General features: G+C 34.0%; 12 protein-coding genes and 1 pseudogene across 22 annotated transcripts in view; 3 read left to right on the top strand and 10 right to left on the bottom strand.

Moving 5' to 3' along the window:
* Positions 1–13,051: 13,051 nt before the first annotated feature.
* Positions 13,052–31,059, top strand: LOC145593676 (E3 ubiquitin-protein ligase KEG-like). The gene is made up of 16 exons (XM_081649983.1): positions 13,052–14,105; positions 18,398–18,760; positions 18,883–19,113; positions 19,323–19,445; positions 19,522–19,858; positions 19,998–20,155; positions 22,503–22,660; positions 25,333–25,451; positions 25,870–26,004; positions 26,427–26,551; positions 26,790–26,894; positions 26,984–27,217; positions 27,362–27,695; positions 27,786–27,974; positions 28,053–28,358; positions 29,390–31,059. The coding sequence occupies exons 1-16, from the start codon at positions 13,384–13,386 to the stop codon at positions 30,602–30,604; spliced, it is 4,854 nt and encodes a 1,617-aa protein (XP_081506109.1). The 5' UTR covers positions 13,052–13,383; the 3' UTR covers positions 30,605–31,059.
* A 767-nt stretch (positions 31,060–31,826) lies between these two features.
* LOC145595563 (nudix hydrolase 16, mitochondrial-like) lies at positions 31,827–41,397 on the bottom strand. Its single transcript, XM_081651976.1, has 4 exons — positions 41,132–41,397; positions 38,091–38,205; positions 34,442–34,525; positions 31,827–32,325 (listed from the first exon to the last, which is right to left on the bottom strand). Exons 1-4 carry the CDS (start codon positions 41,200–41,202, stop codon positions 32,047–32,049), a joined length of 549 nt encoding a protein of 182 aa, XP_081508102.1. The 5' UTR covers positions 41,203–41,397; the 3' UTR covers positions 31,827–32,046.
* A 13,885-nt stretch (positions 41,398–55,282) lies between these two features.
* Positions 55,283–63,363, bottom strand: LOC145595562 (thioredoxin-like protein CITRX, chloroplastic). The gene is made up of 4 exons (XM_081651975.1): positions 63,015–63,363; positions 62,640–62,762; positions 57,830–57,910; positions 55,283–55,639 (listed from the first exon to the last, which is right to left on the bottom strand). Exons 1-4 carry the CDS (start codon positions 63,240–63,242, stop codon positions 55,523–55,525), a joined length of 549 nt encoding a protein of 182 aa, XP_081508101.1. The 5' UTR covers positions 63,243–63,363; the 3' UTR covers positions 55,283–55,522.
* Positions 63,364–64,496: 1,133 nt separating this feature from the next.
* LOC145595561 (uncharacterized) lies at positions 64,497–67,481 on the bottom strand. The gene is made up of 2 exons (XM_081651974.1): positions 66,231–67,481; positions 64,497–65,206 (listed from the first exon to the last, which is right to left on the bottom strand). Exons 1-2 carry the CDS (start codon positions 66,834–66,836, stop codon positions 64,784–64,786), a joined length of 1,029 nt encoding a protein of 342 aa, XP_081508100.1. The 5' UTR covers positions 66,837–67,481; the 3' UTR covers positions 64,497–64,783.
* Positions 67,482–75,335: 7,854 nt separating this feature from the next.
* On the bottom strand, positions 75,336–83,264 carry LOC145593674 (putative disease resistance RPP13-like protein 1). 3 transcript variants are annotated; one of them, XR_014102792.1, is made up of 5 exons: positions 82,657–83,264; positions 77,614–81,847; positions 76,948–77,047; positions 76,599–76,648; positions 75,336–75,766 (listed from the first exon to the last, which is right to left on the bottom strand). XR_014102792.1 is itself a non-coding variant. In XM_081649981.1 (3 exons), the coding sequence occupies exons 1-3, from the start codon at positions 83,014–83,016 to the stop codon at positions 77,040–77,042; spliced, it is 4,602 nt and encodes a 1,533-aa protein (XP_081506107.1). In that variant the 5' UTR covers positions 83,017–83,264; the 3' UTR covers positions 76,947–77,039. The 3 variants fall into 3 exon arrangements, 1 of the variants encoding a protein (XP_081506107.1); XR_014102793.1 differs by lacking the exon at positions 76,599–76,648; XM_081649981.1 differs by lacking the exons at positions 75,336–75,766; positions 76,599–76,648 and having other exon boundaries at positions 76,947–77,047.
* A 5,131-nt stretch (positions 83,265–88,395) lies between these two features.
* Positions 88,396–96,915, bottom strand: LOC145593671 (putative disease resistance RPP13-like protein 1). 8 transcript variants are annotated; one of them, XM_081649973.1, is made up of 8 exons: positions 93,069–96,915; positions 92,925–92,986; positions 91,958–92,160; positions 90,847–90,951; positions 90,467–90,575; positions 89,742–89,942; positions 89,063–89,162; positions 88,396–88,854 (listed from the first exon to the last, which is right to left on the bottom strand). In XM_081649973.1, exons 1-2 carry the CDS (start codon positions 96,814–96,816, stop codon positions 92,979–92,981), a joined length of 3,756 nt encoding a protein of 1,251 aa, XP_081506099.1. In that variant the 5' UTR covers positions 96,817–96,915; the 3' UTR covers positions 88,396–88,854; positions 89,063–89,162; positions 89,742–89,942; positions 90,467–90,575; positions 90,847–90,951; positions 91,958–92,160; positions 92,925–92,978. The 8 variants fall into 8 exon arrangements, with proteins under 8 accessions (XP_081506099.1, XP_081506102.1, XP_081506097.1 ...); XM_081649976.1 differs by having other exon boundaries at positions 90,847–90,941; XM_081649971.1 differs by having other exon boundaries at positions 90,847–90,938.
* A 38-nt stretch (positions 96,916–96,953) lies between these two features.
* LOC145593673 (putative disease resistance RPP13-like protein 1) lies at positions 96,954–97,648 on the bottom strand. Its single transcript, XM_081649980.1, has one exon. The coding sequence runs from the start codon at positions 97,534–97,536 to the stop codon at positions 97,117–97,119; it is 420 nt and encodes a 139-aa protein (XP_081506106.1). The 5' UTR covers positions 97,537–97,648; the 3' UTR covers positions 96,954–97,116.
* Positions 97,649–103,326: 5,678 nt separating this feature from the next.
* LOC145593670 (putative disease resistance RPP13-like protein 1) lies at positions 103,327–108,999 on the top strand (annotated as a pseudogene).
* Positions 109,000–111,820: 2,821 nt separating this feature from the next.
* Positions 111,821–114,844, top strand: LOC145593668 (uncharacterized). 2 transcript variants are annotated; one of them, XM_081649969.1, is made up of 3 exons: positions 111,821–113,555; positions 113,838–113,958; positions 114,719–114,844. In XM_081649969.1, exon 1 carries the CDS (start codon positions 111,896–111,898, stop codon positions 113,483–113,485), a length of 1,590 nt encoding a protein of 529 aa, XP_081506095.1. In that variant the 5' UTR covers positions 111,821–111,895; the 3' UTR covers positions 113,486–113,555; positions 113,838–113,958; positions 114,719–114,844. The 2 variants fall into 2 exon arrangements, with proteins under 2 accessions (XP_081506095.1, XP_081506094.1); XM_081649968.1 differs by lacking the exon at positions 114,719–114,844 and having other exon boundaries at positions 113,838–114,083.
* Positions 114,522–118,972, bottom strand: LOC145593669 (aspartyl protease AED3-like). Its single transcript, XM_081649970.1, has 3 exons — positions 118,373–118,972; positions 116,485–116,959; positions 114,522–115,127 (listed from the first exon to the last, which is right to left on the bottom strand). The coding sequence occupies exons 1-3, from the start codon at positions 118,853–118,855 to the stop codon at positions 114,772–114,774; spliced, it is 1,314 nt and encodes a 437-aa protein (XP_081506096.1). The 5' UTR covers positions 118,856–118,972; the 3' UTR covers positions 114,522–114,771.
* Positions 118,973–130,251: 11,279 nt separating this feature from the next.
* LOC145595559 (hydroxyproline O-arabinosyltransferase RDN2-like) lies at positions 130,252–136,124 on the bottom strand. Its single transcript, XM_081651972.1, has 9 exons — positions 135,912–136,124; positions 134,851–135,514; positions 133,162–133,229; positions 132,881–133,082; positions 132,590–132,687; positions 132,427–132,496; positions 132,213–132,284; positions 131,842–131,955; positions 130,252–130,868 (listed from the first exon to the last, which is right to left on the bottom strand). The coding sequence occupies exons 2-9, from the start codon at positions 135,268–135,270 to the stop codon at positions 130,806–130,808; spliced, it is 1,107 nt and encodes a 368-aa protein (XP_081508098.1). The 5' UTR covers positions 135,271–135,514; positions 135,912–136,124; the 3' UTR covers positions 130,252–130,805.
* A 1,787-nt stretch (positions 136,125–137,911) lies between these two features.
* Positions 137,912–141,577, bottom strand: LOC145595558 (NADPH:quinone oxidoreductase-like). The gene is made up of 3 exons (XM_081651970.1): positions 141,419–141,577; positions 141,138–141,329; positions 137,912–138,355 (listed from the first exon to the last, which is right to left on the bottom strand). Exons 1-3 carry the CDS (start codon positions 141,516–141,518, stop codon positions 138,051–138,053), a joined length of 597 nt encoding a protein of 198 aa, XP_081508096.1. The 5' UTR covers positions 141,519–141,577; the 3' UTR covers positions 137,912–138,050.
* An 813-nt stretch (positions 141,578–142,390) lies between these two features.
* LOC145595556 (NAD(P)H:quinone oxidoreductase-like) overlaps positions 142,391–144,179 on the bottom strand; it is a 1,924-nt gene continuing 135 nt past the window's right edge. The window contains exons 1-3 of the mRNA XM_081651968.1: positions 144,135–144,179; positions 143,809–144,003; positions 142,391–142,904 (exon numbers count right to left, since the gene is read on the bottom strand). The exon at positions 144,135–144,179 is cut by the window's right edge and continues 135 nt beyond it. Of these exons, the coding sequence (XP_081508094.1) occupies positions 142,600–142,904; positions 143,809–144,003; positions 144,135–144,179 (545 nt within the window). The 3' untranslated portion in view covers positions 142,391–142,599. The remainder of the gene's footprint in view (positions 142,905–143,808; positions 144,004–144,134) is intronic.

Genomic DNA, 144,179 nt, shown 5'->3' with positions numbered 1-144,179 from the left:
TCCTTTAAAATAAACGTATTTATAAATTTAATAACATAAGTGTTATTTTTCCTTTAAAATAAACGTATTTATAAAACCCTTTGAAACAAATCGAAAAGGAGTAAGGATATTATATCGTTTGAAAATGACATGTTACTATGTTAATTTATACAAAGTTATAACCAAAATATTAATTACTAGGTGAATCACCACAAATGACGTGACATTGCTTAAATCATAATATTTGTCTATGACTCATATCATATTTATTGTATCAAAAAGCCAAAAAATATCACAAGCTAACAAATAAAAAAAACAGGACCATATTTTATCATATTGTCAAATCAAAGAACACATGCATTGACTAAAAACTTGTAACTCTTTATAGCCTACACACATATTTTCAACCAAAAAAACAAACTTTAATTATTTTTTTTATTTTTATTTTATTAAATTTAAGATTAGGCAGCCACCATGCAACATTCCACAGTTGTTTAATTTGTAATCATGCTAATTATATCTCAAGAGAAAATTTGACACTTGCCTCTTTTGATATCTCTATTAGAACCACAACACACACCTTCCAATTCTAAATCAAACTAATTTCCACATTCCACAAAGTATATCCCTTCTTCCTTTCAACTTCCTTATTAACTTTACATAATTTTAAATCTTCCCACGTGGTTAAATTATCACCCTTTCATTTACACTAGGTTATTACCCAATATTATTGACTGTCAAATTTTTAAAAAATAAAGAAAATGTCACTTAAATCTTAATGTAGGACTTTAATTCCCCGTTTCAGAATAAATGACATGATACGTTAGATACATAAAATGATGGATAGAGATTATAATTAAGATGAGTGGATTGATATAATGTTAGTGAATTCTTGAAATTTGACTAACTTATGATAAATTTTTATAACTGAGAAGGTTGGTAAACAGCGAATGAGTATAAAAAAAATATGAATAAAGTAAGAGATATTGAGCTAAAGATGGGTGGGTGTATGAAAAAAAGGGTGGATAAAGTTAGAAAGAGTATGTGTGGAGCGGTGTAAATTAAATAGTGTGGCAATAAGGGACCTGCCAAAATTAAACTAAGATAAAAGCGAGTTAAATTCTTACGGAGTATGTAGTCCAAAATGGAAAGCAAGTCGAACATTTGTGATGAATATATGGATTGTTAGAAAAAAGGGCATGTATGTTAGAAAAAGATAAATATGTTTTATAATGATAGTGTTTTAACTATTCTGAAAAACGATTGATAAAGAAAAATGTGTCAATGTGTTTAGAATTGGTACAATACGTTTAATTTCATCTTATCAAATCAAAATAAAAGTCACTCTGAAACGACACATTTTGAGGTATATACAACTTAATAAAATTATAACCACGAAAACATGGGGCCCACTGATACATGACCCAATGAAGCATTTTTGTCATCCCATTACATATTCCCATGGCATTTTTCTACTCTTATCATGGCATGACTAGAATTTTTGTCATGATAGGGATTAGGGAGCCATGGTTTTTTACATCTACAAAATTAAAGCCACTTTTCATGACAATTTTTGTCATGGTTATGGTTGTTCTAAGGTGTAAATCAACGAACGAAGATACTATAGACTAAAAAAATTGAAAGCTCAAATCAAATTGATCGATTGTTACAAATTAAATGAGCAAATGCAAGAACCACTACTAGATATGAAGCAAACAATTGATAATCAACTGTACGATTGTTGATTTTTTTTTTTTTTTTTTTTTAAATATGATAGATGATAAAAACTTTTAAAGGTTAGGAGAGACGAATTATAAAAAAAGATTTGAAGCTTTTGATATTTATATAAAACAAAATTACATTAGTTACCTACCCATTTCTAGAATTGGTTTTATTCAGTAACTAGTTAATGCCCGAGCCATGTTCGGATTTTTCATTTGATATATGGCTGAATTATCTTTATGCATAATATAGAAAATTAATTTTGTTTGATGATTTTTTTTTTCCAGATGTATGATGTATGATGCATCATTTAATAAGTATCAGAATTAACACACCTTTTTGTTTTTTATTCAGTCAAAAATTCAAAATTCAAAATTGAATATGGGATAAATAATGAGATAAGAATAAATTCAAGTTTTTTTTTATAAATAAAATAAAATTATCAAAAAAAAAAAAAAAAAAAATTCCTAAGTTTTTGGGCAGGAAAATATTTTATGAGAAGTTGACATGTGTAATCCTGGAATATTTTTGGTGACTATTTTAGTATATAGTATAGATAGATAGATTTTCTCTAAATTTAAGAAAACAAATCCACATTTGTTACTTTTAGGGAAGAAAATAGTTCAAGTAGGTTCAATTTTAAATTAATTAGCTCATATATGTACAAGTTCGTTCAAGAAACATAACGAATATATATTCAAGCTCTTGTAACAAATAAATAAAAATTCTACTCCGTAATAAATAATACTACATCCGTTAACTTTTATTTGCAACTTTGGGGTATTATTTGTGAGATATAAAATATTGCAAAGTTGCAAATAAAAGTTAACGGAGGTAGTAATAAGTTTAGATCAAGTATGGTTCAACAAACATAAATAAGGTATATATGTCAGGTAAAACTAGGTGATATTTTTGATTTGAAAGGTGTACGTGATTAAGGGTTTATTTTAATGCTTATCTATATACACAAAGTTTTTTTTCATCTCCAACATAATCTCGTCATTTATGGTCTCAATTAATATTAAGTCACTTGGATCACGAATTTAAGTTGTACGTATATTAGTAGTAAACCTCCCAAATGTGTAGTTAACCACAACCACCTCATCTATCCCTCATTTCACCTAAAAAGACATAAATTTCCCTAATTTGTGCATACAAATACAAAATCTACATAAAATTATTACAACCTTAATAAACTATAGATATTACTCCCTTCATGTCATATTATATGTCACTTTTGACCGAATATTATTATCAAACGGGACAAGTAAAATGATACGACCGGCTTAGTATATACTAAGTTTCCCAGTCATAGTAGTTAACTAATATGTCAACAGAATGTTCTGTTTTTCTTCCTTCAAACTTCGTTCCATAATAATTAACTAATCTTAAACCCATCGTATTCAATGATTTCAATCAATCCACACCAACAAATATAACCTCCCCTTTTTCTCCCACACACCCTTCCACGAAACAACCAATCTTCTAGTACTTCATCAAAATTTAACCTTCTTAAAAAAGACAAAAAAAAAGTTTAAGAAAAAAATCTCAAAGGCAAACCACTATATAAACCCTACATACCCTCTTCTGATAAATTGTTAATTCGTAAATAATTTTATTCCATATTTTTCAACATTAACTAACTAGTATTTTTTTTTAAAAAAAAATGGATATTCATCAAAGGCAGCAACAACTGCTAGTAAAGGGCAAAAGAAGCAAAAAATCATCAGAAAACACAGGGATGACCAAAAAGTCATTCAAAAAAGTCGAAGCGATGAAGGTTGTGTACATCTCGACCCCTATGAAGGTTACTACAAGCGCTTCTAAGTTTAGAGCGATTGTACAAGAGCTAACAGGGCGAGAATCAGATGTTGTTAACATCATGGAGACTAGTGGTGGAAATGATACTTGGATGGTTAATGAAGATCATATCATCAGTGGATGTAACACGGCCGAGGTAACGAAGATTAATTATGCTAATAATATTAATGAAAGATCATTAGTTCCGGTTGTAGTAGATAATACTAATGGATCATCCCCTTCTGTAAGTTCATCTGAGGAGTTTGATGGTGTTTTTGTTAAGGGGCAGGATAGTAATTTTGGTTTATTTGATCATAGTAGTTTTTTGTATGATCAGTTTTTTCATCAATTAGATGTACTTGGTAATTATTAATTAGTGAGTATAGTTTTAATTTGGTAATGCTACTAGTTAGTAGTATTTTTATTTCATCTGTTGCTTTGTTAATGTATGTATATTTGATGGTTTATTAATTTTTGACTCTTTTTACATATAATTAGTATACACGAAACACTTTTTTTGTTAATTAACTTTCGGTAATTAAGTTTAACATATTATTAAGTACTAGATATATATTGTTTATGTTCTGTTGTTTTCGATTAATTATATTAATCAGCTATGTATAATAATCGAGTTTGAAGGATTAATTATATATGGACCGCCTTAAAAAAAGATTTTATTGACAATTTAGTTTATTGACAATTTGACATGCTTTATTACTTAATTCTATATTCAAAATTATAAGAAGTGTTTTAAAATGTGTAAATAGCACTTGAATCTTATTCCTTCTTTAGGCATATATTATAAGTTAGGGTTTAAGGGCTTTAACTTATCATCTATTTGTGCTAATGCATTAAGAGTTCCTAATAATCCGAGGATGGTCTTCAAATTAAATGTTACACTTTTTTTTTCCCCGATCCTTATTCTTACCTTATGTAAAAATTAAAAATGTACGAAGTATATTATTTTTAGGTAATGCATACTCTTCAAATGAGATAAGGAAGTAGTTATTGATCTGATAGTGTATGTTTGGCCCAGCAGATGTTGAACCTTGCATTGATGATTTGATGCAGTTATGCAAATCAGCCAAAAAAAATAAATAAAAATGATACAGTTATGCATACACCTACAACATCAATCACAAGTAATTACAAGGTGATTACTTTTTGTTCGACTATCCTTATATTAAAGGAATTCAGCATGGACACACACACTAGTTAATAGTTATGGAGTATTTAAAAATCTGACATACTCCCTCGGTCTCTCCAAATCTCCGATCCTAAAAATTTCATTTTGATTGTGCATGTTTGTCGATATAATACTGTAAAGTTACATATGAAGTACATATTTGTCTAGCCTAGCATTATCAATAAGGTTGATTTCAGTTAATAATTGGACTATCGGATACTTTTCCTATCCATATGTAATAATCAACTCCAACTTCTCCAATCTATCATTCGTGTGCCTTTCTACTTTGTTTCTTATGAAAAAAAGTTAAAGTTACTTGAAACTTCACAAAACACATCTAATCCAACACATCACATGTCTAATATGTAATTCCTATAATAATTTCAATGTGGTGCATTTGTTGTGTGAAAAATCTTTCAAAAGAATATAAATCTAGAGAGAGCCATCGATAGTGAGAGTGTGTCATTGTACAAATTATAAGGGGAGAATATTTCTTACCTTTCTCTCATAAGTAGAGGCCTATTCTCTTCGACTTATTTTCAGTTCGTTCAGCTCTAATAAGTTCAGTTCACTTCAACTCAATTCAGTTCACTTCTTATCTTAATTTCCCTTTCTTGTAAAATATTCAATTGAGTTTAGTTCAGTTCAGTTCAGCTCAATTCAGTCAATCAGAACAGGTCCTTGGTCTTCATTCCAAATTAGTTTGAACGCTTTCATTCTATCCATTATATATTAATCTAAACACTTCCTATTAGGAAAAGACGCAATTATTGTTTCACAAATATCAGCGTTTTCTCTCTAATAAAATTGCACTCCACTAATTATCTCCTATCACATCCACATACGAGTAATAAATAATATGTCAATAACTTTTACATACTATGTAAATCTTTGTGCCCACATTAGAAGTGTTATGTAAATCTTTGTGCCCACATTAGAAGTGTTCGAGAGAGTGACGGATAGCTCAAGTGGTTAGAGCACCCTTCCGATTCCAAAAGATCTTGCGATTGATTCTCATCACCCAACCTTGTGGTTCTCTAAACACCAAAAAAATAAAACATTAGAAGTGTTCGAACTACAATTGGACGGGCTGACGGGGAGTGTAGTAATATTCCATTTGTAATCTGTAATCATTAATGACTTGTTCTACTAGATCAAGACTTTGGGGCCGTAGTCACAATTTCGTGTATGAGTTCATCTTATGCGACTTGGGCCCTTGACTTAGTTAGAGGTGGATAATTACCCATCCTTAATGGCCAACTAGCTCGCCCACTGGCCACTTTGAATTCACATTATCACTCCCTCTACAATTTTCAACCTAATAAAAGTGAACATGTTTCTTCTTAGAATTTAGGAGATACACAAATATTGTGTTCAAACTTCAAATTGCATTAATTAATTTATTAATGCCTTCACAAACCACAAAATTGTTATTCTCATTTCATGGTTTTTATCATTTGCATGGTTGCTCAAGAGTTTAGATGGATCATAAATTCATTTCAACTTTTGTTTGGAGATAGAATAATACAAAGAAACATTAAATATAGGTTGTTTAATTCATTATTAGTAATTTAGTCCATACAAATTCATTTCAACATTTGTTTGGAGGTCGAAAGAATACAACTACGTAGTTATACATAGACTTTTAATTTGATAGGTGGAAAATACATAGGTGTGAGTGTGTGACAAATTCAATCATTTCACAACAGTTATACGCATAAATCAGAATGACATTTAGAATTTAACTAGATGAAACCCGTGCAATGCACGGTTTGTTTAAATTATTTTTTAAAAATTTATGTGTTAAAATTAGTTATATATTTAGATAAAATTCCTAATATCTAAAGATAATAATTTAGATTTAATTAATTTAAATTTAAAAATCTCATTCGTTAATTTTGCTTACGTGGCAGTTGAATTATTTAATTATAAAAGTAAAAATCTCTTATTTAATTGGCTACTACTATGATTTATAATCCTACGTGGCGCACTAAGAAAATTAGATCCTACATGGCTCTCTAAAAACTCGGGAAAAAACTCCCCTTTATATATATAAATATTAGGGGCGTGTTTGGCGCTAGCTTTTGAGTAGCTTCTAGGTAGCTTTTAGTGGTTTGACCAAATGAAACCACTACTTAAGAAAAAATGTGAATGTTTGGAAAAGTAGTGGTTAAGGTAGCTTTTAGTGTTGGTGGTAGCTTTTATGAAAAGTTAGAAAAATTAGGCCTCAAGTTCCTCGGCTAGGCAACTACTAATCCTGCTTTTGAAATTAGAGGTAGCTTTTGAGGTAGCTGTTGAAAATTTAATCTATAGTTTTAAAAATAACATATTGATTTTTATAAGTAACAGCTAGTCAACCGCTACTTTACCGAACACTCATATATAAATTATTTATCTTCACTACTAACAGCTTGTTGACAGCTAACAGTTACCTACACAGCTAACAGCTGCCTCCATAGCTACAGCTACCTTCATAGCTACAGCTACCTTCACAACTATATTTTGTCGAACACGCCCTAGATTTGATAGGGGTAGCATTTTTTTGCTTTTTATGTATTTTCCATTCACTAGTAGCATATTTAAGACTTTAAACCTCTCTATGGATAACTTATAACCTTGGCCTATGCGCTACTACAATTATTTTATACTTCTTGTTAGGGTTTTAAGTGTATGGCAGAAGCAAAGATGTAGAGATTGATAAGTATTAATACGAAATAAATAGATTTAAGATGGTTAATAAAGATGTATCTTCGATCAATACTTCATTCTTAGAGATTCAATGTTCTAAAATGGAGCCAATAATAATCTGCAAAGTGGAGGCAAAATAACACTCTAAGACGAAATGTTATGGGTAGGGGCAAAGAACACTTAGTGAATGTGTAGGAGGACCATATTGATAATGTAGGTGGACCTTTTATGGATCACCTCCCAAATGATGCCCAACACCAATACAATAAAACTAGTGAAATATTCTACACAGTTGTGATGAAATTGATGGAATTTGGGTGTGTGATGCACAAAATAAAGATCCACCATGATCCACCTACATGATTGTGATGAAGCTGATGGAATTGTGTAGAATATTATATCACTAACATTATTTTTCCAAAAAGAGTCTTGTACCTTTCAATAAGTACTTGACGACCAACAATAATTTTCAAGAGAATGTCATGTGTTCGTAGATTAACATTTCCTTTTCCCCATCTTACATTCTACAAAACTAGCTTCTAAACACCCTATTTTCGCCCACAATGATCACTTAAGGTTACTACAATTCCCCGTCAAAAAAAGGTTACTACAATTCATTTTCATTTAAAATTTAATATGGCCAGATTATACAAGTGTTATACATAATTAATTCATTGTGAGTAAAAAGGAAAGAGTGCATACAATTGCCCCAATTAAATAAAGGTTATATATGCACTTAGTTCATGTTGAAGTTTGAATGTTTGATTTAACATATTCCATACTCCCTCTGCTCCAATATATCATCACACTTTTCTTTTACGCTCGTCCTACTTAAACGATCACATGTGTTTTTATGAGAGGAAATACTAGTGCATATATGTCTCTAGGGGTGAAAGTTCGGTATTCGGTTTGGATTACACCCCAAACCGAATCCAAACCGAATTATTTCGGTTTCGGATTTTTGAAACCGAATCCAAACCGAATTTGGATTCAATCCAATCCAATCCAAACCGAAATAATTCGGTTTTGAGAATTAAATCCAATCCAAACCGAATTTTTATGGGCTGTTGTATTGGGCCTTAAAATCTGGGCTTTTTATTGGGCATATAATTTTGGGCCTTTTGAAGGCCTAAATTTTGTACCTGTTCCTGAACAAAATTAAAGCATAAATGTTAACATACAACTTTCACAAGTCACAACCATATGCCATACTGCCATAGTAACTAAATAGTCCAGCCATACTGCCATAGTAATTAGATACACTTACACATTGTCCACATTGAGACATAAGAACTTAACAAGTCTTAAAACTAACAAAACAGTCCACATGATGAATTGATAATAAAACAGACAAACAGTCCACAAATGAACTAGTTCAACCAACAGGGCAGCTTCATTCTTAGGCTCTTGGCAGCAACTTCAAGTCTTCAATCAATAGGGCAGCTTCATTCTTGGCAGCTAACTCTCAATCAAGCTCAACCAAGTCCGGGTTTTGATCACCAATTGTCATATTCCTCAAGTCTAATAACATTAAAAAAAATAAACAAGTTACATAATATATATGAAATAATGAAAAAAATAGCATGATAATTGTTGTTTTATGTTACCTTCTTCAAGATCTTCAACTTCTTGTAAACACTCTTCTATATTAGGAAAGGGAGAAGAACGTAGCCAATTTTGAGCACAAACAAGTCCTTCAACGACCCTTGGAGTTAAGGAGCTCCTAAATGGGTCTAGAACCCTACCACCAGTGCTGAATGTACTCTCAGAGGCTACTGTTGAGATAGGGACAGCAAGTATATCACGGGCCATTCTTCCAATTGTTAGAAACCTAGCACTATTAAACTTCCACCACCCCAAAATATCAAAATTTTCACATTCCTCCTCCGTTTCCTCTTCTAAATATTTGTCTAACTCAATTTTTGCTTCTCCATCTTTCTCACACTTATGTTTCTTATACTTACTCTTCAATACCTCAAGCTTCTTTTGTTTGGGAGAAAATTGGGAATTGTCCATACTTGAGGACACTTCCTCCCTAATCACATCACCAGAAGAACCACGATACTCCTCATACAATGCATTCAAAGACTCTTTCAAATTATTCACCAAAACAAATGCATGCTTAGAATCATAAATTTCAGTTAACATCCACTCAACATAATCTAACTTATAACGAGGATCAAGCACAACAGCAATAAAAATCAGCATGTTCATTTTCTCCGGATCACCCCAATATTTGTCATATTTCTCCTTCATTTTAGTAGCCATAAGACACATCTCCACATCATCATTTGTCATCAAATCTTTCAAAAGGACAGCAACACTCACCAATTCATGGAAAAATAAATTGGAAGTCACATGCAAAGACCCAGAGACACGCAAAGTAAGATCATAAAAGACTTGTAAAAATTCAGAAAACCTTCTGACTGTTTCCCAATCCTCAGAAGTAGGGCAACCCTTCCCCTCCCTCTCATTTAACTCAATCACATAATGAGGGTCCTCCTCAGAGTACCTCTCAAAAGCATACTCAAACACCAAAGCAGCATCCAACATTAAAAAGGTGGAATTCCACCTAGTAGGCACATCAAAGCACAACAACTTTTTAGAGTTGATTTTTTCTTCCACAACACATTTTTTAAACCTTACCAACCTAGAAGGGGATTGTTTGATGAATCTTACAGCTTGTCTCACACGAGTAATAGACTCATTAACAATTTTCAAGCCATCAGACACAACCAAATTCACAATATGAGCAACACAACGCATATGAAGGAATCGGCCCTTAAGAACCCCAGCTTTCCAACCATTTATTTTCCTTCTCATATATCCTATTGCGGTATCATTTGAGCTAGCATTATCAACAGTTATGCAAAATACTTTCTCAAGTTCCCAATCAAGCAAACATTTCTCAATTTCTTTCCCAATTTCCTCCCCCTTATGACTTGATATAGGACAAAAATTCAGAATACGTTTTTGCAAATTCCAGTCATTATCAACAAAGTGAACAGTCAAGCACATGTAATTAATTTGCTGAATAGATGTCCATGTATCGGTTGTTAATGAAACCCTTGAGTTACACTTTTTTAATACCAATTTCAGCTTTCTTTTTTGAGTTAAAAAAGTTTCATAACAATCTTTAGCCACAGTAATTCTGGAAGGGACATGAAATCTAGGCTCCATTACATTACAAAATTGTTTAAAGCCTACTCCCTCAACAAACTTAAAAGGCAATTCATCAACTATAACCATCTCAGATAAAGCTTTTCTAATTACAGTTGGATCATATTTCACATAAGACAATCCACTAGTACAACCACTTTCAATTTTATTGCTTTTGAAAGACAACAAACTTTGTTTTGATTCTTTAGGAGTATTATAGGGGTACTTACGGCATCTATTTATATGAGCCCACAATGGACTAGTGCCATTTCTCTTTGTACCACACTTGTATCTCATACCACAGTACTTGCAACGTGCTTGCATTCCAGTGGGTGTTTCTTCCTTGATAAAGTGCTCCCAAACCTCGGAACGATCCTTCATTCTCTTCCTCTTGGGTTTGGATTTTTCATTGTCAGATTCATGTTCCTCAATATTATCCATATTTGTGGACATTCTGATAATCTGATTTAAAACAGAAAAAAGAACTCACTCAATAACCAACAATTTTTATGCAAATCTATGAAAAACAATCAATCTATCAAAAAGAAAACATGCAATTCGAGCATAATACTATAACAGAACAACATATATTCTGAACTCTATCAGAATATCAGCAATTCGAGCATAATACAATTCGAGCATAATAACTATTCAAAGAAAACAATTAAACAATCTATCACCAATTCGAAAATAACAAAGAAAACATGCAATTCGAGCGAAAACATGCAATTCGAGCAGGAAAAGAGAAGTGAAATATGAAATATTGAAATATTGAAATTAAAGCTTACCGGAACACTCCAACAGCCCAACAGGTGGTCAGCGGCGGCCGGCGTTGGAACACTCGAACGGAAAGCAGGAAAATCTAGGTGGTAAGTAGGAAAGAACGGAGTGAGGTGGACGAACGGAGTGAGGTGGACGAACGGAGTGAGGAAAATCAGGAAGTATTGAGGTGGTGGATTGGTGGTGGTGGACGAATGGAGTGAGGTGGTGAGAGGGAGAGATGAGGGAAAATCTAGGGTGAGGGAAAGAGAAACGGCTGTGAGCCTGTGACTGAAACGAACTCTTAGGGAAATTATTTAGGGTTTGGGTATATATATGTAGGAAAATGGGCTGAGATAATTGGGCTTATAAATTTCGGTTCGGTGTTCGGTTTTCGGTTTTTAAAATCCCAAAACCGAATCCAAACCGATATAATTCGGTTTTCATTTTCTCAAACCGATCCAAACCGAAAACCGAACAAAACCGAACCGAATTGCTTATTCGGTTCGGTTTGGTTCGGTTTTCGGTTTTTATCCAAATTACTTTCACCCCTATATGTCTCTCCATTATCAAAAGTTAGATTATCACATCCTCTGTCATAATCTATAAATTCCTCCACTGTTGCCTTTGCATATCACTTCACTTTTTTTTTATTTTTTTTTATTTTGACAAGCACATAACTTTTTTCATAAAAAGATAAATAGGAAAATTAACATTAAGGGCCTGTTCTCATTGACTGAACTCAGCTGAACTGAACTGAATTGAGCTAAGCTGAACTGAACTGAACTGAATTGAGCTAAGCTGAACTGAACTGAACTGAATTGAGCTAAGCTGAACTGAAATGAACTGAACTGAACTTAAATGAATATTTTATAAGAGAAGGAAATTAGGAGCTGAACTGAATTTCAACGTAAGAGAACAGGTCCTAACTTATTGCATAAATTTCTAAGCAAAGCCTATGTTATAATTAGATTAGGATAAAAAATGTACTACCTCCGTTTTCCTAATACTTACTCACTTTTCGTTTTCATCCATTTTTTTTTATATTTTACTCACTTTTACTTTATTCCTTATGTGACAACTTTTGATTCGTTTTTTATCATCCACAACCACACTTTGTGAGACCCAATTTTATTTAATATAATACAAGTAAATCTTTTACTCTTAATCTATCTCATCTTTAATACAAAAGTACTCACATGTATGGTCCCCATTTTTAATTTTTCTTGTTTTGCGTTAATACAGTAACTCAATCAGACTAAATGAACGGAGGTAGTACATAAGTACATTACATGAGTTTAAAATCTAATATGCATTTTGAATAAACCTATATACCCACTGTAAAACAACATGCTCAGGCCAATTCTATAGTAATTTGTTAAAACAATAATAACACAATCTTTGCCCCACATTAAGTTATCAAAACATACAAGTAAACATCATATAGTAAATACATTCCTACCTAATCTAAGAAGGTGAAGTAACCATAATTATAAACTATACTTTATCTTCCCCCATAATTTATAATCTCCACCAACCAAGATAATTACTCTCCCTTCAAACAAACCAAAAAACTATTTCTCCCCTAATCTAGTTTCCTTCATCACCAACCATCACGATAACAAAAATACTTGGTAGTGCATAATAAACAGTTAATTACATGAAAAATCATTTGGGCCGTAAGTAACGGCCCGTAATGACCAAAATAAAGAAAGGAATAAAAAAACACCCTCAAAAATCTCCTGTTCAATTTCTCACTCTTTCTTTCTGGATTGTTTGTTTGTTTGATTTTCTAAAGTTTGCAAAAAATTTTATAATTTTTCTCCACTACTTCTACTACCTGATCACACAACAACAACAACAAAGTATAGAGTATCACCAAATCCCTATTTTCTCTCTCCTAAACTTTTTTTTTCAGTTTTTATTATTTATCCTCCATTTTCTGCCATGGATCTACTCCTTCAAACCTCGATTTCCTGTTTCTAGATCTCCGATTTTCTGTGGCAATTTCAAATTCGAATTTGTTGGGTTTTTGATCTTGGAATTTGGGATTTATTCATTTTTTATTATTTTGTTGGTGTTGGTTGAGGATGAAGGTTCCGTGTTGTTCGGTGTGTCATACGAGGTACAACGACGAGGAACGAGCTCCATTGTTACTCCATTGCGGCCATGGATTCTGCAAAGAGTGTCTTTCTCGGATGTTCGCTTCTTCGCTCGACAACTCTCTGTCATGCCCTCGTTGTCGCCATGTAACCCTAGTTGGGAACTCGGTCTCGGCGTTGCGGAAGAATTTCGCCCTTCTTGCGGTCACTGCTTCCGGGAACTCGTCCTCGGATGATGACGTCAGCGATGGGGATGGTGACGTGGAGAATGATGAGTTTGAGGAGTACGAGGAGGATCGGAGGCGGAGCTCGAGCGCTTCGAGTTCGGGTGGGTGTTCGGTGGGCGGGGCGATTGAGCTGGCGAATCATGGGGAGTTGAAGTTTCTGCAGAGGATTGGGGAGGGGAAGAGGGCTGGGGTGGAAATGTGGACTGCTACGTTGGCGGGCGGGGTTCGGGCCAGGGGCCGGTGTCGGCATAAGGTTGCGGTTAGGAAGGTTTCGATTACGGAGGAGATGGATGTGATGTGGGTGCAGAGTCAGTTGGAGAGTTTGAGGCAGGCGGCGATTTGGTGTAGGAATGTTTGTACCTTTCATGGGGTTATTAGAGGGGTTGATAGTTGTCTTAGTCTTGTTATGGATAGGTGTTATGGTTCTCTTCAATCGGCTATGCAGCGAAATGAGGGGAGGTTGACACTCGAGCAAATTCTCAGGTTCGGGTTTTTACTCTTTTCGTCTTCTTTTTGATTTTGATTGGGTTAGAAATGTTGTAAACAGTTTCTGAATTTAGGTTGTTGATGATTTTAATGTAATTGGGTTGGTGATTTTTTTGTCAAAGATTATGATTTGCTTAATTTTCTGAATTTTATCTTAGTTGCCTAGAAATGAGGATCTTTACCTGTTTGAGATTTAGTCTTTTAAGCTCAGGTTGGGACTTTTGAGAACATTGTGAATGTGAAACTGGTGGTTGTTATAGGGGAAGAACTTGGTTATTAATGAGTGATGTTAGCCATGTTATCGATTCCTGTATCGTAAGCGTTTCTGAGTGTTGATATTCGTGGAGAATTTTTGATACTGCAATTAGCAGAAGCACTGAATGCAGCACAATGCAGTTCGTCTTTAATAAGAATGAAGCTGGCCTTTTTATAGGTTTCATGCAATCATGCTCCTCTTCTCATCTTCTGGCACTCTCTCACCACTATTGCTGCTTATAGCCAAAAACCTCTTCGTTTATATTCTGCCCCGATATAATTAATTAATTTCCCTTTAAAAAGTTGGTACAAATTGTGGGAAATGCACCTCCTCTCATCTTCTGGCACTCTATGCTTCTAGCCAAAACCCTCTTCGTTTATATTGTGCCACGACAACAATAATTTCCTTAACAAAACGTACAAGTTGTGGTAAACGTAATGAAAAGATATACTCCCTTTAGCCAGGTTATTTATGAACAGCGCAATCTAATGGGTGATGGGTTTGATTGCACCACATTCGGATCAATCGTCTAGACTAGTTTATTCTTTATTGTCAATTAAATCTCATTGGGATGGCTATGCAGAAGCACTTCAAAGTAAAAATGATGGAAGTCATTTAATGGTTGTTGTTTTTGGGTTTCCTTTTGGTAGTTTTTATTTTTTATTTTTTATTTTTTATTTTGGGGGGGTGGGCTTATAGGTGGGGAGTTGGGTTAGGATTTAGTGGCCATGGAGGGGGAGGAATGTAATAGACTAGGTTTTGGACTTAAAATTCAAAATTAGTGAGACATGTGAACAAAGATGAAAGCTTGAATCTTTGATTGAAATGGCAAAAGGGTTACAAAATGATGGGTTGATTGCTTTAGGCTATTACTCTCTTTGATATCTTTAGGTTATCACTCTCTTTGTAACTTTAGGTTGTCACTCTCGTAGTAACTTTAGGTTACTACTCTATAACATAGTTCCTCACAATTCACAAAAATCTACTGCCATGCTAAATGCTATCTATACTCAAGCTTACTACTAAGGTTATCCTAGCAATTAAAAAATAGTTTGTCTCTATTACAAGTTTACAACATCAGCCTATTTAATTCTTGTTGCTCTCCTCCTTAGTGGAACATAAATGAGTTTTGTCCATTAGTGCCTGGCTGTCATTTACTTCCCGTTACACTTAGGTAGCAACCCCATTGAGTCCATCACATGGAAGAGGAGAGGTAACCCTAATGGTTGATTATATTACATGGACATGGCTGAAACCTAGAAATACTTGTGTCATAACTGCATGAAACATTTTGGATTTGAAATCTGTTGGAAACCTTGTCTTGTGACTGGACATGGAAACCAATTCAAGAGCGCACATGGGGAAGTAAGAGGAAGAAGTAATATATACTCAGTGCTGCCTCAAGCGTCATCTCCAAGGCATCACCAGAACTATACTTTGCTCACTTTTTCTTAAGAAATCATTACTTATTCTTGCTAAAAAAGGTAAAACCACGTTAGAATATGTTTGGAAAGGTGTGCCTATGTAGTGGGCATTTGCTAGTCATTTTTGACAAGGCACAATGTTGCAACAATAAGTGGTGGTTTTGCATTAATTTAACCTTGAACATTGTTTTAATCTTGAAATTAAACCGTTCGTTGCTTCGGTTAAGCATGCTTGGTGCTCGTCAAACCTTGTCTTCAGGTCCCTATTGTCTTAGTGCACTTTGAGCTATTTCCTCTTTTTTAACGTCGTTAAGTTCTAGGTATGTTTATCGTTTTGTCTTCCTCTTTTCCATGTTAGATAGGATGCTTGTGTTAGATGTTAAATGATTTCGATTCTCACAATCCAATATGAAAACTACCTCTCAATTAATATTATGCTGTGTGTGTTTTGGGGGGGGGGGTGGGTTGGGAACAAATGGAAGTTTTTGGATATTTATTTCACATATGCCTTGTCGCTTTCGGACATTTATAATCTTGAACTTTGACAAGTTAGGCACTTGAAAATGTACCTAGTCAAGAACCAAGGTAACTAAAGCTATGGGATAGTGTGTTGGAGGGAGGAGGGGGGGTTGGATAGTCTCAAATGGCAAGTCTTGATCTTTGAATATGTTGAGTGTAGTAGATAATATTGAATTTAGTGCCCCTGAATCATTTGGAAATGAATTAAGGGGAAAGAATACAGATTTTCACTCTTGTTGGATAGAAATTAAAATAAGCATGGTCAATATTTTATTTTCTTATAATTGTAATTGCTTTGACCAAACATATAATTTATTTCCCTTTATAATTCAATTTTGTTCTCGGACTTTGTCATCTGTATTTTGTATCAATGCGAGGTTGTTTTTGGAACTTGCCCTCTTTAGATGAAATTTCATCATCTTTAGAGAGAGAGAGAACTTCTCCGAAGTTTCCTCTTTATTATTATACCAAGGGCTACATCTTGATATACATGAACTTACCAACAAAGATCGATTTTTGAAATTAGGTAAGTAGTTGTTGTTGGTGGTGGTGATGGTGGTGTGTGTTTATTTCTTTTTTTTAAAAAAATATACAAAGTATGTATTATGACTGTATTCAGTGTAAAGAGAAGACTGTCGAAATCTTTCTCTAATATATTTTGGTGCTTGATTTGCATTCTTTCTTTTAAGAATAATGAATTCACCCTTTGGATTTGATGTATTGATTGATGATTAAGATGCTATTTTTTTGGGTACAAGGCTTTTGATAAAGTTAACAGAAATATTCTTTTTGAAGGGCACCAACTGCAGTTCACTATGATGCGTGAAATCATTCTTTTCTATTGCATAGCTACTATGTTAGTTCACTTTGATGTGCTAAAACCCTTTTTTATTTTTGCCCTCGCAGCTTTAAGATAAACCATGCCTCTGTTTTGAAAAGTTTTCTGAAATACAGCATGCCTCTGTTTTGGGTGTACTTTAATTAGACTATAGTAGTTTTATTGATTAAAACTGATTTTACCCACTTTTATGAATTTGAACTATAATATTAATTTTACTGATTTTTTACTGTTGAACTAGTATTTTTTCTATTAAAGAGTTACTTTTTCCTTTACTATTAATTTGACTGTTGTAATTTTTATTAATTGATACAGTTTTTGTTGGAAGAGAACAAAGTCTTAAGAGTTAGTGGTGGACTTTATCTTGTAAATAAAATAACTTAGGAAACAAAGAGAAAGACAAATAGGTTGAGGATTATAGTCATTCTAACATTCTTTTTCTGCTGGATATTAATATATAATTCCTTCATTCTTTTTTAGTTGGCTTTATAATTATGACCTTATGATAAAACGTAGTCATGTTGGATTTTGTTAGAATCATCTTAATTTATATTTACATGATATCATCTTTTTAAAATATTACTTGTTAGTAATTAGAGATATCTATTGTTAACTTGTACGTTTGCAAACTCAATCAAAGCCTTAATTCCATAAGTGGGGTTGGCTACATGAACCAAATTTGATTATTTCGTGTAATCATCAACAAAGACCCGCCTTCTCCATCCCTTACGATCCAATGCCTCTTCCTCATGCAAATCCATAAGCTTCATATTTCTTCCTAACTCCTTGCAACCAAGTCATTTTCGGTCTCCCTCTCCCTCGTTTATAAAGTTGTCGAACTTGTGCGTTGGCAAACGTGATTAAAAAATATGTTATCAAAAAAATAACGGAGGAATTATAAAGTTGTACTCCTTTTTATCTTATGTTTTTTGTTTCATACACACACACACACACACACACATATATATTTATTTCTGTAAATATTTAATCACCCATTTGCCTTTCTCTCTTTCCACTATGTATTATGAAGTATATTTTTGGCTACATCCCTTTCACCATATATATCCTTTCCCTATGAACCAAGCACTACTTTTCATTTATTGTAGCTAGACGGGAGGTATGGCGTTATTAGCTATATATTGTATTCAGAAACTTATGGCTTGCACAGTTCAGTCCTTGTAGGCGTAGTCATGCCTCTGGTGTTGTTTGTTTGTGTGGACTTAGAGTTTAATTGTGTGTTTGAATATTTTAGGTATGGAGCAGATATTGCCCGAGGAGTTGCTGAACTTCATGCTGCTGGTGTTGTTTGTATGAATTTAAAACCATCTAATATTCTTTTGGACGTGACTGGTCATGCGGTGGTCTCTGATTATGGACTTCCAGCAATCCTGAAAAAGCCAATATGCAGAAAAGCTCGAGCTGAAGGGGATTCGTCAATAATTCATTCTTGCATGGATTGCACGATGCTTAGTCCACATTATACGGCACCAGAGGCATGGGAGCCGGTCAGGAAATCATTGAACTTGTTTTGGGAAGAAGCTATAGGGATATCTGCAGAGTCTGATGCATGGAGTTTTGGATGCACCTTGGTGGAAATGTGCACTGGGACTGTTCCGTATGTACCATGTATCCATTTTTGATTGACTTTATATTCATGGTTTATCTATTACCATGCTGGTCTTGTTTAGTTGAACACAGAATAACTTTTGTTGTGTATCGCCTATTATTGGCATCCAGTTGGGCAGGTCTGAGTGCTGAGGAAATTTATCGCACTGTTGTCAAGGCTCGAAGATTGCCTCCACAATATGCTAGTGTAGTTGGTGTCGGAATACCGAGGGAGCTGTGGAAGATGATTGGGGAATGCCTCCAGTTCAAACCATCTAAGCGCCCTACTTTCAGTGCAATGCTAGCCATATTTCTTCGTCATTTGCAGTCACTGCCTCGAAGCCCTCCTGCAAGTCCAGAAAAGTAAATATTTCTTATTTTTATTGTCTCATTCACCCCTCTTTTAAAAGTTTGTTAACCTTGTTTATCTCTTTCCCTCCTTTCATATGTGTGTGTACCTGCAACTGCATTGATCACTTCTGCTGTAAATTCTTCTTTTGGTGCTTTTCTTGTTTCTTCCTTAATTGGGTATATTATCTTGTTCATGTACTCTTGTAATGGCAAATTTCCAGCGATGTTGAAGCTTGTTCGACAAATTTAATTGAGCCGTCCCCAACATCTGTCTTGGAGGTGTACCCATATAACCCCAATCAACTGCATCAACTAGTTTCTGAGGGGGATTTGAATGGTGTAAGGTTGGTGCCCTGCTGATTATGAGGGCCAAATGGGCATTCTTGTCTATGTGTCTGATTTTTGTTGCTGCATTTGCAGAAATTTTCTTGCGAAGGCTGCATCTGGGGCAGGAAGCAGTGCAGTGTCTTCGTTACTAGAAGCACAAAATAATGATGGGCAGACTGCGCTCCACCTTGCCTGTAGAAGAGGGAGTTCTGAACTTGTTGAGGCTATTTTGGAGTACAAAGAGGCTGATGTAGATATTCTTGATAAAGATGGGGATCCTCCATTAGTCTTTGCTTTGGCAGCTGGATCTCCTGAGTGTGTTCATGCCCTTATTAAAAGAAATTCTAATGTGAGATCTAGGTTAAGGGAAGGTTTTGGGCCTTCTGTAGCTCATGTTTGTGCATACCATGGTCAACCTGATTGCATGCGTGTACGTCTTCTATGATCTCTGTGATATTTTGTGGTTATGCCTCTTTTAGTTACTTTTGTTTGTTCTTCCATTCCTATATATGGTTACTAACTTGATTGGGACTTCCTAATTCCTATATAATATTTGTTTACTATGGCAGGAATTATTATTAGCTGGGGCTGATCCTAATGCTGTCGATGATGAAGGTGAATCTGTGCTGCACAGAGCTGTTGCGAAGAAATACACAGACTGTGCTTTGATCCTATTGGAACATGGAGGCTCTAGATCAATGAGTGTTCCGAATTTAAAGGAGTTGACGTATGTATATCTCCACTGTGCTGCTCCAATTTTCATTCATGATTGTCTTTAGTTAAATTGAAGGTTTAACCCTAGCTAGCTTGGAAATGTACGTTGAATAGTGGTTGTTCGAAAATATAGGATAGGGATATACTTTATTGGCATAATATATATGTGAAATATATCAAGCACAGAAACATGCATTTGGGGGGGGGGGGGGGGGGGATGTTCTGGCCCTTCTGGATACAGGAAACTGGAGGAAGCGCAATCAAAACATTATGGTATGCATAAAATTGCATTTGTATTTGGTATAACATTTGCATGTTTTTGCTAAATACTCGAGATTCAAAATAGATCATGTGTTGTCTTGGGCCTTAGTTTAAAACTAGGGTTTGTAGCATTAAATTGTAATGTGCTATAATGACCCCGAGGAACCTGATATAGGTCTAGGCAGTTTGGTCAAGTTTGTGTGGTACGTCATCGTTAAGTAGAGCAAGCTTTTAGGATTTAAATATGTTCTTAGAAGGTATAGATTATTGTAGAATGTACCTGTAAATCTGTAATACTTAAGTCTTTGTACTTGTGTAATTTTTTTGATAGTGTGCTATGTGTCCATTTTGTACCCATATATCCCACTCACCCGCATATTGTGGAGGTTTGAAAACTCTAGCTTTAGGGAGCTCGTTTATTAAGTGATTGTAAAATAGAGACTTTCATTTGTAGTAAGCTCACACAAAGAAATCATTCTGAAGGCATTATAGCACTTGTTTACCTCCACTCTCAAGCTTTACTTGTTGCATTATCCTCCCAAATAGCAATGGCTATAACTTAATTTGTTTTCCAATTAGAATGTGAAATAAGTGGCCCATATGTGCGTCAAGTCTCTAAAGTGTTCAAACTTCAAAAATAGTCCTCGTTTGACTTGCAACTCTCTTGGTTATTGGGCATGGATGAAGTATAGGTTTTAATGTAAACTTTAATGGTCGCTAAAGGGCTCCAAAAGAATGTTGGGAGGTACTTAAAATGCAATGATAACCCCCCTTTTTATTTTTATATTTTAATTTTTTTTGGGGGGGTGATGTTGTATGAGATAGGAGCAGCATTCGGAAACTCCTATTCCTTTTGCAGGAAAATTTGGGCTAATAAATGAAGACAATGGCTTAGTACCATTTCGATGTTGCTTTTATATATTGTCACTGTCTGTATATCCAAGTAGCTTACTCATGGGTTATACTCAAGGGGGATTAGGTTGCACCATTTTTAAATAGTGACAACAAACTTACCCCTTTTAACTACAAAATCAAGAGTGTGAGGGATAGCTCAAGTGGTTAAAGCTTCCCTCCCGATTCTAGGTGATCATGGGATCAATTCTCATCACTCGCCCTTGTGCCTCTCTAAACACCCAAAAAAAAAAAAAAACTACAAAATCAAATATTTTCTCTCTCCAGCCCAAAAAAGTCTAGGTCTAAAAGTATGAACTTGATAAGACAGTAAACTATAGTTTCCGACTTATGATTCTTTAGCGGTAGTTTTTATATATACTCTATGATAGTTGCTTTTTATGAATTAGCTATTATAGTTTATAAAAGAATGATAAGTTTTTTCCTCAATTATTTTAAAGGTGATGTTGCTTCCATTTTTCTAGTTCATGAATTCGTTACTTTCCTTCTTTTATCCACAATTCTGTGAAGAACCTTTTCCCAACTTTATCTTACACAATGCCCACTTAAAAAACTCCATAATTTTTTACATAGACCTCATTTACTAGACTACCTCAAATACTTCTATTTTCACATGGCCTACTTGCATTGTCTTTCTCCCACCCACCTTTACCTTTGTGCAAATTGTAACTGAAACTAACTCAAAGAATCAAAGGTAATTAATTAGAGAGATCAGCCCCGGCAATATAAGTAGCATGACGTGGTGGTATTAATTATTATTCTTTCAGTTAATTAATTTGTAAAGGTTGCTTAAAACCATTGTTGTTGCAGCGAGTTGTGCCTTTCAATTTTGAAGATATTGTCAAATTAAATTGCATTAACTTGGTTAGATGAATTCTGATATATTTATTAAGTCATTTATGCTAATCTATAGAGAGGGGAAGTGGGACAAAGTTCTAAAGATAATTGCACTATTTGTTGATTCTGTAAGAAATATAAATTACAACAGTGGGATTAGAAACATGATACATAGATCACCCCCTTCTAATTGAATTACAATAGTGGGATTAGAAACATGATGCAGTATTTTTGCAGCATCATGTATGCATATGAATATGTGATAAAGACATTTTGCTCAATCCTGTGCTGTTATGATTTCATTCTTCCATAAGTATTGTTTCTCTGTAACTAACACAGTAATGTCACAGACCCTTGCACCTTTGTGTATCAACATGGAATGTAGCTGTTGTGAGAAGATGGATTGAAGTTGCTACTACCGAGGAGATAGCTGATGCAATCAATATACCAAGCTCATCGGGTACAGCCTTGTGTATGGCTTCAGCTGCTAAGAAATACCATGAAAAAGGTGCACTTAGAAAGAGTTTTTTTTTTTTTTTTAGGAAAATTTGTCATAAACAACCTTTTAAAGTGCCCACTTTACTTAAAACAACCTTTAATTTTTTTTTTTTTTGCAACTTCAGACCACATTATAAATTTTTTTTATCAAAGACAACCAAATGCTACTTTTCGGCGTTGACTCTATTTTTCCCGATGTTGACCACTAGTGTGCAACGCACATGACCTCGTATATTGCTTAAATACACCAATTTTACCTCCAATTCACTCGTACTTAAAGAGGGATGAAAGTGAAGCAGGGGTTTTAATAGGAGTTAATTGGAGGGAAAAGGGGTGTATTAAGCAAGATAGGAGGTCACGTGACTCGCACACTCGTGGTCAACATCGGGAAAAATAGAGTCAACACCGGAAAGTAACATTTGGTTGTCTTTGATAAAAATTTTTATAATGTGGTCTGAAATTGTAAAAAAAAATTTAAAAGGTTGTTTTTATAAAAGTGGACACTTTAAAAGGTTGTTTCCGACAAATTTTCCCTTTTTTTAATTACTATGGAGTGTTGGTCATTATTAAAAGGCAGCCATATATTTGAAAAGCTTTTTTTTGTTTTTTGTTTTTTTTTTTTTTTTTTTTTGGAGTACTCCCTCTGTTCCCAAAAGAAGGTTACATTTGGTGGTTTTACATTGTTACTTCCTCCGTTCCTAAAAGAGGGTTACAGTTGCCTATTTTGGCATTCCCCTTTGATGGTTACGTTTCATTTAGCCTTAAGTTAAGATAATTTTTTTTTTTTTTTTACACATTTTCCTAAAAAAAAAATCAAAATATGTATATATATATATATTCCATACAACTATTCCCATTTATCAAAATATTTACATATTTCCAATGCAACTATTCCTATTTACAAAAATATTTACCTACTCTCAATACAAATATTCCAATTTTCAAAGTTAATTTAGCTTTGAAAATAGAAAAATTTGCATTGAAATTAGGTAAATATTTTTGTATATAGGAGTAGTTGCATTGGGAGTATGTAAATATTTTGGTAAATGGGGATAGTTGCATGGATAATATTATAATATGTATGTATGTATGAGGAAAATATATAAAAAAATGATTATTATAATCTAGCAAATAATTGAAACGTAACTATTATGGAGGAACGCTTAAATGGCAAACGTAACGTCGTAACCCTCTCTCAAGAACAGAGGGAGTAGCGTTCTTTCCTGTTTCATAAAATATCCATTAATAAAGATATTCTTTGAAGAATTAACTAGCTTTATGCTGTTGTTGTGGAACAGTATACATAATGCAAATTTATAATTTTATTTCCCCTTGTGGAGCTTTTGTGAACAGTAAGCTTGATAAGACTTTAAAGGAATTCTGTGGCTCGTGGGTTGCTCCACTTTTCCTCTGTTCTATATATATGCAATGGACTTATGTAAGGAGGAGAGAATATTAGGCACTCTCCTTATTAGTTAGTTATGTGTAGCTTATTCGTTAGGGAGTTTGCCTAAAAAAGAATTTCTACTAATAGAGAAGATTAAGAGGAGAGGAGGGGGGGGGGGGTGATGAGGATTGAGGAAAGGTATTTTGAATTTTGTTGAATGTTCCGCTAGCATGTAGGTTGCTAATTGGGAGTAAACCAGGCCACTCAAAAGCTTGGTAACTATCCTTAATTATTTCTAGTAATTCTAGTTTATTAATCAATTAATATTTTCTGCACTAATTGCTTAGCTATGTTAAGTTGTAGCAAAAATATTTCACATTTACTTTTTAAGGAAGTTATCAAAAATATAACATCCTACCTCTTTTAGGAAATCCTATATCTCCTTAAACACTGAAAGTATCCAATATATTCATACGAACATTTTCTAACTTTCTGGGTTTTGTTGGTAATTCACATGGTTTTAGGGTCCCTTCTTAACCTTTTCCCACTTCCTTTGCCTCCCCCTATGGTGCATTCTAATAGAACATTGGAAAGAAATTATTTTTTTACCTGAGTTCTCCTGTCTGCTGTCTGTCTTCTTTTGCTGTTTTCATGTCTCTTGTTCACTTTTGGTATTCTGTGCCTGTAATTTATTTAGAAAATCCTTGTGTTTCTCTTACTTTAATTTTTAAAAAGGTTATGGTGGTGACCCCTTTTGAACCGAGTTGTTTCTGATCACAATGACATGCTTTTCTACATCAGTTATCTACATGATATTAGATTGTGCTGCATTCCAGCTTTTTTCTGTTTAATTAATTGTTGTTGCATGTTACTATCACCTACTACTGGTGTCCATATCACTACATGTCTGCCAACGTATGCACTTATCTTTCATCCTTTTCCCATTAGCTGCACATTGAAAATTTGGTTTCCTGGTGTTGCTCATCTATTAAATGAAATTGCACCAGGAATCCCAGCCTTAGTCTTTCCATTTCTTGCATTTGTTGGCATTGCCAGTTCAATCTATGTTTATAATATCTCCTTTCTTAGCTTAATTTGTGATTGCTTCAAAGCGAACATGGTTAGTCAGATTTCACTATTCTGTTATAAACCACCCCAGAGACCTCTTCCCCGTCCAAAAACAAAAAAGGCATAAAGTAGGGAAAAAATGTAACTCTGCTAATTTTTTGGAGGATCCTCTTAGGATTTTAAGGTGTTCAAACTTCTAACCTTGGTGAAAATTATTTGTTGTTTAGAGGGAAGAGAATTGGTGCGACTATTACTTGCTGCTGGAGCTGACCCAACTGCCCAAGATGATCAACAGAGAACTGCTTTGCATACAGCTGCTATGGCTAATGATGTGGAGATGGTGCAGGTGACAAGTTTAGTTTTTTATTTTTTTATTTATATTTATTTTTATTTTTTTAATGTGCTTCAAACTCAGGGAAAGGCATTAGTGTTTGTCAAAGTGGTACTAGACTTCTATTACTTGTTCACTGACTAGGCAACTGTTAATGAGAAATTGGAGTGGAAAACCATCACGATGAAAACAAATTTGGAGCCCTGTCAAACTCTGTACTGTGTCGATGTTGCTTGCTGGAAATGGTTGCGAAAATTACATTTATGCAGTTTTAGACAACTAAATATGCAAAATAATTGTATCAGAATTTAGCATGATCAACTATATATACCTTCAGTGCCTCGCATACTTTCACAATGGCAGGATATATCAAGAAGGTTTAGCATTCCTGAACTATATTGCTTGCTCATATATATTTTCAATCTTTTTGCAGATCATTCTGGATGCTGGAGTTGATGTCAACATCCGTAATGTGCACAACACAGTACCTCTTCATGTAGCTTTGGCTCGAGGTGCAAAATCTTGCATTGGGCTCCTGCTGTCGGCTGGAGCGGACTATAATTTCCAGGTTCTGCTCACGTCTTGCTACAGTATTAGTGGAAATAGTTAACTATGTGATTTTTCAATCTTCCTAAAGTGTAGCACATTGGCTGCACGCACGAAAAATATTTACTTATCCAGTTATCTTCTCTCATATCACCTTGCTCCCCTACCTCCCTGCGAAAATAATTTTTTGCTTGAGGTTTGACTTTTGGTCTTGTGGATGTCGCTTGACGAAAACATTATTTTTAATTTAGCATTAGGGTCGATCCTATCACCTGATCTTGAGAAACCTTTCTAAGATCTATTGTAGGAATCTGATCTCAGCAACCTCAATAATTTACCAAGGGATATATTTTAATCTCTGTTAGTCTATGACTTTTTTTTTTTTTCTCTTGTATCTTATGTCCGTTGGGATGCTTATCAGATTAGTATTTTCCTTATCTTCAGGATGATGAAGGTGATAATGCTTTCCACATAGCAGCTGATGCAGCTAAGATGATTCGTGAAAACCTCGAATGGATTATTCATATGCTAAAGTGTCCAGATGCTGCCGTTGATCTGAGGAACCACAGGCAAGTGTTAAATGCGTTGAATCTCATCACTATGATTTGCTCCCTTGCTATTTTATGTTTCTTTTCTTATCTAGTGCTGTATGATGCTTATTGCAATAGTAAATGATTGATTTAACCAGATGTTCTTTACCTTGTCAATTCATAGACTAGTATATAGTCTTGTTAAAGTTGAACTAGTCAAGAATATGTGTTACGAGTATTACTTATGCGGTATTGCATGTTTTGTGACGGATAACAGTGGTAAGACTTTAAAAGACTTTTTAGAGGCCCTTCCCCGAGAATGGATTTCTGAAGATCTGATGGAGGCACTTATGGATAAGGGGGTTCAACTGTCTCCTACAATGTAAGCGTTGTAAATTCCAAGAGCACAATTCTGACCATCTTTTTCTTTCCTTCTAATTGTTAAATCTATCTGTTAATTGTTGTATGTAGTTATTTAGCTGGTGATTGGGTGAAATTTAGAAGAAGTGTCACTGCTCCAAAGTATGGTTGGCAAGGTGCAACACAGATGAGCGTTGGTTTTGTACAGAGTATTCCTGACAAGGATCACTTGATAATATCATTTTGTACTGGAGAGGCTCGTGTTTTGGTGAATGAAGTTATAAAAGTAATTCCATTAGACAGGGGACAGCATGTGAAACTTAAACAAGATATCAAGGAACCAAGGTTAGTGATAGTGGTATTATTTATGTTAGAGTTTTCTTACATTATACATGGGTGCAAATATTTTCAAGGCTTTTGCTCATTGATTACCTTAAAATGCTCATTCTTTGACTGTAATCTTCAATACAAGTGTAATTTATGTTTTAGGTTTGGTTGGCGGGGCCACTCACGCGACAGCATAGGAACTGTACTTTGTGTCGATGATGATGGGATATTGCGGGTTGGATTTCCGGGGGCCTCCAGAGGATGGAAGGCTGATCCTGCTGAGATGGAAAGAGTAGAAGAATACAAGGTTGGGGACTGGGTTCGTATACGCCCATCTCTTACCACAGCCAAACATGGCTTGGGTGCTGTAACACCGGGCAGTATTGGTATTGTATATTGTATTAGACCTGATAGTAGTTTGTTGCTGGAAATAAGTTACCTTCCAAATCCGTGGCATTGTGAGCCAGAAGAGGTTGAGCATGTTGAACCTTTCAGGGTAAGTAGAATCTTTCTGAGCAATTGGTTTTTGTTATCTTTTGCCTATTCTTTTTTCAATTGTTAATCAATCTGTTTTGTATTTCCTTAGGTTGGTGACCGGATATGTGTAAAACGTTCAGTTGCCGAACCAAGATATGCTTGGGGGGGTGAAACACATCATAGTGTGGGAAGAATAAGTGAGATAGAGAGTGATGGCCTCATAATTATTGAAATTCCCAACCGGCCAATACCTTGGCAAGCTGATCCTGCTGACATGGAAAAAGTGGAGGATTATAAGGTAACTTCTTTTCAATTTGTGATGATATGTACTTGTCAGCTATCTACCAGTGTTTCAGTCCTTACTGCATAATTGCAGGTACGAGATTGGGTTAGAGTTAAAGCTTCAGTCTCATCTCCCAAATACGGATGGGAAGATGTCAACAGAAATAGCATTGGAGTTATCCATAGCCTAGAGGAAGATGGAGACATGGGTGTTGCCTTTTGCTTTAGAAGCAAGCTCTTTACTTGTTCTATGACCGATATGGAGAAGGTGGCTCCTTTTGAAGTTGGGCAAGAGATTCATGTGATGCAATCTATTTCTGTTCCTCGGCTTGGATGGTCTAATGAATCTCCAGCTACTGTTGGGAAAATTGTGCGAATTGACATGGATGGAACATTAAATGTAAGAATATTTCTCCATCCCTTTTAATTTATTTTTGTCGACTACAATAGTTTGTATATAAATTCGGAGATTTATACACCCTTGAAGTAAACAGATTTTCACATGGACTTGATTCTCTTTTATTTAAAATTTGTGATTTTTGGTGTTTAGCTTTTAGAGTAGACTATGATCTGAAAGCATGCATGCCCCACTCATATTAAAACGGATGGTGCTGTAGAGAATTGTACTTTCAGGATTTACTTGAATTGGATATATATCATTTTGTTGGCAGTGAGCCAATGGCAATACTTGCTGATGGTGAAGTAGCTCATTGAGCATTTAGAGTTTTGATCAGTAAAACAATTCATGCTCACTATCTTTTCGGTAAACAGAACAGGACCTATGCTGCTCCTTTCATTGGCCATTTGCCTTCAACCATTTTCCAGTTTCTTAGCCCTTCCACTGCCTTGCTTAATTATTTGATGACAAATCTTGCTGGCAATGTGTTGAATTGCAGCAATTAGCAAACAATCAAATAAAAGCTTTTGATATTGTTACTCAAGAAAATCCAATTACTTCACGAACTTGTAAAAATGAATTCCCCTTTGGCCTAAAAAAAGAAGAAAGAATATTAGAAGCTTTTATTGGAATTTGGCGGAATCTACAGCAATATGTCATTCAGCGCACCCAATACTGTTGTTGCTGTGATGCTACTCTCTGTACCAAAGCTATTGTTAATGTTATATAGGGCCAAAATTTCTAAATTTCTTCCTACTTGATAAACATTCAATTAAAAATTATATTAGTTAACGGAAAGATGCATTCTGTTTTACATAAAAGTATTTTTCAGTTTCTTTGACAGTTGTAATACGTTTTTCTTTTATGCTTCCTTAACATGTATGTATTCAGCATATTATTATTGAGTGAGCATGATACAGTGCTAATTGATTATTTATAAGTACGGTTCGGTTCAAATGGTTTACTGCCTGCATTTTTTCCTTGCCTGGTTAATCCTGTACATTGTAGGAGCTCAAGTATTTGTGTCAATGCAGGTGAAGGTAGCTGGCAGATCCAGCCTCTGGAGAGTTTCTCCTGGAGATGCTGCCTGTCTGTCAGGTTTTGAAGTCGGTGATTGGGTGAGATCAAAACCCATCTTGGGAGCTAGGCCAAGTTATGACTGGAGCAGTATAGGAAAGGAAGGTGTAGCAGTTGTTCATAGTGTACAAGATAATGGTTATTTAGAGCTGGCTTGTTGCTTCCGTAAAGGAAAGTGGCATGCTCATGACACGGACATGGAGAAGATCCCAAGTCTCAAGGTTGGGCAGTATGTAAAATTCCGTGCTGAACTAACAGAGCCAAGATGGGGCTGGAGAGGAGCCAATTCGAAATCTCGAGGTATTATTACCAGTGTTCATGCTGATGGAGAAGTAAGGGTAGCATTTTTTGGCTTGCCAGGGCTCTGGAGAGCAGATCCTGCTGACTTGGAGATTGAGGCAGTGTTTGATGTTGGTGAGTGGGTGAGATTGAAGGATGGTGCTGGAAATTGGAAATCTATTGGCCCGGGCAGTATAGGGGTTGTACAGGGACTAGGATATGAGGGTGATGAATGGGATGGAACTGTTTCTGTTGGTTTCTGTGGAGAGCAAGAAAATTGGGTGGGACTCATTTCTCATCTTGAGAAGGTTAATAAGCTAATGCTTGGACAAAAAGTACGAGTAAAATTCTCAATCAAGCAGCCAAGGTTTGGCTGGTCAGGTCACAGTCATGCTAGTGTCGGGACAATAACATCAATTGATGCAGACGGCAAGCTAAGAATTTATACACCTGCTGGTTCAAAGGCTTGGATGCTGGACCCATCTGAAGTTGAGGTGGTCGAGGAGGAGGAGATCCATATCGGAGACTGGGTTAAGGTTAAAGAATCGGTGATTAACCCAACACACCAATGGGGAGAGGTGACTCCTTCCAGCATTGGTGTCGTACACCGCATGGATGAAGGACAGCTTTGGGTTGCATTCTGCTTCTTGGAAAAGCTTTGGATTTGCAAGGCTTCAGAAATGGAAAAAATTAGGCAGTTCAGGGTTAGGGACAAAGTGAAGATTAGAGAAGGGCTGGTGGCCCCGCGCTGGGGATGGGGGATGGAAACTCATGCGAGCAAGGGAGAAGTTGTGGGGGTTGATGCTAATGGGAAGTTGAGGATAAAGTTTAGATGGAGAGAAGGAAAACCATGGGTTGGAGATCCTGCTGATATAGTTCTTGATGAAACCTAGAGAAGTGTGGAGAAGGTAGCAATAGAATTCAAGTCACTGGCAGCTAATGGGAAGTTTGGCCTCTCAATTTTTACGGAGAGGTTCAAATGCATCCTGCTATTGCCGTGCATCATCCAGTATATGCTCATTAGCATGTCATCTTTATATGGATGATGCATCATTGGCGGAAGTTATTGTTAAATAAAGAGGGAATGGTTGATGAGCAAGCAAAGGCATGGGCAGTTGGCTTATTTCACTGTTGTTTACTGGTAAATACACGAGGCAAAGGGAAGTAGCAGTATACCATTTGTATTGCATTATTTTATGTCAATAGTCCCTTTGAGCTTCAGGGTAAATATATATATAGAATTGGTACGGAAATTTTGTACAAATTAGTTGCCATGATCGAGTTATTGGCCTTCTCTTGTGTTGGTGTTTTATTTTGAAAGTTTTTATCATTTGTGGTTCTTGTACAACCCTGTATGTTGTCCAGCCTTAACAGATCGAGTTATCGGAAAGATAATGTGGGGATGACAGCAATAAGTTTATTTTACTTTTAATTCGAGAGGTAGGAGGCAATTGGGTGGATGGGATACCTGTATATGTATACCTAAATTCCTTAGAGCTAGGGTTTACAGTATCGGAAACTGTTGTGAATGAAATGGGATTTAAGGATTGGTAAAATATAAGATCAGGTAACATGGAAGAGAATCAGCAATTTAGCTTCTTAGAAGACTTGATTAATTAATATGAAGTGTAAGCCGAGGCAAATTAAACAAGTCAAGGAGGTGATTTGGTATTTTGGTAATTACTCAATACTACTTAGTTTGGTAATTTACAGACTTACTAGTTACTATTGATGTGAATGTTACTTCTTCAGTTTCATGATGTTAGTTTCATTTACGTATATTAATGCAAATTTTTATCACAAATATCTTATCTCACACTAACAAAAATTAGAAAAATTACATAGTAGTAATAAAATACTCATTGAGCTCCCTCAAAAAAAACACTCATTGAGACAAATAAAATTAGATCTTATGACTTATGTGACTGTTTGTTCATATACATAGCGAAATTTAAAAAATTTCCACATTATTTTAATAGCCAGAAGATTCAAAATGGAATTAACATTAAGAAACGGAAGAAGTATTATACTACGAAGTAGTTAAGTATGGTCAAATGTTATACGTAGTAATTCATTTTAACAACATTACATTGGCTTATCATATCTAAGCATAGATATTTAAACTTTCAAAGTGTTACTTCTAGCATTAATTCTGAAATATTGGTGATTCATGTATGTATATAATGAAAATGAGCTCAAACTACAATCCTTAATGTGCAAGATTCAGTATTGGTAATGGCCATCAAATTAACGGCGACAAATAACCAACAGTACTAAGCAAATATTGCCTTGGAATCATCCTCTACTATTATTTCCCACAATGTTTTTTGAAGCCTTATGAATCCGAGCCATCTCTTTCTCTATCTCTATCTGCAAACTTGTCCCCATGCCATTTGAGGAAGCCATCAACAAGAGCAACTCTCATCCATGCATGGCGGCAGCTCTGAGCTGCTTCAGGAACAGTAAGCCAGAATCTATTTCGCATGCTTTGCTCAGGCCACGATCCGAGTTCTTCCTTGACTAGCATAGCAAACATAGCTGCTTTACACAATCCTTCTGGGCAGAATTCATCTTGATGAGTTTTGCTTTTGAATTTGTAGTACCCAAGAAGATCCTGAAAAGAAGGAAATACAGCATAATTTAACTAAAGTTCCAACCAGTTGAAGATCCCAGGGGCTGGGGGTGGTCTTGGAAAAGAACCAGATATTATTAAAAAATTAACAATATCCCCATTAATGCGAAAATAAGAATGGTGTTCAATAACTTAAATCTCCATACAAAAAGATCCACCACATACATCAAAGATAGGTTTGTCAAGTTAGATATGCATGTGGGAATCTATAAGAAAGAATTATTAAGCAATTACTAATGAAATTAAAGCATACAAGAGGAAACAAAATGATGAGGAAAAGTTGGTTACAAAATATGACTTCAATCTGTGGATAAAGGCAGCCATGATTATTGATTAGCATCAAAGTCATTACATTTGTCACTTTCAAAGGCTCAAAGCCCTTCCCCAGCCCTATTAGTCTAATACACCAAGCATCATTCTACTTAAATGATAATAAATGAAAACTTGCTTTATACTAATGTTACATAAATTAAAATATAATTACTTATGCGAGATCGAGACCAAATAACTTTTCAATCCTAAAACGTCTCTCCTTTCCATGACACTCCTTCCCTAGCCCTTGAACCTTGGATATGTTAAGCAATGACGTCTATTCTAAAAAATAAGTACTAAATCCTGGATTAGCAAATCATTGGCATCCTTCTCTCTTACTACAGTCCAATATAGTGTCTTGATCTGAGCAACTTAAATAATCATCCTAACACTCATGTGCCTCTTTAATTCTTGCTCCTTCATACTAATTGGTGAATCATCAAAAGGCCGATATTATCCATCTCATACATGAAGGTGAGAAAGAGCGGTATCACATTAAAGACAAGATGACTGAGAAACAAGGTGAAAATAAAGGCATCAAATGTCATAATACTCATAATAGAACACACACTCCTGTCAGCAAGTTCATAAGTCACTTGGTGAAGGTCGGAAAAGAATAGAATGTCACTGGGGGCGCTTTTTTTATTTTATTTTTTTTTCTCCCCCCTAAACGGGGAGTAGCTTCATCCATTTAATATTTTTACTCATGTCAAGTCATGCAAGCTATCATAAGTAAATCATCTTGTTGAATAAATAGAAGGCACAACAAAACAAAATTCACGAAATTGAATTCACGCAATAATGCAATATCAGTAGATGTGTGAACAAAAGCTGTAAACAAACACAAAGAAGGTTTATATATGAGAAGAGAGACATTTTCTTATATATTGGGAATGAAATAGAAGATTTCCTCAAATTGAGAATAGTTGCAAATTTCCTGCCAAAAACATTTTATAAAAAAAAAAAAAAAAAAAAAAGAGAAACAGGAGTAAAAAAATTTCACTTAAAAGAGTAAAAAGATAGATGAAAGCCAGCAACAGCTTTTCATATTGGCGTAATAAACCCTCTCTTTAGTGTCTGGATGAAAGACAAGGGAAAAGAGAGTGTGTGAAGAGGTGAGGGAATGTGGAATGGGACAAGGGACTGAGGAGGGAATAGAAAAGATTTATTCTTATAAGGGAAAAAAAAATAAAATAATGCGATATTTGGTTATAACGTAGAATTAACAGTGTATGGAGATAGGTGTTGGTTGGTAAAGTAAACTGATGGCTGACAGCTTAAAAAATAAATAAACATTTGAAGAAAATCATTTGACTTTCCAAGCAACTTCAACTTTTTATCTTTCTACCTTTTCAATACAACTATCAATTTATCCTACACCCCCCCCTCCCCCCTCCCCCCTCTTTCGTTTAACTATACTTTGTAGAAAATTATACTTTATTATAAAGTACCGTAAAGTGGAATTAGGGAATTTTGACCATTATTGTTTGGACTCAAACATTAAATTCTGTAATATTTCATAAAAGCTACTTCAATTCTACCTCTAATCACTACTAATTCAATACCTTGCTACAACTCAAACATTTTCAATTAGCATTTTAACCTAAATAAAACTGTCACCTAAAAAACTAGTGCCATACATCATGACCTGTCCAGCGATTATGAACCAAATAAATTGCTAGCAGTTGGGGGAAAAAGATACCTCCAATTCAAGGTGCCCATTTCACTGAATTCTATAGAACATTAAGACATTTTAAAGCAAAATGTGAAAACAAAATGATCATACCATAAGATCTCCTTTTACTCCAGCTTCTTCAACTGCTTCTCTTGCAGCTGCCTCCTCAACAGTTTCATCATTTTCCCATCCCCCCTGTGAAAAAAGCAACAAAAGGTGAGGGAGAGTTTTAAAATAATGATAAAATATGTGATTCAAGGCATGACATGCACACATACGTACCCAAAATCTGCAAGCCAGACTTTAGAGCAGATGTAAGACAGGAAGCTGTAAAAGTAATTAAAACACCCCTAAAAGGGATTTTAAAAAATTGAGTGAGCAAAACACAGGTAAGTATCATTATTCTAGTTGTTTGTGTGATTCATGTCCTAGTAGGATTACAAAGATAGTTTAACATGATGAAATTAAAAGGGATTTCTTCTCTTACATGAATAAATGTGGAGAATCAACATGAGAGAATATAAATGAAACTAAAAGGGTTTTCCATCTCTTCCTTGAATAAAGTAGGGCTCACATGAAAAGTTTACACTGGATAATTTCACTGACGAAATAGCCTAGTGACATAAAAATTCCTTGTTGAGATGACCTGTGGAAAATGTAACCTTTTATCCAGGTCAAACATGTAATTTTGTGCTTCTACTACAGAATTCTATGATTTTTGTATAGTAGCTAAGAAAGTTCAATCAAAACTAGATCATCAATGCTCCATAATTAATATACAGCATGTCCAATGTAAAATTAAGTAGGTTTCTTAAAAAAAGTTCACTTAGATTTACAATAATCCAACAAACTGATTAAGGGTTTGTTCAGTTCACCTTATTTCACTTATTTCACTTATTTCAGGTGTAATTCAGATCAGATTTTATAAGTTCTGATAAGGGTTACCCAAGTACAAATTACAACTAAAATAAGTTTTAATAAGTTCAGGTAATAAGTTCACATAAGTTCAGATCAGTGAAAATCAGGTAACTGAACACACCCTAATTCCAGTCCTATCACCTTTCTAAAGCTCTACTTGATCTTGGAGGGAGGCCCACTAGAGCCAAGTGATAAAAAGCACATATGAGAAATCAAGGTGATCATCTATCATCACATCATGTGTCGGAATGAGGTAAATCAGTAGAGAAAGTTGGGAAGGTGAAGATTAACATGATTAGAGTAAATTGACAACAATACAATTGCCTAAGAAAAAGAGTGGTTTAAAAAGGTGTACAAGATGAATTATTTACAAGGGAGATAACAATGAAAGAACTGCGATTCACTACCAATGAAGTACTCAAGATTTAATCATATAATATGATAATAATAATTTAAAAAATAAAAAATAAAAAAAAAAAATAAAAAAAAACTCTCATAAGATAAATATGGTATGTAGATAAAAGTGCATATGAATAAAAAAAAAAAAAAAAAATGAAGTGCAATCTTTCAACATACTTTCAAAAGGACGAGATTATAAACTACTTCCTCCGTTCCCATTTGTTTTTAACGTTTCCATTTTAGGTGTTCCTATTTGTTCTTTACATTTAGGATTTTTCTATTTTAAGACATAAAATTTAGACAACTTTACCCTTGCTTTATTTTTTAATATCCCCATGTTGTCCTCAATTTTGCATGTGATAGTGTACTTTTTCCAATTTTATAGTGGATGAAGTACTAATTTCAATGTTCATTATTACTTTCTCTCTCATCTCTCCTCTTTAACCTTTTCTTTTTCATTATTTTTTGTTACTAATAGTCCGTTTAACCATCTCCCAATGAATTATGATGACAAAAATGATTGAATGTACTCACTTTATCAATTTTCCTAAATAACCGCACATAATTCTTAAACGTAAAGAACAAAAGGGAACGGAGGGAGTATTTTTTTTTTTTTAATCAAAACTATTCTGCATATAGTGAAGATTACTTGCTTGAGTTTCCACATTTCTCCCATGCAAAAAGAAAGTTCATGGTTCACTCAATTTCATGAACATAACATATTATAAACTCCTTGTAGAAACTAAAGTTCTCATTATCAAACACACATGAAGAGAAGATAATATTCCACCTTTATAGCCTTATTCTCTAAACTAATAATTGTTTTGGGACCAAAAGGGCAACTACATGTCTACACCAATAAACTTCTCGAGATGCCTAGATAATTTGCTCTCTTTCTCTTTACATGTCTACAAGTCTATATCTCTATTGATATTTCTTCTTTAAAGGACATAATCCTAAATAATTATATACTAATATTTCAAATATTATACTCCCTTTGTTATTAGCAGTTTATGTAGCTTGAAATTTGCGCTTCCCAACACAAAACTTTGACCATTAATAAATTTAATATTGCGTAATAATTGCTCCCTCCTCAAAAAAACTTGCCCAATTTTTATTTAGAAATGTCTCAGATTAGTCACTTTACCTCATTTAGGACAAAGTTTTCTCTACAATTTTTCTAATGTTGGTCTTACACTCATTTATTCAGTTTTCCTTACCGTATTTTTCACAATTCTTAACATTTATCCCATTCTATCATGTAGTAAATATATTGAAACATTAAGAGCATAAAAAGTTGATACTTCATACTCTTCTATTTGCAACTGATATAAAAGAAAGGACCCATAACCAAAAGCCAAATAAAGCAATGTTGTAGCAAGTATTATGCAATTTGCCAAAAAGAAATATGTGCAATTAAAAGAGAACAAAAGATGTACTTTGAAAGTACATAACAAGACAAATCTTATAAGCTCTTTTATGATTTTCTTTTCTTTTTGTTGTTGTTGTTGTTGTACAAGGTAATCAAAGGGGATTATGTAAATATTGACATCCTAGTCACCTTTAAAACCAATTAATTCTAACAAAAAAAAAAAAAAAAAAGAAATTTTGGTCAACCAAAAAAAATAGTAGTTTCATGTTAGTCTATGAAATAAGCATCCAACCCAATTGCTTCAAAATTTCCTCCAACTTGTGGTGTCCCTATCAAATCATAAACGAGATAAACATGTGTTCTCCCCTGCTTAAGAATGAATAGTGAATAACTTGGTTGTACATGGAATAAGTTATAAGACTTAAAAATTTTTTGGGGGGGGGGGGAGGAGGGGGGGAATTGTAATTACGTACAAATCATAAAACCAACACTAAATCTCAATAAAAGACCTTCAATGGAGAAGAGAATGGAAAGAAGGCAGATTGTTATTTCCAGCCTCACAAGGGACATCAAAAGGAGGCAATAATATCTCTAATTTAGATTTTTATTCAACACACCTAATTTGGATATTAAAAGTAAAATATGGCACCTATTAAAGGAATAAAATAGAAAGATAATAGCATTTTGATATCTAAATAGAATACCAATCAAATGAATATTTATTGTCTTTAACTGATTGATGCCTTTTCATCAATAATCATCGTAATATTCTCTTTAGTTTGAAGTTTCCAAAACAAGGTACCCAAACCAGAAACACAATCTTGGGCGAGAGCTTCATCAAAGATTACACAAAAAAGTTTAGTGGGTGGCATCAACAGTTGATGGTCAACATAGGGGCAGCTTTTATGAAAACATAAGAAGAAGATTCAATTTAATAGGATTATTTGCAGGTAAGTGACTACTGACCTCCCAAGCAAACTATATGGTCATGATTCATGGTTAAATATAAAATGCCAAGTGCCAGTGTATAAAAAATTATTTCATGAAGAATGTATAAAAAATTCTCCATACCTTAGGGAAGAGAAGACCTGGACCACTCTGCGAGTTGATCATAAGTACCTCAATATTGCTCTCTGAATCGTCATTACTATTGTCCTCGCCATTTCTATATCTGAATGGTATACACCTGCCATGAGATATTTAGCTAAATCAGATCCAATGGGCTAACAATACCTTTTTACTCCAATGAGACACCATTCACTAGTTTATCAAACATTCAAAAAATTTAGCTATCACAACTAGTTTATCAAACATTCACTAGGTTGCTCAGCACTTATCATAAATTAATAAACCCAATATTCAAAAAATAAATACCCTGAAACAATTGAATCTATATGTTAGACTAAATAGTCCTTGCCAAGAGTTTACAACCTTGTTGGGGCATAGTTAATGATTGCTTAGAAAGCTCAACCTGCTTCCTGCCAGCTAAACGTACTCTGACTTAAATTTAGGCAGCAGCATAATAAAGCAAACAAGTGATTTGTAAAATAGACACCTTAGGAATCTCATGATATTGCTTTCACTTGGGTCATAATAGCTTAAATAAATTAACCCTAGAGGACTTAGCAAGCATGTATGGCATTACTGGTTATAAAGGCACAATTTAGCTGAGGAAAGCTAAACGGACTAGAAGATAATGTACACTTATACATATTGTAGAATTTGTAGTATGACCAATAACAAATAGTGGCGTAACAATCGTGTTTAACTCTCCACTTTAGTCATTTAGTTTAACTGCGTGGTTCAAAAGGCAGTAATTAGCAGTTACCGGCTTACCACTCTAGAGCTAGATCACCAAAAGGGAAATTCTAAAAGACAAAGCACCCCCACATGTCGAGAACTTGTTATATTAAACACCTCAAAAGATCTTACAATGACATTTCTGTATCTGTTGGAGAAAAAAGCCCCATCTAAATGACCCCTCAGCATTACAATATAATACTCCATAAATGTTAGATGTGATCAACCTTTGGGAACCACTGGTGCTTCATCAAGAGTTCGCCAATACGAATTTAATTGCTCTCTTAAATAATAAGCTTATAAGAAAAGAGCTAAAACGATTCATAATTACCAACCCAAAGCTGGAATTTAATTAGATTCAGTTCCAGGATAAACATACATCAAATTATCAAAGTACTCATACATGAACTAAGTCTTAAACATCTATCACAGCGCTTACTATGTTCCACTTTAGTATATCCTAGGTGACTATTCAAGTTAGCTCATAATTGAATACTAGGCCAGTTATCCTGACAAGATTATGGATTCTTGATACATTCATTTTGGACCAATAAAATCCAATGTCTTTTAACACTGATATCAGAATCCAAATAGCATAGCAAAGACCTAAGCTTACTCTCACTAAACTTATAGCATAAGATTTGCCTATGCAAAATTTTATTGGACAAGAAAAATGTACTCTTATTGATTACACTCTCTATATAAAAAATAAAAATAAAAAACTAGAAGAATTGTAGACAGTAGGAATTAGTGCACTCTTCATTCTAAATTGCTAAAGATGGGGCTTGTAACAAAGTGAGTTTTCCTTCCGAATTCTTATGTGTGCATCCCATGTGTTGAGCAATATATCCACTCTCTTAACATGAGGAATGGCCCTCAAGTTCACATGATCAACAAATTAAAAAGCTCGTATAGACCGACCCAACCCCCCCCCCCCCCCCGGCGGGCACTTTGAGCAAAAGCATGCATGATATTTACTCATGGGTCCAACAATACAACAACCTCAAAAAGAAGATTTTACCCAACTATTACTGCTTTTATTAGCCTTTTGAAGAATGTTGATTGTCGAATGCCTATTTAATACTACGTAACTTCTATTCTTCAAGAACATTTTCTCTAATACTTTTCTTTTGCCAACATGTTCTCCATCAACCCTCATAAAAAGGCTCAAGGCGCACCAAGGCGTTTTGGAGTACCTTGCGCCTAAGGCGCGCCTCATTGAAGTGAGGCGCATATAATAAGAAACAAAAAAATCTGGAAAAAAACTCATTATGCGCCTCAGGCTGTGCCTTAAGCTGCGCCTTAGTGCGCCTAGGCGCGCCTCGGTGCGCCTTAGCTGCGCCTCATTGAAGTCGCCTCGCCTAGACCATAAAAAGCGCATGACCTCTAACGCCTTGCACCTCAGCGCGCTTTTTCAAACATTGCTCTCTACCATTGAACTTCAACTAATTAAGGACAAGTTTTATACCTCCAAACTACCATAAGTCTAATTGGACTTGTTTTAGTTGCAATCATAACAGCAACAATCTTTATCCAAAAGCATGTACCCAAACCTCTCAAATTCACAACCACACCTAATCCTTATCCTACAACCTAAAGTAACACCGACTGAATAGCTACATAAAGAAAAAGAACAACAGATTTCAAGTCAATTATGTTTTCTAAAACCAATTCCTTTCACCAATCACAATGTTGAACAAGAAAATAGAATACAGGCAGCCTAAACACAGAAACCAAAAGCATAACCCCAAATCACTTGTATGCTCAATTGTCAAACAAGACTAAGGTTTCTCAGCTAAGTAGCTAACCAATGAAATAACCAAGAATTGTCAAACAAATTATATTTTACAATAAAATAAAATTCAATATTCAAATAGACCTTTTCAATTGAGAATAAGGTTTCTCATTTGCTAATAAATTAAACAAGAAGGTGACAGCCAAAAATTAATAATTACAATGAAAATATCTCGGAAATCGATCAAACTGTTAAAGAACAAAGATATAAATACCCACATTGGCACAATTTTGACCAAAAATGTAACAATCAACACAAGGAACCCCAACAAAAGAAACTATCACTGCTCCATATTGACCTACAATTCAATGACAACAACATTCGGAAAACGACAATGGCAAAAACAAAATTTCATTAAATTTAATAAAAATAACCCAACACATCAAATCAACAAAAAAAACATACTTCATATCACAGGACAAAATATTCATTAAATCATATCATTAAACATAGAATATAGCAAATAAAACTTAATTAAAGTGTAAAGATGAAAAAAAAAAGGAAAGATAGAGAATACCCAGCAACAAGGCGACAGCCATCATTATATCTTTGTTGAAGACGACCGGTGCGGGCCACCAAATCAGACATGCTCAAAAAAAAAATTAAAACTTTGTATATAAAATCAAAATCCAAAGAATTGGGTTTTCTTATGCATTCAAAAGGGTACACCCAGAAATCAAAGAAACATAATAATATTCATTTGATTTGTTTCAGAACAAAAAATCTGCAGAATTTTCTTGGTTTTTTTGGTGGGTTTTGGGTAATTTGTGTAATCAGCAAACATTGGCTCAATTTTTAAGAGTGAGAATTGGAATTGATGTGGGTCAAAAGAAGTATGAGCAGAAAATAATTGACGAAAGAAAGAGAGGAGGAGGAGAAGAAGGCGGTGACAGCGGATCGGAGGGAAGAAACTGGGCGAAGACCGGTGGGTCAAACTCACGTGGGTTGGATCATAAAAATGGGTAATTGGGTCTATAAAGGTGGGCCATTCTTTGTTACTTTTATACCAATGAAAATGACTTTCTTCAATATGTGGGCCTCCAGTCTACCCTTAGTTTTGTTTAAATTAAAAAAATAAAAATAATAAAAAAAAAATAAAAAAAAAGTGGGTTTGAAATTTGGAAGATTTTGATTCTGCACACCCTTAATTGAATTTGGCACACCTCTATGTGGGAAGAGTATAAAATTGTGCTCTCACGTAGGGTAATTATATACTCCTAGACTCTAGTATAGCTATTTATCCCTACACCCCCACCCCTAAATAATGCATAAACAAACCCAACAACCCTTGTAATTGTGTAGTAACTGAATAGTAACCACACTTTTTACCCACCTATAGATAAAAATAAAAAAAAATAATTCAAATCATCATTTCATTTCATTTTCTCTCTCCTTACCCATTTTCTCTCTCTTCACCCAATTTCTCTCCCTAAACCCATTGATCTACTTTTTCAAACCCGAAATTTCTACGAATTTGAGACAAATTATCAATAAAAATTGTTCAATCACTACAAAATTCAACAAAACAAGATGAAATTCGAAAGAATAAGTGGTTTTGTTCATATTTGGTTCAAAAAAGAGTAAGAAACCTAGGTTTTACTAATTTTTTTTTTTTTTTTTTTGTTGTGATTGTATTTCAAAACAATTATTAAAACATCAACTGTGGAAAATCCATCATGTAAGCATTTACTATAGTTTTAGTAATTTTTGTTCAAAAACTAGTAAATCAAATCATTATATTCTTCTTTTTTTTTGTACAACGAAGAAAATAGTTCCAGAAAAGGAAAACAAAGATTCTGGAAAAATGTAAGTATTAATAAAATTAATTCGTAGTGAAATTTTTCTTTTGATGAATGTTCATTTCCATTTTGATAAATGCTCATTTATACATTAGTATACTATCATTCACATGTTTTTTTTTTTTTCCGAAAAAACTCTCATTTAATTAATACAAATGCTCATTCAATTCATATGTATTTAATAATTATAGTCATTCGTGTAACAATGATCATTTTTTCATAGTTTGAAGTGGAGAATTATTTTGATGAATGTTCGTTTTTATTTTGGTAAATGTTCAATCACATAATAATACATGGTCATTCACAATTTCACATATTAACATACGATTATTAGAACATCAAAGGTGTTTGATGAATGTTCATTTTTATTGCAGTACGAAGGAAATAGTTTTAGAAAAGAAAACAAAAAATCTGGAGAAAAGTAAGCATTAATTAAACTAGTTCGTAGTGGGTTTTTAATTTAATAAATGTTCTTTTCCATTTTGATAGATAATCATTTGTATATTAGTATACAATCATTCACTTGTTAATAGATGATTAATATATATATATATATATGTATAGTCATTGTATTAATGTTAATTCTTTTTCATAGTTTGGGGTAGAAAATTATTCTGATGAATTATTCTGATGAATGTTCATTTGTATTTCATGTTCATTGATTGATATCTTTCATAGGCATTTTTAAACTAATGCATGTTAATTTATATATTAATAGATGGTCATTTTAATATTCAATTATCTAATTATGTTCATTTATGTATTAAGAGTTGTTCATTTCCATATTAATGGATGATCATTTATATACTATTATATGTTCATTTATTTATTAATATATGTTCATTTCCATATATATATATCGATCATTTCAATTGTTCTACTATTCATATTCATATGAAAATCGGTTCATTTCAACACTTATTCTTGCTCAAATCTAACTAAAAATTCATTTGTTTTTGTCTATTAGTTAAACAAAGAATCATGGATATAGTACGTGAGTTAGTTACACCACATAATATCAAGGAGAAAAAAGAAGACGACAAAAATAAGGAAATTAATCAAGAAGACATGTATTTGTGCAACATGAACCAATAACACGAGCTTGTATCTTTCAATTTTGGATCGAGAATTCAGTATGTATAATAATATGTGTGGAATTGTGTTGTATATTTTAATATCCAATATTTCATTTTTTGGTGATATAAAATTTCTATTTGATTTTAACGTACAAGAAGGAAATAAACTTTTTTTTTCCCAAAGTATTATTACAAATCACATCCTTCAAAAGCAAACATTTAAAAGGAAATAAACTTTTTTTTTCCCAAAGTATATATAATGTTCATATTTTTTGACGACTTGTATAATGTTCATATTAGGAAAACAATATGTTCATAAACAAAAAACTAAATATTCATAACAAATATATATATAAATGAACATTAAAAGTCACATGTACAACTTATAATCTCATAAACACAAATATATATGAGCGTCTTTAAAAGAATTATTACAAATACACAAAATAACAAATTTTAAAATATGTTCACTAGTTAAAATATATATGAGCGCCTTTAAAAGAATAAAAATCATTGAAATTCACGTGTACAACATTTATATTCAAATACAACTACAATAATCCTATAGTTTACTACAGAAAACATACATTAGACATAAATGAACATTAGATGATGGAAATGTTCACTTTCGTGTTTATGAAACAATTACATGTAATATAGCTGTATAGAAATGCATTATTATTGTAATTAAATTGAATTTATTTTATATTGGAAATTATTTTAAACAACTCTTTATTTACATAAATACAATTCTAAGACGTATGTATTTGCATACATCTTCCTATAAAACTTACACATAGCTCTTAAATGAACATTTAATGATACAAAAATGAACATATGTTGAAACACGAATAAACAAAAATGTACATTGGATGATGCAATACTTCTAATAATAAAAATGATTTGAACGCAGCAATCCATATAAATAAATTTGCTCATTTTTATTGATAAAAAAATTCTTAAAATGCAATTCAAAATATACTAATTTGAACAAAAACTCCTTATTATAAAAATGAACATTTAATGATTTATAAATGAACATTTACCAATACATAAATGAACATCTTATAAAAAATTTACAGAAAATTCATAAATGAAAAGTTCCGGGGGTGGGGCACGCGCGGAGGGGGGGTGCAGGCAGTGTTCCCTGCCTTAGAGTTTAGGTAAAAATTTGTACACGTAGGGGTGTGCCAAAATCATTTTCCGAATTTAGATGGATTATTCTAAACTTTTAACTTCTCACAGAGTATTTATTTTTTAAATTAAGGGAATTTCATTGGTGAGTGCACTTACAATGGCTAGGGGTGAGCATAACAGGGTACCCTGTAAAAATTTCAGGAACCGGAACCGGAACCTGTTGCAACAGGTTCCTAGAAATTGGGAACCGGAACCGGAACCTACAGGTTCCGGTTCCGATTCAGGGTACCCTGTATTATAAGATACTCACTAACTTTTTGTAGATTTTTTAATAAAAAACCGGTTAGTCACTAATTTATAATGTTTACAGCTCGCAAATAAGACAAACTAATAGTAGTTATCTTACAAATTTAATATATATATTTTTATAATTTCAATTTTGATATATATTATTTAAAAATTGAGTACAAATTAGTGTATAATTAAAAATTAAGTGATATTTTTATCAGGTACAGGGTACCCTACAGGTTCCGGTTCCAAAAAATTGAGAACCTGATCCGGAACCTGTTACAACAGGTTCTCCAATTTGCTACCCGGAACCGGAACCTCTTGTACAGGTTCCGGTTCCGGAACCTGCGGTTCCTAACAGGTTCCGATTTCGATTCAGAGTATCCTGATTTTTTGCTCACCCAATGACAGTAATGGCACCATGCTGGTGGTAGAAACAAGGTAGAGGTGATTATGGGCGGGGCTTTGTTCAAAAATTTTGGCTTATTTTGGGTCAATCTTGTGGGTCGGGTTGAGTTGAAAAGCCGTACTAAATTTTGTATTTTGGGCCAAAATTAAGACAAGATTGCGTGGGGCCAAAATCTTAACTAAAATTTAGTTGTTTTGGGTTGCTCAAGCCCAGACATATTTTGGGCCGGATTTGATGTCTAGAATAAAAGTTGGTTGTATTCATTGAATTTCACTTATTTGAATTTGTAAGATTTTATAGGTAAAAGTGGTTGTTTGTTGTTACGAAAAAGAGAAAAATTTGGTCGACAAAAAGGCATGAAGAGGTTCCATAGTAAAATATATCTACCTTATTATAATGTGACATTATCTTTCCTCTTTCTCCAATATAGAATACTTTTTGAAAATAGTTTTATTTAAGAAAAAAGTAATAAATTATTAGGTTGTTATATTGATCCAAAGACTAGTGTCTCGTGTATATACCATCTACAAACTAAAACTTCAACCAAGTTGATCAATTACACTAACCTCAATATTATAACAACAAATGTCTAAATCTTATTCATGTGTTTACCTTAGACAACCACCATGGAACTTACATGATGAAAAACGGTGGCCTATATATCCCACAACCCAACAAGTAGAGCAACTAGTATCTTAATTATGTTCATATTGTATGCCTTGTGTTATGTATCTTTCACTATCATCATTACCTCAGTCAAGAAGCATCCACATATCCTATTCCGCAACTATTGAAAGCAAATTAAATGTGATTAGCCATAAAATATTAAAATTGAGTATGTTTTGAATTCAAGTTAAGAAATAATATATATGATGGAGTAGATATCTGCATGGGAAAGAAGAGTGTGAATAAATCATGGGATATTAAGAAAGTAATTAAACACATCAAAGGCAAAGAGACAAAAAAACTACTAGTATATGAAAAAAATGTATGAATATATTACACTTAAAGGCCAAATCCAATATTTTCCTCACATAAATCAAGCATTCAAAATTTCTAACTACCCCTAGGCCCTAGGTAGCTTAGTAATCAAATTATAACTTCACTCCTAACTTCACAAGTCCCACGCACCTCTACATAAAGATGAGGGAACCTTGAGAAATTTTTTAAAATGCAACCCACACTCATATGATTGGAGAGTCTTGGAGTCACGAATCATCAACTTGAAATGGAGGCTATATGGTATATGTTAGACGCATTCAAATTCCAAAAGACTATCCTAAAGTTGGGTTGGTTAGATATAGATTATAAACTTTGAACCAGCCAAATGTTAGGATGAGTTTCATATAATACGTACAATTGTACAAGGTGTGAGATCAACAGGTGGGCATAAGTTAAGTTGTGTCATGTCGAATTGTTGAGAAAATTCGTGTCAAACAAGACTAAGAGCTTGTTTGGTTCACCTTATTTTTGCTTATCTGATTGGTCTGATCTGGTCTGATTTGATCTAATCTGTTTGGATCTTCATTTGATCTGATTGTCCGATTAGACCAAACTTTGACCTTAAGTATACGATAATCAATAAGGAAAAAATATATCAAGTAGGGTCTTGTTAGAATCGTAATAATATGTATTTTATTTATATGTAACTTTCATAATTTTTTTTTCATTACGGAATTAAAGATATTTAGCAATACAAAACTGCACATAAAATGATGATCTGAACTTATTTTTTCTGATCTGATATGAACTTATTTTTTCTGAAATAAGTAAAAATGAGGTGAACTAAACAAGGCCTAAGAGAAAGATACTCATATATCACAACATGCAAATAAATTGTGTATGGGATAATAATGCATTACGTTACACCTTAATGAATATCACATACCCAGGCCATTTTAGCCTATTAAAAATTAATTGTTATCAACACGAGTATTAATTAAGAATTATGTGATTTTATATAGTTAGGGTCTGTTCACTTCAGCTTAATTTCAGTCTAGTTCAGTTCACTTGAGCTCCAAACAGTTTAGTTTAGTTCAGTTCAACTCCAATCGATCAGTTCAGTTCAGCTCCTAATTTCCTTCTCTCATAAAATATTCAGTTCAGCTCCAATCAGTTTAGTTCAGTTCAGTTTAATTCAGCTCCAATCAGTTCAGTTCAATTTAGTTCAACTCAATTCGGTAAATATGAACTTGAGCTGAACTGAACTGAACTGAACTGATTGGAGCTGAACTGAACTGATTGGAACTGAACTCAACTGAACTGAACTGAATTGAGCTGAAATGAATATTTTATGTGAGAGGGAAATTAAGAGTTGAACTGAACTGATTGGAACTGAACTGAACTGAACTGAACTGAAATTAAGTAAATGTGAACAGGCCCTAACTAGCTAGCTAGTAACTAACATTAGAAAAATTGGGGGAAAATATTCATACTTAGGACCAGTATTATATTAAATTTTATAATTATTTCAAATAAAATATCCCTTTTTTTTTTAAACCCAAAAAAAATTATTTTATTTGAAATATAAAATATCCTTAAATAAAAGAATTGTCAACTTTAGTGTGCCAAACCTTACCAAATATACATAGCCACATAGGTAGTCACAAAACCAGACAATATACATGAAGTTAGAAAATCAATATAGTTACCATAACATACCCTAAAGTCATAGGTAATGTTACGGAAACGAGGGTAATGAAACGGTAAATAAGGCGAATAAAGAGATAGAGAAGAATTCAAATACATTGCATGTAAACATTGAAAATCTCATGAGTCAAGTTGCAAAGTAACAGCACAAAGATACTGTCCACCCTATAACCACGAATACAAGATAAGAAGCATCCAAATTAAAAGACCATACCATACCATATCATCATTATATCATCGTAATCCTCCTTGGTTTTGCTTATTATTATCACTTTTTATTTTTGTATATCATATGATATTATATGATATGATCATATCATATAGTTCATTGTGATTTAATTTATATACTTTGAACCAAGTCATTTTTATTGTTTCTTTATTCGATCTCTTTTGTTCTTTATTCCCATTTTTTTGAGTTTGAGGCTTATATAGGTTCAATAAGTTAGGCATGCAATCCGTGGTTTCTGACCCCTTGATTTTCCAGCATTCTTGGTTTCATGATATCTTTTGGCTTATGGTCTCAAAAAATATCTCTCCCTCAATTACTAGCTAGTATGTTCATTATCGGGTCCCCTCGCTCATGTATGATGATACCAATCGACTATTAACAATGATTGAATACCAAGTGTTGGCCTATTGGTAACGAGAGAACTTTTCAATGTCAGTGTCGAGGATTTAGGGCATGTTCTCATTGACTGAACTCAGCTGAATTGAACTGAGCAGAACTGAAATAAATATTTTATAAGAGAAGGAAATTAGGAGCTGAACTGAACTGAACTAAACTGCACTGAACTGAACTAAATTTCAACGTATGAGAACATGCCCTTAATTATCTTCTGTAGGAGCACTTTCAGAATGCATGGAGATCTTATTATTATTTATTTTCCATACTCATAGTGACTAGTCTGCTAATGCAGACCGGATTGATTTGTCAAAAGGTTTAGACCAGTAGGGTTGTTCTTTTTACCCCTAAAAACAATGATTTGAATAAATGAATAATTATGCTTTATGAATAATGTACCAAATTCCTACTACACGTACATGTATTTGCTAACTGTATTTCCAGGTCTATGGATTATTAGATTTCTCAATAATGGTATAAAGTTGAGATTTTTATATTAAAAAAATAAAAGGAATTTGATATTGTTATTAAATGTTTAAATTAATACTACGTATAATATTGCTCCATATATCTAATCATAGCCTTTAGGGGTGACATTTAAATGTTATTGTTGTTTTCTCACCTTATATCACTTCTTTAGTAAAGTTAAGTTTAAGTTCCAGTCAAAAAAAAAAAAGTTTAAGTTTTAATTTTTGTTGAGGTGATTCTCATAGGTCACTTAAAAATCTTAAAAAGGATTAGCAAAATTATGGAAAAATATAATCATAATGGCTATCTTAATTCTATTCACAACCATGAAAAATCCTTATACATACTACCTTCGCTTCACATAATGTGTAATAATTGAATCTTTTATGTCTTACAAAATATACGTATGCAATTGTTGCACATAATATAAAACAGAGGTAATAACTAATAAGTTAGTGCATGAATAATAAGTTTAGATAATTTATTTAAATTAACTTGTACTTTTCATCAACCATTAACTAATGGGGTAACTTATTATCATTTTAAAATAACTTGAAGCCTAATATACAATATTTATTATACATCACCTGCCTATTAAGAGGATAATCCTCCATCATTTTACCAAATTCATAATACGCGAAAGTTTGCATGATGAGGTGTCAATTTCCATCAAATTAAAGTTATGTTACGTGGTACATGTTACGTCCTCTTAACTGAGTTTAGTCGACATTATTGCAAAACACAAGTATAAGAATGAACTCTATAATCTATTGTTTTTATACATTATTATAATAAGGGAAATAAAATAATAATGAAGTCCAAAGTATACTTGTATTATAATATAAGATGAAAAATGCCAGAACATAATATGGGTCCAAAAGGTGAATGTTTAGGGATTTGATTTCTATGATTCTGTCTGATTCGATACACCACACGAAGCCCAAACCCGATTCCCTTAAGTAGCAATTACGGTAATTAAACTAATATTTTGTTGTGATTACAAATTATTATGGCATCCTTTTTGAAACTAGCACAAATTTTTGATTTATTCGTTACTTATTTAAATATTATATCATGATTTTGCCACCTACTAGTCTACTACTCTACTCACACTTCTGTTTGACCTTTAAAGGTTTAATTTGAAATTACATTTACAACTTGTAATGTACATGTTACAACTGCTAAACAAAGATCTGTCATAATTGATCTGGTAGAATTCATTGCATTTATTTTCAGGGAAAGCTACCGAACACCCTAGAGATGTTGTAAGATAACTAAAGTATATACGTAGTATTAAATTGAAATAAATATAAATTACATCGATCGGAGTTTGATTTTGACTTATATTTTTAACTTAATTTCATTTTAAAAAATTACATTCTCTTATGTACTGTAGTTTAATTAAGGCTCGTGAAGCATCTGAAAGATTGTAATATCATACAAATACATTTTTATTAAAATTTTTATCTTTACAACTTATTTACTACTCCGTATTAGTCTGTTACTCTTTCACCTATGTGTAAGTAATTTGATTTGCTTTAAAAAGCGACGGTTGATTTGAGTATTTGTTCCAATCATATACGAAGTATGTTATTATGTTAACAATGACTAGATACTTAATATTGTTATCGAGTTTCAAACCATTGAGTTTAAAAAAGGGTGAAAAATTTTCTAAATCGTTTTCAAGCAAGTTTGTGACTGGTTTCCAACAAATATGACCGGATAACCGATCCTAGTCACCCTGTTCGACTCATCTCTCACTTTTTTTTTCCATGTGTAATTGTTTGTGCAATTGAAGCAAAATTGTGCATTATTAGAAAGTGACAAGAATTTTAAATATTGAAAAACATAATATAAAAATTTGGGACAGACAACTCACTTTCCAACCTTAAGCTTGTTGAGGCATACTACCCTATAAATAGAGAGAGTCCTCAAATCATTGGAGACTTTATTCACCCTTCTTTCCAAAATCCAAAAAATTAAAAACTTCCCAAAAAAAAAAACAACAATATTTTCTTTAAAACCAAAAAAACTCTATACTCCTCACTTGATCACTCTAGTTTAATCAAAACAATAACAAAATCATTCTCATTCTTAAATCCTCGGCCGCCACCGGTGATTGAAATGTTCATATCTCCGGTGAAGAAACACATTATACTACGCCGGAAAATGTCAACATTGTCGTCTTCACCTCCAAGTGTATTCAACGTCTCTACTTTTGGTTGGATAGTCATTTTGGTCATCTTAACGGCGTCATTATTAGGACTACCATTGATTCTGCCGCCACTACCACCACCGCCGCTAATCCTCCTCTTCTTTCCCGTCGGCATTATGGCTGCGCTCGTGTGGCTCGCTTTTTCTCCGTGCTCCGCTGCCGCCTATCGGAACGTCGCCGTTTATAGCTCCTCTGTTTAGTACGGTAGAGTTTAGTTTATTTTTGATTACTCTTTTATTTTCTTGATTAAGATTAGCTGTAACAATATTGATACAAGTAGTTATTTGTAACTGATTTTTAAATGGATTTAATGAGATTCCCGCGTCAACTTGCTACACAATTTTACTCCTTTTGTCAGTACCGAAGTTTATTAACGTAGTTTTGTTTCCATGTAATTTATAATAACGATGTAAACGAGAATTGATCAGATACAAGTCATACATATACAACTTTAGAACTTTAAGTAAAGGTATGTTCTGTTAAGATTATTTTCAGTTCACTTCAGTTCAGTTTAGTTTCAATAAGTTCAGTTCTTAACTTCCTTCTCTCATAAAATATTTAGTTTAGTTCACTTCAGCTTCAATAAGTTTAGTTCAGTTCAGTCAATCAGAATATGCCTTAAGACGAGTATATAATATGACACTAACAATATGCAATGCTAGTAGTTGATGAGTTGGGTAGATTTGGATGATTAATTACGAAAATAAAGAAATTATGAGTTGTCAATACAATAATGTAGAGGAATTATGTTAGTTGAACTTTGTGATCTGCAATATCTTTATTTGCAGAATTGCAGCACAGACGGATATGTTATGGATTTGGTAAAATCTAAAATGTTTATCTCAAATTTTATGTTATTATTATTATAATCAAGAATACCATGTCACCGTATCTTCGACATCTACCAATAATAATTCGGTGCTTTAACAGTATTTTGCTATTTTGCTATTTTAATATAATATAAGGCTGATTTTAATTAAATTAGGACTGGGAATAAAAAAACAAAGAAACTCTACTAGTGTATGATGAATTAAACAGTATTTTGCTATTTTGATGATTATATTGTACATATAATTTAATAAATTATATGAACAAAACTGCTTTTAGAGGTGCACCTTGTGACCCAGATGTATATAAACTAGTATAAGATTTTCGTAATCTGTGAGGTTTTTTTATGACCTCATTCATGTATACCACATTATAAACAAAAGAATTATATAAAAGTTGATTTAAAAAACAATTAAGCAAGTTAAAATGAATTGAATTGAATTTCAATTAGTAAAAGAAACGTCTATTATGATAATCCAATTGTACATCGTGATTAGTAATTTTATAAATCAAAATATACTAACCCTTCCTTATTAATTGATACTCTAACTTTGAAAGTTTATGTACATTTTAGCATGATGAAGATGAAAACTATTACTCTTTCAATTAATCTACACACACATCCACACACACAAAAAAAGGGAAATCATCCCAATGTGCTGTCTTTTGACTGTTTTCACGTCATTTTTTTTTAATCCCCACTCATTAGTAATTGCGGTTTGTTCTCCTCTTATTAATCTTCGATCACTTTGTTAATAATATACATTTAAGTTAGGATATTAGTAATGCTTCAATATAGCATTAAAATCGATCGGTGTAAATGTAAAACACAAATTCTGTTAGAATCAAGGGATACTAAAAATCGAGCTTACTAGTTAGTAGTTACTAACTAGTAAGCTCGATTTTAGTATCCCTTGATTCTAACAGAATTGTCTATGCACATTACTTGATACATTCTCTTGAAAAAAGTGAGCTATGCACATTGTATTAAGACACCACCAAGCAATCTAGCATCTTTGTATTGCTACACAAATTGAAAAGTTGGACCATTAGCTCAGCAACTCATCAGGAAGTAGTCAGCAATGACTGATATTAATTCCCACTTGCCTAACTTTTTCTTAGATTAAAAAATTTAGGTAATACAAAAGCTTAATGGTCATAATCTCAAGGGAAAACCTAAAATTAAAGGCTTCTTCATTATCGTTTTTAGAAAAATCGGTTTTTATTTTTCTTTTTGTCAGTTTTCTTAATAATCATGATTTTAATAAGTCAGGTTAGTTTTTGATTCCTTATATACATATATCATAATATCATATGACTGTAAAAAACAAAAAAAAAAAACCTAAAAATTGAAATCTGCAATGATACCAAACGAATCTTAAACTTTTACGGAAGAAATTAAAAACTTGATGAAAGATGATACTTTTATTTAAACTAGATTATAAAGCTTCACATACCTAGCTAAAAGAATTACTCAAGTGATTAGAATAAAAGCTACAACCTGCCGTTTTAAAAAAAAAAAAAAAAAAAAAGAAAGCTACAACCTAATTTAGCAAGGTTAACAACAAAGAGAATCGAGGATAGTATATGAGCGATTAAATTGACTTGGTCCAGAAATAATTACTATTAGGGACATCAATGTATATATCATGAATGAAATTCGAGCTAATTGTTGCAAAAACCTTTTAAAATATTCTTGCAAGATTACATGACATTAAAAATCATCAATAACATATAAAGAATCACTAAAATTGAAGAGTCAAACTAAGTAATAGCAAAGTGCCAAAGTTGGTTTTTCATTGGTTTTGCAAAGTTTAAATATCCCTTTACTCTGTTTTCCGACAATGATATAGACGAGATTCAATCCCAGATCTTGAGTATCACCCAATAAAACTGTTATTTTATATCGAAAATAGAGTGCACACCAAGTAATGGAGCACTTATTTTGGATTCACCACTAAAATAAGACTATAACATAAAGAAGCATAATTAATGAAATGGATGCCACTTGTGGTAATAATACCAAGTTGATTCACTTCACCGGAAATTATATGAACCAGTTGTTCTATGGTCAGATCAATGTATATATATATGCATGTATTATTACGCATGAAAATAACACCTTTTTTTATGACCTGAAAAATAATTTATAAAATTAAAATACGATGCTGAGAACTTGGCTAGGTAGAATCTTTGGACAAATGATATTGTGTGAGCTGTGAAATTGTGAATGTAGCTTACTACTGTACTATTGCTTTCAGTCTGTCACATTCTCAAGCCATGTCAGGTTTTTTTTTTTTTTTTTTTTTTTTTTTTTTTTTTTTTTTTTCCCCTGAAATCTTCACTCTTAATCAGTTACTATTTTTATTTATTTATTTTTATCTCAGCAATTTTAATTTTAACACATTTTCTCTATTTTTATTTAGTTATATAGATTTCTGTTTTTCAGGTTTGTCATTCAATGGAAGTTATAAAAAAATTGAAAATAAATTCTCTAATTTAACAAAAAAAAGTTGAAAATTTGAAAATATGTATTAAAATGAATTTGATAAAATCCCATTCCTTTTTTTTATTACTGTAATAGTTTTGTGTGTGGCAAACCACAAGATATAACCAGATTTGTTTATAAGGGTAACCCTTACGCATTCACAGGAGTAATTTCATTTTGTCCATAAGTATAATCTCGATTCATTATACGAGTAACATCGTCTAATTAAAAAAAAATAATAATCTCATTTGTTCATTCGAGTAATCTCTCCTCTTTTTTGTAATTATTAAAAGAATAGTTCAACTTGTTTTTAAGTATGACCTCATTTTTTAATAAATATAAATTTAAAGTTGATATTTGGAAAATATACATTGACTTACTTTAACATGTACTTATATCACTAGGTCTCTCGTTTGTTCTAAGAAAAAGTACTTATATGACTATTTTTGCACAAGTCTATTAATAGTGTACAAGTCAAACTAAAACACTTAAAAAATGGAGGGAGTTCTTATCATTTTTTTTTTTTGTTTTTTTGAAAGGCTTATGGAGTATCTTATTAGACATAAATATCAGGTCTTATTTAACCTTATTGAAACTTATAGACCCTTGTCTTATCACATCTGAAGATATCACTTTTAACTTATCAAACTTGAGGGATGAAAATAAGGTGACATGAACAAAACCTAGTCTTAAATCTTGAATAAATTGCTACTTCATAATTTCATATATTGATGTTGAGCTTTTAAGATTACAATACAACTTGAAATTTTCATCTAGAAAAAAATGGCAGTAAGGCATACAAAAAATCTGATGTAACTTAATCAAGGCGGTAAACCTTGGCAGTTGGCTCAGAAACCTAACCTGAAGCTAGTAACAAAACTACATGAAATACAGATGACTACATGAGAACTCTTTCTGTTCTGCCTCCCTCACATATCTTTATCAAGAATATCCCTCATCATCTGTATAGGAATGAGGCCTTCTGTTCTAATTGCGTCTTTATTTGGGTCTGGGCTGATGAAATACAATGTCGGAAGACCCCGCACCTGCAATGGATTTACCAGATAAAGTCTCACCTTTACAGAATGAACTTACATGCTATAGAACCACAGATTGAAGTGCAAAAGCACATGCTTCATGAAATGTTATTGCATGATCTCTCAAAATGTATATATATGTAGATTACATTTGAATTTTGATCATTACTTGTTTTCAGATAACTAATAACAGTATGATACGTTCACAACATGACGCTCTTAGCAGCCTAATTGGGTGACAGGATTCGAAGATAAACAAAGGGGAGGGAGAATGATCGATCAATATTCCTTTCTTTGAATATAGATGGGCAGAAGGCAGGGGAGGATCTTCATAGAGGTTCATAGCCCCTGATAATTTGTTTTTAGGCTATTAGATATTAAGAATTTATTTCCTTACATATATATGCTAGATATAAAATGTTGTGTCACAATAATTAGGTATAAGCTTTTTTGTAACTAGAAAACGAAGGTATGGACCTAATTAGGGATCTGATTTCCTTTTCTTTCTAAATCCCTCTAAAGTTGGAATGTTTTAGACTTTTAGAGGGGAAAACATATATTCACTTCAACCTGCCCTCCCTATCCTTCACCTTTGCTTTCTTTTCTTTTCCCTCCAACCATACACAATCAACTCCGAGAAGTTATGAAGCAAGGGACATCTTAATACACTAACAAAGCAATATCTAATTGTATATCCAAAGCATAAGAAATTGATGTATTATGGCTGCACTACCAAACTAATTGGCAATATGCTAATAAATTTTCTGAAGGCTCATTATTCAAGTGCTGAGATCAGTTATATTAGGCAATGAGCTTGTACTTTGATGAGATGATTTATCCTACTACTTGCGTGGGTTAGATATGGTCCAGATCCTGAATCCCAGACAGAAATTAGCAAAATTGAGACTTGAGAATGGGTGAAAGTACTGACTGCATGATCTATTGATCTGTGGCGCAGCAGTTGAACCTCATCAAAAGCTTTCCTATAGCAGTATAAAAGCATGGATTGTCTGGAGGATTTCAAGGCTTGGATTAGAATAAGAGGCAAGCAAACAGTTTTGCCTGCCTTGATAAACCAGATCGGTAGAATAGGCAGGGCCTCAAAATTTCAGAAGGGGGTGTATCACTGTATCGTGTACCTTGGTACTATGGAAACTGTACTGTACTTCGTGCTGAGAGACATTTTCTCTTAACTCTAAGGATAAGGACTGTAAAGGATACTCTGAAGGATAGAAATTGATTTAAGTCTTTGTAAATGTGATAGAACTTCTATTCCTTCTTCTTTTTACGCCTTAGTGTTCTATTCTTTCCTATGTGAGGGTCTAATCTAGTTGGTTTGATCATACTTGGAAAGACTAAGGCTTTGTTCTACTCCGCTTAAATTTTCTGAACTTAACTTATACTTGTTGATAATATACTGATGAACGTAACTTATTGCTGAACTTTTGACTAGACTCATTTTCCTGCTAAACTTAAATCGCTTTTGCTAAGTTCAACTTACTTTTGCTGAACTTTACGTCTTTATTGAAACATGTTTGAATAAGTTGAACCATACAAATTACTCTTATTAGAACTCAATTAATAAAGGTAAAGAATCAATGCAGAAATCTCAATCACAATCATTGTGATTTGCGCAGCTAAGGATGCAATATAATGACAGATAACTAGGCATCATGTGATTTTTCTAGAATTGGTTTGTTCAGCTACTCTTATGGAGCAGTGGAAGTCTCACTTAGTTTTAATAATATACTATGGGGGTAGCCGTACATTCACCTCTTTTCAGCTGTTGCTCCAACTATCCGATTAACCCAGCCCTATTCATATCAAACATGTGTCCAACAGACTGACACCTTGATTAGAAATGGATACTTGATTATGACCCTTGTAAACTGAAGGAGACCTAGAGACGCTTGATAGATTAGTGTCAGATACTCGTAACCAGTTCAACAAATTCAAAGAGTTTAAGCAACATAGAATTTTAGTAATTGGACATAACAATACATATAATTCAGTCACACTACCGTTCTGAACAAAAAAAAAAAAAATTTCAGGTCAAATGCATATGCACAATGACATCAACATTTACTTTGAGCTTCAATATCAAATTCATTCAACAAAGCCAAAATCTACGGTGTAATGGATAAGCTTGTCTTAAAGACTAAAAAGCACCAATGTAATGATATAATCTAGTACAATTACCTGCATGTCGCGAGCAAATTCATACTCGTCATCAGTGTCGACCTTTACAATCATTGCTTTACCTTCGTACTCAACAGCTAGCTGAAAACAAAGAAACACCAAACTTACATATACATTATAATTAACCATACAAAAGTGTGAACTAGTGACAGTTTTCCATAATGTTAGGAAAGATATTATCATATCTTTATCATATCTTTAGGATATATTATTTGATTATATTTCTAGTTTATCTTAGGAAAGGTTTGTTAGTTTCCTAAGCTTGATAGAATTGTTATACTTGGAGTCCAAGGGGCAAGTCTTGTATAAATATTCATGTTGGTCGATGGTTTTGATCAAGAAATATAATTTCTAAATTCTTCCAATTCTCTTAATATTATCATGGTATCAGAGCAGGTTAAGTCTTGGGACCGCTCACATAAACTTTCCCCCTGCCGGTGGGTTAGAAAGTTTAACCCACCGGTGGGATTCAAAATTTTGCTTCCGGTGGGTTAGAGATATGATATATCGGAAAATATATGTGATATATTTTCCGTATAGATATTGTTATGAGAATAATATATTTAGTATTATGTTATGTTAAGATATTATTTAGAAAATATATTTTTATGGTTTATTGTTATGCTAGTATATCTTTAGGAAGATTGTTTCCAATCTTATGAGTCTAGGTTTTGTATAAATACTCAACCTATTGATGAATAATGATCGAGCAATACAAAGCCATTCTATTATCTCTTCTCTCTAATTTATCATGGTATCGGAGCTAAGGTTTTAACAAAATTTAAATTTTTTTTTTAGACCATCATGGGGAACACCCAACCTCCACCCCATCGTGTGAATGGTAAGTGGATTATCGACACCGGATGCTCTCATCATGTCACCGGAAATCTTTCTTGCTTGACCGACGTGCGTGAAGTGTCTCCTTGTAATGTGGGACTTCCGGATGGACAAAATGTTATTGCCATGAAGGAAGGAGTTGTCAAACTCACTGACAAAATCACTCTTTATAATGTTCTTTTTGTGCCTAAATTAAATTGTAACTTAATTTCGGTTTCACAATTATGCTCTACTAGCTCTTGTGAAGTCATAACTAACTCTCTCATATGTACTATACAGGACCAACGCACGAGGGAGGTGATTGGCACGGGTGATTTAAAAGATGGACTGTACTATTTTCGGGAGGAGGCATCCATAGCGGCCGTTTCAATCGAAGACTCGTCCAATTTGAAGCTTTGGCATAGACGATTGGGACACCCTTCCGAGAAAGTTGTAAAGCTCCTTCCTTTCCTTAGCAACTCTAGGGGTCATTTAAATAAAGATTGTGAAGTATGTCATAGATCTAAACACACTAGGGACAAATTTCCTTTAAGTGAAAATAAAGCTTCTCGTATTTTTGAAATTGTTCATTGTGATTTATGGGGGCCGTATAATGAACCCTCTTCTTGTGGTGCACATTATTTTCTGACTTTGGTTGATGATTATTCTCGTGCCGTATGGATATATTTATTGAATGATAAAACGGAGGTGTTTAAGATGTTTATGTCATTTATAGCCATGATTGATAGACAATTTTCTCAGAAAATTAAAATAGTCCGTAGTGATAATGGCACTGAATTCTTTTGCATGAAAAATTATTTTTTGGCCCAAGGAATTATTTTTCAAACTTCTTGTGTGGGAACCCCTCAACAAAACGGGAGAGTAGAAAGAAAACATCAACACATTCTCAATGTTGCGCGTGCCCTTAGATTTCAGGGGGGGTTACCAATTTATTTTTGGGGAGAATGCGCTCTTGCGGTGGCTCATCTAATTAATAGAACACCATCTGTCCTACTAAACAATAAAACACCATATGAAATTTTATTTGGCACCCCACCATTGTTTAGTGAGTTGCGTGTTTTTGGGTCCTTGTGTTTTGCTCATAATCAAAGGGCAAAGAGTGACAAATTTGCGAGTCGTAGTCGAAAGTGTGTTTTTGTTGGGTACCCTTTTGGTAAAAAGGGATGGTATTTATATGACTTGGATAAAAAGGAGTTCTTTGTCTCAAGGGATGTACGTTTTTTTGAGGATGTGTATCCATACTTGGATGCCGAAGGTACTAATATTGATGTTTCAACACCTAACATGGATGCTAGTGTTGACTTGGGAGGGGACTTGGGTGCTCCATATATTCTCGATGAAGACCAAGCCACCCTCGATGTACAAAGGCAGCAGCAGCCGCCTGTGGTTACGGTGCCACCACAGCCGGCCGAGGCTACTGTTCCGCCTCCCGAAGCTACGGTCCAAGAGGACCCGACAGCAGCAGCCACGACCCCCGAAGATATGGGGCGTGGTCATCGTCAAAAATTTACGTCGACTAGACTCAAAGGATTTGTGACTCATGCTCAGGTTACCCGAAATAGTCCATCTTCTTCACCTGCTCCAGTTGCTCCACCTCCCTCAGGTATGCCGTATCCTATAGCACATTATGTTAGTTGTGATAAGTTTTCTGCGAAACATCGAAATTTTGTTGCAGCTATAACAGCAGGTAAAGAGCCTCGTTCTTTCAAAGAGGCTATGTGTGATGAAGATTGGAAGCAAGCAATGAGAGAAGAAATGAGTGCTCTTGAAAGCAATGGCACGTGGACTTTGGAAAAATTGCCTCCCGGGAAGAAGGCCCTTGGTAGTCAATGGTTGTACAAAATTAAGTACAACTCTGATGGTAGCATTGAGCGTTTAAAAGCTCGATTGGTTGTCTTTGGTAATCATCAAACCGAAGGTATTGATTATGATGAAACATTTGCTCCTGTGGTCAAGATGACAACAGTTCGTGCTTTTCTTGCTATAGCTGCTTCGAAAAATTGGGAATTACATCAAATGGATGTGCATAATGCTTTTCTTCATGGTGATTTGACTGAGGAAGTTTATATGAAACTCCCACCAGGTTTTACTACAGATGAACCGGGTCTTGTTTGTCGCCTTCGCAAGTCTCTATATGGTCTCAAACAAGCTCCACGGTGTTGGTTTGCCAAACTCACTACCGCTTTGAAAAAATATGGTTTTGTCCAATCATATCCGGATTATTCCCTTTTTACATATACTAAGGGGTCTATTCAACTCAACGTTCTTGTTTATGTTGATGATTTAATTGTGTCCGGCAATAATTCAAATGCTATAAAATTGTTCAAGCATTATTTGAGCACTTGTTTTCACATGAAGGATTTGGGTGTACTAAAATATTTTCTTGGTATTGAAGTGGCTAGGAGTAGTAAAGGGCTATTTTTATGTCAACGTAAATATGCTCTTGACATTATATCAGAGACGGGTCTTCTTGGGGCCAAACCTGCTCACACGCCAATGGAGCAAAATCATAGATTGGCGCATGCTACAGGGCCTCTTCTAACGGATCCGGGTGCCTATCGACGCCTTGTTGGACGCTTGGTTTATTTGGGTGTCACTCGTCCCGACTTGACCTACTCGGTTCATGTATTATCTCAGTTCATGAAGGCCCCTCAACAAGAGCATTGGGACGCAACTTTAAGGGTGGTTCGATATCTTAAGTGTACTCCGAGTCAAGGCATCTTGCTTAGCTCGGATAGTGAACTCTTGTTACAAGGTTGGTGCGACTCCGACTCGGCAGCGTGTCCCCTCACTCGCCGCTCACTGTCGGGGTGGTTGGTATTCCTAGGCAAGTCACCAATATCGTGGAAAACGAAGAAGCAGGCCACGGTTGCAACTTCTTCTGCCGAGGCGGAGTACCGTTCTATGTATGGCATTACTTGTGAAATTAAATGGTTGATAGGCTTACTTCTAAGCTTGGGGATCCAACATTCTCGAGCAGTTCCCATTTATTGTGACAGTCAAGCCGCGATACATATTGCTCAAAATCCCGTCTTCCACGAACGCACAAAGCATATTGAAGTGGATTGCCACTTTGTTAGAGATGCCGTGCAAGAAGGGCTTATTGCTACTACTCATGTTCGAACTAATGAACAACTAGCTGACATATTTACAAAGGCCTTGGGTCGTCCTCAGTTTGACTATCTTCTCCGCAAGTTGGGCACATTCGATCCTAGTGCTCCAACTTGAGGGGGGGTGTTAGGAAAGATATTATCATATCTTTATCATATCTTTAGGATATATTATTTGATTATATTTCTAGTTTATCTTAGGAAAGGTTTGTTAGTTTCCTAAGCTTGATAGAATTGTTATACTTGGAGTCCAAGGGGCAAGTCTTGTATAAATATTCATGTTGGTCGATGGTTTTGATCAAGAAATATAATTTCTAAATTCTTCCAATTCTCTTAATATTATCACATAATCAACCTTTTTCTCCCTAGTAACAAACATAGGTGCATTGTTTTACTGACAGATTAAACAACATATTCAGCAAAAAAAAAAGGCGATACACCAAATTCATTTCTCACAGAACTAGTTTATTAATCTGGAAATCATCAGAAACAGGCAAATATAGTACAGCAAATGAGTCTTAAGCAATCCATAGAAAATCAATTAAGTTACTCAAACTAAAACCATCATATATAATCACAAACTAGTGTAGTGTCACCTAATTTGCTAATCACCCCTCCAACTACGATATAAAACATACAAATTGGTATAGTGTAAGTGTGTAACACGGTTAGACAAATAAGGTAGCAAATTACATTCATGTAACACTATAGGACTAGTGTAAAAAAATTAGATAGTGAATTGCGTTCATGTAACACTTCAGGACTAATGTAACAAAATTAGGTAGCGAATCGCGTACACGTACCCCCATGAAAACATGTAAACTAAAAACCCACAAAAACAATAACAATAAACAGGATCTCACCATTTCAAGCTCTTGAGCCATCAAAATACAAGGGCCACACCATGTTGCATAAAAATCAATAACTAGGGGTACATCTCTTTCCCCTCTAACAAGCTCTTGAATCTCTTGAGCTGAAAACTTTTTCTGCAATTCAATCCCAAAAAAGATTTCAAATTTACAAAAACACAAACATAATCAAACATTTAATGCAAATGGGTATTTCTCAAATGGGATAAAAATTACATAAAAATCAATAAAATTGAACAAAACACAAACATATTCAAACATTTAATGCAAATGGGTAATTCTCAAATGGGATAAAAATTACATAAAAATCAATAAAATTGAAGAATTAATCCATTTTTAAAAAAGGGGTTTTGAAAAAAGTGAAATTACCACAAGATAATCTTCTCGAACATGTTTGCCAAAAGGGGGTTTACAGAGCAATTTTCGAGGGGGTAATAAGGTAGGAGTTGAAAGAGAAGAGGGTAAATTAAGGGAGTTTGGGAAGTTTAAGGTTGTTGATGTTGGTTTTAAGGAGGAATTAAGGTGAATTGGTGGAGAATATAGGAACAAATTTGAGGCAGCTGAGCTGATGCTACGAGGTACTGTCGGAATTTGCATAGCAAGTTTGCAAGAAGGGAAGTGGATAGCGTTTTGTAAGTGTTGTTCTTGCGAAAGAAGAGTTTAACTTCTACCCTTGTTTTTTTGAAGTACAGAAGACAGCAGACTTTTGCCACTCCGGTTTTTTTAAGTGTTTAGGGAGTTCACAAACGGATTTTAAGTGTATAGGTTGTGTAGGGATGTTAATGAGCCGATGTGTTTGTGAACTAATTATGGGCAAACTTGATCAAATTTGTTAATAAGTAAACAAGTTTGAACAAAAATTTTCAAGTGAGCCTAGCTCGAACTTAATACTCGACTCATTTAGGCTTGCAGACAATTCATTCATGTATCATGTTTTTTATAAGCTCGTTCAAGCTTGAATTTTGAAAATAAAAATTTATAACTATTATATTTTAAGATTTGAGTTACATTTGTAAGAAGTCTTTAATACTCATAGTAAATATCATAAAAGATAAGCAAAATGTACATTTTTTTATGTTCATTCGAATTTGATATTATAGCTTGTTTATAGTATTGTAACTCGACTTAAACTTGACTTGGATTAAACAAGCTATGTGAGCTATGCTTAAAAACAAAATACTTATACGAGCCAAGCTTGAACAAGCAAAAATAAAGCTTGGTTGAGCTTGGCTCAAGCTCATGTAAATCTTATCAAGCCTACCTTTAATAACCTAGTATTCGGCTTGATTTCGCTCAATTACATTGTGTTGGTATGTAGGTTGAAGTTTGTTGGAGAATTGGTTTAAAATGCTAAAGGGGAGAGGATTGGACGGTTAAAGGGAAAGATATATCACGATTTTTTAAAAAACAAACTAATATAATTAATGCATCTAACTTAGAGATTGTTCTCTTCAGCTTAATTTCAGCTCCTTATTTCCTTCTCTCATAAACAATTCATTTCAGCTCTATTCAGTTTAGTTAAGTAAGTTAAGTTTAGCTCAGTAAATTAGAACAGAACCTTAGTTCATTTTTAATATAACAAAGGAATACAACAATTGCATCTACCTTTTCATCCAACTTTGAATATGTTAAACACAACCTAAAAGTTAAAAGTGGAAATTCCAAATATTTAGTAACATCTAACGAGTCAATTTTGATATTCTCAACTTGATACCGACCACTTCAGCCGCATTTAAAAAAAATTAATGCTTATTCGGCCTAATGACATTCACGTCAATATTATTATTATACAGTTTTTCATTGTTCTTCATTTAATTTATTTATAACGTATTTTATATGTGGGGGTGGGGTTAGGACTCCTAAAGATGTGCGCAAGATAAAATGAAAATTAAAATAAAATTCGGGAAAAGTCATTGGTGAGTATTTTCGAACCTTATTCAACAAGGTTATCTATTATTCTCCTAAATTTGCTAAGGATTCAACAATGGCAAGTTTCCCTTACTTTCCCAACCCACTAAATATCGCCCGAGCAAATTACTAAAGGACGTTGTACCATGTGCATGATACAATCAATTTTACCATGAATGCCCCACAGCCACTTCCCAATCCAATATACTTACACATTACCAATAATGTATTTAACTTCTTCCAATCCTCAAAGAAGAGTCAACACTTTTCCCAGTAGTTGAGGCAAAAAGCCTAGCGATTTCCAGCTGGGTATTTGCAATAATCTCTGTTCTTTTAAGATCCATGTCCCCTCTCTTAGCTTCTGCTTCCACCCTCATTCTTTCTAACTCCCTCATGGTGTCCATCCTCACTTGCTCGGACCGCACCACGGCTTCTCCCAGCCACCGGATGCTCTCTGATACATCCTCCCAACTACTAAATTCTTCTCTCCTGCGCTTTTTTCTCTTCATCTTCATTGACTTCTTCAACTTCGGTCCATTTTTGTCATCACTATAAAGATCAGGAGTGCTGCTGTCAGTTTCTATGTGATCATCATCATTATGGTTTTTGTCTGAGATTTGGTCAGAAACTTTTGCTGCTACTTCGTCACAATCCTGTTATACACAAGATATAAATAATTAGAAACAGATAATCTAATATAGCTTTATCAATAATGCCCTTTCTAGTCTAACAAACATTGTTCAAATCTTCAAAATAATCCTTCCATCTAATATCATGAAAAACTTTAATTCTCCAACTTTCAGCTAGCATAAGCTCCAAACATCTGCTGATATCCATCTTATCTTGCTTGCAGACAGAATTTCTAACACCATTTCAATATAAAATACTAAAAACTGCTTGCATGAGCCTGCTGTTGCTGTTTAAGTTCAATGCAGAAACTTTCAAACTTTGCAGTGTATACCCTGCTTTTGTAACGTTGTGGGATAATGAAGTTAATATTCTTTCAAGTTTTAATCTGGTCTAACGAAGGCAACTTATCCTTAGCTCTCCGAAATTACAAGGGATAAGCCCTCAAAACCAACTTCGTTATAGGTGGAAGCCTCAACTGTCAACAGGTAGAGTTTAACAAAACTAACTACATCGCCTAGTAAGTTGTACTAGCAGAAGCTACCTATTCTACTGCAAGTCAAGTAAATTTGGCTAAAAGTTTATTAAGTTTTTTTTTTTTAATCTAGAATGAAATTAGATAATGCACTTTTCCTTTGTGCAGCTTATTTATTATGGCTTCGGGTTTTGACTTCAACTGTTCCAAACTTACACGATTCTTAAAAACGCCGCAAAAAGGAGCCTGAACACAGTTTAGTTAAACAATACTCTATATTATCTACTGTGAATAGAGCAAAGCTCGTTTCTATAAAAAAAAAAAAAAAAAAATTAAAAAATACATATATAAAAATATACTATCATTTTCATCATTTACTTTCCTGGGCTCAATCTAGGACTCATGGTGGGTGAGAAGTCTTTATCAGAATAGGGAAATAGCAGGCATTTTCATTACTCCAATGTGACAAGAAGCAGACAGAAAACAAAAATGACAAGAAAATGCAAATAAACAAAAAGAGATGAGTGTGCTAAATTGATTGAGTTTATCATAATTCAGTGCTTAGTTCTACTAACCTTAGCCATGGGCTCTGCACCATTGGACTCCTGAGAGTTTTGTGCAATCTCTACGGGAGGAGGTGCTTGTTGAGGTGGCACAGGCAGTGGCAGTGGCAGTGGTAGAGGAGGCAACTGTAGTGCAACAGGGCTTGACTCCAATACCAAACCCGGATTACTCGCCACAGCAATGGCCTTCATAGGTGATGAATGAGCTGATGTTAGTCCAGTACTTCCCCCAGTCCCGCGCAGCAGGTTATCGAGTCTCGAAAAAAGTGGCCATGATGAAGTGTCAGCAGTGGCAGACTCTGATCTATACCTCTTTTTCATGGACTCAATCTTATTCTTGCATTGAGTTTGTGTCTTAGGTGACTTGGTGTTATTGGCACGAGAAGACACATGCTTGGCTACATCCTCCCAATCTTGCCCTTTAAGCTTAGCCCTGTTCCTAAGAATCCATTTTGATTCATAGGCTTCAAGCAAGCTAGAAACTGCCCCTTCACTCCACTCGTCTCTCTTCAAACGATCACCACCACTACTGCCACCAACCAGCAGTGGTTTCCGAGGAGATTGTTCGAGTTTAGTGGGTGAGGGGTGTTGATCATCTTGATTGGTTTCCTTCTCCATAAGCTCATTCCCCCTCCCACTCTCCCCACTATCTATTGTTAAGGGTAGCTTTGAATCACAATTACTATGTGGGGCTATCTACTCTTTTGGCTGCTAAAGATGCCCATATAGAACCATAAGAAAAGTTTATATGACTTATGTTAACACTTAGAGGTTAGAAAGGTATTAGTTTTTAGTGGGCTAAATGCCAAAATTAAAATTCATGAAGTAAAGATAGAGAACCACTAGCATTATTAGTATAAAAACATAATGGCTAGTACATAGTATGCTACTATAGGATGTTGCAATGGTACTAGTGGACAACACACAATAAACTTTAAGAGGGGTGGGGGGTGGATGAATGTTAAGCATCTCCCTGAGAGAGGGCAAATAAAGAAAATCCCGATTACAATCATACACTCTTTTAAAAAAGTTTAAAAGTAGACCGCGGTGTTATAAGGTGGTGGTGTTTACATGTACCACCATGAATAAAAGGAAATACGTTTTTTTTTTTTTTTTCCTCGGACTCAAAAATACAATAATGTCCTTAGCTAGGATGGACAAAATTGGTGCTTCCCAGGGAGATACTTATCATGCATTTCAAAGGAAATAGGGTACAAATTCACCACTAGCATTTGAGAAAAAATAAAAAAGAAAAGGGAGAAAGGAAAGGGTAGTGGGCTAAGCAACTAAAACAAAGGATGCTATACTTTGTCAAATGTGCTAATCATGGAAATGTAACTTTAACTTTGTGGATTTTGGAGTAGGTATCTTTATTTCTTTTCCAAATTTCGGTTGGGAGTTTTTAAAAATAGTATTAAGAGGGGGGTGGTGATTTAATTTAGGGAATGCCACATACACTTTGGCAGTTAGCGTTGATATGAAGCCAATAAGGATGCCATCAACGGTAGTGGTCAATTCACGTGGTACTGTCACCCACTTATATTCCTCTAAATTAATCCCATATTTTTTTCATTCACCAGTCACCACCACTCAATACTTTTTTTTCGACATCGGTTTAATCATACATTAATTAATCACACAAGAATTAATCACGGAGAGTTCAAAAAATACAACAACAAATCACAACATAAGCAAAAATCAAGTTATTGAAAAACAACGGCTTAATCATACTTTAATCACAAGGATATCAAAAAAATACAACAAATGACAAGCTTCAAGAAATCAAGTCATTCAAAACACTTACATATTCAACACCAACATACTTTTACCATTGAGAAAAAAGATTCTTCAAAATTAGCAATGTATTTTAACTATTACATTTATGATTTATCCTCACTTTGGTAAACTAACCATAAAAGGGGGGAAGGGGTGTTTAGGCATATGCATGTTAGTATAATTAATACACACATTATTACAGAAATGGGTCACTATGGTACGTTGGGTTCTCACATGAAAGTATCAAAGTCACCATTGCTACAAATATGTTCTCTTACTGTGTGCAAAAGAATCTTGGTACTTGGCAGAGTTCCATTCTAGGCATCCCTTGGTGCTATGGAGTGGTCTCCTCATTTGATACGATTATGAAGTGTCCAAAGTTGTTTTCGTTATTTTGGTTGAATTTCAGAGTATTATGTTGTTGAGGTGATAAAAACTATAATCAGAGTTTGAACATAATCAAGTTGATTGTCGAATAGTCAGGCAACTAATTAGGGACAGACAATTTTATCTTATCTTTCCTTTATAATACTTTAACCAAAAGCTAACTCTAGTTTAGTTCATTAAACAGAAGTCATATGAATGGAGGTAGTACTTAAAGTTATCAGTCACAACAGTTTAAGAATCATGCAAGAACTGATGATGTCTTCTCAGTCATATTTCCTTCTTTTGGAAAAAAAAGCTAGATGTCTAGATCAGAAGCAGAAGAGAGGGGCCCCATAAGGCAAAACATTTTTTTTTTACTAAGTGTTTGATGAGTGATACCCAATTGGCTTTTCTAGGCTCTAGCCAAGTAGCTAACTATTTGTGCCAAGGTACAACAATGATTTTTTTTTGCAAAAAGTATCTCAGTACATGACCATTTCATGAGCTATTTTCTTTCACCACTATGACTCTAAAGGAATCTGAAAATAATATCTGTTAAATTGATTAACTTAACCACAAGGTAGTACTTTAACCTTGTGTCTAGCACTGTAATTATCCTAGACAAGTCTGTTAATTACAGGACATAGTCAATTAACTTAATATATGATTATTTAATAAATATCTGTCAAATTGATTTTCAAGTCAGGTCATTTTCAGATTAAATAAATTGGGTATGGGTTGGTTTTGCTAAATCGTCCTTCCACGACTGTTTAAACATCTAGATATAGCTTTGGGAATCATGCATCAGCCACATTTTCAAGATTTATCCATATGTTATGAATGTGCTTGACTTAAGATGTCAAGATGAAACCAACCCAATTCCGACCAAAACATCAAACCTGAGTTTTTGCAGACATGTCTAAGGCACCTACTTGATTGAGTTTCCAAATCACCAGCGATTATTATGTTGGTAAAACCTTTTATCAGTTAACTAGTAAGGGGGGAACTTACCAGTTGTGATCCTGGACAGATAATGGTCACCAGATATACTTGTCCTATCTGAAAAAGAAAAGAAAAAAAAAAAGGTTCTGCATTAAGTCAATTCTGAATTTAAATGTAATGAACTATAATTAGAAGAGGCTTGTAACTCAGATGTGGACATTTATAAAAGGTTAGGCTTCTCTTGATATTCAAGGGAAATGGACCCGAATTTCGGCCAAAACGAATCAAAACAAGTGACTAAAGGAAGCAGTGGTTTGTGATGATATACAAACACCAAGATTGAAAAAGTCTCTAGACAACAACAAATGGTCATCTACATGAAACCGCAAAAGAAAAAAGGGAGAGTAAAAGAGTTAGGGTATCTTAAAAGATAGTTGAAAGGTAGTTGAAAAAGGGAAAAAGTCAGAAACTCTTTAATTGGTGGAAGGAAAATAGACAGGTAGTGCTCTGTTAGTCTTTTAATCCCTCCTAAAAGCAGTGATTATTGACATGTCAACTTTGTAAATCTGATGATTACACCACTTCAATGAAGATAATTAGCATACTCCTTATAAAACCCTGATTATTAAACATTAAACCAACATACCAGTTTTACATTAAATGACCTTACTGATACTAATCAAACTACACCTGCTAAATGCAACATTTATTGCTAGTTTTGCTAGGTTGATCATAATAATTGAACTAGTTAAGAAAATGGCATATATAACAATGAAATTATAAGGATATATATAATGCAGATGGAAGGACAGAAAACCCAGATAGAATTGTCTTTTGATTACAGAGATAGGAGACTTTTAGACTAGAATACTTCAAGTGAATCTGAGATGATCTAGGATTTAAGGAGTGCAAAACAGCTAATGCAAATGACTTATTCAAGTATAGTAAAATTACCAGTTATCATAATATTTTATAATTAAGACAAACTAATTGCTTAAGTAGTTAGATAAACTGTGTTTTTGTTGCTGTTAACCAATAAAATGCCAGAGAAGTAAAAAATAAGAAATCCCTTGAGAATTCTGCTCCAGAGTCCAGAAACAGAATTTGAGCAATGTTGCATACCTGAAACAGGCTGCAACACAGGATGAGAATGGCAGTATCTGATGCAGCAAATTTGGGGCATTCTACACCGAATTCAAGCATTTTTTTTCTTAGTTTCAACAGCCCCTCATCTGCAAACATTTACAAAATACTACTATACTCAAAAACACTGTAAGTCGAAAATTCCCAAAAACGGGAGAGTATAACAACTAACAAATACAGTGATCTTAATATTATACAACCAGTAAGAGCACAAAATAAGAGCTATCAGTATTTAAGTTCTACTGCACCAGGAGTAGAACTGGATCGACAGGCGTAAAAACTACTGAGAGCCTAGTCCAATATGTAACAGTAGAATCAGAAAAACAAAGCACGTAGGGGCCAATCAACTACCATGCAACCATATAGGAGGCATTGACTTATAGCTTGACAACCAACTGATCATCACTCCTATCAGGAATAAGTCCATTGCAATAGATTCACCAGACATAAACCTTATCTGAGTTGATTCTGTTCCGACTCTGATACAAAAAAGTCAAAATTTAAGAATAATACAAAGTATCAGTTACTAGAATTACATTAATGAAACTGAAACTGCAGCTTTATTTGTCGATTCTCTCTGCCCATACAACTAGCATATGCAAGGTATGTTCATAAGTTTTCCTCAGAACAGAACCAGATCATTTTTGGGGCTGAACATGAGCAAAACAGGAATAACCAGGGCATGTGACATAAAAATAGTATAAAATTCTCTAAAACGATTTTTAAAATTTAAGAATGGAACATAAGGGTCATCCAACTCCAAGTTTCCAACTTTCAAGTTTCTAAACAGCATTTGCAAACTTTGGGTTTGATCCTTCAAATTTAACAGAAAAAAAATCTTCTGCTATACTTCTTTCAAGATCAAATAATTTATGTAAAATCCGACATTCCGACTTTCAGATGAAAATGGCAGGTTCTACCTTTTTTTTTTTTTTTTTTTTTTCTAAATGTAGGGATACATACTAGTATATGACACACATATTCAACAATGGTGATGCAGGCATTCAGGCATTCTCTTATTGTTACAAGGTGCACAGCAACTGTGATCTAACCTGTTATCAGTAGATTCAGTAGGAATAAAATGCACCTATCTTTATATTGTTAAAAGTGTTTATCACCAAATGCACCCATGTTAATAGATCAACAAAGAAATTGGCATCCAGATTCAAGACTCCTAGACACTTGAATTCAGGTCAACTCTGCTCTCACCCCCAAAATAACAAGCCCAACACCTACTTATGTATTGGTGTTTTATAAGACCATAAGCTTGTGCAATGGAGAGGAGTTGTATGTCTGACAATCATCTACGAACTAACGAAAGTATGATCTCTTCCCAGACCTTACGCACAAAGCTGAGTGTAATGACTGAAAGAGGAAAGGGGGGTGACGATATAGCTCTCAAAATCTCAAATAACTGAACAATAATGAAAAGAAGCCATATATTGCCCAACAGACTACATCAACAACCCAAAAAGAAGCCTTGCAGATCCCAAATAGCTCCATTGTTAGATTCATAGCTCATATGGGAATATGATAAAACGGATGATTGATGAAGTGGCAAGTGCCAAATACTCCTTAACTAATCAAACAAGATACTGTGAATGAAACCAAGTTCTGATTTTGACTCGTACCATGATCAAGCCTGCAATGAGAGTATGAGACAGAATTATTTTAAATGTAGACATGCCTTTGGAGTAAAAAAGAGAAGGGAAAAAAAAAACAGAAAAATTAGTCAAACTACAATTGTGCTGTAATAAGTCTGGCTAAGGTGGAGCTTTGCTGTTGTTCATGCATGTTGTGATAATACCATCATTGCATATCAATGACCATCCAGTAGGCATTAATTCTGAGCCATATGTGGCAACACTAGCCAAATCATGCTGAACATCAGCAAACTGCAAAAGTCCCACCCTTCAAAGCCTGGTTGTTAGGTAGTTGAGACAGCAGTGGCATTTCATTATTAGACTGTGTAATATGAAAGTTAGCAAAGCAGTTTTATTTTGATCATACAGGCATGTGAGCAAATACTACTGCTACATTTAACTAAAGTTCCTCTACGTGTTGATCAATCTATACAGAGACAAAAAAGTTGAAATGCAATCTTCTTCTAAGTAAATTGAGTTGTATCGACCAGATAGAAGTTTGTGTACCTCTGGACCTTCTTCCTACCTCAGCGGGATTCTTTGGGTGGTTGCTGTATTAAATTTAACAATCCCCGATAATAAGCTTCATTGTTCATGAAGATAAGCTCCAGCAAAATTTCAAAGCAGATAAGATAATTTCTACACACAAAGTCAAACTGGAACACAGCAGCAAAAGAAAAGAACAAACAAGCAAAATGATATATTGATATATATGTACAAGAGTTTTCCAGTAATACTAAATGAATTTTGGCTCGTAGATAGAACCTACATCAACCACAAAATCAGTATATCATATGTAAACATAAGCATGTAAGAAGAATGTTATAGAGTGCACAATCGCACATATAGCTCAATGCAGCAAGTCATTTCTCAGAACAGATATTGCGACATGTTTTTCCAACTGATAAAGAGAGACAAATATATGAGAAAAGAACAAGAATCGGGCATTGAATTTGCATTAGTGACAAGTTTAATGTAATACATTGAATAAATGAATTTACAATTTTGTACACCCTAATCTCATTATCTTGAGCAAAACAACAAGAACACATTCATCACATACTCTATCAGTCAATCATCCTTGAAAAGACTAATATTTTTTTTTTGTTTTCCAACTATGAGACACTATAAATCATCAAACATCATGCCAACACAATCAATACGAAAACGAATTCGAAGTATCTACCAAAGGACCAGAATACAAATCCGAACCGGAATCATTGGCATCCTTGTGACTCATACTTATACCATCCTCAAGAATCTTCAACAAAGCTTGAGCTCTTTTCTTCCCTTTATCACTCCCACTATCAACCACTTCCCCTAACCCATCAAAAACCAACCCTAAACTCACCTCCCTAATCTCCTCCCCAACCTCCTCCCCACCAATCTTCACCAAATTCAACAACCCAGAAACCGCATTCTCTTTAATCCTCGAACTCGAACCCGTCTCAGGATTCAACAAATCAACCAAAACCCGAACCCCAGCCGCCTTTCGAAAGGCCTCAACACTCTCTACACACCCAGCAACCTGCGCAATCACAGCAGTTGCATCCTCAATCACCCCAATCCTCCCATCTCTCACCACAACCCCAAAAATTGATTCAATTGCCCCAAATTCCACCATTAAAGGCCGATTCAAAGGACACAAAGACAACCCAAAAAGCGCTTTCAACCCATCTTTGATTGAACGAGATGGCGATTCCCGAAACCCTACAATATCAATCAAAGAATACACAACATCCCTTTTACCCCCAATTACAGAACGATAATTCTCCTCAACGGAGAGGCTGTAAATCGCGGCGGCGGCGGATTGCACGGCGGCAGGCGGGTGTGTGCGGTGATTAGAGAGAACATAGGAGAGAGAATCGAGAACCCCACGAGTTGAAATGATGGAATTTTTGCAGGAAATCGAGATATTCAGCAAAGTTGCAGCAGCGTTTTCTTGCTCTAATGGTGTAGGAGAGTAAAGGGTTTCAGCAAGGAGAGAGATTGCTGCACCTTCATCTTCTTCGGCGATGATGGGTCGGATTTCTGGGTCATTTTTGGTGAGTAATCGGAGCTCACAAAGTGCTGCGATTCGGGTTTGATCCGATACTGAACTTAGCTTTGAAATTAGGGATTTTGTTGTTCTTCGTTTAACTTTTAATTCCATTTTTGTTGTCGTCTTCAAAAGGGTTGTTTCTTCTTCTTCAATGGACGTATTTGAGTTGCTTTAATGGAGTTTTGTTTTGGAAAATTTGTTGGGTAGATTGATTATAATTAATGGAGTTTGACTGTTATTTGTTTTAAAATTAGTGAGGAAGATCATGTAGTCGTCGGGTGGGAAGAGGTTGGTTGGATTTTTTAAAAATTCGCATAAAAGGTAAATGAAACATTTATTTAGGGACGGAAGGAGTACGGATACTTGGTAACGTAGTGAGAAAACGTAAGAGAGAATGGAATCTAGAGGGTTAGGAAAAAGCCGGGAGAGTTGCACTTAGCTACTTTTGTTAAAACTCTAGAGAAAGTAGTACATCTTCATTTAACTATGTTCTCGTGAGAAACCTTATTATAGAGACAAGAGACATGATCATTTGTAAAAGTCGCAAACTTGTACAGGTACTGGTACTGGTAGCACGTTTTTTGGACTACTTAATCGTTTTAGAATGATTTTGATTTGAAAGGTTTTAAAATTTAAATTTATAGTATTCGATTTATCATCTTATTTCTTACAACACACACATCAATGCTCACAATTTATTCTCTCATAAATTAGTTGACATGGTTTAATTGGCAATCTGACACAAAGTTTTATGCACAATAATCGACTTCAATATTTTATAATGTGAAATTTGATAATGAGTACGCTTTTTAGTGTAGTATAGTGGGTTTTGATGACCATTACACGTGTTGATTTTTTTCAATTGAGGAAAAATGAGACCCAAAACATGCGAAAGAAAGTACTCTGTAACATAGAATCGTTGGAACTATGCCTTCGTAAAAAAAAAAAAAAAAACTAATTGGTTGTTGGTGTAGTGGTGATTGAGACTACACTTGGTAGGGAGAACCCGTGTTCGATCCCCCGCAACAACAATTGGGAGGGGACTAGAACCTAACCACCCATAACTAATCCCCGAATCCGGATTAACCCAAAGGGTGAACCGGGTGTTATACCAAAAAAAAAAAAAAAAAAAAGATAGAAGCATGTCAACTACATATGAACAATCCTATAAATAAAAGTGTGTTAACTAGTACTGTAAGGAGTAACTAAGAAGAAAGGCAATTTCATAACACAACATTTCATAAACAAGTCCTGTCAAATATAATTCCCTATGTAAAATAATAGAAGAAACTGAATTTGTACATGAATCTCAGAAATCAAATTGATGTAGATTCACTAATGAATCTGAAAAACTAGATTCTGTATTGAAAACCCGACTTAACGGAACCACTCAAGTAACAAAATATACAAACAGCCCACAATTTTTACAGAACACTCACTAGAATAAAAACAGACCATAATTTACTCAAAAGAAGACTAGAATTAGCAGTGTATCTTGGCTACGCTGTTGCTTAATGTAATAAAGCTTTGACAATCTTCTACTTGGGGTACGTCTGCAGCGTAACCAGAACATTTTTCCAGGGATCTGATTATCTTGCAAAGCCGCACAAGAAGGGTAGAATCAATATGATTGTCACCTGATATAAGAAGGTATGTGCAATGTCATTAGGCAAAAGATTATATGCCATTGTTTTTAGTTCAAATGTGCAATAAAATAAAGTGCTAGATCACCAACTGAATCAATCATTCTATCAACACATGGTAAATCATGACATATAATAAACAAGTGAACATACAATCTCTCAGAAGTTTTCGGTAAACAGGTGCGAAAGAATTTACCAAATTAAGAATTAAGATCACGCTAATAAAGTGAAAACTGTGATTCATATTCATATACTTCATATAAGATCCGAGTAAGCTTTAAAAAAACATGCATGATAATAACTAAGTGAAAAACAAGCATGTTTTAGGGATGTACTACTAAGTTTGGTACTTCGTACATTATGAACACTAAAATTTCAGTAGGCGTTCAACCATTCACAAGTTTTTAGGAGGTCGAAAACACCATAAGTCGAGGAGAAATTACTAAAGGTGGGAAATAAAAGCGGTACTCCATAGGAAGTTTTATCAACAAAGCAATGAAAGGAGAGTAATAGTGCGTTGAACCACTCACAACATTTTACCATTAGTAGAGGAAAAATTACTTAAGGTGGGAAATAAAAGCGGTACTCCATAGGAAGTTTTATCAACAGAGCAATTAAAGGAGAGTAATAGTAGTTAAGAGGCTATGAGTGACTTGAAAGTAACTTCAGAACATACTAAATTAGATTGATCAACCAAGACAATAATATAGCAACGAGCTATCATCATTAGAGATTCCTCTGGAATAATATGTGCCAAAAGAAGTAAACCTAGTTGTTAATAACAAATCTTAATTTTTCTGACTGATTAAACCGAAGAACATGCTACTTGAGTCAAAATATACTTCCTCCATACTAGTTGCACCCCTTTTATTTTCCCTGAATCAAAAGTGAAAAATGCCAAAAACCAGTTCAGCAATAGAGTGTGGAATTGAAAGAGCACAGGAATTAGTTTTCTCAACCAAAAAAAAAAAAAAAAAACACAGGAATTAGTTCAACAATAGAACTTTACACATGAATAAATGATGAGACTTCCAAAAAACTAACCCAAAAGGCTAGATAGTAAACATATGCTATGAGTCAAATGCCATCAGGTAACAGTTTTTCAGATCACCATCAGCAGTAATTGAAAATACATCTTAAATTAAAATTGAAACCAAGGCAAGCTTTTCCAATACCTTATAATTGTAGATGCTATTACTGCTGTTAGGCTTCTCAGTTTCTTGAGTTTCTTAGCATTTAAACATGAGCAAACAGCTGCATTTGAAAGTCATGTACCTGATATATTACAATATATCAGAACAGCACATTTATTCTATAATATGTTCCAACATAAAAATAATACTTTGTATTTCCCTATCATTTTATAACTCATCTGAAAAACATCTAAAAAAGTAAATTTGTATCAATAATACTTTGTAAAAGGTATGTGACTACAATATCTATTACTTTCCACAATGACATGAAATATAAACCCGATCAAAAGTTAAACTGTAGTATATTGTGAAAGATATGTAAATAAGTATAGCTAGTTGATTGATCAAGTTCTCCCTACCACCACTATTATTTGCATCATTATAATGTAAATGTTCCTGCACCTTTCTAGAATGCTATACTAATCATCTGTTTGAGGATGCCATAAAAAATAATAAAAAAGGCATATAGAACTAGTTTAAATGGTCAAATTTGTCAAAATCACTTACTGTTTTTTTGCTTGAGTGAAGTTCCATTGATTGTTAGTATTGTTTGTATTAATTATAACTTTTTTTTTTTTTTGAAGAATTAAAATTTAAGCTGATGTAAACATATAAGATGTATGTATAACATTATTTAAGTAAACTTACTTGAGTGGGCAGAGCTCGGTTGAGTTTCAGACAGAGGCAACGAGAATCTTCCATTCTCTGTAAGTATACGGCCACTGGGATCACTTCTCAAATGTTGTTGTATCATCTCACACTCTTTAATATAAATGCTTTCAATGCTTGGAGGAAGGCCATGGTCACCAAATGATTTGAATTGGGGGCAAGAGAGGACACTGATAGAGGACAAGTCAGGAAGAGTGGAACAACATATTGTTTTCAGATTTTGGAATCCCTTTATATGTAATGTACGCAGGGAAGAGGGAAGGTCATAATCGCTAATGCAATCTAAGGAGCTGCTTACATTTACAAGTGTAAGAGAAATAGAATGAAGGGAAGTAAGAAGGTGCAATCCCCACTCTTTTATTGGTTTGTCTATGTTGGTATCAGAGATTGAAAGAGACTGCAGGTTTGTGGGTAAACCTCCATCAGGAAAGTTGTGGAATTTTGGGCAATTTTCAGTTATTAAATCTGTAAGCGAGGTAAAATTGCTAACCAATGATTCAAGCCTTGGGCAATCCATAACCTCAAGACGAGTGAGGTTGGGAAGGGTGTTGCCATTGGATATGATTCTCAAATATTGGAAACCCCTAATTTCTAATAGACACAAGGAAGAGGGCAGAGAAAGATGTGGACACAGAATACACTCTACTGAGTCTGCAGCGCTGCCTACATTTTTAAGCGTAAGAGCTTTAAGTGAATGAAGGAGGTGCAATTTCCACTCTGTTACTGCCTGCTTTATGTTCACTTCTTCTATTTCAAGGAATATCAAGTTTCTGGGTAAGCCACCTTCCGCTAATCTATGGATTTTGGGGCATTCAAGAATATATAATCGTTCCAGGGAGGTGAAATTGAGCAACTGAACAGGAAGCCTTTCCATAGACTTGCAATCCCATAACTCAAGTGTTTGTAAGGCCGGGAGAATTAGATTTTGTTGTAATGATCTTAGACTTGGGCAACTTTCTATTTTCAAACTAGTGAGAAGAGGAAGTTCCAATGAAGCCTTTAGGAAAACTCCTATGTTTTCTTCACTCTTTGGGGTTTTCCCGTCTTCACTTCTAGGAGACAAATTTGTAGGCTGTTCATTAAATTCTACAGACCCTAGTTTTTCACAACAATTGATATTCAACAGTTGTAGAGTCAAGGGAATATGATCAATAGAAACCATAGACTCACAGTATTCAACAGAGAGTGATGCAAGATGAGAAGCTGAGGAAGACGAATTCTTCAATTCCAAGGATTGCAGTTTCCTACATGCATTGATATTCAGCGTTCTAAGAGAAGGCAAATGAGGAGGTAGATTGCCTTTCAATAACAGACAATAATCAATAAAAAGCTCTTCAAGGATGGGGAATGCCTTGTTGATACCAACTGGTGGGTGCATCCACTTCTCCCACAATTCCAAACCAGATAAAAGTAGAGTCTTCAAAGATGGAAATGGAGTTGAGCAATGCCCATAAAATTCAAGACCTACCTCCTTAATACCATTTATACGTTCAATCCTTAGACTCTTCAATGAGGGTAGCTGCCCTAGTGGGGGCAACCATTCACATTTCTCACAATTAATCAGCCTTATATGAGCCATGTTATTGAAAGAAGGATCTCCCAACCAACTTGGAAATGCCGAGCCGATGTACCCATCTAACCTAAATTCTTTGATGGAAGTGTAAGGCTGCAACTTCTCAACCACATCTCTCTTAGTCTTGTCATCAACATCAGCTATATAAGTTCCACAAAGATGATTCAACTTCCCCAACTCCCTTACCCTAGACATTGAGTCAATTATATCAAGACGAGAAGTTGAGGAAGACAAAGATTGTAGTTGCATGTATTCTTTAATAACCAGCGTTCTAAGAGAAGGCAAATGAGGAGGTATATCGCCTTGCAATGACGGACAGTCCTTAATAGAAAGCTCTTCAAGGATAGGAAATGCCTTGTTGTCAACTGATGGGTGCACCCACTTCTCCCAGGATTTCATATGAGAAAATTGAAGAGTCTTCAAAGAAGAAAAAGGAGTTGACCAATTCCCATAAAATTCAAAACCTACCTCCTGAATACCGTCCATATCTTCAACCAGCAGACTCTTCAACGAGCGTAGTTGCCCCAATGGAGGCAAGCATACACATTTGAGACACTTTTTCAACTTTATGTCCACCATGTTAATGAAAGAAGGATCTCCCAACCAACTTGGGTATCTCGAGCCCATGTACCCAACTAACTCACACTCTTTTATGGAAGTGTGAGGCCGCAACTTCCCAACCACATCTCTCCTAGTCTTGTCATCAACATCATTAGTGCAAGCACCCCATTTCAAATTCAACCCATCTAGATTCTTTTTTTTACAAAATTGGGCTTCTTCTGCATCCTCAACCTCAATCACATTTTCTAGCCCGGAAACAATTAATAATTTTCCATGGAGCTGATTCAACTTCCCCAACTCCCTTACTCTGGACCCACCTCCAATTGCCAAAATAAACGTGTTCAAAGTTTGCAAGTTTGTTAATTTCCCGATTCCAAGCGGCATCTCCTTTAAAGAGATATTACCAATGTTCAGATGACGAAGTTTTCCCAGCGATTCTATACATGGAACCTTCACAACTTTATAACAGCCTTCCAAGCACAGTGTTTGGAGATTCCAAAGATTGTTGATTGATTGTGGCAACACTTTTATTCGTTTGAACTTGAGACTTAGGTAGCGCAAGTGTTTTAAATTACCAATACAATCTGGCAAAACTTCAATTTTGTCTGAAACTAGGTATAGGGAGCGTACGTATTGTATTTTTTGGATGAAGTCCAAATTGTCAATGATCAAACAGTAGTTGCATAGAAAAGTTCGCAACTGAGGAATCATGATTTGACTTCCCAATGTTTGAACATGCTCAGTGATAAATAAATGGCGAGTTCTTCCAAGATTTCTCTGTGTATCTACAACATCCATTACATAACAGATGCCACATGCAGCCAATTGAGCCATATCATGGATGAGGTCATGCATGATGAACTCTCCTTCACCATATGGAGTTTTTTCAAATAGTGACCTTGATACCAGATCATTGAAGTACTTGTGGCCTATGTCTTCCATTGTTACAATTTGGGTTTCTGGTATAAAGCCCTGAGCCATCCATAGTAAGACAATTTTCATCTCCTTGAACTTGTAGTCTTTTGGAAATATTGAACAGTAAGCAAAGACTCGCTTCAAATGAGATGGCATATGATGGTAACTCAGCCTTAAAACCGGTAAAACACTACTCTTCTCACCCCAAACATTGCTCTCTAATATCTTTTGGCGTTGGCTCTTGTCTGGAATACTTTTAAGAAGACCTCCTAGAGCTTTTGCTGCCAAAGGTAGTCCATTGATTTTTTCAATGATATTATCCCGCATCTCAGCAAGGTCAGAATCTACATTTGCATGCTGCTGAAATATAAGCCAACAATCATCGTTTGACAAACTTTCTAACTTGATGATATTGCGTTGAGTTGGATTATTAACCATCATCATTGCAATACTTTCAATTCTGGTTGTCATTATCACTCTGCTTCCTTTTGCACCGTGTCGGAAAGGTTCCTGCAGCTTGTACCAATCATCATATTCCTCGCTCCAAATATCATCAAGAACAATAAAGAATTTTTTGCCTTTTAGCACTTTCTGCAGTTTCACTTGTGCCTGATCCAAATTGCTACAGTCGAAATTGCTCTGGGAGGCTGAGTTAATTATATCTATCGTGACACGTTTGACATCGAACACATCCGAGACACACACCCATGCCTTGAGATCAAAATTACACTTCTGCTTCTCATCGTTGTATACATAGAGTTGCTCATCTCTGTATACATACTTCTGTTCATCGTTGTATACATACTGAGCAAGGGTCGTCTTCCCAATGCCACCCGTTCCAACAATAGGAATCACAACATAACCTTCACCACTCTGATCATCTTTCAGTAGCAGTGTAATTATCTCTTTTTTCTTCTCATCCCTTCCAAAAACCTTGCCTACCAAAGAAGTGGATTCTCTCTGGCTTCGAAGAGATTCTGTTTGGAGGATCTGCTGCTGCAACATGTGTGTTGCAGTGAGGGTCAAACTATGTGTCTGGTCCTGTATATCTTGCAAGCGCTCTGTAATGTCATCAATCTTGTCTTGAATGTCTTGATCAATAGGTTTGAGCAAGGTGGAGAGACTAATTGCAGCTCTTGAACTACTTGCACGAATGGTTTGCGCCTAATCAATGAATTCAGTAATTAGCATATCAATAGTTATTGAAAACTAACTTTTCCCTCTATTAACTTTAACTAGCAAATCAATAGTTATTGAAAACCATCTTTTTCCCTCTATAAATCATCAACTTATTATTATTATTATTATTATTATTATTATTATTATTATTATTATTATTATTATTATTATTATTATTATTATTATTATTATTACCTTTGCCTAGTCGCTCTGCAAGAATTATACAGGCACTATTTTTCTTAATTGATTTTTAAAAACAAGACACTAATCTAATAGATATAAAATTGTACAAGAAGATTTTTACCTTCGCCTAGCTGCTCTCTCCAAGAATGGTACAAGACACTACTTTTCTTTATTGTTTTTAGGTTTTAATAAACAAGACACTAATCTAATATATATACAGTTGTACAAGAAAACTTATGCCTTTGCCTAGCAGCGCTCCCCAAGAATTGTACAAGACACAAATTTTCTTAATTGTTTTTAATGAACAGGACACTAAATCTTATATAAATACAATTGTACAAGAGGATATTATTCAATCGAGTTGGTCATTTTCTAATTGTGCTAAGTACTTAATTATAAACATTGATTGTTTTCCAATTGTTAGGTTTGTCATGTCTATTTATCCCACAGTTAGTTGAACTTGTTTTATCAGTTTGTAAGTAAAATACGAAGCAATACGGAGTAACAAGACTAATAGCAACAACAACAACAACAACAATGACAATAAGTAATAAATAATAATAATTATGTCAATAAATAACGATATTAAGAAGTCAGTAAGCAGTACAAACCATATTGTTTAAAATCCCAGCGATTGAGTGATCATCAAGTGCATTAGCTTGATCTTCCTCCGCCTGTTTCAACTGGTAACGTTGGGCTTCAATTGCGAAATGATCCAAGATATCTTCGATGTCGTAAGCTAAATCTTGGAGGTCATTGAGCCATAACTTGACAGGTTTACTGTGAAACTGCTGCAGCTCAGCATCATCCAACAGAGCTTCGAGCCTAGTAAGTTGTATCTTCCATTTCTTGATTGTTTTGGGCAAATCAACACCGCCAATCAACTTCAAGAATTGTGTTCCTCCGGTTGTCAACAGCTGCTCAAACAGCACCTGTAGAAACGCTGACAGAAACGTCTCGCCTATGGCCATCCTTGATCAGATGAGCTACTATTTTCCAATTTTGTGGTTTTTTTTTGCAAAAACAAGTGATTGTGAATGAAATGACGGGTTTTTCTTAGTTTGGGGGTTTAAGGGTAGGAAGAAGGGAAAAATGAGTTTATGAATTATTGGTGTGAATGAATGAATGGATAAGTGTACTCACAAAGTCACAAGGTTCAATTATTATAGTGGAAAATCTCAGTCCTTAAAAGTGTGGAAAATCTGTAGCAATTTCATCACTAAAATCTCACCAGAAATTGAGTACGATTTCCTAATATCATCAACAAACTCCAAATCCTTAAAATCCATTCTCTCAAGTGCTTTTGAATTATAGATGAATGGGTAAATTTCAGCAATATACATGTAAATTTGTTACCAGTATTATTCATTTATTTCATGATTTCAACTCAAAATTGCCCACTCAAACCCCAAAAAATAAATTTTTTAACAACTTAATTCATAAATTTATTGATTAACTATAATAAATGGAGAAAACCAAATGAAATTAAAGAAAAGTTGGAAATGGGTTTTGGACATACCGGAGTTAAAGTGGAGCAGAGAAGTAGATGACTAGATGGAGCGAATCCGGAAAGATTGCCTCAAGCCTAAGAGAAAAAGGTGATGATTTTACCTTATCCCCTACCTTTTATAAAAAGTAGAAACATACTCTTATGAATGGTGTAATGCCAATTATACCCTTCAAAATGTGTATTTACATATATACCCTCATTAATATGTAGATGCTATTTTAATGAATAGTGTTTAGACAACTATACCCTCTAAAATATTTATGTACTTTTATGCTTTCATAAATGTTAGTTGTCTTGAACATTTATACCACCTAAATATAGTTGATTACATATTTTCTCTTAGTTGGAAAAATTTCTCTTATTGTTAATTTAAGTAATTTTGTGATTTAAAAGCCAAACCAAAAAAACCTTCAAGATATGGCTAGCTATGACGCGCGCATCGCGCGCGTTAGCTGCCCTAGTAAAAATAAAGAAAGAAAAAGGTGATAATATATAATTCCTCCGTTTTAATTAACAAATTAAAACGTTAATATCTTTAATTATCGATAAGTAAACATTATAAAAAGTTATATTTTGAAAATATATACCGTGACGAATCTAACAAGACCCCACATGACTATATTTTTCATTACGTATAAATCACAAAACATGGTATAAAGGGAGTGTATGAATAGAGCTAAAATCAAAACGTGTCAACTAACAAACAAATGGAGGTAGTATTTAGTACTTTTCCGGATAGATGCAGTAATTCCTCCATTTTTTTTTTTTTTTACTTAGAAAATATGTGAGAGATGATATACGTAGTATATTTTTATTATTTGAGGGGCTTGACCCAGTTTCTCAATTGAGAAACATCAATGTTTCTCAAGATGGCAAATTGGTAAATATTTGCAAAGTTACCAATATTTTATTGTTTTTTTGTGGCTGACTCACCATCTTCTTTCTCCTTCTTCAACCTTTCTCATCTTCTTCAACCTTTCCATCATCAATGGCTGACAAAATCCAACACCATAACAAACACCACTAACACCATCACAAACCCCATCCCCACCCCAACACCACCATCTCCGGCGGCTTCGCCGCCGAATCTAACGAAAACCCCTAAGAAATATGTATAAAGTTAGGGCATAATTAACCCCAAATGATAGGTGTTAGTCGATTTTGTGAGTTTTCCCTCCTTTGTTGAAGAATTCCTTGACTTTTCAGTCTTCTGTTCTTGAAAAATTCTCAACTTCCATTGTTGAGGAGAGAGAGCGTAAGTGTGTTTGTGGGTTATCAATTTGCTGAAATGACACAACTAACCTTGCTAATTTGAATAAAAATACGAAAATGCCCTTTTGAGAAACATACAATGTTTCTCATGTTGAGAAACTTGTATTTTCTCTTATTTAAGTGGGGACATGGAAGAAAGAGAAATGAAAAATAATTTGAGTGGGGTTTAAAGTAAGAGAGAGAAATGATAAATTCTACGGAATAATACTTTCTTCGTTCCCTTTTGATAGTCCCTTATGGGCAAATTTTAGTCCCAAAAAGTTCACCCCATTTGCTTTTTCCAACAACCATTAATATTAAATTTCTACCAAAATCTCCTCCAATTTGCAACAATACTTGTGCAAATTTAGATTTCCCATGTAAATTTTGTTTTCCCATGTACTTTTATTATTTTCTCTCTCTACTTTTTTGCATACCCAATATCAATCAATTTACTTTTTCAATGTCATTTTACTATTCTTATTTATGTATATCAATTCCCGTGAAAAATGCGCATAAGGGACTATCAAAAGGAGACAGCGGAAGTATAAAGTTACTAAATATAAAAGGGATGCATTTTAAAAAACACTTATAAAAGAAAAGTGGTGCAAATAAAAAAAACGGAGAGAGTACTTTATATAGTTGTCCCGGATGTCAAATAGTAACATGTATCAATGTATAATGGAAAATTTGTCTAAAAGGGACAAATATGTTCATTATTTGGTTTGGAAGGACCTTATATGTTTAAAGTGATCTCAAAGGACCTTATAAGTATATTTTGTTATTTGGGGGAACCTTGAGGTTGAAATTCGACAATAATTGACTTTTTTCTTCAATGTCGACCTCTCGTGAGATGGGAAATGATTTTGGCACACCCCCAATTGATTTTGGCACACCCTTATGTGAGAGCATAGTTTTCTATGCTCTTCTCACATAGGGGTGTGCCAAAATCAATAAAGGGTGTGCCAAAATCAATTTCCTCGTGAGACCTTAAAAATGACTCTCTTTTCTTTTTTTTCAATGATTTCCCTCAAATTTCCTTATTTTGATTTGTGTCATTTGGAAATTAGAAGAGAGAGAATGAGTAATTGGAAGGAAATCGTGGAAAAAAAGAAAAAGAGGAACATTTTTTAAGGTCACGTAAGAGGTTAACATCGGAGAAAAAAGTCAATTATTGCCGGATTTCGACCTCAAGGTCCCCCTAAACAACAAAATAAACTTATAAGGTCCTTTTAGACCACTTTAAACATATAAGGTCCTTCTGGACAAAATAGTAAACATATTTGTCCCTTTTAGACAAATTTTCCATGTATTATTGACACAAATTAAACAAATTATATAAAAGGCAAATGCAGCCCAGAAAGACCTGCGTAGACCTGATCCACAATAATATTATTGTGGACCCAAGGTTTATACACACGCAACTGACATTATATTAAACATAGTGACCCTTGTTTTTGACATAATAACCTTATTTTTAGCATAGTAACCTTTATTAAAACTAGTATAACGCTTAATATTATTGTGAAGTTAAAGTACGGCGTATGACCCTAATTTTAACATAGTGACCTTTATTATTTATATTGACCACTATATGAAATATTTTATTGAAAATATAAACCTCTTATAGCGTATATATTATTAATATGACTTTTATTTCAACATAGTGACCTTATTTTTATTATAGTGACCTTTTTTTTATTAACAAAACAACCATAGTTTCTCTAATGTTAGTGGTCCAAAATAAATTAGTGTGAACCAGGTCCATTTAAAAATTTGTAAATGCCCGCATACCCTTAATTCATGTAAGAGCAATATATGTTATAGAATTATACACCGTATGTAAAAAAATAACGATGTGATTTCTATAAATTCATTAGTAAGATTACTAATTTTTATATGAGGTTTTCTCATGTTTGAGTGATTACTCTGTCATGGTTATAATATAGGGGTTATTCAATCAGCATTGTAAGGTTTACTTTATTACTTTATAGTTACTCAATAAGTATAATAAGACTCACTCGGTCAATATAATAGAGGCTACTTTGTTAATGTTGTAAGGATTACTTTGTTTTTTAACAAGCAATCATACGTCATGGCTAGCAGCACAAAAAATATGCGGCATGTATAATCCCTAGCTCTACTCTTCTTTAAAGGTGAGAAGTTCTAAAACGCGGTTCCATATAGGGATGACCGAGAATCGGATATCTGTATTTAAAAATTCCTAAATTTAATATCTATATCTAATCCGAAATTTTCAAATACTCGATATTTGATCTGGATTCGAAAATTTGACGTTCGGATAATTCGGATTTCCAATATCTAACCACTTTAATAATATTGTTTAAATACTAGTTTAATGACAAAATTGATTTTTTAAAGGCAAATTGATATATATGGAACTTTTTTTTTCCATGTTGACAATTAATTCATTTTAACAACTTGAAGAACAAGATAGATCAAATAGGCTATAAATTTTAAAAGTCCAACAACTAATTTTCACATGTTACATATACAAAAACATAATTATACACAAACTTGCAAAACTAATTGTTATAAGTTACTCCATCCGCTTTTAAATACTTGCTACACTTTTCATTTTTGACCTTTTTAAATACATGCTTCATTTCTGCTTGTTTTTAAATACATACTCCATTTCTGCCCGTTTTTAAATACATGCTCCATTTTCTTATTTGGAAAGTTTTTACATTATTTAATTTATTTCTCTCAACTAGTGAACCCAATATAAATCATATTTTATTAATTTTATATTCTCTCTTCCCCAATTCACTCAATTACTTTTGTTTTTTACGTAGTACAATTGTTTATTCTTCCATCTACCCCCCATTACCTCCATATTTTATTACCCCCTCCGTTCCACAATGATGTTCCTGTTTGGAATCTTTGACTTTTTTTAAGAAAGAGAGAATCTTCAAAATTTCTCTTAATCTATAAGAATAAATATAGTCATGTGGGATCAGTTTGATTCGTCTTGAAAAGTGGATTATTAATATCTAACTTTTATAATTTTTGCTAGTGTGAGATTAAAAATATTTGCGGTCAAAGTTGGGTAAAAATTTGCATCGATTTACGAAACAGGAACGTCATTATGAAACAGAGGGAGTACTTTATCCAATTTCACTTAAAACTACGCACATAGAGAAATGAAGCAAGTATTCAAAAATAGAGGGAGTACGTAGCAAAGAGCCTTGTTTGAATGGTCATCTTTAACCTTTAGATGTTGTTGCTTATCTAAGCCTGTTACTAGAATTTCCATTTTTATCCCTTGGTTTTTCTTTTGTGTGTCACGTTTCACTATGTCTTGGGATTTTTTCTTCCTCCTCCCCTGAATTTCTTGCTTCACCATTTGCTTTCTCTCATGTCCTCTCACTTTCCCCTCTCTTCACTTGACCTAACCCGAGCTTGGAGGCCAGATTAACCCAATATGCCTAATTATGATTTGAGACCTGACTTGATCCGAATACCCAAATTAGCACCTCAAGCTTTGACAAATAAGCCAGGAAAACACATGTATATGTATTAGCTAAGAAATCAACAAACATTCAGAAAATAGTTGAGCAAATACCACTAAGCACAAAAGCAAATATACTTTCAAATAGTCAAAAGCTCAATGTATTCCCCCATGACTTTGTTTGCCGTTAAGCTATGTAATAGCAATCAGGCGCAAAACTAAACAGAGCAATCTCTCTGGTACATATTACATTAGCATGAAATACAGTAGAATTTACTCTACAATTATAGCCGCCAACACATTAACCGAAATCAGTGCAAATGACACTGTTGAGGGTCATCCAACTTCTCTTGGTAAGGGAACTGCCGCCTGCTGGTGCGAATAATAGAAGGCATTAAATTCAGTTTTAGCAGTTAACTGAGTTAACAACATGGTCTGCTGATTGCTTTCTGTCTACTATTCTGTTGAGTGAAGGATAGCACTGAGCTTCTTCACCATAATTGCAGAATCATCCTGAATTTGTTTGATCTGCCCTTAGCTAATGTCTAATATATCGCTCTCAGTTTCTCATGGACACTGCAATTGAACCAAGTAATCAAAGTTAGCACACAGAAAAATGAAGTATACTTATAGTTATCCTTTTGTATGCAACTTTTTACTTAATAAGTGATGATTCTAAAGTTCATACAAATTTTTTAGTTAATAAGTGCCGCATTATCTTTTGAATGCTCAAATTAGATACGTGGTCAATGATAAAAAGTTGTATTTTTATATAAATGCTCACCCTAATCCCTTAACATTGAAGTTTAACCATCCATATATAGTGCAGACTTGACATACAGCCAACAATGTGGAGAGACATTTTGCAGCCAGCAATGTGTCACCTGATAAAAGAAATTGCTAGCAATATTATTAGGGAAAAAAATTATACATAGACATACATTAATGTTTTCCAGTTTGTAAAGTTTGTAGTACATAATTGCAATCTAAGTGCTAGCTATAGATCACTGATTGATTAAATTATTTAATCAGCAGATTGAAAAGAGTGATATGTAGTGCAGTTGCTATGATATAATTATGCACTAAGTTTTACAGACATGAGTTTACAAGTGAAAAAGAAATTATTATTTGTTTCACAAGTATAAAAATTCACTTTAGATTTCATTGCCAAAAGAAAAAAACATAAAACTGTAGTATAGGCTGATATTCAAAAGCCGGATTCATTGATCAACCCAAAGTAGAAAACAGAAGAAAGTTAAATTCATTGTAATCTAAAGCAAATCGTCAATTTGTGAGTCTATAGTAGTTATAGTTATAGGCACACCCTGATGATTAGTCCACGAATCAAAAATGAAAATTGGCAACAAATTGGTAAGAATTATGCAAGTGATTACAGTTATCACAGTTGGACTGTTTTTACTATTCACATAATGATTACAGTTCAATTCAAGGCAATAACATACCTTCAATTTCTGTATTGTAACTGATTACAGTTGAACTGTGCCTAAATTCCATGCTTTCAAGGTTGTTTAATAGGCAAGCCATATTGATCAAAAAAATCCTCAAAAAGAGTTTTGTACAGCAGCTCATCAGATCACGCCCTTTGATATTGGTGGTTGGTGCTCACATATAGTGTCCTTGGATGTTTCAATTGAATTGAAAGTCTGAGACATGATAATAGCATAGGTATTCATGTCATGATAGAAACAATTTCAAGATAAACTGATTAATTAAAATTTTCAACTGTTAACCAGACGCTCTAACCTTACATAGTTCACGACCTTTGCTAACTAGCATCAAAACTGCAGATCTTAAGAGTGCTTTTATACATTAAATTTCAGTTTAAAAAACCATCCTTTAATCATATGCAAAAGTTTGGCCTTTTCTTCACATTTATGTGCTCAGGAACTTCTTGCAACATCAGATTAGTATCCTTCGGAAAAATGCTTAACAGAACATCTTTGTGTAGCTAAAAAAATTGACTCTTTGCATAAATAATTTATACACAAATAATGAGGCATATTTGCAATAGGAAAATATTCAACAAAAAGCCAAACTTATTAGCAATTATAAAATGTATGACTAAATTAGGCTCAAAACTGACAACTGCTGCAACAGTAAACGCATATATAATCAGCTGGAAATGGTAAAATTATGATTTAATAAAAAAAATTTCTATAAAAGTCACCTTATGATTGCTTCAGAGAGCTTCTATAGATAGTTCTTGTATTGGCAGAGCTTGGTTGACTACTTGACTTCCAGCCTTCCAGACAAAAGCAGAGAGAATGTTTCGTTCTCTGTAGACATGAGGCCGCTCTAATCACTTGTCAAAATTTGTTCAATAAAAATAAAAAAAATAAAAAAAGAACAAAAATGAAAGAAAAAAGAAATTACTTTAACATTAGAATTTGAGACATTAATAATGATGAGACAGCCAAAAATCTAGACAGTAAACACATGCCATGAGTTGAAATTCAAATCAGGTATCATAATTTTACAGATCACCATCAACAACTCTCGAATATACCTCTTAAATTGAAATGAAAGCAAGAAAGGCTTTTTCAATACCTTTAAAATGACTAATGTTATCACTACTATTTAGCTTTTCTCGGCTTCTTGAGCATAAAATGAGCAAACAGTTGCATTTGAAGGTCATGTACCTGCTATTACAATCTATCAGAACAATGCACATTAATATTCTATTAATGTTCCAACATAATAATATTATTATGAAGTATTGTATTATTTTTAGCTCATCTTAAAAACATCTATAAAGGTAAATATGTACAAGTAACTATCAAGTTAAATAGAAGTACATAGAAAAGGTATATATGACATAGTGACTATGTCTATCACTTTGAACAATGACACAAAGTTTAAATTCAATTTGAAGCTAAACTGTACTACTGCAGTATGTCTTGAATGATATGCAAAAATGTACAGCTACTTGGTTGATCAAGTTCTCCCTCCAGCAACTATAATTTGAGGAAAAAAGAACGAAAGCGCAAAAATAAAAGTAGGCAAACATAAAGGCAATACGATGTACTAAAGTTCTGATCAAGATTTTACATGCTCCTAGAGTTCCTAATCAATGTATCTCTTAACCAATATAATGTCCAAGCCTCAAGAGAATGCATGCTGAAATTTCAAGATCAGACTAGTTTAGATACATGAAGCCACTGCAAGGAATATCTGAAAATAATTTTCAGTACAAGAAAATGTTGTTAAAGATAACACCTTCATTTATCTAAGTATACTGATCTATTGCATAAATAAAGTTATCCCAATTACAATCATATACCAAAAAAAAGTCAAAATATATTCTATCTTTGACTGAATGATTGATTAGACTGAATTGACAACAACTGCAATTTTATTTAATTTTTTTTATTTTTATTATTATTATTTTTTTTTGACAACAACTGCAATGAAAAATGCAGATTCATATTCTTATATATTCACTTGACAATTTGATTTAGGGAAGTTCCAATGATTGCTAGGATTGTTGCATCAACATGCTGTCAAAGAAGTGTGATGTAATAAAATACTACCTCCGTTACATATTATTTGCAACGATTTGACATAAAGTAGAGAGGGAAAATGTCTAATCGTTGCAAATAATATGTAACGGAGGTAGTATAAGTTGGTGCAAAAATGAAAAATGTATATGTAAACTTACTTGAATGGGCTGAGCTTGGTTGGCTTCTAAGGCAGCGAATATGTTCTATTCTCAGCATGTATAAGGCCATTGGGATTGCTTTCTCAAATGTTGTTCTATCATACCTTAAAATGGTAAATGTTATTACTACTGTTAGGCTTCTCAGCTTTTTGAGTTCTTATCACCATAAAATGAGCAAACAGTTGCATTTGAAGATCAGGTACCTGATATTACAATATTTCAGAACATTGCTCATAGTTCTATAACTTTTCCAAAACAATAATAATACTATTTAAAACTATTTTTTGCTCATCTGAAAAACATCTAAAAAGGAAGATTTGAAACTATCAAGCTACATAGAAAAAGTGTGTACAACTAAAATGTTCAATCTCCGCAATGACACAAAATTTAAATCCGATCTGAAGTAAAAATGTAGCGTGTCGTGAAAGATATTTATATATGTACAACTAGTTGATTGATTAAGTTCTCCCTCCCGCCAATATTATTTGGGGAAATTCCCTGTTTCTCATGGTGAGAAACAAAGTTTGCTTCCTCATTTATTTGCATTATTTAGGAAAACAAAACAAAAGCAACATTGCTATAATGTTCCTCCACTTTTCTGTTTGAGGACCCTAATAATCATTGATTTGAGAAAGCAAAAATAATAGTAAGCATAAAGGTAACACAATGTAATAATGTTCCTAAACAACATACTCAGAATCTCTTAATCAATACAATGTCCAAGCCTCATGAGAATGCATGTATGCTGAAATTTCAAGAACCCTAGTTTAGATATTAGTAATCAGACATATATAGAAAATTTCATTTAAGAAAAACCCTTTATATATCTGAACTTATTGATCCATTGCATACGCAAAAAAAAAAAAAGTCAAAATATGTTCTATGTTATGACTGAATTATTGATTAGACTCATAAGAAACAAAAATTGCAAATTAAATTGGCTTGAGATAGTTGAATTTATACTAACCAGTTTATGATCTTTTGCTCAAGTAAAGTTCCATTGACTGTTAGGATTGTTGTATCAACAAGCTGTCAGAAGTGAGATATATGAAAATGTCAGTCGATGTAAACATGAAAAATGTATGTGAGACCATTATTTAAGCAAACTTACTTGAATTGGCAGAGCTTGGTTGACTTCCAGACGGAGGCAAGGAGAATCTTCCATTCTCTGTTTTTATAGGGCCATTGCGATCACTTGTCAATTGTTGTTCTATCATATCACACTCTTTAATGTAAACATCATCAATGCGTGGAGGAAGGCCATTGTCACCAAAGGATTCCAATTTGGGGCAATTTCTGATGTTCATCCAGTCTAGGTTGGGAAGAGTGGAGCAACATATTGTTTTCAAATTTTGGAAACCCTCTATCCTTATTATTATCAAAGAAGATGGAAAGTCAGGATAGCTAATGGACTCTAGTGTATCAACACAGCTGCCTACATTTATAAGTTCAAGATCACCAAGAGAAGTAAGAAGGTGCAATCCCCACTCTTTTATTGGTTTGTCTATCTTGGTTCCTCTTATTTTAATCTCCTTCAGGTTTGTGGGTAAACCTCCTCCTGGAAAGTTGTGTAATTCTGGGCAATTTTCAATTGATAAATGTGTAAGTGAGGTGAAATTGCTAAACAATGATTCAAGCCTTGGGCAATCCATAACATCAAGGTGAGTGAGGTTGGGAAGGGTGCTGCCATTGGATATGCTTTTCAAATTTTGGAAACCCTTGATTTCTAATTTGGACAAGGAAGAGGGGAGAGAAAACTGTGGGCATGGAATACACTCTACTGAATCTACGGAGCTGCCCACATCTCCAAGGCTAAGGTAAGAAAGTGAATGAAGGAGGTGCAATTCCCACTCTGTTACCGCCTGTTTTATGTTCATTTCTCGAATTTTAAGGGATGTCAAGGTTTTGGGTAAACCACCTTCAGCTAAGCTATGTATTTTAGGGCATTTCACAATACATAAGTCCTGGAGGGAGGTAAAATTGTGCAAAGGAAGCCTTTCCATATTCTTGCAATACTCTAAGTGAAGAATTTCTAAAGCTGGGCATTTCACAATACCAATAGAGACAATAGACTCACTGAATCTAACAGAGAGCTCTTTAAGATGCGAAGTTGAGGAAGATGAATCTTCAAATCCCAAGGCTCGTAGTTGCTTGCAATCAGATATCTCTAGCTGTTGAAGCGTCACCGGTATCTGGTCAATTGTAATGGGAAGATTGGAGCAATTGACAATGGAGAGCGTTTCATTAAGGTGTTGAAAACGCCAATTAAAGCCAGTTATCTCTAATATATTCTCAAATTGTATCCTTTTTGAACAGGAAATTACATCTGCAGTTGAAGACAATGCTTTGCATCCATCAACCCTCAAGTCTTGCATCAAAGGAAGGCTTGGAAGTGACACTCTCATCTCCTTGCATTCTGAAATATCTAGTGTTTTGAGATTTGGGCAAAGGGGAGGTAGATCGCCTTGCAACGACAAACATTCTCTAATGAAAAGCTCTTCAAGAAGAGGGAATGCCCCATTGTTGTCAATTGGTGAGTGTACCCACTTCTCCCAGGATTCCATACGATAAAAATTCAGTCTCTTCAAAGCGGGAAAAGGAGTTGACGACTTCCCATAAAATTCAAGGCCTACCTTCTTAATACCGTTCATTTTTCCAATCCCAAGAATCTCCAATGAGCATAGCTGCCCCAGTGGAGGCAAGCATTCACATTTCTCACACTTCTTCAACTGTACGTTAACCATGTTATTAAAAGTGGGATGTCCCAACCAACTGGGGAATGTCGACCCCATGTACCCTTCTAATCTACACGCTTTGATGGATGTGCAAGGCTGCAACTTCTCAATCACATCTCTCTTAGTCGTGTCATCAACCTCATCCGTACAAGTCCCCCATTTCATATGCAACCCATAAAGACACTCTTTTTTATGCAATTGGGCTTCCTCTGCATCCTCAACATGTGTCACATTTTCTAGCTCAGAAACTATTAATCTTCCACGGAGTTGATTCAACATGCCTAACTCCCTTACTCTAAACCCAACTCCAGTTGCCAACTTAAATCTTCCCAAAGTTTGCAGGTCTTTCAATTTTCCAATTCCAAGAGGCATCTCCTTTAAAGATGTGTATAGGTGACGAAGTCTAACAAGTGACCCAACATATGGAATCTTCTCAAGTTTGCTACAACGTTCCAAGTGCAGTGTTTGGAGATTCCAAAGATTCCCAACAGAATGTGGCAAGACTTTTATGCTTTTGAGTTCGAGACGGAGGTAGCACAAGTGTTTTAAATCACCAATAGATTCTGGCAAAGCTTCAATTACATACGAAAATAAAATCAGAGTGCGTATGTAATGAAATTTTTTAAAGAGATCTAAATATTCAAATTGCAAACTTTCTTTGCATAAGAAAGTTCGCAATTGAGGAACCATGATTTCATCATTTCCCAGTGTTTGAACATTTTTAGTGATATATAAATGGCGAATTCGCTTAACATTTCTCAGTGTATCAGCATCAGCCACATAACAAACTTCACCCGCAGCCAATTCAGCCATATCATGGATGAGGTCATGCATGATGAACTTGTCTCCACCATATGTTGGAATTATTTTTTCAAATAATGACCTTGATACCAAGTCATTGAAGTATTTGTGGCCCATGTCTTCCATACTTTCAGTTTGGGTTTCTGGCAGGAAGCCCTGAGCCATCCATAGTAAGACAACTTCCATCTCTTTGAACTTGTAATCTTTTGGAAACACAGAACAATAAGCAAAGACACGCTTCAAATGAGATGGCATATGATGGTAACTCAACCTGAGAACCGGTAAAACACTGCTCTTCTCACCCCAAACGTTGCTCTCTAATATCGTTCTACGTTGGCTCTTGTCTGGAATACTTTTGAGGAGACCTCCTAGAGCTTTTGCGGCCAAAGGCAATCCATCAATCTTTTCTATGATAACATCCCGCAAGTCGGTGAGGTCAGAATGTACTTTTGCATGCTGCTGAAATATAAGCCAACAATCATCTTTTGACAAACTTTCTAACTTGATGATATTGTGTTGAGTAGGATTGTTAACCATCATCATTGCAATACTTTCAATTCTGGTTGTCATTATCACTCTACTTCCTTCTGCAGCGTGTTGGAAAGGTTCCTGTAGCTTGTACCAATCATCATATTTGTCGCTCCAAATATCATCAAGAACAATAAAGAATTTTTTGCCTTTAATCTCTGCCTGCAACTTCACTTGTGCCTGATCCAAGTTGCTACAGTCGAAATTGCTCTGGGTCGCCGAGTTAATAATATCTACAGTGACACGTTTGACATCGAACACATCTGAGATGCACACCCATGCCTTGAGATCAAAGTAACCATTCAGTTGCTCATCGTTGTATAAATACTGAGCAAGGGTCGTCTTCCCAATGCCACCCGTTCCAACAATAGGAATCACAGCATAATTCTCAGCACTCTGATCATCTTTCAGTAGCATTGTAATTATCTCTTGTTTCTTATCATCCCTTCCAAAAACCTTGCCAACCAAAGAAGTGGATTCTCTCTGGCGTCGAATAGTTTCTGTTTGGAGGGTCTGCTGCTGCAACATGCGTGGTGCAGTGAGGCTCAAACTCTGGGTCTGGTTCTGTATATCTTGCAAGCGCTCAGTAATGTCGTCAATCTTCTCTTGAATGTCTTGATCAAGAGGGTTGAACAAGGTGGAGAGACTACCCGTAACTCTTGAGCCACTTGCATAAATGGTTTGCACCTGATAATCGAATTTAAGAGTTATTGAAACTTTCTTTTTCCCCTCATTAATTAAAACAAGAGAGACTACCCACGGCTCTTGAGCCACTTGCGTAAAAAAGAAAAACATTCTGTAAAAGACTCATTACAAGACTCCTTATCCTATTTTTTTTTTTTTTTTTTTTTTTTTTTTTTGAGGAATATTCCTTATTTAATTAAATACAACATTACACAGGTTATTTTCGGTTCCATAATTAATATGCTTATATTAATTAAAATAGTAATATGGATTAGGTTACTATGTCCACTGTCAAGTAAATGTTATAAGATCTCATCTTAGATAGTCCCAAAGTTGAACTTGTTTCATCAGTCGCAACTTGCAAGTTAAAAAAAAAAACAAATAAAAAAGTACGAAGTAGTATCTAATATTCTAACTAGTATTATGGCAATTAGGGACAAAAGTAGACATAAGCAAGGTAGCAGTACAAACCATATTGTTTAGAATCCCTTGGTGAGAGTGATTATCTACTGCATTAACTTGATCTTCCTCTGCCTTTTCCAACTCGTAACGCCGGGCTTCGATTGCGAAATGATCCAAGATATCCTCCATGTCGTAAGCTAAATCTTGGAGATCATTGAGCCATAACTTGACAGGTTTGCTGTGAAACTGCTGCAGCTCAGCATCCTCCAACAGAGCTTCCAGCCTAGTAAGTTGTATCTTCCATTTCTTGATTATTTTCGGCAAATCAACTCCACCAATCAGCTCCAAGAACTTCTTCCCTCCAGTTGTCAGCATCTGCTCAAACAACACCTGCAGAAATGCAGACAGAAACGTCTCACCAATGGCCATTCTCGATCAGCTTCTTCTTCCCAATTTGTGTTTTTTTGTTTTTTAAAAAAAATAATTTTGCTAATGTTTTTGCAAAAACAAGTGATTGTGAATAAATAGCGAGCTATCTTAGTTTGGGATTTTAAGGGTAGGAAATGAATTGTTGGTGTGGAAAAAGACAATATACTCTCAAGTGGGCTTTTGTTTGACTTGGCTTTTCCTTTCTTTTTTTTTTGACCACTCACACATTTTTTTTTTTTTTTTTTTTTTTGTACAAATAAATATATTCTGAATCAAAGTTAAATTATTTTTATTTTAACAAGATTATTAATGACTACATTTTTATTTAGCTACATATCATCAAATTAAAGGTGGCCAGAATTAATTATATGAATAGTACGGAGTGTATAAGAAATATTGCTGAAATATATATTCAATACGAAGTATAAAACAAAAGCTTGATTATGTTGCAAATCTGTAATGTTAACCTTGAATGAGTGTCCAACCACGGAGAGAACCAACAATGTACTTATGTACGTCACCTGATATAAGAAAGGATGTGCAATGCTCTTAGGCAAAAGCTTATATGCTATTGTATCTAGCTTTCTACATTTTTAGTGCAAACATGCGTTAGAAAGATACAAATAATACATTTTCTAGTAAGTTATTATTACATTTTTAGTGCAAACATGCGTTAGAAAGATATAAGTACATCACATGAAGCAGGGTTGCTATGATATTATTATGCAATAAGTGTTACAGACAAAGAATTCACTTTATATTTCAATGCCAAAGGTAGGAAATAACTTGAAAAACCATACCATTGGCTGATATGCATAAGCAGGATTCATTAATTCACCATTAGCACATTATATGTATCATTCCTTAATGCTTCAATAGCCGAAGGAAGGAGAAGGCTTCGGGCCTTTTTTCTTCCTTTCAAAGAGGAACAACTATCTTATCTATGACCAGCCATATGAGTGTTATAACATTATCCATGTAGCAAGAGAATAATGTGAAAATTGACTGGTTTATTGTTAAAAGGTCATGACTTAAGACCCCTTACCAGAAAGAACAAAAAAAAAGTGAAGAGTACACAGCATCTGCATAAATGAGTACTAATGCAGTGATGCGAGGGGGGAATTTTCTTGAGCTAAGTGTGTTATTTGATGAAATGATTGTTTTTACCTCCAAGGTGGGCAGATAGAAGATGTAGAAAACAACCTAACAAATGCAGCTGCATTTAGGGACTTTTAAGAATTGAGATGGCCTCAGAGTACGCAAATTACTTTTTTTTAAAAAAAAAAAAAAAAAAAAAAAAAAAAGAAAAGGGTAACAAATAACAGCTAACAAGCATCATCCATGTTTCCTTCAGCTATGAGCGACAATGAAGTATGACAGTACATATGTCAAACGCGAGCCTGGGCCGCAAACCAAGAGAGAGATTCTACTTCACAAGTCCAAGGAGGTTCCATCCCAAAACCATATGGCAATAGGAGGAGTAGCCCCTTAGCCTTATAAAGTGTTTAACTCTCTCTTCTTTAATCAATGTGGGACTCTTACATGTGTTACTTGGTGGGATTTACTTCAACAACATAAGTTTGTAATGATAAAAAAATCATGAAATTATATCAGCAATACTACATGCCTAAAGAAGAAAGTCTGGCTGTTAATGAAATGAAAAATAGATGAAAGGCAAATTCATCGCGATTAAAAGCAGATCGTTAAAATTTTGGGCTACAAAAGTTATAGGTGCACCTAGATGACTTGTCCCAAAAACAAAAGTGAAAATTTACAGTGTGTAGGTATTATGCAGATGGAGAAATCAATACACAAAAATTCAAGGCAAAAATAAACCTTCATTCATGTTTCCCCAAACCAAGCTAAGCTATAGTCAGAATCCTAAAATCATGCTTTCAAGGTCGTTTATGCAGATTATTAGGCCCGGGTCACCCACCTTGACGGGTCGGGTCGCACGCACACTCCACTCCACTCCACGTTGGTTTTTGGGCACCTTCCCTATTTGGAGTGTGCTTCTACATATAAGGAGCTTCTCACTTCCTTAAGCTTTCCATGTGGGACTTGGGATGAACACCCCAACACAGATATTCTGTCACGCAACTCATCATCAAAACAGCTCATCAGATGTCAGATCGATCTTCATTGATGAAACCGAGTGTCCTTGGATGTTGGAATTGAGCTGAGAATGTGAGACATGATAATAGCCTAAGTGTAAAATTCATGATAAAAACAATTACAAGATAAAGTAATAACCATAAATCAGGTAGTCTAACCTTACAGAGTTTATGTCTGATAATACTCATAATAGCTATGGGAAATTCCTTTCTCATATTAGCATTTTCGTGAATAAATCAACAACTTTTTCATAATCAAAAGTGCAGATCGTGAGAATGCTTTTGTACAATTTGATTTCAGTAGAAAACCATGCTTCAATCATATGCAAAAGTTTGGTCTTCACTTCACGTTCTTGTTCACAGGAACTTCACTATATTGATTTCCTGAGGATAAAAAAATACTGTGTGTTGTAATTGCCTAAATGCACTGAAGCCTACTGCTTGCAGGGTTGCACCCCTTTTGTGTAACGAAGATAACTGAAAATTTTATTGTGTTAACCAGCAGCTAGCCAGATGATTATAAACAGTTGAATTTCATTGAAGGACAATCACAAGCAATTGAAAGAACAAAAGCATTGGTTTCAGAAGTCAAAGTTTTAAAATACATTACTCAACATATTCCTGTTAAATGCTAGGGAAGCTTTGGTAGATGTTATTACCGTGGTTAAGCTTCTCATTAGCTTCTTGAGTCTTGACACTATTATTGAGCAGACAGTTGCACTTGAAGAGTATGTGCCTGATAAACAGAACATTGCACATTTATTTTATTAAATATTTTCTGTAAGTTATTAGAATGACAAGACACTTTTTAATTTCTGAAATTTAACTATATCTCATGAAAATTATGTATAGTTCTTTATGCTTCTTTGATGAACATGTACTCCCTCCTATAACAAAACCAACATCATAATAATGCATCTCAACTTGTTTTAACTCTTCAATTGTACCTGAATTATATACTCTGTAAAATTTAGCAAATTAACAGAGAAAGTGGAGATCATATTACGCTACTCTCCACTATTTATTCACTCAACATAAATAAATTATATTATTCAACAAGTAAACATAAAGCCACTAACTCAGGATGGTATTTTGATACTACTCTGGATGGTATTGTCTATATAGATTATTGGTGCTTACAGATAAGGTACTTTTTTTTTTTTTTAAAAAAAAAAAATATTAAATTACGAAAATGACCGTACTAGAGACCACCTTGGTCTCTACCTACTTGAGACCAAGAATTCCTCTCCATTGAATGGGTAGACAATACTCTTTCATTTGCTGTCTGTTCAAACATTACTTCTTTTATTTATTTATTTATTTATTTATTTATTTTTTATTCTTTTAATTTTTTTTGTTTAACAAAGAAAATACTCGTATACAAAGTTATAGATATTAAATTTCGTACAATTGTAATTTATTTTATCTGTGTCAATATAATTAAGTTGGGTTGGACTTCTAGTCAAATTCGAATCAAGTCAAGTTGAGATCAATTTATTTTGGGTAAGGTCATTTCAAAGTCATGAATTATAAAGTCCCAAGCAAGTTAAAATCATAGAGACTATGGGTGAATCTTTGATCCATTACACTAACAAATTACGGAGTACAACTTAAAATATGTTCTAGTACTACCTCCGTTTTTTTTGTTGCAGTAAAGGGGTACTTTTGTGCGACATAAAAAAATTATTTGTTACAAATTGCAACTAAAAAAAATGGAGGTAATATAAAAATCAAACTAGTTTAGTTCAAACTATAGTATACTTCGTATATTTTTTGACACATGGTTCAAGCTATTAATGATTCTAGGCAAAATGAATTATTGGTGTGAATGAATGACATTATAGCCGGGTAAAAACTCTGGTAGATAGCTATTGTCCAAATGTGGGTACTCACAAAATTCAATTATTATTGTACTATGTACTCTCCATACTTATGTTGATGATTTTTTTACCGTTCACACTACTAGGATGATAATTCGGGTAATTAGATAGAGTTTGGGTTGACTTACGATGAATTCGGATCTGTTAGGGTCAAGGTTATCCTTTTAACACGTCTTGATTGGGTTAGTTTAATTTCTAGTCGGATTAAGATTTGCTAAGGTCGTGTTTGATTCAGGTCAAGTTCAGATTGGTTCATATTTTATTCAAATAAATTCATATTGAGTTCCAAAGATATTTGACAAGTTAATTTCAGGTCATGTTTGAGCGGGAAGATTTTTTACAAATTAAGAAATTGCATTATTACAGTGAACATTAGAGGTATCAAAACCAATGATAGAGTATATAACCTAATCCTTGCTTCAACCAACAACTTATTACAGAGTACTATTGCTCTCTATCTTTCATTTCACAATGATCATTGGAGGTTTCTCTATCAGTATATTGTACTATTCTAGTACGTAGTAACCAAGTAAAGCCTTTATCTTTCCCATTCGATTGATTATCATCAAAGTGTATAAGTTAAACATGTTATGTTTATACTTCACTCGGCATGATAATACAAGCATTTTAGTATATCACACATTACCGAAAAGAAAAAAAAGGGATCATTTCAGAGGTCCAAATAAATAGATCGGATTCAGATCCGAATATTATGAGTCGGATTGGACTCGAATTCAGATTCGAGTCTAGGGTTTGTAAACTAAACGAATCGGATTCGTATTTACCCGTATCTCATCTATTGTCATTCCTACTAACATCTACTCCCTCCGTTTTTAAATACTTGCTCCACTTTAAATTTCCATAATGATCGTTTATAAATACTTGCTCCATTTCCTTATTTGGAAATCTTTTATTATATTTAATTCATTTCTCTCACCTAATGGAACCCAATAGAATTACAAAAAGTCTTATATGTGGCTAGCTACACTGTGTGGTCAACTATTATAAGGGTTATTTCGTTAGTGTAATAGGGGTTACTTGGTCAGTGTTACAGGGGTTACCTGGTCAGTGTTATGGGGGTTACTCGGTTAATGTTACAGGGGTCACTTGGTCAGTGTTATAAGGGTTATTTTGTTTTTTTTATAAGTGGCTACACAGTGTGGCCAATAACCACACACAAGACGTGCTGATTGAAATATATTTTATTACCTTTACATTCTCTCTCCTCCAATTTACCTTCCATTAACCTCACTACCTCCTTATTTTTATTACTTTCTCCAATTTCTCCTAAAATTACTCCGCGCATGAAAAATGGAACAAGTATTTAAAAACGGAGGGAATACTAGTTACACACATAAATGTTACTCATTTTCTAAGAAGTGAAATTCCATAGGAACTGAAAATTAAAAGAAGTAAACCTTTCTACGCTCAACTAAATGATCACTACATCTAGTTTCACTTTCCTCAACTTAAAAAAAAAAAAAAAAAAAAAAAATTTACTTTTGAAACACTCTCTCCATGTTAAATTGTTAAGATAAAAAATAATTATGGCAAGTAGGTCTTTTTTTTTTTTTTTGGTGAGTTACAGAAAGGAATTGTGGGTATCATAACAACTAAAATGAGAATATGACAATTTATTTGATATTGACCTAAAAACCAATGTGACAATCTTTAAGAGATGATGATAATAATTTTTAATTTACGCCAAGAAAGATGAGGACGGGTTATGGGTGGGTGGATAACATTAAAAGGTTGACTATTGACTTACCCAAACCACGGGGTCTTGACAATTCTACTCAAATAATAGTGTTACACCCCACTATCAACCATTAAAGGAAGACTCATAGATGATCGTTTACTTCTAATTCACAATAATATAGCCTCAATTGAATTTCTAACATATCAAAGTAAACATACATAAAAATATAAAATGGCTATAGGAGAAACATTTCTTTCGGCATTTTTGCAAGTATTGTTTGAGAAGATGTTGTCACCCGGAGTTACAATGTTTATGAAGTTAATAAAGGGAGGCGAAATACAACGAAAAACCATAAAGCAATGGGAGAAGCAACTTAGAATGATAGAGGCGGTATTAAGTGATGCCGGGCAGAAGCAACATGATCGTAGTAATAATGGTGTAAAGTCATGGATGCAGGATCTTCAAGACTTGGCTTATGATTTAGAGGATGTGTTGGATACATTTGCTACACAAGCTCAAATTTATGAGTTGATTAAGGAAGATGTGCACGGCCGTGTTTTGAAGAATAACGACCCCAATTTTGCTAGTTCACCTAGCAATAATATGGTTTGTTAAGTCCTCCACTTTATACAATGTTGCTAACTTGCTTAGCTTAGCTTCCTTGCTAGTATATATTCTTTACATCCCTAATAATCTTCCTATATTTGTTTTTAATTAGTTCTCTACAAAAATAAAAAATAAAAAATAAAAAAACAAAAAAATAAAATAAAAAAAATACTTTACCCTACTAATAAGAGTAATAACATGCCGTTGATTTTTTTCCCCTTACATATTACTTTACCCTACTAATTTCTTCCAAATCTAATAAAAAGATTATTTGTAAATTGATCAAGTATTAAGAGAATATACAATTTATCAAAAAAAAAAAAAACAAAAAAAAAAAGAGAGAATATACAAACCATGGAGATTATTGTGATTTAACATAAAAGGGTATATATCCAATTGATTTGGTTTGTAATTTGGACCGATTTACCAGTTTGGTTTTGTACTTTTATCCAAGCATAATTTGTCTGTATATTTTAAATTATCAAATTTCAAGGTGTTAAATACATACCTGTTAATAGGATATATTTTTATCCAAACGAGTATAGATATTGAATAACCCATTAGGCTGCCACTTGAGTAGATGGTGGGATGGAAATTTTATGTGGGTATGATAATTAGTTGGTATGACTTGTCTGTATTGGGCCATGGGGGAAGAATATTTAACTTATTGGCTACTTGCACAATCAATCCCACACCTTTTATCTTTAATCTATCCACTTAAATGAGTATAGATACTGAATTCATACCCATTAGGCCGCCACCGGAGTAAATGATGGGATGGAAATTTTATGTGGGTATGAATTGTGAAGTTGTTACTTGCACAATTGCACCCACACCTAATTTTGTTTAGTTATTAGCATTAGGTCCCTTACAAACAAAAAAAAAAAAACAAAAAGCAAAAGACTAAAAATGAAAAATATAAGTACTATGTAGTTTTTTAAAACAGAGCAAAGCATAAAGTCATCCCCTGTGTTTTATAATTGTTATTAGCACTTGTCTAATTTTTGCCACTGCTTGCTTTTGTCGGAATTTCCTCAGTTAATTATGTTGTTCAAATCAATCTTTCTGGTCATTTTGTTTTCGCCTAGTGATCTTCTCATTGTGTAGCTTCTTTATCTTGCATACCACCTGTTCGATGAAATCTGGCAATTAGATTTTAGGCAATATTATGGATTCTATGGACAGATATGGATGTTGTCATGTTGATATACAATAATACAATACAATCATAAAATGTTGATTATTTCATATAGATTTTCTGGTTTTAATTTCATACAATATCATACTTCACATAATTTTGTCTTACAGAGAAAATATTTTTACCTTAAGCAATGTACATAGCCAGCAACTATATAGCAGTAGCTAACATGTTTCGACTGATTACGGAGCATCAATTTGATGGTTTAATCTTTCGTAATGAGTTTATTATCGAGTACTCAGTGTATGCAAATTCACTAACAATCTCAAATTTTACAGCAATGAGTTTTACTAATGTTCAAGTTTCCTTGCTGCACTACATTTGCTTCAGTAACAGATACTAAAACAGCAAATTTCTTTTGACAGGTGCAAAGCATTGTTGTTAGTGGATCGAAAGCTGTGGAGCATCTGTCATTCATGTTCAACTCCGGCCAAGATTTAACAGCAAAGATAGAAGAGATTAATCAGCAGTTGAAAGAAATTTTGAGCCAGACTAAGGGCTTAGGGCTTTCTGTAAATTTGATGCAGCAACAAGTTATACCTCCAACAGCAGGACGAGGATGGAAAGGCTGGCGGGAATCAACTTCTTTGTTATGTGAGCCATTTGTTTATGGGAGGGAAGGTGACAGAAAAGAGATCATTAGTCGACTACTGAATGATGACAACTCGATAACTGATAATAACTATATTGTAATTCCTGTTGTTGGAATAGGAGGCATTGGTAAGACGACTCTTGCTCAGCTCATTTATAATGATGAGGAAGTGGATGTGTTTTCAGTAAAAGCATGGGTTTATGTATCTCAAGTGTTTGATGCTAAAAGAATAACAACATCAATTATTAATTCAATCACTGGTGAAAGCAACACTTTTTGTGATCTTGATCTAGCTCAGGTGCAATTGAAGAAAGTGCTAACAGGTAGACGATTCTTGATCATACTTGATGACATATGGAGTGAGACGTATAGTGATTGGGATGGGTTACGAACCCCATTAAGAGCAGGAGCGAAGGGAAGTAGAGTTGTGGACTACAAGAAGCCAGAAAGTTGCCAGGATCATGAATCCACAGCTGAATAGTATGATTTTGTTGGAGGGTCTCTCAGAAGATGATTGTTGGCGTATAATTGTACAAAATGCATTTGATGATGCTGGTGTTTCTTTAAGCCCAAATTTTAGCTTAATGAGAGATGATATGACAAATAAATGCAGAGGCCTACCCATGGTAGCAAAAGCTCTTGGAGGTCTTTTGAGGACTAAAGTGGAGGAGGATGAGTGGCAAGAGATTCTTGACTGTGATACTCTGAGGATGAGCGAGAGCAGGGTATTAGAGGTATTGGAGTTGAGTTTTCATGACCTCCCATCGCATCTGAAACGGTGTTTTTCTTATTGCTCAATTTTTCCATATGATCATGTATTTACAAAGAAGGATGTCATCTTATTGTGGATGGCAGAAGGATTTTTACCCGAAAATGTAGGAAACAAGCAAATGGAAGACATAGGCCATGACTACTTTCATGATCTAGTATCAAAATCATTTTTTGAACCGAGCATAAGGGGATCAGAGTACTTCAAGATGCATAGCCTACAAACTGATTTGGCCAGGGAGGTTGCAGGTAAATTATGCTTAGCAATAAAGGATTGTTCAGTATATAAAGATTGGCAGAAGGCTTCTTGTAGAGCTCGACATATATCCTTCTCTAAACTAGATGAACCTGAAAGATACAATGATACCGTTTCCTTAAAGGTCAGCCACTTTCGTACTTTTGCTCATTTTGACAAGCATATATTTTCTGGTTGTTCAAATCGAGTACTTGATCTTATAGGAATGTTTCAATGCATGAGGGTGCTAATGCTACCTCACATGGGACTTACAATATTTCCAGAATCCATAGGCGATCTTAAGCTCTTACGGCTTCTCAATCTATCATACAATAATATTGAAGAATTGCCTGGATCCTTAAGCAACCTTGTTAATCTCCAAACTCTGTTGTTGAAGGGTTGTGACAAACTTCAAAAGCTGTTGGAAAATATGAGATGCTTAATCAATCTTCGCCATGTGGATATTGATGGCACCTCTGTGCATGAGATGCCGTTGGGGATAGGGAATCTGACAAACCTGCAAACATTAAACAATTTTATCATAGGAGCAAATGCACCCGTTATAAGAGATTTGAAGAATTTGAATCATCTTAGGGGAAAGCTAACTATAACTGGCTTAGAAAATGTGTTAAGCTCCAATGACGCAAGAGAAGCAAGGCTGCATCAGAAATCAGGTCTTCATGAGCTAGAGATGGTATGGGATTGGGGAAACTTTATTAACGGGGTTGATGACAACACTAGAATAGATGTGCTTGATCAGTTGGAGCCTCACAAATCTATCAAAGTATTAACTTTGAGGAACTATAAGGGTGTGGCATTCCCAAGATGGTTGGGAGACCCTTCTTTTACTAAGATGGTTATTATAAAGCTAGTAGGTTGTGAGAGATGTGAATCTTTACCACCACTAGGGAAGCTGCCATCTTTGAAGGAGCTTGAGGTTCAAGAAATGCGTGGTCTTAAAGTCGTAGGTTATGACTTTCATGGTGTTGATTGTTCAAATCCATTTCCGACATTAAGAACTCTGAGGTTTAAGTCTATGACGTCTTGGGAGAGTTGGTTACAGTCAGCTGATGACAGGGGATTCTCTTGCCTTCTAGAGCTTTCAATCAAGGATTGTTCATCTCTACAGCAATCTTTACCTTCATGTCTCCCTTTGCTACACACACTTGAGATACAACGTTGCAAGCAACTGTATGCCTCACTTCCAAGCCTCCCTCGACTCCAAAAGTTGATAATAGATGATTGTTCATCCCTTGTCATGGTTGATCAACTACCTCTGACCCTTCGGCAATTAGTTATCTCTAGTTGCCAGAAACTGCAGTTCGTGGAATTCAGGGAATCATATTCTTCTTATGATGAAAAACTTACTCTGGAGGTTCTGGAGGTTGTCAATTGCCAATCTCTGTTAACATTGTTGAGTAAAGATCGCCTCAAAACCCTTGAAGCTCATAGTTCTTTTCCCACTTTAGGATTAACAGAAAGAGGAAATATTTCTTCTTCTGATCTTTCATTATTTGAAGAAGGTTTGAGTCCATCAAAACTTGCTAACCTCACCAAGTTAACAATAAGTGAATGTCCCTATCTCATCTCATTTCCGGAAGATCTTGTTCTCCCTGGCCTACGAAATCTTCTGATATCAGTTTGTCGAAACCTAGAGTCCCTCCCAAATCAAATGCATAACTTCACTTCCCTCCAAGACCTGATTCTTACAAATTGTCCAAAAATCCACTATTTCCCAAAAGGCGGTCTACCCATGAACTTGATTTCACTCTACATGGATGGACTCAACATTGAACAACCAATGCAAGAATGGGAGTTGCACAACCTCTATTCTCTTGAAAAGCTCTCAATATCCGATATTGGGTGCTCTTCAAATTCAGTATTCAACTTCCCAAATGAGGATATCCGTCTACCCTCATCATTAATCGGATTAGCCATCAGTGGTTTCATAAATATGAAATCAGTATCTTGCTTGGGTACTCTAAATCTCACATCCCTCTATGTTAGGGGGTGTCCAAATCTTGAATGTTTTTTTGAAAATTTTCTTCCTCCTGAACTTAAGGAATTATGGGTTGTTCAGTGTCCTGTACTGAAACGTCGAATGGAAAGGGATCCTCTTCGTCACACTCTATCTTGCATTACTCATCTCCGATTTTGCTAGTTTTTTGCAGTCCCTATAATGATAAGCTCATACCATGTGATTATGTGACTATCATACATCCCAACTATGCACTACTTTTTAACGTGTTGTTGTTAATTATTCAGGTCTTTTATTTCTCTTTATTTTCTTGATTTCAGAGTACTGTATTTCTAGAATGAACAGAATGTAAATTCCATGAACTAGCACTACAAATAATAAGTACTGATTTTGAAACGATATTCGATCTCCAGCCTCCAGACTCAGTCTTTCTTCAGTTTTCCTGCTGTAAAAACATGAATGAGGTAGAATTGCTACTTGTATATCTAATATCTACTAAAATTTATGCTTAATTGATTTGATATTATGGGACAATTTTCCTAAAAAAGCATCAGAGAAAGAAATACTAGAAGAGTATGGGTATCTAAAAAGTATATATAATCTAGTGTGATATCTCAATTGATACTATATGATTCCTTCAGAAGTGATCATTTTGGCATCTGCAGTACTATTTTATGCAGTATGTATACAATTCTTCAAGCTTTAAGTTGCTTAGAAACATAAACTAGCATAAAATTAGATGGTGGAATTTATACTTTCGGTTATAATATTTGCCAAATAAAAGAATTGGAGCCAACTATCACTTAACACCATTTCACTTCGAATCTTGAATATCAAGATGCCTATAAAAATGTGTATATATAGTACGATAATCGAATCAATTAACCTATACTAAAAGCAAACCTAAAGTGACACTTGGCACGATGTCATTACAAAATTTCCCGCCTTTTTTACTTTCCTTTTTTTTTTTTGTTTTTTTTTTTTGTTTTTTTTTTGTGTGTTTGTTGTTGAAATTTAATGACTTTCATTTTATAAGATACAAATAATTCTTATTTCCATTTTGATAGCACATTTAATCCAATCATACTCAATTAATTTTTTTTAACATATATTCTTTCTATATACGAGATATCTATTAATTACAAATATTGAAATATACTATAGATTAAAAATAAGGTATTGAAATACATCATTATCTAAGATTATTATAATATTATCAATTTTTTTTTCCAACTTTATCATTTGATAGTCTAATTTATTTAAATTAAAAATAGAAAAATAATTTTGGTAGCATACTTTGAATAAATCTTAAAATTATATCTAATGTTTACAAGAACAACTGAACAAAATCATAAAATCATTCTATTATATTATACTCCCTCCATTTTTTATAAGCTAGAATTGTCGAGACACAACGAACTTTGACCATCTATATTTTTAATTAGATATTATTAAAATTATGGAAAAAAAAAATTATAAAAGCAAACATTATGACAATAATCCAACAACATAGGATGTGTTTGGTAACTAGCTTATTTGACCTACATTAGCTTATTCACTATTAAATAGGTCAATTCAAGGTGTTTGGTAAGTAGCTTATTTAAAGAGCTTATTCCACTAAATAAGCTCTTTTTCAAAAAGCTCTTTTTGGGAGCTTTTTCAATTAGCCTATTCAATTCTTATATTGAAATGACACTTATACCCCCATTTAATTAAAATTTCTAATATGAACTACCTACCCTACAATTAGTTTATTGGTCATTTCACATAATCAATTAGCTTTAAACAATCAGCTATTTACCAAACACTTTTCTACAATCTAATTACTCTGATCTATGCATTTATGCAATGTAAAACCCCTACTACTCGCTAAAAATATATATTTAAAAAAAGTTAATTACATAATACTAATTATCATAAAGTAATATAAAATCAACTAAATTTTTATATTATGCCGGTCAAAGTGTGTCAACAAATTATAAGGACAAATGTACATGAGTTCATATATGGGTCAAAGTGTGTGAACAAATTATAAGCTAATATTTTCATTTTCTTATGTAAAACCTTATAGCTTCTAAATTTCTATTACTATATTATTTATTTTTTTAATAAAATTCAATTCAATAACCTTTATGAATTTGGTATTAATTGGTATAAATTAAAATGCAAGTTATTTTGTTACAATTTTTTTTTTTTTGGATAAATTTTTGTTGAATAATTAACACCATCATTTATAATTTTTGTTGTAAAGGTTAATTATGACCGTGCATGGCACGGGACTTAACCTAGTAAACACTAAAGTATGATTCTATGTTGATAATATGGGTAAGATTCTAGTACCACTATATGTGGAAAAATAAATCCCCCCAGTCCCCACCATCATGTTTAAAAAGACTACAAGTAGTCAAATGTGACCATTACGTACTACCTTTGATCTAGTATAATGGTTAAGCTGATTAGACGTGAGCATCTTTGCTATCGATCTTATTTGGTTAAAGTTTTTAAAGTCATTCAAAATTTTACATTGGAAAAAAAAAAAGCTTTTCATTCCTATTTGATTGACACACTTTTTAAATAAATACGTCTTTTTTTTTTTTTTTATGAGGGACAAATACGTCTTTATTTAATTGACATATTTTTCTTTATTTTTAATATGGGATGGACTTCATCATTTTAATTTGTAATTTTATTTTAGCCCGTATCTTACCCAATGTTCTAGAAAAAAATGTACCACCCACTAGCTATGATAAAAAATAAAAAATAAAAAAAAATAGTAATAATAATTCACTTCTACATGCTACCTACGCAATAAAATAACAATTCAATTGAAATTTGCCTAATTTTATTATCTGTTAGATTGTATCAACTAAACATGTCAAGAGCAAAATAAAAAAAACTCGCTCGGTGTCTTTCATTACCTCTTTGTTCATCAGATTTGTGTAAGAGGGTAGTAATCTAAAGATAAGGGAGCATATTTCAAAATCCAAAAAATAAATAGACTAAACATATGGAATAAATGCCTATGGAATGCATGTTAAAGGAATTTTTAACAATCTTTTTCAAAAACTATAAAGAAATTGAAAAAAAAAATTGAATTATGATACAAGTGGAGCAAGAATCCACCTTTTATTTTATTTTTTTTCCCATTCAAAAGAATCATTAAATTATCTCTTGGTTCACCATATATAAGGAGACTGAACTTTGTATGCTATAACTCACCCACTTCATTTCTAACCCAAATTTCCAACCTTTCAAATAAGTTATTTTTAATCAATTGTTTATAGCATCAATGAAATTATACAAACCTAGCTATTCCAACCAAACAAACTTCTCTAAATATGAGTACCAAGAGCATATGAGCCAATCCAGCTATGAAAGCCAAGCCCAAGATAATTTCTTGGGCCAATCCATTGAGAAGCCCACCAACTACTATGCCCAAGCCCGAACCGTCCTCCCAAGCCCATCAATTCATGTCCAAGAAGACCATAATGTGATGGGGAATATGAAGATGCATGAGGGTCAAGTGGGCTTGGGAGAAATGGAGCATGGCTGGTCCAAAAAGCCCAGTCAATACTCTAGCCCAACCCAATACCACCAAGGGCAATCCATGTACCAAGGAGGAGGGCAAAAGGCTTACAATTACGGTGACGGCGGATTTGAAGGTGGTTATGCTAGTAAGGCCACCGCGCTTTCTGGTCCAAAATACTTGAGCCCAATAAAAACAAGTCAATCGGGCCGTATGGCACATAAAGAAGAGCATATGATGGGGAATATGGATCAAGGTTGGGGTAACTCGACCCCTAAATTCTCTGGCCCAACCCATGATCAACACTCGGGCCTAGCAATGTATAACGAGGATCGAACGATGGGGAAAACGGGTGTTGGTTGGGAAAACTCGCCCACGAAATTCACTAGCTCCACCCGAAGTAATCAATCGGGTCTTGGAATGCATAAAAATGAGCATATGATAGAGAATGATGATGAAGTTTGGGCTTATCCGCCTAATAAATTCTCAAACTCAAACCAAATCCATCATGATGATAGTTTACTCCAAAACGAGAACCATATGGCTGGAGAAATGGGTCGTGGTTGGGCCAACTCACCAAATAAGTTCTCTAGTCCAACCCAAAATCATCAAGGCAACATGGCAACGTACAATGAGGGGAATATGATAGGTAATATGGATCAAGGTTGGTCCAACTCACCAAGGAAGTTCTCTAGCCCAACTAAGGCTCACCACTCTGGCCTTGCAACACATAACCAAGATTACATGAGTGGGAACACAAATCACCGCGGTTGGACTAATAACTCACCAGACAAGTTCTCTAGTCCAACACAACCTCATCACTCAGGCTACGCGATGGGGAAGGTGGACCATGGTTATGCTAACTCACCCACCAAATACACTGGGCCAAATCATTTTAGTAGCTCCAACAACACCATGTATGGAGAGCGCGAGCAACACGAATGGGGTGATAAGTCCATCAACGGATTTGGGTCAAACCAACTGAACCATTCGGCCCACACCCAATATGGCGACTATGATCACAACGTAGATGAGGGTGTTAATGACATTATGGATGAGATACTAACCAAGTATCCATCCCATAATGTTAGTGGTGGACATGGAGGTGGTTGGGCTGGAAAGCCCAACTCCTATGCAAGCCAAAACCAGGCTATGGGCTATGCTGCTCAAGCATTTGGTGGCTCGGGCCAATATGGGAGCGCGGCCCAGTCCATGTCGAGTTCTAGCTCTAAATACGCGGTAAAAAAAGAGTTAAGTTTAGGATTCTCTGCCAATTGCAACAAGGAAGAATATTCAAGTAATTCCAGTGCTAAGAAGTTCGCGGCCAAGATCATGTTTGGTAGAAAAGGGTAGCAAATAGCCGAATATAATAGCTAAGGTGATCAAGAAAGCGGGGTTCAGATTACCAAAGACATTATCAAAGGTAAAAAAAACCTCTTCTAATTAAAAACTTGAAATGTTGATGATCTTAAATTCATTTCTTGTATAGGAATATAATTGGTCTTTACGTGTCACATGTGATATGTGACACAAGCGCAATGCACACACTGCCTTAGTGCATGTACACTCGAGTATAAGATAGATGTGCTAGCAGCCTAGCACCCGAGTGTAATACTAGTCAAGTTGATCTTTTATGTGTTGAATTATTTTGATATTGATGTATAAACGTTCATTGATTAATTTATCCACGAAATGACAATTGCAGGGTTTACCAAGTAGAGAAAATCAGCTTGGACAATCTAAAATCATACGGAGTATGATCTACTAAGAAATAAAGACTAGTTATAAGCAAGACTTTCACATTTGTCTAGCTACTAAACTGTCATGTATGTTTTAATTTAATGCTTAGCATTTGTAAAATAAATGCTTGTTGCTTTAAGCTCTCCTTTTTGTATAATGAATTGTTTGTTATATATCTTAAATATGAATTTACAAGCGATTAGAAATTTGAGATGATGTGAAAACTGACCAAGATAAATTTTCCTATCGAGGAAGTTCCAGTTAATTAATTTGATAAACAAAATTTGTTTATCAAATGGCAAAATGGTAAATAAAACAACATAAATGCACAGTCATTATGGAATTTTCGTAAATATATCAACAACAGTGAGACCCATATTTAACAAAAAGTTGTTGATTTATTTACAATTGTGCCATTTGATAAACAAATTTTGTTTATCAAATTGATTAACTTGAATTTTCCTATATCCGCGCCCATGTATGCCATTGGCAACATGATGGGTCAGAACGACCCAATAATTTTTCAAACTAGCTTGGTAATGAGACGATTAAGCTTGCTAACGCGTTTAAACATTGACAAATTATAGCAGAGAACACATACAATTATCTTCAGACGTGAAGAACCCGTGACAATATCAAAACACAAAAGTAGTGATAAAACAAATCCCCTTCATTTTCTTTTTGCATTCCTCTGTTTGTTTCAGTACTATTTTGTAAATTGTCCCCCTTTTTCTTAACTAACGAAATTGTCACTTTTCAAATCATGGACTACCTTAGTAAAAAAAGGATTACTCCAAGACATAACTTATAACATTACTTATACTAATACATTATGTTTTATCTCAGGGAATGAACAGCCTTTTAACACTCCCAACTTCCTTAAAAAAAATTTGAAAATCCTAAGTACAAGTTTCACGAGAAATGCCAATCCTATTGTTAGGGACATCATAGACGACCCTGTGGTTCTGTTGCTGCATGTTGGCTATGATATTGAGGGCGGAGTTGGGGTTTTCCGGGGCAGCCGCCATAGCGAGGCATGCGATGCTGGTGGAGGTACTACGGAGTAGGAAGTTGTCTTGGTCCAATGTCAAGTCCATGCCATCAAAAACAAAGGTTATGGATGGTATGGTTATTGGTACGCTGTAGCACGTGTCGAACCCGCCTAGGGATGTTACCTCTGCCTTCCCCATTCGACTCCTGAACTCATCCCTCACCGCGGTGTAGGCTGGTAAGGTTAGCCGGGTGTACACTGTGCCTGAAAAATATTTTGGAAGAATATAATTAAGCATGGAATAATAATTTTGATAATGGATGGTCTTTTGACATAAAGTATAGAATATATAACGTTATTAGTGGTTTGTTCTTTGACACAACTTTAGTTAGATTATTATTTTCAATTCAGTTTATTTGATCCTATATATTTGCTTATTTCATAAATGAACAGACCATACTAGATCATAAGTACATATTAATATAAATCTACCAATATATTCATTTGATAATTTTTGTAAGGATTATTGTACAAATTAGTTCATAGTAGAAAAAGCAAATCAAACTAAATCAAATTTGAAAAATTAGATCTTGTTAGGGGAAGTACTTAACAAGTCTTAGAAGATCAAACCTTGTTTCGTAATAAATTATGTTGGTACTAAATTGTGACTTAGTACCTACTGACTCAAAGTCTAAATCCTAATTGGTACCAAAACGAAATACTTAGGTACTAAGATCACCAACAACTAAACACAAATACCAACAACTCAACAACTCAACAAGGTTTACAAGTACTTAATGACTCATGTTTGAGAATTTTCCTACTACCTCCGTATCATATTGCAAATAATATGAAACGGAGGTAGTATATCAAGTGAATTAAATATAGCCTAAATTATCGTAACATGTTAAAAAATAAAAATTGGACCCATAATTTCATCATGTATGTGCATAGAACATGTCAACATGGGCATGGTAAATTGATAAGTGTAGTTGACAAAATAAACATTTGGTGTGGTCACAAAGACAAGTAACTTTTGTGAATAAAATGGTGGTGGTCCTGCAAAAAATTTTGGCCTTAAGTAAGTTTGGGGATGACTATGCACTAAAATTGAGAAGAATTGAAGTGAGAGACTAATAGACCTTGATATTAACGTTACAATACAAGCATCTAAGGATGGATGATGCCTTTCACGGGTGTGCTTCTGTTTTCCACTTTACTGATAGTGGCAGCAGCTGCACCATGATTTTAATTTGTAGGGCATGGAACTCACTGTTTTTTTTCCAAAGGGTGATGAAAGCACTGTTATGTGGTGCCTACACCCCGGTATTAGTCTTGATTATGATCTCGGTCGTTACTATGTAACAAAGAAATACACGTGTTTGGAGATGGAGTTTAATTTATATGGTAATCAACATAGTATTCTATGTTCATTACCAGGCCATTATTCTTATGAATTCTGACCATTACTGATGGTTGACCAATTGTCATGTACTTAAATTTACTACCTCTGTTCCTAATTAGAGTTGGAATAATGTAAAAAGTCAAAATAATGCATCTATTGAAAAGTAGAGATAGTATGTATTTATTATGTTTAGTGTTAAACAATCCGTTTACTTACCGGAATCAATAACAGTGCCAGCGCCGTTGTTAGGGTTGAAGGCCAAAGCTTCGGGTGGAATAGCAACAGTTTTACTCCCCACTTTAACTGCTTTCAAGTTAACATAGTAAAGGGAAGGCCTCTTTGGGTTCTTAAGCAATGGTGTGTAATGGATTCTTTTAGGCTGGGCTACCGGGCCGAGTTTCATGGATCCAGAGAAATTTGATGACCTAAAGCTGGGCAAGCAGTAGGAAAATGTGGATCGGTATAGGCTTTGGGTTTGAGACATGAGCGATAATGGGCCTCGTCCAAGGCCCAATAGTCCTTGTGGTGGGACCGACGCCCCGGTTGTCTTTTGGATGCAACCAAAGACATAGCCTGGGATAGGGTCCCGGGCTAGGGCGATGGTGTCTTGTGCAAGGGTGGCCGCTAGGGTGGAACCGCCATAGGTCTGATTGTAAGTGCACAAGTTTTGGACACAGACGGGGTTTGTTACCTAAAAAGGAAGAACAAATAAAACATGGTTAAAATTTTGTACAAGTAGTGCAATTGACATGGAACATTATTGATACTTCAAATCTTGCACAAAGAATAGATACTAAAAAAGAAATCATGTACTGATTATTTTTCTTAATACAGTGTAGTACAAGTATTGTTAAGTACAAAATGTGATGTAACATATTGCCTATTTGCCATGTAAGAAATGCATAACTATAGTACTGAAATAAATTTATTTTATTTTACTTCTATTTTCGGAATATAAAATGGTCTCATTATACATAGTAGAAACCTCGGTCATTCAGACTCATAGAAGAAAACATCCACATAATAATATTTGAACCACAGTTAGTGGACAATGAGGCTATTTACCTCATAGTAGGAAGGCGAGAGATCTAACATTGAGCTCTCACTTAATTTCTTACGATCCAATATTTTATGAAAGTAGTTTTATTCAATATAATTTTAACTTCCCGCTAATTACAAGAATATTTATTTGAAATTCCAATAAATCACTCGATCAGGATATCATTAGTGCACTAAAGGTCAAAAGCTAAACCCAAATAACAGATCTTGTTTTTTAGGGGTGTGGCTTGTTTATCCATACCTAATAATTATGAAAGTTACTTTGCCTTTCATTATCTTATTATGTACAAAGTGATACTTTTATCCAACATAAAAAAAAGCAACTAGATTTACAACTCTTTTTATTCACAATTTCTAATCATGATGGTAGATTCATTTCATAAAACTAATTTTGTAATAACTGATCAACACTTACTTTCTAAACTATTTGGAGTATACTATACCACAAATAGTACATTTATACATGCCTTCCCAAAATAATAATCCAGCCTAATTTCTAAGTGTGGTAAGTAAAATTAATATCCAAATCATATTACCTTTAATTTAATGATACCAAAATTTAGAAAATATTGATAAGTTGTTCAGTGAATGATATTTATAGTTTTATATTCTAACATAACTCCTTGATAATGATTGATAATAAAATGTTGCCAAACATTATTTAACATACACAAAATATGTTTGTTACATTTTGCCTAAATTGTGCCATTATATCAACAACTAATCCTGGCCTCAAATTAAGATAAGTTCGTCATACAACTAACAAGAAAATATATAAAGGACGACAATAATGTATGCAACATTGCAATAACTATTTATCTAATTCTTTAGGAATACATGATAAAATTATTTATTAATCTAATCGGTGTAATTAATGTTTAATTTAAGCTAGTTATTACTAATTTCACTTTATGTCATTTCTTAATTTTTATACTTCGTATCCAATTTACAAGTCAATTCTTGAAAAGTTTAGTGTCCACCTGACTAATGTCGTAAGCATTTAAATCTAGTATATGACACAAAAGAATTGAAGAAGAGAAAGTACCTGTTGACACTGAGATGTGCCACAAGCAACGCCTTTATAGGAAGTGGATTTTTCGGTAGAAAAAAGGGTTGAACCACAATTAGTGCAACCACTACAAGGCAACCAAGAACCATCATTACTAGTATCAAATGCCATAAGAAATGTCTGAGCAGGAGTCCCAACCTTCACCCTTACAATGTAGGTTGGGCTCTGGATCAGCTGTCGAGCCCACGCCACGGGAGCGATCGACTTCCGTGCCACGAGGCTCGACAAGTATTGTAACCGAGCCTTGTCCTCAATAAAAGTTTGGATCACACTTTCTTCCCATGACATTTTCTTGGGTTTAAAGGGTGAGCATGGGCTTGATACATGGAAGACCTTAAGGGTTGACCCCTTGTCTTCAGGGAGGTTACATGAGTGATCGAGTCGGCCGAGGCCGAGTCGAGTGAGGGAGAGGAGTTGGAGGAGGAGGAAGAAGAGGGGTGTGAAGTGGAGGTGTTTCATGGTGGCTAGCTAGCTATGTGTTTTTGCTAGCTATGTTTGGTGTAAGATGATAAAAGAGGGGTTGAGAGTTAAGAGTATATATAGTGATGAAATGTGGGTTGGAAGTGAGTGACTTAAGTGAGAGTGTGTGAGTGTGAAGTGGGTGTTGTGTAGTGTGTGATAACAGTCTGTATTCCATTTTCTATGCTCATACTTTTTGTGATAGTTGCAAGAGTTGTAACATGCTAAATGTCCAAATTTTTATTTGTACCTCTATGTAATTATATTAAAGAATTAAAGATGTTGTCTATGTGCGACTTTATCATGTGTTACCTTCCTTTATTGTGAATACGTATTAACGTACTCTTTCCATAAAAAGTCAAATAAATAAATTTCATGCAATGTTAGTAACTTAGTATTAAGATGAAACCAGAGTTTTTGGATTGGTAAGTTGCTTTTGAGTTCGATTTTGCCTCTAATTAATTTGATTAAAATTTAACATAATAGTGAATTAATTAAGAGTAAACTACATACGTTAAGAACTATATATGTTAAGATTTTGTGTGAATGAAAATGTATGTTATGCATTATCGGACATTGAAAATGCATGAAAAGAAATAATAACCACTTATATATAAACCTAGTTACGTACTTCATATTAACTACGTACAATGCAATAGAGGATAATGTTGAGATTTCGTATAAAAAAGTACATAATTATGATTTATCGGACATTGAAAAAGCATGAGAAGATAAATAGTCACTTAATAAGCTTAATTCCTCCGTTCCACCAATATTACAACATATAGTGAATGTATTAGTTTTAAGAAGATTAGAAATATTGAAGTACCCGTGAAAAAAAAAAAAAAAGAAATTGAAGTAAGACCCGCATTGAGCAAGTATGTGTAGATAAGAAAATGTTACAGTAAAAATGACGTTTGTATTCTGCTTTTATTATACAGTAAGATACAGGGAGGGCCTCCCACCCTATCACATGATTGGGGGCCAATGGCTGGGCGAGAAATCGAGCCCCCAACCACTTGGGGGAAGATGGAGGGACTAAGCGTCTAACCATCCCTTCATCTCCTCATTCCTTAAAAGAAAAAAAAAGTATAAAAGAATATACGATGCAATGAAGAGGAAGTATGTATTTCGAATGTCTTTTGGTTTTGATGAACAGAGTTTTTGGCTAAATTCATCGGTTGCACATTTGCACCATGTGTCCATGTTAGTAACACTAACACAATAATCTTTAGTGTCTTGTAATCTTGTGCAACTACATACATACACACAACTAACAAGCCATTACTTTCAGTCTTTCAGAATTTGTAAAACAATAAAGAATTTTCTTATCACCTTCCCCTGTTTTTTTACCAAATTTTGTCCCTGATCTATTTAGATGTGACTGTCTAATTGTAATTTCTGGTTATACTCTGATCTTTTACAATAGCTCCAACAAATTCGTAGCATGGGCGCAAAACTATGCGGTTAAGCGCGTCGTATAATTGCTTGGGCACTGCCGAATACACAAAATTACAAAATTCTTTGCAAACTCAAGAAATGGTATGGAAAATAATTTCAATAATTTTGCAATCTCATCAACAACATACATATCACAAAATTGTGAGATTGAGGTGGTGGAATAATGGTATCACGTTCCACCTCGGAATCCTTGATCAATGCAGTCTAAGGATTAACCTTATAGGGCTCATTAGTTTCCTCCCATATCTCGTGCACTAATACGAGTACAATCTAGTGATGTACTTTCTAAAGTAAATATTGTAATACAATTGTTTGCGATTACTTTATGACCTAGAATATATAGTACATGAAATTTATTAGAATTATTATTAATGAAACACTAGTGCAAATTTGGTGGATTTGGAGGGAAACTAGGTGATTTGAGTGACCTGTAGTAAGAAGTTGAAAAATGTATAATACAACATAAACTTTTATACATGGCTGATCACACTGTTTGTCCAATTAGACGAGACGGGGGCCTGCACAAGCGGTGGAGCATGTGCGAGTTCGAGCCCCGTCAGTCCCGACCTAGGCGTGAAAACACGCTGATATTACAAAGTATTTCTTACTACTTTTTATTTATAATAGTTTTAGAAAAAACCCGATACTCTAGTGTCAGATTAAGCTTATGGATCTTTAAGTTAAGAGTGTTGTATTTGGTTGTACTTCTATCCGTGATTAATAAAATAAAATTTAGGTATAATATTTCCTAAATTACATGAGAGATGTTATCATCGAAATGTGATTAGATGCCAGGAATTGATAAAATCTAGACAAATTCAGGTTGGCTAGTATGATTTAATATTATGTATTAATGTTTGGTAACTAATATTAAATTAATTAAGGATTAAGACTTATGAACACAAAACATCTCTTAAAGTATACTGTTATAATTAGCAAAATCGTACTTAAGTACGTTAACATTCTCTATAATCTAATAATATAACTATATGATCCAAAAGTGCAACATTCTTTCAATTTTCATAAGCAGACAAATGTGTCATGTGATCTACGTAAATTACTAAAACAATAGAAAATGACTCTTTTTCTGCCCTTCTAACGCATCTCGTGAAATTGAAGTGCATTGTTCTGAATTGGACAGAATATTGTTTCACTAAATACTAATTAAGTACTAATTATATGGTTTACAATGTAATTGCAACTTAGAAGTCTTATTAATTATTGTCTTATACGTGTTTAATTTCATTTTTAAATTTTAAATTACTACTCAGTTGGATTGCTAGTTTTTTAAAATTGTTAATGTAAAGTGCACATTTCAGTATCATGTACTGAATGTTCACATTAAAAGATGAAGTATTGAAGCAAAGAGCTTCAATTTTATAAACAAAGTGGGTTGCTCCGATCCACTAATTTTACTAATTGATTTTAAGATGAAACTTTATTTGATTTTGTTGTTGCGTGGGTCTGATCTTCATCTCCTTTTATTCAATTTGAGATCATTTTAGCTTGGATATTTGTTATTGAATTTGTGTCGACAAAGCTCTTTTTTACGTATGTTTGAGAAACGTACGTGGGATAATTTGTATTCATAATTGAATTACGGAGTGGACTTGATTTGAACTCTAGTACTACTAGTGAGCCATGCCATACTTTCATGTAAATGATTGATATTAAGGTATAACCTTACTTAAACTTCGTTATTAGGCCTTCACTTTCTCATTTCTCCATTTGTTATGTCACTAAACTACTTAAATTGTACCCATTCTGGTTTCAAAAAAAAATAAAATAAATAAAAATAAAAAAAAATAAAAAGCCTTAAATTGTACTGTATATCTATTGTGTAAAACTCTATTTTCCTTAATTTATTTGGCGAAATTAACTTATTCTCATTGAAGTGAAAGTAAAATTTGTTTTTTTGAAACCAAGTAAAATTTGTTTAACTTAACCTATTTTGTGTTTTGTTTAATTTAGAATAAACTAAAGGAAAAATTGAAATCAGTAATCCCACCTTTGCTCGATCTGCTCAAAACGAGCCAACCTTTGCATATACTGGGAACAAGCCCACCTTTCACCTCTATTTTCTCAAAATGGGTCTTTTGACTTACAACTTGACCAGGTTAAATTTTTTTTCCCCTTTAATCTCTCTCCTCTAACCTTCACCACCATTACCTTTCCAACCCTCCATAACAGCCACCTCATCACCACCACTACCCCTCCATAACATTACTCCCACCACCTATCACAGCCTACCTCTGCTTGCCACCACCCTATCTAGTTTACATCTGATCACCACCAGCCCATCCCACCACTAACCCCTTCCTCAAAGCCTCCCTTAATCGAACCACCACTTTTTACCTGAGCACCACTCAACTGCGGGAAACACCAGCCGACCCCCAATGCATCGGACCAAGTCCACACCAACCATGGCCCTACTACTGACCCCCACCAGCCACGACCCCTTTAATAGAACCCTATCCCCACCCAACTGAAATCCAATCTTCTAACCACCACCCCATAGAAATCCCATCCCCAAAACCCGCTGCGTCAGACCAAAACCCCACCCATCCTGACCCAATTAGACCGAAAATCACTCCACATTACCCGCGAAAGTCCCAATTAAACCCACCTTGGAGTATGAGAAGAACTCGGGGAAGGGGGTAGTAGCTGCTGATTTTCGACAAGGCAGGGAGTGTTAGCTGCCATTTGGTAGGGAAAGGGGTGGTAGGAGCTTGTTCCTAGAAAAGGAATGGGTTGCTCTGGCAGGGAAGGGTGTGGTTACAATGGTCGGGGAATAGGGAAAGAGCTTTTTTTTTTTATAGAGTATAAAACATATTCCTGGACCTCAACCATCAGTTTAAGCTTTTGGTTGAATTGGTCCACCAACATGGTATCAAGAGCCAACGTGATACAAAGGTCACGGGTTCGAATCTCATCCACCCCTTCTTCAAAATGAAATTAATTCGCACCAGGTATGGGTGGACCTATCATCAGCTTAAGCTTTTGGTTGAGTTGGCCCTCCGATCCAACATTTTTTAATTAAAAGAATAGGAAAAATTAGAAGGTGACACGTGGCAAGTCACCTTTTAAAATCAGTTACCAAATTATAAAATCGGTCAAGGGCTTGTTTTGAGAAAATAGGTGGCAAAGGTTGGCTCGTTTTGAGCGGATCAAGCAAAGGTGGGATTATTCTTTTCAATTTTTCCTAAACAAAATGACAATAGCTCATTGTTAACCATCTTAACAGAATGTGGACTAGTTTAGGAGATGGGAACTTGTAAATCTACATACCACATAAATAATTTTAGAATTAATTTATAATGTTTTATATTAGTGGAATCATACCAAGTTCATTAATTAATGATTTGATGATGATATAACTCTTACATAGTAAAGGTAAATAATCTTGGTTGTGGAAACCAGTGGTGCTCTATAATGCAGACAAATGGTCCAAGATATTCCCTAATAATTAGACATCATAATCATTTATTAACTTTTATGAAAGTGTGAAATTTCCTTCAAATATTTATGTTAATAAAATATATATTTCTTATCACTTTGCATTTGGTGCTAGCTTTTGGCCCATAAAAACACAGGCACTTGGTTTGTTGCTAGTTCTCTTAGACAAAAGAATCTCTACCATAGTATCATGCTTCTTTTCCACTTGTAATGAAATTTGTTGATAATAATTTGTGATATTAAGATCCTATATAGTTGTTGGATCAAATTAATGAATTGTAACATTGTAGAATTTTATTAAGATCCTAGCTAGATCGATCCTACAGAGTATTACTTAATTAAAATTAGTTGATTTTTTCCTAGGTGAGATCATATAAGATCATATACAATCACTAAGATTGTGACTAATAAGATTTGCATCGGTTACATATTTTGAATTTTACGATCAAAATTTTAAGATCAAAATTCAGATCGATTTTACCATTTACGATCACTACTCTATTCGTCTAAAATCAATAATCACGTTATTAATATAATTAAACTCAAACTAGCTATGCATGTGAGTTATCTTATCAATAATGTGATTATTGATTTTTAATAACGTGACTACTCGATCAAAGTTGCATTGTGACAACAAATTAAATTAAAGCTCCTAGAAGATAGTATTTTCACAACTCTATAACAAAAGTGTATAATCAAGCACTAAGATGTAAGAAGATACATATATTTTTGTAAAAGAAGAATACCCTACCAAGAGGGGTATACCCACAAGGCCACAAATGATCATATGGGTCAGAAGTCACAAGATGTATAATGTATAGTGTAAACGTTATGATTATAAGGTGAAAGAAATGAGAAGAAGTTTGATAACAATTGTTGCAACTCCATTTGCATGTACCCGGTGTACAGTATTTTTACTGTACATCGGGTTTTTCTCACGTGCAACTTCTTTATTGTTTTTTTTTTTTTTTTTTTTTTTTAAAATAGCTTAATTTAAAATCACGGAATTTTATACCTAAATCAAAAAAACGCAGAACAATGGAGGAGAGAGAAAGTGAGAAAACGCAGAACAATGGAGGAGAGAGAAAGTGAGAAATCGCAAAAATTGCAAAAAACGATCATCAATCGAGGAGAAAAAAGGTTAGAAAACGCAAAAATTGCAGAAATCGATCATCAATAAAGGAGAAAAAAGGTGAGAAAACGCACAAATAGAAGAATTCGATCATCAATCGAGGAGAAAAAAGGTGAGAAAACTTACAAATTGCAGAAATCGATCATCAATGGAGAATTCGACTTTCGATACAACAAAATGCAGCAATCTCATTCACGAATTGCTACAAAAACAGAGGCAAGTTACCCTTTTCACGCATAAAAGTTACCCTATCTATCCAAAAAAAGTATACCTTATCCTTTCTATCCACTAAATTAACCTTCTCTTTGTTAATAGTTACCCTTTCAAGTAATAAAAGTTACCCCTTTTGTCAATAAAAGTTACCCTTTTCATGCATAAAAGTTACCCTATCTACCCAAAAAAGTATACCTTATCAAATATAAAAAGTAACCCTTTTTATGCCACAAAGTAACCCTTTTTATGCACAAAAGTGACCCCAAAAAACATACACAAGAACCTTTCAAATTACTTAATGTATGCACATACATCAGTATTCCAAAAGAACAAAAAACTAACCACTAAGTTTAATTACATCATTTAACTTGATGTATATGCACAAACATTAAGTTTTTTCATTGTTCAAAAAATGCTCCTAGACCTAATCAACCTTTGCTTCTAACAGTCATTTCACCCTTTAGAAGGAGTGTACTTGTCTGTCTTCTTTTTTGCCCTTTTTCCTTTGGGATTCTCTTCGTCTGCCTCTGCCTTTGCTTCTACTTCAGCTGCCATTATTCTTTCTTCATTATCTTTCTTCTTCTTTGCAGAAATTGCATCCTTTCTTCTCATTTCAATTTCTTGGCAATAAGCAGGATCTTTCTTCTTCTCATTGAACTTCTCTAATTCTGACAACACATCATTCCTAGATTCATTCAAATCACACAGCACCAGTGTCGTACAAATCTCACCTCGCAGAAATTTTCTCCCAATAATCTCACAACAGAAAAAAAAAAAAAAAAAAAAACTTATCAATATGTATAAAAATCCTTTTTACTGCATAAAGTCACCCTTAAAATACAACAAGTAACCCTTTTAAATAAAAAAGTAACCCTTTAACAAGCATAAAGTGACCCTTTTAACTATATAAAGTGACCCTTTTAACTATATAAAGTGACCCTTTTCACTGCATAAAGTCACCCTTTAAACTACAACAAGTAACCCTTTTAAATACAAACGTGACCCTTTTGACAGAATAAAGTGACCCTTTTCACAGCATAAAGTGACCCTTTTCAAAGCATAAAATAACCTTTGTCATGCATATAAATAACAATGTATATATTACTCACACACAATGCACAATGCACATATTACTGGTACTCAAACACATATACACAAACACAATGCAGATATGCATACTATTCTCATAATCTAACTAAAACCTAACATCAAAACTTGAAGAATAATGAATAAAACTTCTGAAAACAAACATGCAAAATTTGTTTAACATGTAACAACACCACAACACATATATATCAAATTTTGAACCAATTATCACAATGAACAATAAAATAAAGCAAAATTAAACATAATAACTTCAAAATTGAAATTCAATTATCATAATATGCATAATAAATCAACAGAAAACAATAAAAAATAACATGCACTACTAATTCGACATATATAAGCGAAAATTCAATTGAAAATTCGAAAAAATGATGAAAAATTAAACAAACACACCTTCTTCAGCATCTACAGCCTTCTTTGTAATCTTCTTCTTCACCATTGCTGAAACTAACACTACAAAAAACGAAAACAAAATCAAAATCAAAAAACCTAAAAATCGAAGAACCAAAACAATTTAAACTAACAAAAATCTCAAAAAAATAAGTAAACTAACCACAATTAAGCGATAAACAACTTCACAAGTGAAAGAAAAGTGAGAAAAAGCTCGAAAAAGCTCGAAAAGCAACAATGGAGGAGAGAGAAATCGCAGTTAACTGGTTTTTAGAGAGAGAAAAACGAGGAGAGAGAAAGCGTGAATGAGTGAATGAAGGAGAAAATCAAGGAGAGAGAAAGTTCTTTTTCTTTAATTTTGGAAAGCACGTGCCCAGGACAGTTTTTTTGTCCTTAAAATCCGCCATTCAATATCATTATTGAACACCCGCTTTTTTTAAAAATTTGTGCAATTGTTGTCGGTGGGAGCGGGGCCTTACAAATTAAAGGAATCCTTAGCTAGCTAGCTAGCCCCTTTAAATATCACTACATTTTAAAGATAACGAGAGGACTCTGATCGTACCTCAACTCGATCACAAGATTTTTTTGTCTAAATTTTTCAAGTCAATTTCTTGAAGCGCGAACAAGGTAAAAGGATTTCATCCCACATACTACCAACTATCTCACGCACTTGATAAGATTCGAACCTTAAATTCCCAGGATGTAAGGCAACAAACTCCCTTATCAACCGAGTCATACCTTAGCTTGCTTGATAGGGCCCCTTAAAATTTGGTCATCATAAGATTGGTGATGATCATGTTACATTACTTGTATTGTGCTTCTTATGGAAACCGCATTTCTATCACTTAATATATGCTTTTTGCTTCCACTTTGATTATATTTTACATATTGGTACTTTTGGTAGGTCATATATTATTAGTTATTTCACCACTTGCTTTTGCCTCACTAATTTTAATTGGATTAAAACTAACGTTTTCAGTTTTTTAATTCTAAGCCTTGTAAAATGTAAATTGACTCAACATGTATGAAGAAGAAGGTGGGGAGCAGTGTACGTGTGCTCTGCACTGCTCATTTTTGAGTTGTTTCAAGATCGGGGTTCATTCTCATCATTAGTAAGAGACCTTATTTTCCTAGGTTTTTCCTATCGATGTATATCCTGTTAAGAAAATAACCTACATATACGTAGTTTTTATGAGCTAAACAATAAAAATGTATTTGCTTATCGAGTTGTATTATATTGGCAAATAAGTATTAGGATTGTATCATTTTGATTTGTGTTAATTAAATGTTTTTAATTGGGATTAGGTCCATTATTAAAGTGTGGATTTGATACAATTTACAATCTTTCAAGTCGAAAATATATTAAAATTTAAAGCCAATAAATCCAGGATATATGATGTTGGGTTTAAAACACACGATGAATTTAGAGTTTGAACTCTGGGAAAAACATCATTATATATTGAACCATTCTTCCTAATCATTTTATTTTGATTATACTCGATTTATTCAATTAAGTTCTGTAATATTTTATTTTTATTTTTGTATTATTTATACATAAGGGAAAACATTGATATTATATTCCACCTCAAGATATGTATTTATAATATCCACTTTAACACTTTCTACTTATGGGTAATATTCGATGATAATATAAGGGTTTTTTTTTTTTTTTTTTTCCGTACCTAAATCAGCCGCCATATGCGTAGAAAACTAGAAATCAAGTTGTATATATATTATATAAAGGATTAAAAGTAATATTAGTATTTACTTTTTTACATTCGATGATCACTGATCAGAACATAATAATGCGATCAAGATATGAAAATTTTTAATTAATCAAAAAGTATCTTCACGTCAACTCTCATTATGAAATATAGTGATTTCTCCGTGAGTTAAATATTAATAGATACGTTTTTCAATAATCACTTTTCAAAAGAAAGCAAAAACATGATTAAAAAAAAAAAAAGCTAAGGAGAGATTAAAAAGTGGTATACAAGAAAACAGATCTACTTTTTGTGACCTTCAATATTAATTTATTAAATTTAATTTAAAAGTTAAGGGTATGGTACGTTTGTCTAATTTTTCTACAATTATATACATTTTTTTTTTCTTTAATAAATTTCAATTAATACATTAATATAGCTGGAATTCATATACTTATTAGCGAAAAGAAACAAAAATGAAGAACACTTTAATTAATTAGCAAACAAAAATATCTTTGTTGTTTTGTTTCTACATAGCCATTGGCCTTAAAGTAACGAAAGCATGCCACCACGTGAATTCGTCGGCAATGGCAAATTTCATATACGAAAGAGTAGTAGTGATGAAGTACCATTCTCTTAAAAATTTTTATTTCACTATTACCTTTAATAATAGCCTAATAAGACACATTGTATACGAAATATCTTTATCATATAAGTCAGCTCTTAAGTTAGTACCATCAAATTATGAACTAACATTTAACCTTATGGCCTATACACATACATATGATAGACTAGTGGATGTGAACTACGTTAGTTGGCTCAAAATCATTTATGTGTACATTTAATTTACAATAATATTAATGTATATTGAATAGTGAGAGTAAGAGATATCTCAAGTGTTAGAGTTTTCCTTCCTATTTCAGGAGATTATGAGATCAATTATCATTGTTAGTAAAAACTATTTTAACAAACTGATTGAAATTAGCTTTTTGGGTAAAATTATTTGTTAGATAGATGTTAATTATTAGTTGCTTTAATGAATAAAACAATTTTTTTTTTTTTTTTTGAAAAAAAAATAAACCACTTTTAAAGAGCGCTACACCAAACACTCTAAAGAGTTTTTAAAATGGTCAAACAACTCTTTTCATTCCCAAAAAAAACAAAAAAAATCATAAACAAACACCCATTTTATCGGTTAAAGTCTTAGGGTCTGTTTTGATTTACTGAACTGAAAAAGAGCTGAAATAAATTGTTTATGAAAGAAGAAAATTAAGAAATGAACTCCATTGATTGGAGCTGAAATGAAATGAAATTAAGCTGAAGATAACAGGCCCTTAATGGGTGATTGGGTGGTACTCATTATTTGCCGGAGAACTAGAGAGAGAGAGAGAGAGAGAGTGTGAGAGACTATGGTATAGGTGGCCAGTAGGGCAAGAGTCAGGTGGGCTTGGGATTGGTCAGGGTCATGGACTCATGGGTGACTAAAGTTTGTAACTTCTTATTTTGCAAATTCAAATGATAAATTTTTGGGCTTTTACAATTTTATACTTGGGCTTTAGTAACTCCCTATACTTAAAGACCACAATCCATATGTCAGTATATCATAAATTTATGATAAATCATCTTTGGGATCACCACCTTCTTGGATCATGTGCCACTCCTTTAGTCTTGGATCACCACTTTCTTGTATTTGCTGTTTATCACCAAACCCATCAAGTTTACATCATCATCAACCCTTTTGCACCATGGCATCATCAGTAGTATATGTATCATGAGATTCAGATGCCCAATTCTATACAATTCATGACATTACCAATGTACGGAGTACAAAGTACCGTGTAGCATAACACATGCCATAACTGCCGCCAAAAATGAAAACGAAAATGAACTACTGCACAACCTTCATCATATATATTTGAAACTTGTCAGAATATTTCATGAATGTTTGTATTCAGTTCTATCAATAACTCTATAGTTCACAATTTTCTGTTACAGCAATAGTAGTGGAAAACTACAAAATATCACTCTTTAAGCCTTCGATCTCTAACCTTTTTTGGGTTACAAGCAAAATTTCCCAGCTAACTCAGCAAAAAATAATCAAATAACTAAACTACAGTTAGCTCCCCACACAAGTGACTCCCCCCTTGATGTTCACTTGGATAATAATGAATAAAAAGGAAAGTACAGTTTGAAAATGTTAGATATTGCTGCAGGCTTGCAGAAGCAGAATATGGTCAGGTTAGAGATTCGGCTCCATATTTGAAATCAACTGGTAATCCCGGCACATTCATACATTGCCTAAAATAAGAATCCTCGTTGAGGGCGTGGGTAGCAATTGTTGTGCTTGAGATTACAAGCTGTCAAGGTCAATGTTAATTATATATATGAGAATCTAAGGTCTGTGTTCAATCTGTTCATCAATAAACTTGTTGCTCCATGGGTGCAATAGAACTCTAGGAAGACAATTCGACACTCAGATGACAAGTGTCTACTTTTTATCCCAGTTCGGAATGTTGGCAGTAGCTTCATTCACCATGGAAACAAGGGTGACCTGTCAATTACATATATAGAGGGCTAAAAATAAGAGATATTCATTATCATAGATACCAGTATTACACTTTGACGTTCGAAATCATCAACTAGTTACAAGAGATTTATGCTTTTAAAGTGCAAACCACAAGTTTTCCTTTTCTAACCTCAACTGATTTAACTATAAGGCTCAGATTCCACACCAATACTATACTACCAAACCACATGTTGGATTAGAGGAAAAAAAAAAAAGCCACAAAAGATAAAAGATACAAATGCTGACAATACTACATAGCACAGAAAATCCAATGCGACTAGTTTGCAATCATTGCATAGTCCAAGAGAACAAATGACATAACGAGATGGATTGAAATAGCTATTGTCTCCTTATTACTAAGTATAATACTGTTTCACCAATTAATCAGCATAAACAGTAATTGCTATGACCAAATTATGAAGAGTAGAAAAAAATGGGAATTAGAAGCCAGAAATCTACAATTTACCCCCCCCCCCCCCCCCCAAAAAAAAAAAAAAGGAAAAAAAGAAAAGATAGGAGGAAAAAATACTAAGTAAATCAGAGCAATGTTAGCATTTGATGGAGAGGATGAACTCCATTATTACTAAGACACCGTTAAAAAATGTCTCAATGAGAATGATACATTTCCACAGATTATAGTTCACCTCTATCATCTGAGCTCAATGCCTCAATTGCTGCCCCTTTGAATCAGTAATTTATGTTCATGTTCTTACATAAATTTTTAATTTTGGATAACTCTATATGGACTGAAACATTTGACTCAGTATGAAAATGAAGCTTTCTGACCACTTCAAATCTTTAACCAGCAGCTAAGCTACTATGGTTATGTTAAGTTATATAGCCATATGAATATCAGTACACGACATTTACAATACTATAGGTCTATAACCAAGAAGCACAATCCAACCCAAACTGAAATCACAAGACATTCTCCAGAAAAAGAAAAAAGTTAACTTACCACACTTTCAGGAACTCCTGGAGGGGGCATGGGTAGGTTTTTAGGTGGTGGTCCACGCAAGTATGACCTTTTATCAAATCTCCACTCGCCAATTTTTCCATATGTAAGCTCGCCCTGACATGGAGAACATGATGCAATTATTGTCTAAAGTTTGGCGATTATAATACAGCCAGCAGCATGCTAAAGTTCAAGTAAAAAAAGTACAATAATATTTTCTTCAAGAATGAATGAACAACCCTGGGAGAGGAATACAGGGTTTACAACCAGAGACCATTTCAAATAGTATAATACTCACAGCTTCAGTAACTTTAAGGAAACAAAAAACAATACAAATAATCTGGGGTACTACCGTACTAAAACGAGTAAACTACCTTCATGTTGTAGTCACATCCATAAGTATAGTGAAGAATATACTTGTCTTTAGTCGATAGATCCCATGGAGGCTGAAAGAATATATGCATATTAGACAATAGAGAGTTTTAGCAGAAACAAAGTTCTTTAAAAATTATGTTGAAAGAAAATAAAAAGAGGAAGGAGGCCAAGGTAGGGAAGTAATGATGAGATATTTCCAACAAAATGACATACCTGGAGCATAAAATCTTTTTGGAGGATATGCTTCACTCCATGCAGTGCAGATGCAATAGCATATGCATACCTGTGCACAAAATAGATATTTTTTGTCAGAACTGATTAAAACAGAGAAAGTCCGGAACAAAAAACAACTCTACTGTAGAGCGATGCATCTTACATTTCTAGCACCCATCCAAAAGTTTTATCAGTCTCCGGATCTTCTTTCATCTTCAAAGAAACATTCATCCATGTAGGTGCAATCTTCACTAGTATCTCCTGGATAACCCATTCAACATACATTTTTAATATTTTTCAAAAATAAAAAACTAAAAACACAAAACTTTAAACATAAGAAGAGCACAATAAAGGAAACGAGAATATCCTGAATTCCTTGTATTGGCTATTTTCATAAGTAATGGATACGCACATGGTTAGGTTTATTACAAAATACATTTAAAGCAAATCCTACCTTTTTAATTATTACAGGAGAATTTCCGATAGGATCAACATTTGTGACAGGGCCATTTTCCAATGGATAAAACTTCCTTACAATCTTTTCATGGTCAGCAGGCTTAATGTAGAAAAAGGGGAAGGCAGCTGGAAGTCCTCCAAGTGCTAAATTAGGCAAAGGCCTCAAAAATATATGATCAGGCTCAGCCATCAATACATACCTGCAAGGTGGAACACTTTGTGCTCAATATCGTTGGAATTATGAATATAAATTCAAATAAATGCAGGATTAGAACTTACTCCTCTTTTATTGGAGCCTTTACTAGCCACTGAACAAAAGCCCATGGTCTGTTCAGCACAATATAACCCTGAAAAAGATGTGCAGAGATGTATCAGATTGACTTAATTTATAAGCAGGAAAAAGAGGGGGCGGGGCTAACCATAAAAACATCAAATTCGACAAATAGTGACCTAGAAAGTTCAAGATGTTTATGTAGCCTTTAAAATGGAAAAGTATGGTAAATTTCACTAATTAGATACAGCTTCCAAACAGCAATTTCAGAATTCAGACTCTTAATATTGGATATATTTTAAATTGAACATTGAGACGGAGTATTTCCTTTGCCCCAAACAGTTCCTTGAATCCATACACGAGAAACCAAAAGGTTTTGTCCATTTACCAAAAGAGCACATTAAGCAACTTCTTAAGAAAAAAAGTACCATACAGTGAAACTGGACCATGTAACTACAAAAACTGGAAACTGAACTCTATATACATTTAGCTACAGATAAAAGTCACAGCGTTGAACTAGAATCATTGCTAGTTGTAAAAGGCTGAAGTGTGAATTGATGTACCACTGAAAGAGTCAAGGCTTTTAAGCTCTTAAAGCAGAAGTAAGCTTCCTCATTCAACTTGGCGTGATCAAAGACGTTATTTAAAAATAGTGTGAACCAAAACAATTTACTTTCTTCATTTAGGAGTTAGGAGTATAAAAGGGTGATATGAAGAAATATTGTTACGAAATTTATGAGAGGATTGTAAAATGAAAAGGCCAGAAGTTTCTTTCATGATTCTAAACCTTCTAAATTCCCTCTGAGTTTGCACTTGCTCAAGCTCGTCCAAAAAAAATCCTTGGATATCATTTAATCTCGATATTTGCTCATCCAAATTAAATCCTTTCTTAACATTTAATCATCTATAAACCTAAATCAATTTGTATAGCCTTCAAAACCCAAACAATAGCCTATAAGACTCACAAAGTACTATCTTTGAATTCAGCCTGATTCTCATCCTCCAACACATCACAACTATTAAGGATTTCCTTCAGGTAATCAGAGAAAAAATTATCACAAGTGTAAATTTCTATAGTGAAGGAACCTTTAAATGATAAATTTGATTATGCATCAAAACACTTACAGATAATTTCCCACATCATATCATGGCCCAAAAAAAAAATAAATAAATAAATAAGAACAGTCACAAAGTCACAACACAAACCAAAAATTAAGCACCTCGGTACAGTTAAAAGAACTGCACTAAATTCACACCAAGGTAGACCAAAAAGAATCAACATACAATACATAATAGCAACCAAATTACAAAAGCCTCTTAGCAGAATCAGACTCTCCTAATGTACAAAGTTCATGGAAACAAAAGTTGGAAATCTCTGAATTTTTTCACAAAAAGGGAGGGAAAAAAATTTGGTTAAAAAATTCCAAGATTTACAGTTAATTCATTTGTAAACTTCATTTACATTCTCTCCTCAAAAATTTAAAATATCCTATCATGTTCTCTGACAGTGGAACTGTACAATCTTTACCAAAATAATAACGGCATCATTTTGGGAAAAAGCTTACAAGTGACCAAAAGATGTGCAAAAGAAGCAAATTTGCTTGAAGAAAGGAAGAAAAGAATTACAGAACCAACTAGCCAAGATATAAATGATACAGAGAACAAAAGCAATAAGAAAGTACAAAACAAACACTAACCCGATCCAAACCAGCAGGAAGAGGATCAACGACGAAAGTTGGGATCTCATCCATCAAGTCATCAGATCTTCCAGAATGCAGAATCCTAGTAAATCCTCCGAAATCAGATCCAGGCAACTCCTTCTGCTTCTTATACCAGTAGTACATAATTCGACATTGCCATTTACTATAAGGCGCATCCGTTGCAGTCAAAGCTACATGAAAAGGTTCTCTAGCTCCTTTAGGTCTCTTCAAATGCTCAGGGATTTCAGTTATAGGGTCAATTAACATATCATTTCCTTCTTCGTTTCGAACCCATGAACTTAATCTTCTATTATGGATCACCATAGTAATTAAATTATATGTTGCAAAGAAAAATCCAAGAGCCACAAGAATCAACAATAACGGCGAAGCTCGTCCCATGTTCTTCCTCTCAATCATAACCAATTAACACACAAAGTCCTAATTCCAACAACCTCAAACACTCAAAATTCAAACAACCCACTTCATCATTCACCTTATTCAACCAATTTAACTCAATTTGACCATAAACATCCAGCACATTCCTCAATGATCCCACTTCAGGCTATAATTCGACCGCGAAATCAACAATAAACTTGATATTACACAACATTAAAATAATTTTAAAACTACACCCACTTCAATTCAAGCTATAATAATCCATCTGCATCAAAAATACATCACCAAAACACATTATGAAACAACATTCAAATCATGGGTATAATACAATTCAAAATCAAACATAAAAAACAGACCAATTCAATCAAAAATTCAAAACTTGACTGAACCCCATATAAGAATTAAAAGTCTAAAAAAACAACAAATTGATGAAATTAAAATTTATTTAAATTAAAGAAATAATCAATGAAAGGGATTAGAGTTGAAAATTGTTATGTAAGAAATAAAAACAAAATTAATGACAGAAAAGCAAGAATTATAAGTAGTAACTGTACTATGTAACAATAATAAGATAAGATCAAATGATCTAATTAAGTGCATGAAAACGTACAAGTGAAGTAATTAAAAAAATGGAAGAAAGTGCGTTACATGTAATCACTGACCTGGATGTGCAACGGCAAATGAGAGAGAGAGAAAGAGATCCGAATGTGGGTTATTCGGATCCGGGTATTATGAGAAAGAAGGAGAAAAATGTGGGAAAGTTTTGATTTTTAAGGAGAAGTTGCAGTTTTATGAATATTATGATGATTCTAGTTTAAAGAGTGCAAGTTTCTCTCTTTTTCAGACAACGAACAAGACTTTTTATTCTATTTTGATTTTTATTTTTTTGAAATTTAATTTTGGAAGAATTGTGTTGGAAGAAGTGTATTTTTCTTTGATCTATTAAAGGGGTTCGGTAGAGGGGCAATTAATCAAGTCAACTCTTTACCTTCCTTTTTTGGAAGTATTCTGATCATTAATTTTATTTATTTACTCCCTCCGTCCCCAAATGATAGTCCCTTATGGCTTATTTTTAGTCCCAAATTGATAGTCCCATTTGTTTTTTTTTCAAGTACCATTAAAATTAAATTTTTTATCAAAATTCCCTCCAATTGCAACAATATTTGTGCAAATTTAACTTTCCCATGTAACTTGTGTTTTTCAATGTACTTTTTTTATTTTCTCTCTCTACTATTTTACATACCCAATGTAAATTTATCTTTCTAATGTAATTTTACTACTTTGATTTAAGTTTCTTAATTCCCGTGATTTTTGCCCATAAGGGACTATCATTTGGGGACGGATGGAGTATTTTTTAAAGGTAAGGCGAAGGACTCTACTAATCCAGCTCCGTTACTCCGTAGGTCATCGTTTGAGAGCAGAGGGAAGAGGTAAGGGAATCCCCCTACTCCCAAGCATTTTGTAGTTGGTGGGGTTCAAACTCGTGACTTCAAAATCACAAGGTGAGTTCCCCACCAGCTCCAACAAACTTTGCCTGATATTCTGATCATTAATACTCTTATCCGTTTTACATATACAACGGCGTACGAAGTATTTATACAGTCTAATGGCTAAAAAAAAAGGTAATGTTTTTTTTTTTTTTTTGATGGGAAAAAAGGGTAATGTTATACATAGCTATATAAGCATTAAAAACGGTTTCAAAAAAAAATAAAAAATATAAGCATTAAAAACACTATTGGTAATTTAATAAAATTAAGAATTTATTACAAAAACACGCGTAGATCAAAATACTTATCAAATGCGGTCATTTTTGCACCAAAGAAAATCAAATGCAGCCCTTTCCTTTTTTTTTTCTTTTTTTTTTTTTCTTTTTTTTATGCATAAGTGAAAAAAGGAAGCATGACCCTTTCCCTTTTATAAATGTTACAATAGATGGCCACAAAAGAAAAGTGTAACATTTTCTTACAAAAAAGTACTAGTATAAATTAATCTTATTATTACAAATAAAAAAAAATATTTGCACCAAAAAAAAAAACAAATAAAAAAAATATGTGAGACATACCCTTGTGGCTCTCTAAGCACCAAAAAAAATATGTGAGACATACGTATGTAACAATCGATTTTATAATGTTTGACTATAATATTTTCTCAAAAAAAAAAAAATGATTATAATAGACATTAATTAATTAAAAAAAAAAATTCTTTGTATTATTCATGCATGCATGGGATCTAAGCTAGCTTGCCTCTAAATGTTCTAAAAGTGTATGTATGTTAAAAAAGATTAACCTATACACTAAAAAACAATACACAAGATTTATGCATAATTATGCTTTCTGAGACTATTCAAAAAAGAAAAAAATGCTTCTGAGAGTAGAAAACAATGATTAATACGAATTAAGTGTTCTCATTAACTGAACTCAGTTGAACTGAACTTATTAGAGCTGAACAGAACAGTACTAAAATGAATATTTTATAAGAGAAGGAAATTAAGAACTGAGTTGAACTGATCGAAATGAATATTTTATAAGAGAAGGAATTTAAGAGCTGAACTGAACTAAACTAAACTTATTAGAGTTGAGCTGAACTGAAAATAAACGTATGAGAACCGACCCTCAATATGATTTTTATCTAATCTAGTACACTAAAAAAAACTAGATAGGCGTAGGCACTAAAAAGTGCATCGAATAATTAGTTTCTTTCTCATATTAAAACACATATCAGTTCATCACAATACCCTTTCAAGTGAATTCAGTCATATACAAGTACTTTATAGTTTATATGAATAGATATACAATTGATGTTCAGCATTTGCCTTTGAGCCGTAGTGTGAATGCTTGCAATGCTAAAAGAACTTCCTTTATCTTTTTTTCGGCATCTGCATCAATTAAGTTACCCTCACTGTCAAACTTGGCAGGAGGTTGGAATGCATTCAAGAAAAATTCTGGCTTGTTGATGAAATGAAGATCAAGATAAACTCCAATTTGCCGTAGATGATACTGGGCTCGGCCCCCACCAAAGCCTCCTCCGGTACTTATGGTTGCAGCAGCCTTATCCGCCCAAACATTTGGTGGCCTAGATGCCCAATCTATTGCATTCTTCAACGGAGCTGACAGCAAAACAAAGGTACAGCAAAAATTTAGCACCAACCAAGAGAAAATTGCAGCAACATTAGGACAAAGCCTGCCTAAACAAGGTTTCAAATATTTATGACCAATTCCGAGTAATTAGCATTAGAGCATGGAGAAATTCAGCAAGATGATGATAATCTGCCAGTTGAATAGAGCCTTGCCATTTATCCTTTTTATGTTACGGAATATCCAGAGGGGGGGGGGGAGCGGGATTAGATACTTTAATCCCTTCCCTTCCCTTCCCTTCCCTTCTTCCCTTTCAAGTTTGAACTTTGAAAATAATTCATGGATGGGATTCTGGGATGGATAAAAGATGCGTGTAGTTGACATAATTATGCATAGAAAAGGTTGGAAAGTGTAAACCACTAAATTATGATTCCAAAACTAGAATCTCACCCTGAAGGAATATTTGAGTCAAGGATGGAACTTAAAGCAAGATGCCACTATATACAAAAAAAGTTATAGACTGTTTTGGGAAGTTTTACGGCATCAGTTGGGCATCTATCACAGGACAAAAGAAGTATTGAATTTATTGCTTAAAAGCTCCACACACATAAATTTTTTTCAACCATGAAAGATAATTATATGCTAATTTACACTAGCAAAGTTTCAACAACAAAACTCTGCCAAAAGGCAAAGTATGGAGTGCTTGATCAGATACCAGTACCATTTGTGTGAAGAAATAAACTTAGAGGTCGTATTTGGACATCCTTTTGCAGTGCTTATATAGACAATATGGAAAAGGATTGGCTTTGACAAGTATGAAAGTTATTTGGATTAATATAGGTTTGAATACTACATATGCAAGTGGATAAAACTAATGTGCAATATATGAAATGAGCAAACACTGATACAATAGAGAGCATAGGTGAATCAACTCCATGCATTTACTCAAACATAGAATCTGTATTGCAATTTTGGGAGCTAAGAAGAATTATTGTTCTTACAATGAAGGTAATTTTACACCCAAACAAGTTGATAGAGCACTAGAGACTAAAGGCCAATAGGCCACCCAAGCTCTTTAGCTACAGAAGTTTAAAAAATTTGTTCCTAACATCATGTTACATGAACAATATGTGAAGGTTAAACAATTCTCAATGAATTTACATTTTTATGCAAGTCCCGCAGTTACTCGCGTCAAGAAGGTAGAGAGACACTCTAATGCTCAGTCTAAAAGGTTATTCCAAATGTATCCTAGGCTGTCTAACAGTCTAAGAACTCTAACTGGTAAGCCATTACCCATCTGCGGAAATAAGGGTTCGTTCCTGCACTTTGCAGAACAGAGCAAAAGACAATTTGATCATATACAGGACACAATCCTCTATTACATAAAGTATATCCTTTAACGAAACACCAAATGATGACGAGGCATAATTAATCAATGATGTACTCCAACTTCTCATTTTTTCGTTCCCAAGTCACGAGGTATTTTTTTTGTTTTAAAAGAAGTCAAATATTATAGTCAGGTTTTAAGTATTCTAGTGTATTATAACAAAAAAAGATGAAATCTTATACGGAGTAATAAAGTACTTGCTGACCAAGAAAAGCAACAAAACTAGAGCTCATAAGTATATAATACATTGTAGAACAAGTATTTTAAAATCCTAAATTTCAGATTACTGTGTTGTAGCATAAGCAGCCGACAAATTAACATGCATTCCAATTTGCTAAAGGAATCAGTAGTGGAGTGTTGAATTCTAACTCAAATATCTCGATCCAAACTTATACTCCGTACTTCACTAGATAATATATTCATAATCTTATGGCATCATCACCAATAATCCCAAACTTTTTGCAGTGCTGAATGGACAACTTAACAAACTTGACCACTATAAAGAATAATCAAAATGAGGATTTGTAATCATTGGACTATTATCTTAACCCATTAGCTGTTGTCGCTTGAATTGGTAAACTGGACTAAATAAAGGATTCGGGAAATTAAAACAGCAAAGTGAAAGTGACATATATAATCCAAGATCATTGGGACAAAGTATGCATCAGAATAGACCTTGCCACCAGCTAATTAAATAATCTTGATATTCCTAAACCATTTGGGGAAAAAAAAATATCCTTAGAATACCAGGCAAAATTATGCACTTGTATGGGTATTATACTATTATTAATATAAGAAATCCTTATAAATTACTATACATTAATTGATTATCAGTCAACTAAAGAAATACCAAAGCAACACTATATGAGACCATAAAATGTACAATTTCAATCCCAAGAGCATGTTTCACGAAACTAATAGTAACAAAAAAAAAAAAAAAAAAAAAAAAAAAATCAAATTCAAATCTAAAAAACAATCATTTTGGAAAAAATTATGTGCAATTCGGACAGTAGTATAGATACGATTCGATCCTAGATCTTGAATTCCAGTACCACCTTCCAAGACTTTTAACTAAGGTCATTGACATTATCAACTAACAAAATTTGATACAACACAAATTTCTCCAAACGTAGCAAAAATTTTTCGTTTATTTCGAAATGCAATTAAAATAAAAATGTCCCACACTTGTAATTTAGCAAAAAATAACAAATAATAAAAAAAAACTGCCCAACTAAACCATTTTTTAGCACATATTCTTACAAAACCGAAAATTTGCAAAACACACATTACTAAATATATCTATACAATAGGATAATCAAGTACCAATTAATCATATAACACAAATTGGAATAATTAATCATATATATATAGTATAGAATTAGAATTGCAATAATTAGCAAATGAAAAAAAGAGAAAAGATATCATACGAGCGACAGAGTAATTATACTCAGGAGAAGCGAAGAGAACACAATCAGCTTCCAGAATCTTCTGGCGAAATGCTTCAACAACAGGAGGATAAGTACCGTCGACCTCAAGATCAGTGTTAATCATCGGCAATGGCGAAATATCCATGTAATTGATTTTCATTGTTTGTATTGATTCTGAACTTATCTTCATTGCTGAATTCATTCAAAATTGAGAATTTCAGAATTAGAATTTGTGGGTTTTGGAATTTGATTATGGAGAAGGAGGAGGAGAGAGAAAGTACCTGCTCGGAGGAGGCCTCTGTTGTAGGAAGCTTTGCGAAGGGACCCGCAAATGGCGGCGACATTGATTACTGGTTTCACTGCTGCTGCTGCCGCCTCCATTTTTATGAGATTATCACAAATTTGAAGGTGGGTTGGTTTTAGATTAGTGAGGCACTCGGACCGACGCCCTATGTAATCTGGACATCTGGTATACAACTACGAAATCCGTTAATTTTTAGTTGTAACAAAAGGGTATTATTGTTACAACTAGACGGTAACAGAGGTACTCTGTAATATATAGAAAACGAGTTGGTACTCTATACCAATAATTGATCCAATTGTTCTAATTCGAAAGTGAACCAATTCATACTTATATTGTTGTACAGGTTAGTGATTTAGCATGTAGTAACGAACTCGATTTTAGTCCGATTATGACTAAACCTAATTAACCCAATCTAATGATCCAAATTGACACTTCACCATAGAGACATAGTCGTGTGAGAAAAATGGCAAAATGTACCTCTTCCATCTTAAAGAATTAAAGCACTTGTACATTTATTTTGAATTTTTACTTTGACAAACCACAACTTTTCTTTTGTTGATATTTGATTATAAGTTTTATAACATACAAATTAATGCATTGACAATATGTCAAGTTTGATCGTGTTAATTGTTTTAAAATGGGGGTAATACGTAGTTATTGATACGAGTAGTGTTCAAAACAATAATTCGTATTCGAATGCGGAGGTATGAATTCAACTTTTCCTGCTAAACCACGCCATGAAGTACATGGATATACTTTATTTCCACTTTTTCTTTTTATTCCTTGGATTATAACTTTATTTTAGTGCTCCTTATTTAAGATAGACAGATTGTTCAAAATAAAAGTGACATTTGATTGAAACAAGTAAGTAAGATAATTATTTTTACAAATTCAACAATTACAACAATAAATCTAACATGAAATTACTTGATCATTCAAAATTGACTCGTACTAGATGATGCAATTGTCACGTTACTACATTGTATTCAACATTACATAACTCTCGAGCTTAAAGCAAACTAATGTAATCGATACTGATTCATCAACCATAATAAGGTAATAGAAAGTAGACTTGGTTTTCCTTGAACAATCTCTTAACACAAGGCGGATTAAACTAAACTTGATCTGAACGACCCATTTGAAACCTTCAAAAAAACACTATTGGGATTTGCCTTTGATAAGGCGGAGTGTAAATGCCTTCAATGCAAAGAGCATATCCAGCAACCTTTGCCTGAGATCTTCATCAATCAAGTCACCATTAACATCAAATTTTTTAGGAGGTAAAACAGAATTCACAAAGAATTCAGGCTTGTTGATGAAATGAATGTCAAGGAAAACTCCGATTTGGCGAAGATGGTATTGCCCACTTCTACTACTGGCTTGCACACTCGCTACTGCTGCTGGCTTATCCGCCCAAGCGTTTGGTGGTCTTGATGCCCAATCTAGTGCATTTTTTAATAGTGCTGGTACAATATAAAGGTTGAACATAAATTAGTTACTTTACTATAATTATAAATTTGTACTTGTATTAGTTTAGGGCCTGTTTACATTTACTGAACTCAGCTAAACTGAACTGAACTGATTGGAGCTGAACTGAACTGAACTGAACTGAATTGAGCTGAAATGAATATTTTATGAGAGAAGGAAATTAAGAGCTGAACTGAACTGAACTGATTGCAGCTGAACTGAACTGAACTAAACTGAAATGAATTGATTGAAGCTGAACTGAACTGAACTGAAATTAAGTAAATATGAACAGGCCCTTAGTGAAGTGTAATGCAAAATACATTCATCAGTGGACAAAAAATATGAAAGTAGACATAATAAATTAAGTCATGTTTATGTATTAAACGAGTTATTTGGACTGAGTTTATGGTTTGGTTTATTTTATACTACGGATATGGTTGTAGAGTCATTTTATTTGGGTCGGGCACAAGCCGGGTCATATTTGGTTCTTTATAAAAACATTTTACTAGTATTACGAGTTTTAATAGGTGTTATGCATGGGTTGAGTCGTGTCTAATTTGAAATACTCAAATTATGAACTTTTCCATCTGATTAATCAATTTAGATGATCTCAAGTCAATAGGGGGTCAATTGTTGACAATTCTAATTGTAAACAAATCACTTATAGTCTAATTAATATTAATTCATTCTAAGTTTAGTTCAGATGAATCTTGATTCAACGTCAAAATTGGATATTCAACAAACGGGTTTGATAATTTTCTATGTAGCTAATTTAATAGGATCAATTTACTTTCATTCGTATTGCTAATCAAGCTTAATATTTAACATTCACATAGCAAAACTAAATGTACTTAAAAGTTAAAACATCAAGATAATAACAAAAGTGAAAGAAATACTTACGTGTGACAGAGTAATTATAATCAGGAGTAGCAAAAAACACAGCATCAGCTTCACGAATCTGGCGTCTAAACTCTTCAACCAACGGTGGATAAGTGCCATTCACCTCAAGGTCAACATTCAACATTGGCAATTTTGATAGGTCTATCTCTTCCATTTCCATTCCTTGTATTACCGACTCTGAGCACATCTTCATTGCTGTAAATTAAAACAATCACACAATCAATAACATCGATCGATCATATTTAATTTTAGACGAAGATTTCAAATAGAAAGAACAAAAAGAAACTAACAAGTAATATATTATATTAGCGCGATTAAAAACATACCTGCACGGATGATGCCTCGATTGTTAGAAGCTTTACGAAGAGAGC

This window comes from Chenopodium album, chromosome 19 (genome assembly GCF_948465745.1).
Source record: "Chenopodium album chromosome 19, dcCheAlbu1.1, whole genome shotgun sequence".
NCBI lineage: Eukaryota > Viridiplantae > Streptophyta > Magnoliopsida > Caryophyllales > Amaranthaceae > Chenopodium > Chenopodium album.
This window is presented reverse-complemented; position numbering and strand designations above follow the sequence as displayed.

What these genes read in the sequence shown, in the direction of transcription:
- LOC145593676 (XM_081649983.1), top strand. Translation starts at nt 13,384, where the DNA reads ATGAAGGTTCCGTGTTGTTCGGTGTGTCATACGAGGTACAACGACGAG. An exon ending in GGGGATTTGAATGGTGTAAG is followed by an intron (nt 19,446 to 19,521) that starts GTTGGTGCCCTG and finishes CTGCATTTGCAG; the next exon opens with AAATTTTCTTGCGAAGGCTG. An exon ending in GTTCAACTGTCTCCTACAAT is followed by an intron (nt 26,895 to 26,983) that starts GTAAGCGTTGTA and finishes TGTTGTATGTAG; the next exon opens with TTATTTAGCTGGTGATTGGG.
- LOC145593668 (XM_081649969.1), top strand. Translation starts at nt 111,896, where the DNA reads ATGAAATTATACAAACCTAGCTATTCCAACCAAACAAACTTCTCTAAA.
- LOC145593669 (XM_081649970.1), bottom strand. Translation starts at nt 118,855, where the DNA reads ATGAAACACCTCCACTTCACACCCCTCTTCTTCCTCCTCCTCCAACTC. An exon ending in GCACATCTCAGTGTCAACAG is followed by an intron (nt 116,960 to 118,372) that starts GTACTTTCTCTT and finishes CTTCCTTTTTAG; the next exon opens with GTAACAAACCCCGTCTGTGT. An exon ending in TGGCACTGTTATTGATTCCG is followed by an intron (nt 115,128 to 116,484) that starts GTAAGTAAACGG and finishes AATATTTTTCAG; the next exon opens with GCACAGTGTACACCCGGCTA.
- LOC145595562 (XM_081651975.1), bottom strand. Translation starts at nt 63,242, where the DNA reads ATGCAAATTCCGACAGTACCTCGTAGCATCAGCTCAGCTGCCTCAAAT. An exon ending in TGGCTCAAGAGCTTGAAATG is followed by an intron (nt 57,911 to 62,639) that starts GTGAGATCCTGT and finishes CTTTGTTTTCAG; the next exon opens with CTAGCTGTTGAGTACGAAGG. An exon ending in AATTTGCTCGCGACATGCAG is followed by an intron (nt 55,640 to 57,829) that starts GTAATTGTACTA and finishes AATCCATTGCAG; the next exon opens with GTGCGGGGTCTTCCGACATT.
- LOC145593673 (XM_081649980.1), bottom strand. Translation starts at nt 97,536, where the DNA reads ATGGCCATTGGTGAGACGTTTCTGTCTGCATTTCTGCAGGTGTTGTTT.
- LOC145595561 (XM_081651974.1), bottom strand. Translation starts at nt 66,836, where the DNA reads ATGGAGAAGGAAACCAATCAAGATGATCAACACCCCTCACCCACTAAA. An exon ending in GTGCAGAGCCCATGGCTAAG is followed by an intron (nt 65,207 to 66,230) that starts GTTAGTAGAACT and finishes TGTGTATAACAG; the next exon opens with GATTGTGACGAAGTAGCAGC.
- LOC145595563 (XM_081651976.1), bottom strand. Translation starts at nt 41,202, where the DNA reads ATGTCTGATTTGGTGGCCCGCACCGGTCGTCTTCAACAAAGATATAAT. An exon ending in GGCTGTCGCCTTGTTGCTGG is followed by an intron (nt 38,206 to 41,131) that starts GTATTCTCTATC and finishes ATCTCATGGCAG; the next exon opens with GTGTATACCATTCAGATATA. An exon ending in CAGGTCTTCTCTTCCCTAAG is followed by an intron (nt 34,526 to 38,090) that starts GTATGGAGAATT and finishes CTTTTTTCACAG; the next exon opens with GGGGGATGGGAAAATGATGA.
- LOC145593674 (XM_081649981.1), bottom strand. Translation starts at nt 83,016, where the DNA reads ATGGCCATAGGCGAGACGTTTCTGTCAGCGTTTCTACAGGTGCTGTTT. An exon ending in CTGGGATTTTAAACAATATG is followed by an intron (nt 81,848 to 82,656) that starts GTTTGTACTGCT and finishes TTCATTGATTAG; the next exon opens with GCGCAAACCATTCGTGCAAG.
- LOC145595559 (XM_081651972.1), bottom strand. Translation starts at nt 135,270, where the DNA reads ATGATTGAGAGGAAGAACATGGGACGAGCTTCGCCGTTATTGTTGATT. An exon ending in TTCCTGCTGGTTTGGATCGG is followed by an intron (nt 133,230 to 134,850) that starts GTTAGTGTTTGT and finishes CATCTTTTTCAG; the next exon opens with GGTTATATTGTGCTGAACAG. An exon ending in AAAAAGATTTTATGCTCCAG is followed by an intron (nt 132,285 to 132,426) that starts GTATGTCATTTT and finishes ATATTCTTTCAG; the next exon opens with CCTCCATGGGATCTATCGAC.
- LOC145595558 (XM_081651970.1), bottom strand. Translation starts at nt 141,518, where the DNA reads ATGGAGGCGGCAGCAGCAGCAGTGAAACCAGTAATCAATGTCGCCGCC. An exon ending in CAGAGGCCTCCTCCGAGCAG is followed by an intron (nt 141,330 to 141,418) that starts GTACTTTCTCTC and finishes GAATGAATTCAG; the next exon opens with CAATGAAGATAAGTTCAGAA. An exon ending in GTATAATTACTCTGTCGCTC is followed by an intron (nt 138,356 to 141,137) that starts GTATGATATCTT and finishes TTTTGCTGTCAG; the next exon opens with CTCCGTTGAAGAATGCAATA.
- LOC145593671 (XM_081649973.1), bottom strand. Translation starts at nt 96,816, where the DNA reads ATGTTTTTCTTTTTTACGCAAGTGGCTCAAGAGCCGTGGGTAGTCTCT.